Source organism: Eumetopias jubatus, unplaced genomic scaffold, assembly GCF_037043125.1.
Source record: "Eumetopias jubatus isolate StellerSeaLion01/CBP00866 unplaced genomic scaffold, mEumJub1_p1.0 scaffold_3, whole genome shotgun sequence".
Classification (NCBI taxonomy): Eukaryota; Metazoa; Chordata; class Mammalia; order Carnivora; family Otariidae; genus Eumetopias; species Eumetopias jubatus.
In genome coordinates, this window is record NW_028274809.1 from 77,863,236 (window position 1) to 78,007,414 (window position 144,179).

Genomic DNA, 144,179 nt, shown 5'->3' on the forward strand with positions numbered 1-144,179 from the left:
TCACAGGGTATTTAGAAGAATACAGCAATTAGTTGATTTCATGTGATATTTGTTTTTGGCATCTAAGATTTGACTCTTAAACACAGGGATGTTTTGTGGAAGAAAATTGCCCTCTGTTTTCTCCTAATAACCCATTATGGATATATCATCTACAAACTGACCTTAATCTTCTTTGGAACCACTTAACTTTGAGGACTTTACCAACCTGAATTTTGAAAGTGTCTCAAATTTATTGTCCTTTGTATAACTTTAATTTTAATTAAGTTATGCTCATTGTCTTTTTTTTTTTAAAGCACAAACTTTCAGAGTTCGTTTATGGATTTTGCTATCTTACCTGACACAAAGTTCCCAAGAACATGATCCCCTTACTAAGAACTGCTATCTGATCTCGTTCACTGTGGGCTTATCAAGTTTTCAGGCTTTGCTTGGCCTGAGACATGTATAAATCAGAAAATCTATACAACAATCTATTCTCACATGTCTATAAAAACAGCATTTTAAGGTTTTTGCTTCCTTCCTCAATTTTGAAAATGCAGTTAAGTTCCAGCATTGTGGAGTGCCATAACATCTGTATCATCAGACATAATTTTAGTGATTTTTTTCAAGTGTCTGACTCTCTAAAGAAAAAGAGTAGCAGAAGTTTCCTATGACTACCATGAAAAGTAACCCAGTCTCTCCGTGTTGATGTCTCCTAACGGTCTGTCAGGACGCTCCTGCCTGGTCCGAGACCGTCAGGCCGGAAGCCGTGCTTCATTTCCAGCCTTCTGTCCGCTTGAAGGGACTTCTTGGGTAAAGAGGCCATCACAGGAGGCAAAGGAGCTTCTAGTTGTCGTCCCAGGAATGACAGCAAACGCCTCCAGAGGAGGCCACTTCCCATAAACATAATTCCTGTAATCAGCCAAAACACTCTGTGGTCCTCTTCAAGGGAAGATTCCAAATTCATTCCAAAAGCAACTCCCATTAGTCCAAAGAGAGAAAGAGAGAAGGTTCCCATGGTCATCTGTAGGTTCAACCTCATCATCACATTACGGTGGCTGTCCAGATTGATGAATATGATACTTTGTGAATCATCAATCAGTACCCTGAGTTCCCGGGTTGTGTTGGAAAGATCCTCAGCTAATCGGTAGTAGTTTTCCAAGAGCAGCTCCATCTCTTCTGCATGGTCGATTCCAGCACTGCTCTTTTCAAAGACTTGCAGGTCACTCCACTTTGTCAGACCCAGCTCTTCCAGTAACTCTTCTTCATCCAAGATCTCCAAAATGGATTCTTTGAAAATTTTAATATCTGTTTCTAACTCTGACAGACTTTTGCCATTTTGCAGTAAGACGTGCAGTTTGCTTCTGTCTACAGAAGAATGTTTGGGATCCACCAAAGCTTCCAATGTCTCAAGGATCAGTGGCTGCAAAATGCTAAGTTTCCTCTAAAGAGGCTGATCCAATACTGTAGGAGTGCTTCTATAGCCCTAAACTCAAAAGATAAAGGGTAGGTGACAAGCTGTCCTTCTCCAGCCAACTGTGAAGGGAGTTCCCGGAACAGCCATCGCTCTAAATTTAAATAATCTAGTATCAGAAGACACTCTGGAGTTATCACAGCTTTCAAATACTCCATTCTCATGATAATCCTATTGTTTCTGGTTGTGATGCTCATCACATGCTGAAACCTCAAATCTCTGGCTTGAAGACCTAATTCTTGATATAAGTCAGTTTTCTTTTCAAAAGAAGTAACATTTCCCTCTTTGTCAAATTTTGTCACAGTAAACACTGGCGCTACACTGGCTAAAGTGGCTTGAGAGACATCAGAAGTTCTAAACCGGTGCGTTTCACCTGCCACGCGGGGCCGGCGGGGCTCGACAGCGGCGCGGCCCGGCTCTGCCGGAGGAGTTGGGCCGCACGGCTGCAGGCGGCAACGGAGCGCGCCCCAGGGGTCAGGCCCTGGACCAGAGTACACAACGTGCGCCGGGGCAGCCCCACAGCGCTGGGCAGGAGCCGGCTCAAGCTCCGCAGGTATTCCATGGCGTCGGAGCGAGCGGGAGGGGGCAGCAACACCCCAGACCTTCATGCCCCTCGGTGGCTGGCCAGCCGGCCTATGCTCATTGTCTTAAATGTACCTCTTACAAACTACAAAGATGTCTTTCCCACTTCTCATACACTAATATTTAGTTAGGTGGTATATTATCACTTGACCAATTCCTGTCATAGTTTTACATGCTGTTTGTTTTAAAAATGATTATGATGCCTACTGTTTATTAAGCTTTTATAATCAAATGAAATAACGCATGACCATGTTTTGAAAAATATGTGTGAGCTACAGTTTATAAACTCTGATCATATTCCTTCTTAACATCTATCTTAAGTTATAGCCTTAATCATTTGGCTGGTTTCCAGATAATAGGACCCAATATAGTTTATCACTCTGATGATGTCTTTCTGGATTTTTTCAAGAGTCATTCTAGTCTTCTTGAGGTACCATGTAACTAGAACCATAAAAATATTTCCACAGCTTTTAGAGTATGGTTTTATAGAAAAGTAAATTTCTACATTATTTCTAAATGTCTTTTCTATTTAAAAATATTAAATATTTTAAACATCTTGAGGACCTTAAAGTGTGGAGGGTGATCCACCACTACATTTGCTTATCATGGAGTTCAGTATCACTTAACATTTATGGCACTTCCACTTTGGTCTCCTACCATGTTTAAATTTATTTATTATTCAGCTTATTGAATAAAGCAATTTAAGCTAGTATAGTGATAAATAGAAATGGTAAAATGTCTCCCCCCGGCCAAAAAAAAAAAAAAAAAGCTCCTTTCAATTCTTCTATGTGCCCTCCTTTATTATACTGATGCTATGATACTTAAAACTTCTTGCCTTACTCTTTTGGGGGGGGCATAATCTTTATAGATTTCCCTATTTCTAGTCCAATTATTTCAGCTACTGAAGTTGTTAATATTCTACATTAAAATTTGCTAGTTCATTCTTGCATTCATACATTTTCCCTGAATTTCCCTTCCAGATGAAGTGGGAATGTGGTGACCTGAGGTTGGATTAATGTATGAGGGTAACAGAATCTGATGTCCAGAAAGATCTGAAACAGACCTGACAGCAAAGCTGGAACAAACTTGACAGAGAGTTGAACTGGTGTGAATGTTTACTGAATTTGTTTGTTGCTAACCGAAGTGGCAATGAGAAGGGGCACAGCAGAATAGAGGATGGTGGGGAAGAGGCATAGGCTGGGAATCAGAGGCACTGAGTGGAACAAGCCGGTGCATAAGAGAAAGCAGGATGGAGGTGCCTAGAAAGACTATACATAGGGCTTGAGGATAGCCCTGGGAGCTTCTAATAGGGTACCTGAGGCCCTATTAGATGGATGGAATCAAAGTGGTTCAGGACATGGAGAATGGTCAGGTGCACTCATTCAACCCCCAGTTGTTTACACGTCCACTGAGCCAGGTGCAGGTGATACAAAGAATATAAGTCTTGTTTCTGGTACATTAGAGAGGTATTATTTGACATAACATAAACCTTTTTTTGGTGCAAACAAAACAAAGCTTTTTAAGGACATCTTGTCTCTACGCTTAACCTGGGACCCATAACATATCTTATTAAAAATGTGAATATAGGAGCGCCCGGGTGGCTCAATTGATTAAGTGTCTGTCTTCGACTGAGGTCATGATCTGAGGGTCCTGGGATCAAGTCCCGCATTGGGCTCCCTGCTCAGCAGGGAGTCTGCTTCTCCCTCTGCCGCTCCCCCTACTTGTGCACTCTCTCTCTCTCTCTCTGGCAAATAAATAAAATCTTTTTTTTTTTAAATGTGAATATACTTGTAGAAAATATTGTGAATTCCTGCAACAAATGTGGTTTCTTGTTCCTTATATAAATCTTTGACATGTTTCTCAATGGACAATTGCCCTTGACTAGAAAGAATAGATAAACTTTGACTAAAGTAAGAACATGACAAGACATTTGGGGAAAAGCAACATAAGCTGCGTGTATGTTGTGTTAGAAGGCATGTATTAATTATGCCCCAAAAAGGGATCTTAGAATTTTGAAGTTGGTTTCCTAAAGCTATTAGTTTACATTTAGTATCCTGGAAGTTAGTGGAAATCAAAAATAGAAATATAATCCTACCTGTTATAAAACCATGTTATGTCTTTACTTGGAATGTTTCACTTCAAATAAGACTACAGTGATCATGGAGAGGACCAAAAAAGGGAACCCAAACTGGACAGGATGATAAAGACAGATTTAAAAAAAAAAAATAATTCTTGTTTATTTTAGAGAAATAAAGACTTAAAAAGTTTGATCGTAGGAAGGTATAGCTGAGTACAAATAATGAATAAATTCTGAATACTAAACTTGGGCTGCATCATTTAAAGTAAAAAGAGGTAAATTTTGGGATAAATGACTACTCCGTAGCATTTGTTAATGTGGCTATCTATTGCATTACAGCAGTGTTTTCTCTATTTATTTTTTAGATTTTTATTTCTTTATTAGAGAGAGAGAGTATAAGCAGGGGGAAGGGCAGAGGAAGAGGGAGAAGCAGGCTCCCCACTGAGCAGGGATCCTGCCTTGGGACTCTATCCCAGGACCCCAGGGTCATGGCCTGAGGTGAAGGCAGACACTTAACCAACTGAGCCACCCAGGCGCCCTACAGCAATGTTTTAAATCTCAATTGCATGTTGATATTTTACCTGACGTTAGTGCCCTGCCCAGATAACTCTTCTGACTGTACCTCTACAGAGATTCATGGAGTTCAATCATCATAGGCCCAATAAACATCATTGAATGACCAGAACAAAATGAAATTAAGTATAAATAATTTCTTTACATTAAAACTAAAAAGGAGACAATTCATTACATTCTCATGATGAAGATTAAGTGAACATTATTTTTTAAAATAGCACAAACCAGTTTATGGACATTCATTGGCAAAATTAGTCAACAAATACTTTTTATTAAATTCGATGTATTATTCATATGACTTTTAAAGATAAATAGAAAGGGCAATGTTTTTTGTTTATTAAATATCATTATTTTTTGAAGTAATCTCTATGCCCATGAGGCTCAGATTCACAACCCCAAGATCAACAGTCTTATGCTTCACCAACTGAGCCAGACAGACACCCTGGAAGGGCAATGTTTTTAATTTTGGCCTATTTAGTCCCTGAGATTTGTTTCAAAGTTTGCATCTAGATTTTACGGTTAAGGCCAGCCCAGTTGATTCCAGGAGTGAGGCAATGTCGCCACCTAATGTGCAGAACATGGGAATGATAATGATAAAGGGAAAAATGAATAACTTTCCAGTTTTAAAAAATTATGAAGTAAATATTAAGCTAATTTTTGGTGTAATTACATTACGCCACTTTTCAATTGTATTGCAAGTAAACTGAATTACTGAGAATCAACCAATTCTGCTAAGGAGTCTTATCAAGCTAGGCCTTTGTAGCTGTGGACTTTTAAGGTTAACTTCCTCTCAGTATTTTTTTTTTTTAATTTGAGGATAGTTGACATACAATGTTACATTAGTTTCAGGTATCCAACTTAGTGACTTGACAGGTTTATACATTATGCAATGTTCTTCACAAGTGTAGCTACCATCTGGCCTGTTATATCACTATTGTAATATCATTGACTGTATTCCTTATGCAGTCCCTTTTATTCTCATGACTTCTACTATCATTGTATCACTCCCAATTTCTCTCTTTGTGTCCATTAATATCTGCTTTATGTATTTAGGTGCATATTTATAATTGCTATATTCTCTTGTTGGATTGACCCCCTTCTCAGTAGGTAATGACTTTGTGTCTTGTTACAGTCTGTTTTAAAGTCTGTTTTGTCTGGTACAGGTATTGCTATCCCAGGTTTTTTGTTTTTTTTTTTTTGCTACCATTTGCCTGTCAAATAGTTTTCCATCCCTTCACTTTCAGACTGTTCCAGTCTGGGCTTTTAAGGTGGAGTGGGGGAGAGTGTCCCTGCAGCTCCTCTGCCCCTTTAAAACTGAAGCTTTTTTTTTTCTATATCCCAGCACTACCTGGGATGGTTTGGGCTTGTGGACCCTAGGCTTGCGGGGGTTACAAGTTTCCTGTGATGACCGGACCTGGCAGTTAAAGCAACCGGACCTGCCTGTGATGGCATCCAGACCTGCCCATTATGGTGTCCAGACCCTGCACTGGGGTGGATTTTTAAGGTGAGGTGGGAACAGAAACTGTGTCATTCTCCAATCCCTCTGACCTGGAGAGCTTTTGGATAGGTCCTCCGCTACTTGGTGAAGTTCTAGTGTTGTCTCTTTTATATACTAGTTGCTTTTTTAAACCACTGCTTTTTTTTCTGTGCCCAAGGACAGAGGGATCTGTTCCCATCTCTCAGTATTAACAGTACTATACTGTTCACAGCATAGGGGGCAGGGGTTCCCCTTGTTACTGTGGCTCCTCTCTTGCTGTTCTCTTGCTGTTCTATCTTTGGTTGCTCAGTGCTGTTAAGTCAGCCCTCGGTTCTTCCTCAGGAGGAGTGATTCTGTTAGTAGGTGTACTTTGGTGTGTTCCATGGAGGAGGTGAGTTCTTCCTATGTTGCCATCTTGGACTGGAACTCCTCAATATCTTTCTTTAAAACACATACACACATTGCCACATGTGCACACACACAATTTCCTGAATTTGTGCATCTTTTTCTCTTTTCCAACCCTTTTTACATGAGCTTTTAATGTTATCATTGTTTCCATTTATCCTTTACTTTTCCATAAGCTGATTTCCAATGTGATCTTTTTTCTAAATTGTCCATACCCAGTTTCTTTTTATTTTGCTAAGGATCCAATCTATCCAATTTGTGAGAATTTAGTTCGAGATACATCTTTTCAATTACAGTCAGAACCATTACCAACACCAAATTTGTTGGACTAACTACCCTCCATTAGGCAACTAAAATACTTTAAATGCATACATACCAAAATACTATTGTTCTATTTAGCCAGAACTTGGTATTTCTCTTTTTCCTATGTATTCTCTACTGTTAATCAATCATTTTCATAAATGACCCCGCCCATCTGAATATAACTCATTTGAGGGCATTTTTGATATCATTTTCATGCCCCCCCATCATCAACACTTGCCCCACCACTTGTATTTTGCAAACAGTAGGCACCTAATGTCTACTATATAAAATGTGAGAAATACAATATCCCTGAAAGATGCTTTTATCCATTGTGAAGGAGTGGGGAAAATAAAGTAACACAAAGATAAAAAAGAAAAAAGCAGTAAGAATTTTATTGGTTGTTTGAGCACTTCTTTGTTCTTTTCAGCCAACTACAGGAGAACAGTGGTAAGGACTGGAAGGTGAGAGGAAGGAATTAGAGAGGTAAAGGACAAGTAATCAATCAAACATAGGGCTACTCAAGTGTGTCTTAGCTCAGGCTGCTATAACAAAATACCACAGACTGAGTAGTTTATAAACAACAGAAATATATTTCTCATAGTTCTGAAGGCTGGAAGTCTGGGATCAAGGTGTCAGTATGGTCAGGTTCTGGTGAGGATCCTCTTCTGGGTTACAGACTGCCATGTTCTGTGGTATCCTCAGATGATGAAAAGGGAGTGAGCTAGCTCTCTGGCCTCTTCTTTTAAGGGCACTAATCTTATTCCTGAGGACTCCATTCTCATGACCTAGTTACCTCTGAAATGCCCCACCTCCAAGTATCATTCTATTAAGGGTTAGATTTCAAAGTATGAATTAGGGGAGAGGGGCACAAACATTCAGTCCATAATGCAATGTTTATAGTATTCTAAGTAATGTGCTAATTTCTTGGGAGGGGCACAGGATTTTAAAAACACACAGATCCTTATATTGTGCTCTTGGGGAGTTACAACTGTCACATGCAAGAGGTTAAAAGAATATTATGTGCTAAATAGTGCAATGTTGACCAGGTGTTCAATAAAAGTTTCAGGGAACTGGAAAGCATGTGGATTGGTACCAACAGAGGAATGCTTCTGCAGAAGATGGGTGTTGAACCAGATCTTAAATTTCCAGATATGAAACAAAAAGAGGCAAAAGATGAAGATGGGTGAAAGAAGAAAGCATGCGTTTTTGGAAAGTGAAATATCATAAAGCACAAATAATACTAAAAAAAAAAAAAACTTCTATTTCTCCTTCAACTGATTTTCATGATATTATCTAGCGCTGCTCTAATATACCAGTCACTAGCCACATGTGACTTTTTAAGTTTAAATAATTTAAATGAAATGAAATTTAAAATTCAGTTCTTTAATTGCACTAGCCACATTCCAAGGGATCAACAGCCACAAGTGGCTAGTGTTTACTGTATTGAAGAGTGCAAATATAAGACACACCCATCATTGCAAAAAGTTCTTTTGTAAGAGCTACAGTAAGTGCTATTGGGCACTTATTATATGAGAAGCTCTCATGATCCCATTTAATCTTCATAGCAAACTTGTGAAGTATATACTTACGGATAAAAAAACCAAGGTTCCTAAAATTTAAGGATCTTCCCAAAGTCACAGAGTAAGTGGCAGGGCTGTAACTTGAAGTTTCATCTGACTTCAAAAACTGATACATTAAGCCATGGAAAATAAGTTTCCTCGGTAAGGAAAAGTGAGTTCTTTACCAGAGACAATGACATCCACCAATGTGGCAGGAAAAATCCAGTAAGTTCTTGAGTAAAGGAACAAAACCATAAAAATGGTGTGTTTCAGGATAATTAAATTGGTTTATGTGCAGGGCTAGGCTAGTCATATGATGTTTTTAGAAGAAAAAAAGACCCTTTCTGGGAGAGATGCAGCCTTATGGGCTTGTGACTTGACTAACAAAGCAGGAAGTAGACCCCTGGCCCCTTTGCCTCCCCTACATTTGGTGTCCTTTCTCAACAGGAAGAATTGGAAGTCATGGACGGAACAATGACCTGGGATATAATGGAAGCAATGGCAGGGAGAAGGGAGAAGGGAACAGCAAAAATATTTTGAAAAAATAAGTGAAAAAATTAGGTTTAAAAAATTGGAATAATAGCAGATTTAGAGCCCACTTCAAGGTTTCCAGTACGTTGGTCCAAAACACTGTGGTACCTATGTTCGAACAGAGGGAGGAAAAGATAGTCAACTTCCAGTTTCTAGCGTAGCACTTAAGGAGCTTAGAAGCTGTTACTTCCCAGAGTGGATAAAAATACAAGACCCCTCTATATGTTGCTTGTAAGAGACTCATTTCAGACCTAAAAACACCTGCAAATTGAAAGTGAGGGGATAGAGAAACATTTATCATGTAAAATGGATGTCAAAGGAAAGCCAAGGTAGCAATACTGATATCAGACAAAATAGACTTTCTTTACTTATTTATTGTTTCAAGTTTTTTTTAAGATTTTATTTATTCATTTGAGAGAGAGAGAGAGAGAGAGAGAGAGCATGAGCTGGGGGAGGGGCAGAGGGAGAAACAGACTCCCCTGCTGAGCAGGGAGCCCAGTGCAGGGCTTGATCCCAGGACCCTGGGATCAGGACTGAGCCAAAGGCAGCTGCTTAACTGACTGAGCCCCCCAGGTGCCCTTGTTTCAAGTTTTTACTTAAATTCTATTTAGTTAACATATAGTTTAATATTGGTTTCAGGAGTAGAATTTAGTGATTCATCACTTACATATAACACCCAGTGCTCATTACAAGTACCCTCCTTAATTCCCATCACCCCTTTAGCTCATCCCCCGCCCACCTCCTTTCCAGCAGCCCTCAGTTTATTTTCTATAGTTAAGAGTCTTGGAACAAAGTATACTTTAAAATGAAGACTGTGGGGTGCCTGGGTGGCTCAGTCGTTAAGCATCTGCCTTCGGTTCAGGTCATGATCCCAGGGTCCTGGGATCAAGCCCCGCATTGGGCTCCCTGCTCAGCGGGAAGCCTGCTTCTCCTTCTCCCACTCCCCCTGCTTGTGTTCCCTCTCTCACTGTGTCTCTCTCTGTCAAATAAATAAATAAAATCTTTAAAAAAATAAAATGAAGACTGTAACAAGAGACAAAGAAGGACACCATATAATAATAAAGGGGACAATCCAACAAGAAGATATAACAACTGCAAATATTTATGGATGCAACATGGGAGCACCCAATACATAAAACTGTTAATAACAAACATAAAGGAACTGATTAATAGCAATGCAATAATAGTAGGGGACTTTAATATTTTTATTTAAATTCAATTAGCTATCATTAGTTTCAGATGTAATAGTAGGGGATTTTAACACCCCACTTACATTGATGGGCAGATCATCCAAACAGAAAATCAACATGGGGACAGTGGCTTGGAATGACACACTGGGCCAGATGGATTTAACAGATATATTCAGAACTTTCCATCCTAAAACAGCAGAATACATATTCTTTTCAAGTGCACATGGAACATTCTCCAGAATAGATCACCTATTAGGCCACAAAACAAGACTCAACAAATTCAAAAAGATTGAAGTTATATCATACATCATTTCCAACCACAACAATGTAAAACTAGAAATCAACCACAAGAAAAAAACTGGAAAGAACACCAATACATGGAGGTTAAATATGCTACTAAGCAATGAATGGGTCAATCAAGAAATCAAAAATTAGATGGAAATACATGAAAATGAAAATACAATGATCCAAAATCTTTGGGATGCAGCAAAAGCAGATTTAAGAGGGAATCTTATAGCCATACAAGCCTACCTCAAGAAGCAAAAAGCTCTCAAACAATCTAACCTTACACCTCAAGGATCTAGAAAAAGAACAATACACAAAACCCCAAACCAGCAGAAGGAAGGAAATACTAAGGATTAGAGCAGAAATAAATGAAGTAGAAACTAAAAAAACAATGGAACAGATTAGTGAAACCAGGAGCTGGTTCTTTAAAAAGATCAACAAAATTGATAAACCTCTAACCAGACTCAGAGACAGAGAGAAAGAGAGAGAGAGAGGACTCAAATAAAATCAGAAATGAAAGAGGAGAAAGAACAACTGATATTACAGAAATACAAAGGATTGTAAGAGAATATCATGAAAAATTATATGCCAACAAATTGGACAACCCAGAAGAAATGGATATATTCCTAGATATGTATAATATCCCAAAACTGAATCAGGAAGAAATAGAAAATTTGAACAGACATTATCAACAATGAAATTGACTCAGTAATCAAAAATCTCCCAACAAACAGAAGTCCAGGACCAGACTCCTTCACAGGTGAATTCTTTTTTTTTTTTAAGTTTTTCCTTTATTTTTTTTAAAGATTTTATTTATTTATTTGAGAGAGAGAATGAGAGATAGAGAGCACAAGAGGGAAGAGGGTCAGAGGGAGAAGCAGACTCCCTGCTGAGCAGGGAGCCCGATGTGGGACTCGATCCCGGGGACTCCAGGATCATGACCTGAGCCGAAGACAGTCGCTTTAACCAACTGAGCCACCCAGGCGCCCCTCACAGGTGAATTCTATCAAACATTTAAAAAAGAAAGAAGAAAACTATTGTTTTTGAACTATTCCAAAAAACAGAAGAAGGAAAGCTTCCAAATTCGTTCTATGAGGCCAGAATTACCCTGATACCAAAACCAGATAAAGACACCACAGGCCAATATCTCTGATGAACATAGATGTAAACATCCTCAACAAACTACCAGCAAACTGAATCCAACAATACATTTAAAAAAATCATTTACCACAATCAAGTGGAATTTATTCACAGGATGAAAGTTTGGTTCAATATTCTCAAATCAATCAATGTGATACATCTCATCAATAAAAGAAAGGATGGTGTGCCTGGGTGCCTTGGTCATTAAGCATCTGCTTTCGGCTCAGGTCATGATCCTGGGGTCCTGGGATCAAGCCCCGCTTTGGGCTCCCTGCTCAGTGGGAAGCCTTCTTCTCCCTCTCCCCTCCCCCTGCTTGTGTTCCCTCTCTTGCTGTCTCTCTCTCTCTGTCAAATAAAGTAAACAAAATCTTTAAAAAAAAAAAGAAAGGATAAAAATGATATCATCATTTTAATAGATGCAGAAAAAACACTTGACAAAGTAAATCAATTCATGATTTATAAAAACCCTCAACAGGGGGTGCCTGGCTGGTTCAGTTGCTAGAGCATGTGACTCTTGGTGAATTCAAGCCCCACATTGGGAAGTAGAGCTTACCTAAAAAAAACAAAACAAAACAAACAAACAAAACCCTCAACAAAGTAGATTTAGAGGAGGCATACCTCAACATAATAAAGGCTATCTATGAAAAACCCACAGTAAACATCATACTCAATGGGGAAAAACTGAGAGCTTTCTCCTAAGGTCAGGAACAAGATAAGGATGTTCACTTTCACCATTTTTATTCATTTTTCTTCAACACAGTACTGGAAGTCCTAGCCACAGCAGTCAGACCAAAAAAAAAAAGGCATTCAAGTTGTTAAGGAAGAAGTAAAACTTTCAGTTTGGAGATGACATGATACTACATATAGCAAACCCTAAAGACTCCACCAAAAAACTACTAGAACTGATAAGTGAATTCAGTAAAGCTGCAGGACACAAAATCTTTGTTCAGAAATCTGTTGTAGGGCGCCTGGTTGGCTCAGTTGGTTAAGTGACTACCTTCAGCTCAGGTCATGATCCTGGAGTCCCAGGATCAAGTCCCGCATCGGGCTCCCTGCTCAGCGAGGAGCCTGCTTCTCCCTCTAACCCTCCCCCCTCTCATGTACTCTCATTCTCTCTCTCAAATAAATAAATAAATCTTTAAAAAGAAAAAGAAATCTGTTGTATTTCCACACACTAATAATGAAGCAGCAGAAAGTGAAATTAAGAAAACAATCTCATTTGCAATTCCACCAAAAATAATAAAATACCTAGGAAAAAACTTAACCAAAGAAGTGAAAGACTTGTATTCTGAAAGCTATAAAACAATGATGAAAGAAATTGAAGATGACACAAAGAAATGGAAAGAAATTCCATGCTTATGGATTGGAAGAACAAATATTGTTAAGATGTCTATACTACCCAAAGCAATCTACACTTTAATGCAATCCCTATCAAGACAACAACAGTGTTTCTCATAGAACTCAAACAAACAATCCTAAAATTTGTATGGAACCACAAAAGACCCTGAATAGCCAAAGCAATCTTGAAAAAGAAAAAACTAGAGGTATCACAATTCCAGACTTCAAGTTACATTATATAGCTGTAGTAATCAAAACAGTACAGTATTGGCACAAAGATAGACACATAGATCAACAGAACAGAATAGAAAACCCAGAAATAAACCCACAATTATTTGGTCAATTAATCTTCAGCAAAGGAGGAAAGAATATGCGGTAGGAAAAAGATAATCTCTTCAACAAATGATATTGGGAAAACTGGGCAGCTATATGCAAAAGAATAAACCTGGACCACTTTCTTACACCATACACAAAAATAAAGTCAAAATAGATTAAAGACCTAAATGTGAGACCTGACACCATAAAAATCCTAGAAGAAAACATAGGCAGTAATTTCTCTGACATCGACTTTAACAACAGTTTTCTACATATGTCTCCTGAGGCAAGGAAAACAAAAGCAAAAATAAGCTATTGGGACTACATCGAAATGAAAAGCTTCTGCAGAGCAAAGAAAACAATCAACAAAACTAAAAGGCAGCCTACTGAATGGGAGAATATATTTACAAATGACATATCCAATAAAGGGTTAGTATCCAAAATATGTAGAAAAGTGATAGAACTCAACACACAAAAAAACAAATAATCCAATTTAAAAATGGGCAGAAGACATGAACAGACATTTCTCCAAAGAAGACATACAGATGGCCAATATAGACAAGAAACGATGCTCAACATCACTCATAATCAGGAAAATGCAAATCAAAACCACAATGAAATATCCCCTGACACCTGACAGAATGGCTAAAATGAAAAACACAAGAAACAACAAGTGTGGGCAAGAATGTGGAAAAAAAGGAACCCTACTGTATTGTTTGTGGGAATGCAAACTGGTGCAGCCATTATGGAAAACAGCATGAAGATTCTTCAAAAAGTTAAAAATAGAACCACCCTATGATCCAGTAATCACACTGATATTTACCCAAAAAGTATAAAAACACTAATTTGAAGGAATACATGCACCCCTGTTTATTGCAGTATTATTTACAATAGCCAAATTATGGAAGCAGCCCAAATGTCCATCAGTAGATGAATGGATAAATAAGATGTGGTATATATATATATATATATACAATGGAGTATTATTCAGCCATAAAATAGAATTAAATCTTGCTATTTGCAACAACGTAGGTGGATCTAGACAGTATAACGCTAAGTGAAATCAGTCAGTCAGAGAAAGACAAATACCTATGACTTCATTTATACGTGGAATTTAAGAAATTTAAGAAACATAGCAAAGGATAAAGAGAGAGAGAGAGAGAAACCGAGAAACCGACTCTTAACTATAGAGAACAAACTGATGGTTACCAGAAGGGAGATAGGTGAAGTAGGTGAAGGGGATTAAGATTACACTAATCTTGGAGGAGGGGGGATGGGCTAGCCTGGTGATGGGTATTAAAGACGGCACATACTGAATGGAGCACTGGGTATTATACGCAAACAATGAATCATGGAACACTACATCAAAAACTAATGATGTAATGTATGGTGATTAACATAACATAATAAAATAAAAAAAAGAATACACTAATCTTGATGAGCACTGAGTAATGAATGGAACTGTTGAATCACTATGTTATACAACTGAAACTAGGATAACACTGTATGATAACTAGGATAACACTGTATGATAAGTATACTGGAATTAAAATAAAAAACTTAAAAAAACCAAAACAGAAATTGTCACTCCTATCCACATGACAAGGGAAAAAAATGCTGAATTGAAAATCAGCAATTCTTCTTAGATCCATTAGAGAACTGAGGTCACAGGGTAAACACCTGGCCCCAAAATCGGAGACAGGCAGATATAAAGAATCACAACTTACTGGAGCAGAAATTGGGAAAACCGGTGCTGGGGTAGGAAAAGCTAATCTGTAATTGATGAATTGCTGGAAGCTCAGTGTGGACAAATCTGAGGGTTAAAACTTAAGAAGGAACCAAGCAATAGGGGGACCACAGATCTTTGTGAGTGTTACCTCCAGGAGGCCTACCATGTTCCCACAGTGAAAATTTGAGAAAATCCCTTGGTGCTTCTGGCTGGGGGAGGGGACATGTAGCTGTTCTGAAATAAGCCTCAAGCATTCTCTTCATAATGAAGTCTGACCTCAAGAGAAACTATTTTATGAGAGCCTAACCAACTAGGGTTTTACAAAAGCCTAACCAACTGGGGGGACAGGAAATACCCAAACACCCTCTAGACTTCCTGTCTCACCTAGAGGGGAAAGGGCAAAGCTGTAAAGCATGTGTGAAGGTCACAGCCCAGCTGCACAAGCTCAGTGAAGATTGAGACCTAATCACAGGACTATAGAAGTGTTCTCCCCCATCACCTCACATGAAGAGGGCTCCAATAAAACAGTGGACTACAATGGAATTAACTACACACCTCAGACCTTATTTAAGAAGTCTTTTGGGGTGCCTGGGTGGTTCAGTCGGTTAAACATCTGCCTTTGGCTCAGGTCATGATTTCAGGGTCCTGGAATCGAGCCCCACATTGGGTTTCCCTACTCAGCGGGGAGTCTGCTTCTCCGTCTCCCTCTGCCCCCCCTCCTTGCTCATACTCTCTGTCTCTCAAATAAATAAAATCTTAGGGAAAAAAAAAGAAGTCTCTCAAAAACAAAACAAAACCACTCAGATGGTTGAGTGTCTGACTCCTGATCTCAGCTCAGGTCTTGATCTCAGGGTCAGGAGTTCAAGCCTCGTGTTGGGCTCTACAATGGGTATAGAGCCCACTTAAAAAAAAAAAAAAGAAGTCTCTCAAGTCCTTGATTTCAAACCATATTACAAAGCTATAGTATCAAGACACTATGGTATTGGCATAAAAGCAGATGTATAAATCAATGTAATAGACTAAAGAGCACAGAAATAAACCCAAGCATATATGGTCAATTAATTTGACAAAAGAGGTAAGAATATACAATGGGAAAAGGACAGTCTCATCAATAAATGGTATTGGGAAAATTGGACATCCCCATGCAAAAGAATGAAACTGGACCACTATCTTACATCATACACAAAAATTTACTCAAAATGGATTAAAGACTTGAATGTAAGACCAGAAACCATAAAACTCCTAGAAGAAAACATAGGCAGTATGTGCCTTGATGTCGCTCTTGGTGATACTTTTTGGATCTGACTCTAAAGGCAATGGCAACAAAAGCAAAAACAAACAAATGGAATTGAACTAAAAAGCTTCTGCACAGTAAAGGAAACCATCAACAAAATAGAAAGGTAGCCTACTCAATGGGAGAAGATAATTGCAAAGGGTATATCTGATAAGGGGTTAATATCATTATACACACACACACATATATATATACATATATGTGTGTGTGTGTGTGTGTGTGTGTGTTATATACACACAATGGAATACTGCTCAGCCAGAAAAAGAATGAAATCTTGCCATTTGTGAACAACATGGATGGACCTGGAAGGTATTATGCTAAGTGAAATACGTCAGACAGAGAAAGACAAATACCGCAGATTTTGTTAAACATGGGATCTAAAAAATCAAAACAAACAAATATACAAAACAAAACTCAGAATAGATTGATTGGTAGTTGCAGGGGGCAGGCAGGTAGTTGAAAGGGATCAAGAGGTACAAAATTCCAGTTATACAATAAGTAAGTCACAGGGATGTAATATACAGCATGATGACTATAATCAGTAATATTGTATTGCAAATTTGAAAATTACGAAGAAAGCAAATCTTAAAATATTTCTCATCACAAGAAAAAATGTTGTAACTTTGTATGGTGACAGATGTTAACTAGATTTATTGTGGTGATTATTTTGCAATGTACACAAATGTGGAATCATTATGTTGTATACCTCAAACTAATATAATGTTGTATGTCAATTATACATACATACATACATACATACATACAACTCGTGATTCTGTCAGGAACCTAAAGATAATAGGGGAGACAAAAACAAGGACATCAGAGGAAATTTAGTCTCTGATACCTACAGTTACAGCAAACAGTAAACACAGCCTAACACCTAGCTAAACAGGCATCAGAACTAAACTCAAATATGGCAGGGATATTAGAATTATGATACAGGATTTAAATTAATTATATTAATATGCTAAAGGTGCTAAGGGAAAAAGTGTACAACATGCAAGAACAGATGGGAAATTAGATGGTAACTACACTTAGAGTGGTGAGCATTTTGTAATGGATATACAGTTGATCCTTGAACAACATGCGTTGAACTGCATGGTTCCACTTACATGCAGACTTTTTTACAGTACTGTAAATGTATTTTCTTTATGATCTTTTATTTTTATAAAGATTTTATTTATCTATTTAAGAGAAAGAGAGTAAGTGAGAGAGAGAGGGCACAAGCCAGGTGGGGAGAGGCAGAGGGAGAAGCAGACTCCCTACTGGGCAGGAAGCCTGATATGGGGCTCAATTCCAGGATACTGGGACCATGACCTGAGCTGAAGGCAGATGCTTAACCAACTGGGCCACCCAGGTGCCCCTTTTCTTTATGATTTTATTAATAGCATTTTCTTTTCTCTAGTTTTATTGCAAGAATACAGTACATAATACATATAAACTATAAAATATGTGTTAACTGTTTATGTTATTGTTAAGGCTTTTGGTCAACAGTAGGCAATTAGTAGCTAAGTTTTTGGGGAATCAAAAGTTATATGTGAATTTTTGAATGTGCAGGGGGTAGCACCCCTAATCCAGGTTATTCACAGGGTCAACTGTAATTGTCAAATCGCTGTGTGTACACCTAAACCTAATATAATACGTCATCTATACTTCAATTTTTTTTAAGATTTTATTTATTTATTTTGGCAGAGAGAGACAGCGAGAGAGGGAACACAAGCAGGGGGAGATGGAGAGGGAGAAGCGAGCTTCCCGCTGAGCAGGAAGTCCCATGTGGGGCTCGATCCCAGGACCCTGGGATCATGACCTAAGCCGAAGGTAGACGCTTAACAACTGAGCTGCCCCAGGCATCCCTATACTTCAATTTTTTAAAAAAAAGGATCACATGGGTAATGTAAGCAGAGAGATGGAAACCCTAGGAAAGAATCAAGAGAAAATACTAAATATCAAAAATACTGTAAAGGAGGAAGTTGTGGCAAGATGGCGGAGGAGTAAGACACCTGGATTTCGTCTGGTCTCAGGAATTCAGCTGAATAGGGATCAAACCATTCTGAACACCTACGAACTCAACAAGAGATTGAAGAAAAGAATAGCAACAACTCTGAACAGAAAAGCGACCACTTTCTGGAAGGTAGGACGTGCAGAGAAGTGAATCCGAGGCGATATTCGGGAGGATGGACGGCGGGGGAGGGGGCCTCCGTCGGCCGCTTCTGGCAAGTGATAGAGCCGCGGAGCACAAAATCGGAACTTTTAGAAGCCGGCTCCACTGAGGGACGTCACTCCAGTGGCTGAGCCGGGGGTGGAATCCTCGCGGGACAGTGTGGTCCCAGGACCCTCGGGGTCACAGAAAGACTGGGGGTGCCTGAGTGTGGCAGAACTCCCAGGTATCGGAGCAGGGAAGCTGGCTGCAGAGTCGGAGCCGAAGCACGGGCTCTCAGCTCGGGGTTGCCATAAACCATGATCCGCGGCACAGTCGGGCCACTGCTCCTCCAGCAGGTACCCAACAAACGGCAGATCCAGGGAGACTCTCCCTCCTCCCCTGGGAGGAGCGGTGCAGGAGCACACCGCAGGGATCTGCTGGGTTTGGAGACTCCACACGGGGTCGGGTGCCAGAGATAGAAACACTCGGTCACAGGCCGGGTGAGCATGGAGTGAGACCGGAGACCAGGGACACGGGAGTGACTGACTGCTTTTCTCTGGGGGCGCACTGAGGAGCGGGGCCCCCGAGTTCTCGGCTCCTCCAGGGCGGAGATTGGCAAACTGCCATTTTCACTCTCGTCCTCCAAAGCTGTACGGAAAACTTGCAGGGGAAAAAAAGCTCCCGAGAGCAAACCCGAGCAGATTACTTAGCCCGGAAAGACAAGGGCAGGGCAATTCCGCCTCCGGCAAAGACATTTGGGAACCACGGCAACAGGCCCCTCCCCCAGAAGATCAGCACGAACAGCCAGCCACGACCAAGTTCACCAATCAATGAGAATGGGAGAACTCCAGCGCTAGGGGAATACTGCACATAGAATTCATGGCTTTTTTACCATGATTCATTAGTCTTTCAAAGTTAATTTTTTTAACTTTCTTTTTTTGAATTTTTCTTTTTCCCTTTTTCAACCATCTTATCAATCCCTTTTTTAAAAAACATTTTTATTTTTCATTTTTAGAGTCATATTCTATCCCTTCGTAGTAGTTACCCTTATTTTTGGCATATATATATATAAGTTGTTCTTTCTTTAAAATTTTGAGATACAGTTTCTTCTAACAGATTAAAATATGCCCTAAATCTCTAGTGTATGGCTTTGTTCTAGTCTCCTGCCTGATCACATTCTATCCCCTTTTTTTCTTTCTTTCTTTCTTTTTTTAATCCTCTTCTTTCTTTTTTCAAGCACTTTATCAATTCCTTTTTAAAAATTTTTTATAATTTTCATCTTTACAGTCATATTCCATCCTTTCATTGTATCAACCCTTATTTTGTACATATATAAGTCTTTCTTTGTTTAAAATTTTAGGAGGCACTTTCTTCTAACAGACCAAAATACACCCAAAATCTAGTGTGTGGCACTGATCTATTCACTAGCCTGACCATATTTGATCACGTTCTGTTTTTGTTTGGTTTTATCTTTTTCTTTTTCTCTTTCTTTCCCTTTCTTTTCCCCTGGTTTCAGGTCTTTTCTGATTTGTTTAGAGTATATTTTCTGGGGACGCTGTTAACCTGTTAGCATTTTGTTCTATCATTCATCTATTCTCCTCTGGACAAAATGACAAGATGAAAAAAATCACCTCAACAAAAAGAACAAGAGGTAGTACCGTCTGCCAGGGACCTACTCAATACGGACAATAGTACGATATTGGACCTAGGGTTCAGAATCAAGATTTTAAAGATACTAGCTGGGCTTGAAAAAAGCATGGAAGTTATTAGAGAAACCCTTCCTGGGGAAATAAAAGAACTAAAATCTAACCAAGTCGAAATCAAAAAGGCTATTAATGAGGTGCAATAAAAAATGGGGGCACTAACTGCTAGGATAAATGAGGCAGAGGAGAGAATTAGCGATATAGAAGACCAAATGATGGAAAATAAAGAAGCTGAGAAAAAGAGAGATAACTACTGGATTACAAGGGCAGAATTTGAGAGATAAGCGATATGATAAGATGAAACGACATTAGAATAATTGGGATCCCAGAAGAAGAAGAAAGAGAGAGAGGGGCAGAAGGTATACTGGAGCAAATTATAGCAGAGAACTTTCCTAATGTGGGGAAGGAAACAGGCATCAAAATCCAGGAGGCACAGAGAACCCCTCTCAAAATCAATAAAAATAGGTCAACACTCCGACATCTAATAGTAAAACTTACGAGTCTCAGAGACAAAGAGAAAATCTTGAAAGCAGCTCGGGAGAAGAGATATGTAACCTATAATGGTAGAAACATTAGATTGGCAATAGACCTATCCACAGAGACCTGGCAGGCCAGAAAGGACTGGCATGATATCTTCAGAGCACTAAACGAGAAAAATATGCAGCCAAGAATACTATATCCAGCTAGGCTGTCATTGAAAATAGAAGGAGAGATAAAAAGCTTCCAGGACAAACAAAAACTAAAGGAATTTGCAAACATGAAACCAGCCCTCCAAGAAATATTGAAAGGGGTCCTCTAAGCAAAGAGAGAGCCTAAAAGCAGCATAGACCAGAAAGGAACACAGACAATATAGAGTAACAGTCACCTTACAGGCAATACAATGGCACTAAATTTGTATCTTTCAATAGTTACCCTGATGTAAATGGACTAAATGCCCCAATCAAAAGACACAGGCTATCAGATTGGATTTAAAAAAAGATGCATCAATATGCTGTCTGCAAGAGACTCATTTTAGACCCAAAGACACCCCCAGATTGAAAGTGAGGGGGTGGAAAACCATTTACCATGCTAATGGACACCAAAAGAAAGCTGGGGTGGCAATCCTTATATCAGACAAATTAGATTTTAAAACAAAGACTGTAATAAGAGATGAGGAAGGACACTATATCCTACTTAAAGGGTCTATCCAACAAGAAGATCTAACAATTGTAAATATCTATGCCCCTAACATGGGAGCAGCCAATTATATAAGGCAATTAATAACAAAAGCAGGGTGCCTGGGTGGCTCAGTTGGTTAAGCGACTGCCTTCGGCTCAGGTCATGATTCTGGAGTCCTGGGATCGAGTCCCACATTGGGCTTCCTGCTCAGCAGGGAGTCTGCTTCTCCCTCTGACCCTCTTCCCTCTCGTGCTTTCTATCTCTCATTCTCTCTCTCTCTCAAATAAATAAATAAAATCTTAAAAAAAAAATAACAACAGCAAAGAAACACATTGACAACAATACAATAATAGTGGGGGACTTTAACACCCCCCTGACTGAAATGGACAGATCATCTAAGCAAAAGATCAACAAGGAAATAAAGACTTTAAATGACACACTGGATCAAATGGACTTCTCAGACATATTCAGAACATTCCATCCCAAAGCAACGGAATACACATTCTTCTCTAGTGCCCATGGAACATTCTCCAGAATAGATCACATCCTAGGTCACAGATCAGGTCTCAACCAGTACCAAAAGATTGGGATTATTCCCTGCATATTTTCAGACCACAGTGCTTTGAAACTAGAACTCAATCACATGAGGAAAGTCAGAAAGAACTCAAATACATGGAGGCTAAAGAGCATCCTACTAAAGAATGAATGGGTCAACCAGGAAATTAAACAAGAATTAAAATAATTCATGGAACCAATGAAAATGAAAACGCAACTGTTCAAAATCTTTGGGATGCAGCAAAGGCAGTCCTAAGAGGAAAGTATATAGCAATACAAGCCTTTCTCAAGAAACAAGAAAGGTCTCAAATACACAACCTAACCCTACACCTAAAGGAGCTAGAGAACAAACAGCAAATAAAGCCTAAACCCAGCAGGAGAAGAGAAATAATAAAGATCAGAGCAGAAATCAATGAAATAGAAACCAAAAGAACAGTAGAACAGATCAACGAAACTAGGAGCTGGTTCTTTGAAAGAATTAATAAGATTGATAAACCCTTGGCCAGACTTATCAAAAAGAAGAGAAATGACCCAAATCAACAGAATCATGAATGAAAGAGAAGAGATCACAACCAACACCAAAGAAATACAAACAATTATAAGAACATATTATGAGCAACTCTATGCCAGCAAATTAGAGAACCTGGAAGAAATGGATGCATTCCCAGAGATGTATCAACTACCAAAATTGAACCAGGAAGAAATAGAAAACCTGAACAGACCTATAACCACTAAGGAAATTAAAGCAGTCATCAAAAATCTCCCAACAAACAAAAGCCCAGGGCCAGATGGCTTCCCAGGGGAATTCTACCAAACATTTCAAGAAGAATTAATACCTACTGTCCTGAAACTGTTCCAAAAAATAGAAATGGACGGAAAACTTCCAAACTCATTTTATGAGGCCACCATTACCTTGATCCCAAAACCAGACAAAGATTTGATGAGGAGAATTACAGACCAATATCCTTGATGAACATGGATGCAAAAATTCTCACCAAAATACTAGCCAATAGGATCCAACAGTACATTAAAAGGATTATTCACCACGACCAAGTGGGATTTATCCCTGGGCTGCAAGGTTGGTTCAACATCTGCAAATCAATCAACGTGATACAATATATTAAGAAAAGAAAGAACAAGAATCATATGATCCTCTCAATAGATGCGGAAAAAGCATTTGACAAAGTACAGCATCCTTTCTTGATCAAAACTCTTCAGAGTATAGGGATAGAGGGTACATACCTCAATATCATAAAAGTCATCTATGAAAAACCTACAGCGAATATCATTCTCAATGGGGAAAAGCTGAGAGCTTTCCCCCTAAGGTCAAGAACACGGCAGGGATGTCCACTATCACCACTGCCATTCAACATAGTATTAGAAGTCCTAGCCACAGCAACCAGACAACAAAAAGAAATCAAAGGCATCCAAATCGGCAAAGAAAGTCAAACTCTCACTCTTTGCAGATGACATGATACTTTATGTGGAAAACCCAAAAGACTCCACCCCAAAACTGCTAGAACTCATACAGGAATTTAGTAAAGTGGCTGGATGTAAGATCAATGCACAGAAATCAATGGCATTCCTATACACCAACAACAAGAAAGAAGAGAGACAAATCAAGGAGTCGATCCCATTTACAATAGCACCCAAAACCATAAGATACCTAGGAATAAATCTAACCAAAGAGGCAAAGGATCTGTACTCAGAAAACTATAAAATACTCAGGAAAGAAATTGAGGAAGACACAAAGAAATGGAAAAACGTCCCATGCTCATGGATTGGAAGAACAAACATTGTGAAGATGTCAATGCTACCTAGAGCAATCTACACATTCAATTCAATCCCCATCAAAATACCTCCACTTTTTTTCAAAGTAATGGAACAAATAATCCTAAAATTTGTATGGAACCAGAAGAGAACCCGAATAGCCAGAGGAATGTTGAAAAAGAAAAGCAAAGCTGGTGGCATCACAATTCCGGACTTCCGGCTCTATCACAAAACTGTAATCATCAGGACAGTATGGTTCTGGCACAAACACAGACACATAGATCAATGAAATAAAATAGAGAGCCCAGAAATGGACCCTCAACTCTATGGTCAACTAATCTTTGACAAAGCAGGAAAGAATGTCCAATGGAAAAAAGACAGTCTCTTCAACAAATGGTGTTGGGAAAATTGGACAGCCACATGAAGAAGAATGAAATTGGACCATTTCCTTACACCACACACAAAAATAGACTCCAAATGGTTGAAAGACCTAAATGTGAGACAAGAGTCCGTCAACATCCTAAAGAGAACACAGGCAGCAACCTCTTCGACCTCAGCCGCAGCAACTTCTTCCTAGAAACATGGCCAAAGATAAGGGAAGCAAGGGCAAAAAGGAACTACTGGGACTTCAGCAAGATAAAAAGCTTTTGCACAGCAAAAGAAACAGTCGACAAAACCAAAAGACAACAGACAGAATGAGAGAATATATTTGCAAATGACGTATCAGATAAAGGGCTAGTATCCAAAATCTATAAAGAACTTCTTAAACTCAACACCCAAAGAACAAATGATCCAATCAAGAAATGGGCAGAAGACATGAACAGACATTTTTCCAAAGAAGACGTCCAAATGGTCCACCAAAAAGTGCTCATCCTCGCTCAGCATCAGGGAAATCCAAATCAAAACCTCAATGTGATACCACCTCACACCGGTCAGAATGGCTAAAATTAACAAGTGAGGAAATGACAGATGTTGGCGGGGATGCGGAGAAAGGGGAACCCTCCTACACTGTTGGTGGGAATGCAAGCTGGTGCAACCACTCTGGAAAACAGTATGGAGGTTCCTCAAACAGTTGAAAATAGAGCTACCCTACGATCCAGCAATTGCACTACTGGGTATTTACCACAAAGATACAAATGTAGGGATCCGAAGGGGTACGTGCACCCCAATGTGTATAGCAGCAATGTCCACAATAGCCAAACTGTGGAAAGAGCCAAGATGTCCATCGACAGATGAATGGATAAAGAAGATGTGGTATATATACACAATGGAATATTTTGCAGCCATCAAAAGTAATGAGATCTTGCCATTTGCAATGACGTGAATGAACTGGAGGGTGTTATGCTGAGTGCAATAAGTCAATCAGAGAAAGACATGTATCATATGACCTCACTGATATGAGGAATTCTTAATCTCAGGAAACAAACTGAGGGTTGCTGGAGTGGTGGGGGGGTGGGAGGAATGGGCTGGCTGGGTGATAGACATTGGGGAGGGTATGTGCTATGGTGAGCGCTGTGAATTGTGCAATACTGCTGAATCACAGATCTGTACCTCTGAAACAAATAATGCAATATATGTTAAGGAAAAGAAAAAAAGAAGAAGATAGCAGGAGGGGAAGAATGAAGGGGAGTAAATCAGAGGGGGAGACGTACCATGAGAGACTCTGGACTCTGAGAAACAAACTGAGGGTTCTAGAGGGGAGCGGGGTGGGGGGGTGGGTTAGCCTGGTGATGGGTATTAAAGAGGGCACGTTCTGCTTGGAGCACTGGGTGTTATGCACAAACAATGAATCATGGAACACTACATCAAAAACTAATGATGTGATGTATGGTGATTAACATAACAATAAAAATTTAAAGAAAAATACTGTAAAGGAAATGAAGAATGTTTTTAATGAGTTCATCAATGTACTGGACATGGCTGAAGAATCTGTGAGTTTAAGAAACGTCTAACATCTCTGCCATATCTGAGTCTAGTTACGATGCTTGCTCTTTCTACTGTTTCATGTTCATTTTTGTCTTTCAGTGTGCCTTGTAATCATTGGTTGAAAGCCAGATATGATATGCTTGGCAAAAAAAAAAAAAAAAAAAAAAACAAAAAACTGAAGAAAATAGGTCTGTAGTGGGAGGTTTTACATTTGACCAGTTAGGGGATAGTTTGTGTTCTGCAAAAGACTTACTAAATCAGAAACTATGGAGTGGGGTCCAGCAATTCGTGTTTTTAACAAGCCCTCCCACTGGTTCTGATGAATGCCAAATTTGAAAACGACTTCTGTACCATCACAATTACTAAGACCATGGTAAATTGGGGAAAAGTACTGGTAGAAGGGCATGCACTGGCTTTTATAATAGCTCCAGCATTTGAGAAAGATAAGGACAATTATAAGAACTGTGGAGTTGGCTGGTTTTTGTTAATTATTATTAATGTGTTATAGGAAGGAAAGGACAAGCTCATGTTAGCCAGCTATCTACTCAAGGCATATCATGAAAGCTAGAAATCATCCCTGGCAGCCTTTAAAGAGACTTTCAGAACAAGGGTTCCTTTGAGAAATGTTTGATTTAAGACTGAGAAAGAGAAAATACAAGGTGAGACTGAAGCATTGTGGTACCAGAAAGTAAAGAAATGCTCAAAAAAAAAAAAGAATAGGGACACATCAAAGGGACATGGAAGGTGAAGCTTAATTCCCTCCCTTTCCTTTGAGGATGGCCTAGACTCAGTAACCTGCTTCCTTAGAGTAGGGAAAGGGAAAAATATTAACTATAAAATGGAAGAACTTGGCAAATGGTACATTTTGAAGTGCTGAACAGTTACCATCAGCAGAAATCATGTGAATATCATGTATACCCTACAATCATGTGATGAGGACACCTCACCTCAGAGGTATTCTTTCCAAAACCCCGTAACACTCATCTAAGCATGAAAAAGTCATCAGACAAACCTAGATTCGGGGACAGTCTATAGGATATCCGATCACCACTCCTCAAGGCTATCAAGGCCATGAAAAACAAGACTAAGAAATTGCCACAAATCAGAGGAGACTAGGGACACATGACAACTAAATGAAATGTGCTACCCTGGTATGCAGAAAAGAATTAACAGGGATGCCTGGGTGGCTTAGTCAGTTGGGCGTCTGCCTTTGGCTCAGGTCTTGATCCCAGGGCCCTGGGATAGAGCCCCACAGTGGGCTCCCTGCTCAGCAGGAGAGTCTGCTTCTCCCTCTCCCTCTGCCCCTCCCCCTGCTTGTGCTCTCTCTCTCTCTCTCTTTCTGACAAATAAATAAAATCTTAAAAAAGAAAGAGTTAACAAAGCAGTCTTGAGATTGCTATCCTTGGAAAGGCCTGCTTGCAAGGTTGGCCCTTGACTGGAGGCTGGGAACTTAGATTTTGGGAGAGTTCCCACAATTCCCTTATAAGTATGGCTCATGGTGCCCAAACTGTTTGTACAAACAATACAGTTTATGGTGAACACCTGCTTTCCTTCTGAGAGTCTAGAAATTTGGGTGCTTGTTAGCTAGAGGGTACCTGGGTGACTAGCCCTTAATAAAAATCCTAGGCATTGAATGTGCAATGAGCTTTCCAGCAGACAACATTTCTGGTTATCACAACTTGTTGCTAAAGAAATTAAACATGTCCTGTGTGACTCCACTGAGAGGGGAATCTTGGAAGCTTGTACTTCTGGACTTACCCCAGGTACCATTTCTCTTTGCTGATTTTGTTTTGTATCCTTTCATTGTAATAAATCATAGTCATGAGGATGACCAAATGCTGATTCCTGAGTCCTGGCAAATCATTAAACTTGGGGGTGGTCTCGGGGAACCTTGACACAGCTGGATTGGATCCTGGGGAAAAAAAAGAGGACATTAATGTAAACATTGGTAAAATCCAAATAAAGTTTGGAGTTTAGTTAATGGCAATGAGCCAATGTTGGTGTTTTAGCTTTGACAAATGTATCATGGAACTGTAAGATCTTAACAATGGGAGAAACAGGGTGAGGGGTAAATGAGAACTCTTTATACTATCTTTGTAAATCTAAAATTATTCCAAAATAAAAAAAAATTATTAAAAAAGTAACACTCAGAAGGGATGGGGTGGCTTGGTCATGGACATTGGGGAGGGTATGTACTTATAGTGAGCACTGTGAATTGTGTAAGACTGATGAATCACAGACCTGTACCCTTGAAACAAAGAATACATTATATGTTAACAAGAAATTTAAAAAAAAGTAACACTCAAACAAAATGCTTTGGAAATTCATAAAAAAGACTATACCATTCATCAGAAAGAGAGAGAGGGAGATTATCTAAACTGAAACACAAAGAAAAAAATGAGAGAGAGTGAGCGAGAGAATGCAAGCGCTTTATTTACTGTAGCCACAGGGACAGATTGTAGTTAAAAAAAAAATCAAACTCAGGATGCAACTGTGAGAGTAGCAGAATTTAGAAGATTGAATTCATAACCCATAGCATGTCTCCTAAACTAAAGTCAGGGCCCAGAAGGGAGAATAATGAGACCCTGAGATCTAGGGTCACTTGCCCTTGCTATCGGATAGTGACCTCCCTTTGAAAACCATGGAGAAGTCTCACCTGAGAAGATGCCTTTCAAGATGCTAGATTCCTTGAAGATTTGCCACAACTATCTCCAGTGTTTCTAGACCAATAACTAGAGTCAACTTTCATCATGGCCTTACTGGGGGAGCACTGTCCCTGTTTTGGAATAAAAAAGGTTGTTCACCAAACACGCACTGGCAGAATTGGAAGAACACACCTGGCTGGGGATGGATCTCAGTATATGTTCAGGGAACGTGCTCTGAGGTAAGGATATTCTAGATGTTGAGTGTAAACCCAAAATAACCAAGAAAACCCTAAAGAACTGAATTGAACTGAAATTGATAAGGTTATTTTCTGTTACCAGGGATCCCCTGTTACAGGGGGACAAAAAAGGTTATATTACAGAAAAATGTAAAAGTTGCATTTCTTTACACAGCAGAATTTGTGAGCTGTCAGTGACATATCTTTTAATTCTTCATCAACTTCATCAGGTGAAGTTGCAATAAACAATCTTTGTATCCTCTTGTTTCTAACACAGAGTCTGGCTCTTAGTGACTATTTAGAAATTTGCTAATTGAAGGAACTCACCAAGAGACTGGGTACACACAGAGAAAGGTAAATACCTATAGATTCTTGAGTATGCTTGCCATTCAAGGTGAGAAGTGTCTTTAAAATGTGAATGCTTTCCAAAGGCTAATCCTCAGACCTTTGTTCTTAGTACAAGCTCTTCTACAATATCTCTTCTAAAGGCTTTCAAGCGCTGCAATAACCTGCTAAACTGTTCTGTGAGATTCTGCTATTTCAGATACATGGTGCATGCTGATGTCAGATTACCATCCAGATACTTTTTTTTAGTATGTTACTCTGCTGCTCAAAATCTTTAAATGAGGGGCCCCTGGGTGGCTCAGTCGTTAAGCGTCTGCCTTCAGTTCAGGTCATGATCCCAGGGTCCTGGGATCGAGCCCCATGTCGGGCTCCCTGCTTCTTCCTCTCCCACTCCCCCTGCTTATGTTCCCTCTCTCCTGTCTCTCTCTGTCAAAAAAAAAAAAAAAAACCCACAAAAAACAAAGAAAAAAACTTAAAAAAATCTTTAAATGAGTATTTAGGGCCTTACATGCTAAAATTAAAACATCTTAGCTTCTTGAAGGCTCTTCCCAATCTGTTTCCTCTTTATCTGGTCTTATTTTCCATTCCAACTCTAAGTCTTAATCCTAGAAAGTCTCTAAACATATTTTTAACATCCTAGGTTCAGTGTTTTTTTTTTTTTTTGAAAACCAGCTCCCTTCACCTGCAAATCTTTATTTGTGCACCAAGTTTATAGAACACGCAACCACCTTTCTGAACTATTTCATGTGTAAGGGTTCTCTGGTTGTAAATGCTTTTATTTGACCCATTGTCAAAATGTGGAAATAATTCTTAACATTTAAAAATCATTGAAAAATTTTAAGTTCTAGTAGGGCCCACACTTCAACAAATGACTAAAGTTTACTAGCAGTTGCCATCTTTGGATATGTGTTTTTCAGTTGGAGAGTCACAACTACATTGGAAAAATATTTATTGAGCACCCATTACTTGCCAGACACTCTTTTGGATGCTGGGGATAAAGCAATGAACAAAACTCGTCATGGAGTTTATATGCTAAAGAGGAGGGACAGAAAACATAATTACATATTAGGAAGTGATAAATGCTATAGATAGAGCAAGCCCGGGACAGGGTTAAGAGGGATAGGACCTGAACAGATGAGACTGATGGCATCTTGAGCTCTTCGTTTGTTTTGACCCTGATGTATTTGGAGCGGAGGCGTTGTTTTTAAGAAAAAAACATGTCATGTAGGTTGTCTAAAAATAAAATACATTTAAACTAAAAAAAGGGGGGGATAGGGAATTTGTGGTTGGAAAGCGCACCTGCACTTTTCTATTCACTTAACTGGCTGGCTCCTACGGAAATTTGATTTGTGGCCCCTATCAGGATCGTAATATACTGTCTTGCGCATGCTATACACTGGCCCTAAAGAACTGTCAGCAGCTTTAAGGCAGGAAGTGTGTGCCTCATTCGTCTTTGGAATCCCAGAGTCGAGCAGTGTTTTCCGGGCGAAAAGTTAGGGAATCCCCACAGAGCTATAGTTACTTCGGCCACTGCTTTCCAGGGTGGTTATTCCAACAGGGGTTAGACGCCGAGGCTCCATCCGTTTCCAGGGCAACCGGACTGTGACGCAAACACAGCCATTAGTCCGCCCTCGAGGGATCAGACTGCATTTTAGGAACGAATTAAATGAGCGAGAACGAGATTCTCTGAACGCGGAAAACGCCGCACGACCACGCCCCTTCAGTGTCGCCGCCCGCAAGGCGGCTTCCGGGCCTCTAGGGTCGCCCAGTTCTAGGCGCGACAACTTCCGGCCCCGAAGGTCCCCTGCTCCGTGGCTTGCTGGGGTCCTAGCGATGGAAAGGTGGCCGCGGCGGCCGCCTGACAACCCCCCCCCCGCCCCCCCCCAACGGAAGTGTGGGACAATGGCTGCTGCCTTTTCCGGGGAGGCGGCGGCGACAGGAGAGCTGAAAGGATACGCACGCCGGTGGGAACTCGTCCCGGGAAGAGAATTAGGCCGGAGCGCGGGGGTGGAGTGCGGACCCAGAGCTGGCCCGTCAGGCGGTAGCCGGGCAGGTGCGGTGGCGGAAGTGCGAGGACGCGGTCGGAGCGGAGCCGTCTAGGAAGCGGCGGCCGTGGATCACCCACCCTGGAGCAGCCGCCGCCCCACGGCCAGACCGCAGCGATTAGGGCTCAGGCGACGGAAAGATGCCTCTGTTCACCGCTAACCCCTTCGAGCAAGACGTGGGTAAGTGGTGGGCACGGGCTCGGGCCGCTGTTTGTCGTGCTAGAAAGTGGGCGGCGGCGACTCTGGGGACTGGAAAGCCAAGCAAAGGGAGAGAAGGGGGCGGTGCCGCTGCCTCGCCGCCCGGATTTTTCAGGGGGCTACCTTGACGCGTCGCTAGCGGCCTGGGGCGTGCCTCTTGCACACCTGAGGTTGGAGTCCCCGAAAAAAGATTTTTTTCCCCTCTCCGAGCGCCGGAATAGGGAAGAGCCTATGGCTCGCTGGGGACTGGACCAAGTAAGCAATTGCGGAGTTGATGATACAAACTTCCTGCTCCGTCTGCAATTGGTTCACCACCACCCCCTCCCCCAACTTGTAGATGATGCAGTGGTGGAATGACCCTACTGTCTGAGGCAGCCCAACACTAGAGACCTCGACTTGCCTCCATTCAATAGGAAAGCCCTATTTCACCTCGCTCCTCTACAAACGCGTCCAAGCTCTGATAGCACAGCTTCAGAATTTATCTACAAAGCCTCGAAGTGTTACTCTATCCATGGATGGCGCAAGTGCTCCGAGATGTTCTGTCTTAGGGTATGAAAGGAAAGCCCTAGGATCTCAAAATAGTTAGAACAACTACTGTCTTATTTGTTGGAATTGTAAGAGCGATGTTTTTAGTGACTGTGAAATGAGAAAAAAGATGATAGGATATGAGAGCGTATTTTGGGCACTAGAAGAACGGTAAAATAAACTGGCTTTCCCCCCAGTGACTCCTAAGGTCCTTGTATGGCTTAGTGGATCACAGTTTAATATTCTAGGAAAGGAGGCACTGCTGTTCAAACAGAAAACACTGCCGTGTATAGATTATTTCATTGGCAGTGCCACCAATCACAGCTTCAAGGACTTGTTAGTTCAAGTATGATTGAAGTCACTATCCAAAAGACAGTTTGAGGATAAAAGGTCAAGTTTGATTGAGGCCCACCAGTAACAACAACAACTACTACTACTACTTCTTTTTCTTCCTCATTTTCTCCTTAAGGGGGGGTGCAGGAGAGACTATCTCAAGTAGGCTCTGCGCCCAACACAGCCTCGATCTCATGACACTTGAGATCATGACCTGAGCTGAAATCAAGAGTCAGATCTTTAACCGAGCCACACAGTTGCCCCCCACCAATACTTCTTTTAGACATGTGAATGGGGGACACCTGAGTGGCTCAGTCACATGGGCCTTCAGCTCAGGTCCTGATTTCCAGGTCCTAGGTTCCAGCCCTGCATCATCAGGCTCCCCACTCAGTGGGGAGTCTGCTTCTTCCTCTCCCTCTGCCCCTCCCCACTGCTCTCTCTCTCAAATAAATAAATAAAATCTTTAAAACAAATAGACATGTGAATGGAATTAGTAGAAAAAGTGGAGTGAAATACAATGGAGTTTAAATTGACCTTAAGTCCATGTCACAGAAGAAAAGTTATATATTACATTTTTCAGAACTGAAATCTTTTAATTTGAAATAGTTAAGTAATATAAGCAAGTTATTATTTAATGTGGGATGTCTACGGGAATATGTTCCTTTGCAGTGTCATTGCCTTTTCACTTAACCTTTTTTGATTCAATCAGATTTTTATTACCATTGGGTTTTTTTTGTTATTCTTCTGTTCACTTTTCATTCAACAAACATCATTGAATGATTACTGTGTGTATCTGTGTTGTGTTAATTTCTGGGAACACAAAATTGATAGACTGAGTTCCTGCCCTCAAGGAACTCTCAATCTAATGGAGAATGTGTACATATGTAAAATGATAATTGTAATATAGTGTGATAAATATAGTACTGGGAATACACAAGATGCTTTACATTCTTTCTTTCTTTAAAAGTCATCTTCCCTGGGCGCCTGGGTGGCTCAGTTGGTTGAGCGGCTGCCTTCGGCTCAGGTCATGATCCCAGGGTCCTGGGATCGAGTCCCACATTGGGCTTCCTGCTCAGCAGAGAGCCTGCTTCTTCCTCTCCCTCTGCCTGCCTTTCTGCCTGCTTGTGCAAGTCATGTTCCCTGAAAAGACAACAAGGACTTTCAGGCACATGCTTTCTCTGTAAAGATATTGACATTATCCTCTCTCTCTCCTTCTCCTTTTTTGACAGCAATTCTGCCTGCAGGAAGTAACCACCTCTAACTATATGTATGATAAGGTCATTTTATAATGAAGGGTTTTTAAAGATGAAACCACATTCCTTTTGTCGATGCAGTTGCACTGGAGGTCGAGCATTCTTGTCTGATGTCATTCATGTGGGGAAGAAATTCTTCCCTGAGACCTTGACAAAAAGCTGTAGTGGGTCAAGATGTCTACAGAGGCATTCATAAGTTGATGATGGTATATGACTTGTCAAATGGAAGCGGGCTACAGGCTAGGAAGTAAGGATCTCCAGCAGGCTCCTATTTTTTTCTTGGAGTCAGATCCTACAATCCCTGAAGGGTATGTTAGCTATGGTAGCATTAGAGCTCTTTAAATATTTTATTTGATTTCTTCAAATCTGGATTTTTACTTTGTTCAATAAAATTCTTTTGAAGCTGTGTCGAGCAAAAAAAGAAAACATATCTACACACATCCAACTATCCTCCCCCCACATCCACATCTTAAGGTGGGTATGTAGGGTTCTTGAGGTGGAGCTTGATTGGGGCAGCCATTCTGAGAGAATTCAAGAGGAAAGTGAAATATGAGGGACAGAGCCACAGTAGGAAGATTGAGTAGATAGTGTGAAAAAGGAAGATGTCATTTCCTTATATTTTATGCCAATTTTTCTAGTGTCGCTACATTGCTTCCCAAGTCATGACTTGTCTTTTCTCTCTCCAACTCTAGTTCAGTTCTTACTTGCACATCTTTTTTCTCCCTAGTCAAGCCAGACAACCTTTTTGGGGGGCATTTTCTGCTTTTGTGCCATTTTCTACTTACTGATATCCTTTTTCTTTTTTCAACAACCTTAGTATCGCCTTCCTTATAGATATACTAACTTATGTCCCACAAAGCTGAGCTCAGATTCCACCTCTGTAAACATTTAATGACATAGTGGATTGAAGTGTGAACTTTTATCTTGAAAGGAAACTTAAAAAAAAAAAAAGATTTATTTCTGTATTTGTGAGAGCAGTGGTGGGGGGTGGAGAGGCAAAGGGATTGAGAGAGAGAGAGAGAGAGAGAGAGAGAGAGAGAGAGAGGGAGAGGGAGAGGGAGAGAGAACCTGAAGCTGGCCCCACACCCAGTGCAGAACACAACTTGGGGGCTTGATCTCACTATCTGAGATGATGACCTGAGCCAAAATCAAGAACTGGATTCTTAACCAACTAAGCCACCCAGGTGCACTGAAAGAAGACTTTTTAAGTGAAATTTGAATGCTATATTGCTGTATCTTTGTCTTGTGTTAGAAGAATGTAACTGTGAGGTAGCTTGGGCTTTTGGTCCAGGGATCTTTTTCTCCAGTGAAATTTTATAAGAAATGCTTAATAGGGGGGTCTTGCTGGCTCAGTAGGTGGAACGTGCAACTCTTGATCTAGGAGTCCTGAGTTTAAACCCCGGGGTGGGTTTAGAGCTTACTTTAAAAAAAAAAAAAGAAAGAAATGCTTACATAAAAACAGATATTGATAGCACTCCTTTAATACAATTTACTATGTTCAAATTTATAACATTTACATACTTAAGGCAATTCTTGAACACAATGAGGTTGCTCTAATCTTTTCAAAAAATTACAGTTAAGTTTTTTAGTTATGGATGAGAATGATCACTTTAATAGTTAATTTCTTTCTATATTTTGTTTACAACCTTAAGCCTTCAGATACTTACACATTTTAATTGATGTATTTTAGCATAAAGTACAGGCTGTAACATAAAGACCTTTTCCTATCAGCCAACTCTGTCAAGCCTAATATTTTGCCACACTTTATTTATCTTTTTTAAGAAAACATTCAAGATAGAGTTGAAATTCTTTGGAATATTTAGCAGCTATTCTTTTCCTATTCTATTCCTAATCCCATTCTTTTTCCTCCCTTCTCAGAGTTAAACACTCTCCAAAAAGATACAACTGTATTTTATAATACAAATAACACACAGGCAAATATACTATATGTATTGTTTTGCATGTTTTTAAACTTCATAAAAAAGTGTCATTCTTTGTCATTTGTATCTTGTCATTCACCATTTTTGTGAATTATTTCTGTCATATTTGTAGCTTTAGTTTATTAATTTTAACAGTTGTGTGTGGTATTCCACTGTATGGATATACCACATTATTTGTTCATTCTCCTTTTGATGGATATGAAGTTTTTTCCAGGTTTTTGCCATAGACAACAGTGCAGTGAAAATTCTTACCCATGTTTTCTTGTTTTCGTGAGTGAGAGATTCTCTAGGGATTATATCTTGAAGTAAATTCGTTATTTAAAGTATAGATAGTTCGGGGTGCCTGGGTGGCTCAGTTGGTTAAGCGACTACCTTCAGCTCAGGTCATGATCCTAGAGTCGTGGGATCAAGTCCCGCATCGGGCTCCCTGCTCGGCGGGGAGTGTGCTTCTCCCCCCCTCATGTGTTCTCTCTCTCTCATTCTCTCTCTCTCTCTCAAATAAATAAAATCTTTAAAAAAAATACAGATAGTGCAGACTTGCAAAATATTAGTGCAGAACTGTCTTTCCAAGTGCATGTGGAAGATTTTACTCCCACCAACAGTGGCAGTGAAGTTCTTTCTTGTTCCACATCCTTACAAACCCTGGGTGTTGTCATATTTTTAAATCTCTTCCAAGTTGATGGGTGTGAAATAGGGCAGTGTTTTCATTTCAGCTTCATTGCTAGTAAAGTTGAGCATCTTTTCACATATTTCGTGGTTTTGTTTTCTTTTTCTGTAAATTACCTGCTTGTTACTTTTACTTACTACTGTGTTGGATTATTTTGTCTTACTGAATTTTAGAGTTCCTTATACATTCTCTACTAATCTCTTGTTGGTTGTGTGAATTGCGAATATGTGTCTCAGTTTGTTGCTTTTTATTTTCTGATGTCTTTTATTAAGAAAATTTAGGATTTTTTTAAAGACTTTACTCATTTGAGAGAGAGAGAGAGTATGCACGAACGGGGGCGGGGAGGGGGAGAGGGAGAAACAGACTCCCTGCTGAGCAGAGAGCCCAAGTGGGACTCCATCCCAGGAATGAGAGACCATGACCTGAGCCGAAGGCAGATGCTTAACCAAGTGAGCCACCCAGGCGCCCCAAGAAAATTTAAGTTTTAATTCATTGGTACTATCTTTCTTGATTTCATTTTTCTTATTTTAAGCCTTCTCTACCCTGAGGTTATGAGGATCTTGTCATATTTTTTTCTGAAAGATTTTTAGAGTTTTGAATTTCACAGTTAGGTCTTTAATCCACCTGGACTTGATATTTGTGTAGGGTCTGAGGAGGAATTTGGTTGGATAATCAGCTATAGTAGACAGTAATTTATTGTCTAATCACTACTTACTGAATTGTTCTTTCCCCATGATTTTGGGACAGTCTTTCATACAGTACATTCCTTGTATGAAGCCTGTGTCTCTGCTTTTGGTCCTTCTACACTGTTCTCTATTCTGCCACCAATACCACATTTAAATGTCAGTGGCCTTGGGCAAGTTCCCCTGTTTTGTTTTTCTTCATTTTCATAGTCTTAGCTGTTTTTGGACCTTGTTCTTTCATATGGGTTTATGATCAGAGTGCTATAATCATAAAAGGGAATTTTTTTATGCTCTTTTAGCATTTAAGAGAAAAGGCATTGTAATTTATATTTTTGTTTCCTGTGAACTGATGATGTTGATAATTAAAAGTAAATGTTTTATTCCTTATAATTAGTTCTAAGTTTACTTAGATTATAGTTTGAAAGTAAGGCAAGAGGGCAAGAGGGTGATTGTACTTGTAGAAACAAGTAAATATGCAACATAATACTATAGCTGTGTTTTTAGGTGGATGTGTCCCTATGCTGCTTTTTTTGTTTAAATGAAAGAACCTTAAGGGTGTTTTAAGTGTTACAAGAGTGGACCTTGTTTATAGTATGTAGTATAGAATATCAAACTCCAGTTACTTGACAACTTATAATTCTAACCATCTATCACTTAGATATCAAAATAAAACTTAAGGATATATAGTTTTTTTAAAATCTCCTGTTATTTTTTTTCTTTCCTTGGTTGCCTTGTGTCCCCAAATCTAACCTTCTCCCTTCCCCCTCCTTTTGGTTTTTCACTTTGTCTTTTACAAAGTTTTGTTTCTTTTTTTTGTTTGTTTTTAAGATTTTGTTTATTCATTTGAGAGATGGAGAGAGGGCACGAGTTGGGGGGGAGGGGCAGAGGGAGAAGGACAAGCAAGCAGACTCCCCGCTGAGCAGCCACGGGGCTCACTCGTAGGACCCTGAGATCATGACCTAAGTCGAAGTCAGACGTTCAACCAACTGAGCCACCCAGGTGCCCTGTCTTCTACAAAGTGTCTAAAAATATTTTTGCTCATAGTCTTCTTTCCTATTTCAGTTATCCGTCAATCAGCAACATTTGTCAAACCCCCTTGGTGAGAATCTTGTTTCTAGAAACCGGAGACATTTTGATATTGCTCATCCTTTTCCCTCGTCCTTTACTTTTTAGGACTGATGTTCACATTGGCTTATTGGCATCTTCAAGTCTTGGAGTAATAAATCTTGCTCCCATCTTTTAGACTACCCTTAACATTATTATTTTTTAATTTTTTCTTAAATTCTAGTCAGTTAACATGCAGTGCAATATTGGTTTCAGGAGTAGAATTCAGTGATTCATCACGTACATACCACACCCAGTGCTCATCCCAACAAGTGCCCTTAATACCCATCACCCATCTAACCCATCTCCCACCCACCTCCCTCCATCAACCCTCTGTTCTCTATCAAAGAGTCTCTTATAGTTTCCCTCTTTTTCCCCCCTTTTTCCCCCTTTCCATACGTTCATCTGTTTTGTTTCTTAAATTCCACATATGAGTGAAATAATATTGTAATTGTCTTTCTAAATTTTTTTAATGGACCTATAACTGCTGATGTCTGAAGGATAAGCACCTCTCCTACGACACTCTGTGGAACACTTAATATTTCTTTACCACTGAGACTTGTTTGTGACAGCTATCACTGTTCCATTCAAGGAAGATTTTCTTTAGTTTCCTCTAGTTAAAGAAGGTCGAAAACTGGAGATCCCATGAAGTATTTACAGTTCTGACTGACTTTTAATGCAATCTCAGAAGTTGTTTTTTAATAGGTCTTTTATAAAAGCATGAAGGGAAATGATGAATTAAAAATTTTTATTATGTACAGTAACCCTATTTAATATAATTTTTAAATGATAGCAACATATAGGATGAAAAGTTTGTTTGCTAGTGAAATTTTTATCGTAGCTAAAAACTCGACAGACTCTTTGGTCAGTAAATATTCTTTTATGAAGCATTTGTTTATTAGTTTTCACATGCAACATGAGAATTGTAGAGACTCAGGATTTAGGTCATGTGAACTAAAAGGGATTTTTTTATTGTTATCTGAAGCAGCTTCTTTTGCTTTCATGTGTCATGGGATGAATTATCTTAACATTCTCTTCTAAAAGCTCTGCTTAAATCTAGCAGTGCATGTTTTGGTTTTCCTACTTAGTGCTATGCCCTTGAGGGTTGAAGGGGAAGAACTTTTTTTTTGACATTGTTGTCTTACTAAGCTCTGTTACTCAACTTGATAGTGAATAAATATTTGTATTTAGTTTAGGGATTGAACCTAAGAAGGTCAGTGTGACATGTATCAGACAATGCCCTCTGAAAATCAGTGTTCTGAAGTGTACCACCTACTTGTTTTTAGCTCATATTACTTCAATTTCATGTCAGAAATTTGTCAGTACCTGGTGGTGTACTTTTAAGAATTTTAGTCATTCTAGTGTTATCTCATTGTAGTTTTAATATGCATTTATCTGATGACTATTGATGTTGGACACCTTTAAATTTATTTGAGGGGCACCTAGCTGGCTTAGTCAGTGGAACATGCAACTCTTGATCTTGGGGTTGTAAGTTTAAGCCCCATGGTGGGTGTGGGGCTTACTTACAATAAATAAACAAATAAACGAATAACCTCTTTTTTGAAGTATCTATTTTTAAGTGTTTCATCCATTTTTCTTTTCATTTAATTTTCACAACTCCTCTTTTAAGCATGGCAGCCATTTTAATCTCCAAATAAGAACATGGATTCAGATTTGAATCTGAGCCAAGATGTACTACCTAGAGACCTTAGGCTAGTAAGTTAGTTTCAGAGCTGGGTGTATAGAAGGCAGGTCGTCAGTATTTAATGGGTGATATGTGTACTTCACAGATGCATGCAGAATGTGCATCATGATTTCCTCAGTTTTTTGCAGAGGTCATGTGATCCCCTGTCTAACTGCTTTTGATTTTCCATCTATGACATTTTAGCTACTTTGGAGACTCATTTTTCCCTTTCTCCAGCCATCTTGCAGGATATCTTGCAGGAAGCTATGAAGCTTCCTGATAGGTCTATTACAATAAAAATTATGCTTAACTACATTTCTGTTTCTTCCCTATTCCCTGATGTAAGAGTGTTTGTGGAAATGAGCATGCCCATTTTGTGGAGTTGGGAGGGTTCATGGGTGTCACCTGACAGGTTTAGAGAGGGCGTGTTGGAAGTATCAGCCAGGAAGAAAGTGAACTTGCAGGAATATAAAGGCTGGTCCTAGACCTTTTGCCTTTTTAATAGATGGTTTACAGTATTACAAGGCAGTAAAGGATGATTTTGATGTGGTTTTTCCCCTCCTTCCTAACTGTCCTATGCGCCCCCCAAAAATGCTAGTGGTGAAGTATGAAATCAAAAGACTGTCACTCTTCTGTATTCCACCAGATTGAGAAGCTCTTAAATGTATTGTATTTTTAGATGATGTGGATGTAAGTTAGATGATCCTTTCCTTATAAACAAGACTTGAATTTGCATTTGCCCTATTCAGTATGTTTAAAATATTTGTACATAGGGAAACTGAAAACTAACTTGTTGGGAAGAGTTACTTTAGCAGTTTTTTTTAAAATATTTTATTTATTTATTTGACAGAGAGAGACATAGTGAGAGCAGGAAGACAAGCAGGGGGAGTGAGAGAGGGAGAAGCAGGCTTCCTGCGGAGCAGGGAGCCGGATGCGGGGCTCGACCCCAGGACCCTGGGATCATGACCTGAGCCAAAGGCAGACGCTTAACGACTGAGCCGCCCAGGCGCCCCACTTTAGCAGTTTTGAACAAAAATTGTGCTCAAGCAGCAGTTTGAGGATACCCTGAGTCAGATGCCCCAGACTGAAGTCCCTGTTTAACTACTTACTAGCTGTATGTCCTTGCACTAGTTTTCTGTGTCTGTTTCCTCATCTATAAAATGGGGAATCCTTACTTCATTTGATTGAAGTGTAAGTGGTTTAGCATATATAAAATGTTTTGAAGCTATTACGGTTGTTCTTAATTCAGTTATTACCTACCATTCAGTACTCAGAGCTGTTAAGTTGGTTTTCATTTTAAAAGATAATGAACAGTGTAAAAAAAAAAAAGGTAATGAACAGTTTATTTTAAGGTAGAATTTATATTACTGCTTTCCCCAGAATAAACTAAAGATTCTCATCAATGAAATACACCCAAACAAACCAAAACATTAAATAAGGAGGGAGGAGTAAATGAGAAAATGTATGCTAAACCCAGATATTCTAGAATGCTAAGTTTGGTTGTTATTAAAGTCAGAGAAAATGATGAAATATTTATTATCTATCAGGTTGAGGTTTTTGGACATAAATACTTTAGTCTAAATTTACACAAAAATTGTGTGGTTTAGAAACTTAATAACAAGTATATATCATTATTTTAATCATTAAACATGTATGACTTATTTATAAACTAGAAAGAATTGGCTCTCCTACATTTTCAGTAATTATTTAGGGGTGTCTGGGTGGCTCAGTCATTAAGCATCTGCCTTCGGCTCAGGTCATGATCCCAGTGTCCCGGGATCGAGCCCTGCATCGGGCTCCCTGCTCCACGGGAAGCCTGCTTCTCCCTCTCCCACTCCCCCTGCTTGTGTTCCCTCTCTCGCTGTCTCTGTCTGTCAAATGAATAAAAATAAAATCTTAAAAAAAAAGATAAAAAATATAATAATTATTTAGTTCATAGTGAATTGGTCCAAAGAAAGAACATTTTTGTATCTTTAGTAAAAGCTGTGAGCTGTAGTTTCCTGTTAGATGCCAAAAATGAATTCTAGTCATTTACTTACTTTCCATTTTCTAGTTTATTGCTAGAAACTATTGAAAAAAATTTTTTTCCAGTTTTCTCCTAAACTCTTACTATAATTTTAAGGTATAAAAATAATTGGTCTTTTTCATATTAATACATAAAAGACAATTTTTCCTCTAAGATCTAAGCATTGCTCGAGTCATGTCTCAAGATATTGGTATGTTGAGACGCCTGGGTGGCTCAGTCGGTTAAGCGTCTGCCTTCAGCTCAGGTCATGATCCCAGGGTCCTGGGATTGAATGCCGCATTGGGCTCCTTGCTCAGCGGGGAGCCTGCTTCTCCCTCACCTGCTGCTTCCCCAGCTTGTGTGCTTGCTCTCTCCCTGACAAATAAATAAATGAAATCTTTAAAAAAGAAAAAAGATCCTGATATGTTGTATACTAATTATAACAAATTTGTATATTGCTATTATAATGTTAATTATTTATATGTCCTGATTATCAATTTCCATGTGGTTGGGTATTATACTTGGTCTAATTAAAACAAAACAAAACAAAACAACATTGTATTTAGAGAATATGCTGTGTATATTGTCCTAGATTATTTCCAGGTTTTGATAGTTCCGTACACATTTGAGGAAAGATTTTAACTCTGCTTTCATGTACAGATAGTCCTCACTTTATATAGTTCCAGTATGTGTGAATTTGGTTATCATGTTTTAGTTAAGTAACACCAAACCCCCCAATAAGAAGTCTTGTAATACTCTGAGCATAGAACCCAGCCAAGCATACCTAGATTTTAACTATAGGATTATGAGGTAATAATGGGTGGTGTTTTAAACTACTAACTTGGAGTAATTTGTTACATAGCAAGTTTAAAAAGTTAGTATTATACTGAGACTGTTCAGTTAAAATTATTTTATTCTTCAAATTTGATAACTGCTATTGATTTTTCTTTACATTCACTGTTTCTGCAGTCTCCAGTCTGTTTTGAAGCCCATCTCTAGTGAATTTTTTTAATTGATAATCCTACTTTTTAGTTCGAGAAATTCTAATTTTATAGTTTCCTTTGCTCTGCTGAGCACTCACCATCTACTTACTTATTATGACCACCTTTTGCTTTAAGTTCTTGATAATACCTGCTATAAAGTACTTTTTTTTTTGCTAATTCTGATATTTGAGTTATGCTATTATCTTTTTTATTATTATATTTTGATTATGGGATACTTTTTCATATACTGGTGATTTTTTATATTATGCTGTTGGTGATGATTATTCTTTGTAAGGAGGCTAGGTTCTGTTGTCTTTCTTTAAAGAGTGTTGAATTTTGTTCTTTCAAGTAGTTATATTATGGGGGGGATCTTTTAGGTTTTTGTTAGGTTTGGTTTTCTTTGTGAGACAGGCCTATTTTGATATTGAACTAAATTACAGGGGACCTTTACTTTCTTTTTGTGTTTCAGTTGAATGCCTGAAATGTTCTCTCTACTCTAGTTGGGGGGAGTATTAGTCCACTTCGGCTTCTATAACAAAATGCCTTGAATTAGATGAATTCAACAACAAGTTTATCTTCTTACGGTTCTAGAGACTGGAACAAGAGCAAGGTCCCAGTAGGGTTGGTGTCTGATGAAATGTCTCTTCCCTTGGATTGCAGAGGGCTGCCTTTTCATTGTGTGCTCACATGACCTCTTCTTTGTGCTTGTATGGAGATATAGTGAGCTCCATGTTGTCTCTTCTTATTAGGATACTAATCCTATTGGATCAGGGCCCCACCCTCATGACTTCCTTTAACCTTTAGATAAAGGCTCAGTCTCCAAATACAGCAACACTGTAGGTTGAGTCTTGATTATCTGAATTTTGTGGGGATACAAACGTTCAGTCCATAATAAGCAGGAACTCCAAGGACTCCCTCCCTGCACTGCCAAACATTTCAGCCCGATAGTAGGTGATCTCTGCTAGACTTCATAGAGATTCAAATAGCCTAGCCCTTGACCAAGGGACCCATGTTAAATCCCAGAAATTTGGTGCTCAGATATTTGGTCTGTTTATCCCAGCTGCTCTGCTTGGGCTAGTTCCCCTTGTGTTGGGACAGGAAAGTGTTCCCAGGCAAAATCTTGGGCCATCGTGGGGCCTTCATATTTCCCTTCCCTCAGAGATCTCAGACCTGCACTGCCTGTTATTCATTTCCTGAACATAGTTGCCTCATATATTGTGGCCTGTTTTGTACTTGTTTTTGGTAGAATAACAAATCTGGTAGCAGATACTCTGCTGTGGTTGGAAGCAGACCAGTCATGAGTTTTTATTTCCAAACATAGTAGGAGGAGCATTATAGATGTCTTATGAGCATTTTTCTTTTATATAATTAAGTTTTAAAAATTACTGGTAGAGCCTATTTCATTAAAAGTTTTATGGGTAGACTTGAATTCTTTTTAAAGTTGTATGCTGAACATAATGCACTGTGTAGAGGGGGCGCCTTTTTGTTCTTTATAGGTATTGATGGACTGAATGTGATATTGTTAGAATCTTTGTGAAATATGCAGTGTATTTGAGGCTCTTTATATGCAGTAATCAAAACCTGGTGATGAAACATTATGACTTACACCCACCAAACCCTGGAAATTTAGCATGTAGGCCCCAGGAGGGCTTTTTAAACTCTCTCCCCTCTCTATGCATTTGACACAGGATAATGTGAGGTATGGCCCCAACACTGGGCAAAGTGACAATGCTGTACAAGAATGGTTCCTTAATTATAATATTTAAAATTTTTTTCAGGAGTTTAAGTACATAATTTAACTGTTATTTAGTTCGCTTGAAAAATGAAGTCCTTTTTGGCAGGCCATTATAAAGTCTTCAGATTTTTTACTTTTTTAAAAGAGTAATTGTGAATCCTGTATTTGTAGAGCATAAACTATGCTGGATAGAGTATTCAAATCAGGATTTTTCCATTTTCTATAAAAATTAAATCAAGTAAAAAATATCGTTTAGGTATTTTTGAAATTGTTGGAAGCGTTTTTGGTAGGTTTTTAATAGGTGTCACATTTAATTGTGTATCACAGGCTGAAATTGAAGAAATAATCATTAAAAGTTGAGTTTTATCAATAATAGGTTATTAGATGGTCTAAAATCAGACTCAGTTCTTTGTACTCATGCATATGTGTACTGACAAAATTTGGTAAATGATGATGCTGGCTTCACAGGTCAAAGAGGAAATGATAGATCCTTGATGTTGGAACTACTGACAAATAATTAGTAAAATATTTTTCTGTCCCTACTTCATTCCATGTGCCAAATGAAATTCCAGAGAGACTAAAGATTTATCTATAAAAGAGAAATAATACAGATACAAAAGATAATATAGGTGAATATTTAATCTTCAGGTAGTTCTAAACACTGTACCAAATGATACTATAGAAAGAAAGAATGATCTGTACAGCAAAAACAAAACCCTATCAAAAACAAAAAGAGCTTAAAAGCAAAGAAAAGATGAGCATGAAGCTGGCAAGTCACATATAATACATGTGATTTGCTCTTCAGACTCTAGATCAAAGTTACCTATATATCACAGCACAAGAAGCCCTTTGCTTCCTTCTTGAGACATTCCTTTCCATACTTACCTTGTCTCTTGGTTGAGAGTTCCAAAGGTCTTGTCATTCCTCTTTAGTAAATAAGCAGGGAACTGGAACCTTATAAAGCCCACTAGTGCTATTGCCTTTTGTTGCCACGTGATGTTGCTAGTGAAGTTTGATCCTATGCAGCCCCTTTGGATGTTTGCTTAGCAAACTTGCTGATCCAGAAGCTCTTACTGGTCCAAAACTTTGTACAGACTTCAGTGGTACCACATTGGGCATCATTGTGCCCAGGGTAATAGGATATGGAGGAGCAACCATCATTCATTTATTCTTCAAACCACTGTTTGCTCAGTACCCTACTGTGTGCTCCAGATACTGGTTTATGCATTAGAAATAATAGTAGTAAACAAAACAAAGAATTCCTGCCGTCATGGAGCTTACATTCATTTTGGGGGTTGAGGAGAGGAAGAGAGGTGGGGCAGAGACATATAATAGACAAAGTATTTATGCTATGCAGCATCTGTAGAAGGGCTTCTGCATGAAATCCTGACCTCTTTTAATTATTTTACATTTATTCTGTGGGGGCATCAATATGTATAATGATACCAGTGAGTATAACAGAGAGCCTTAGGGATTTAAAATCACAGTGTGTTGATAACTTCTCACTAGCTTGAGGAGGTACTTTGTGGCCACTGTGTATATAATGATACAGCATGCAGTTATTAAAAAGTATTGGTATAGGTTTATATTAATGAACATAGATGTTTATATAAGTCGAAATGCAGCTTAGCAAATGATATATTTAGTATGATCACAAGTATTAGTGGGAAATACTTTTTCTCTACTTCTGGTTTCCTTCTTGAGAAGGGAATTCCATTAGTGTCACCCTGAGTCTGCTCTTGCTCCTTTAAGTCACTTCATCTTTGATGTAATGACTTATCTGACTGGTAAATTTGAGAGTAGTTAGCCCTACGAATGCACTTCATTGATGTGTAGGAGCTAGCTAGTCTTTCTACAGCCGTTGAGTGATTTTTCATCTCCTCCTCTATCATATAAGCTGTGCAGGGGTTTACCTCTGCAGGGAGAGGTCAGTCTCTGTCTAGTGCTAAAGCATGCCCACCTCTGAGGTTCACTATCAGCAAGCCCATTTGTCTAGTATACCTACAGCTTCTATTTGTAATAGCAGTGATATTTTATTTTTCTCAACTTGTTCATCACTTTGGCAGGGAAGGAGTTATCAGCTTTTGGGTGCTCTCTTTGGAGGCACCTCATACATGATTCTGTTTTATTTAGCTTTACATGTATTTTTAGTAGTCTTCCATGTACATGTAGAAAAAAGTCTGGAAAGATAAGCATCATAGTTTCAAAAGAGGTTGGTAGAATTAGGAGTTTTTTTTGGTCTGTACTTTTGAAGTCACTGAATTTATTAGATGTGTAATTAAGACATAGTTAAGTATTTTAAACCTCTAAAATATACAGCATGGTCTGACTTCCCATGTAGAAGAAGAATTGGTCATCTTTGTACAAGGGAAAAAGCTGGACCTGAGTAGGTATGTTTCCACCTCATAGTGTGGTGCTTGAGTCTAGAACTTATGGTAGGCAAAAATGTATTACTGTTCTAAAATCTCTGGCTTGTCATTTCAACACATACGTCACAATAATTACTTTCCATCCATTAATAGTTCAAGCAATTTGCATGGATTTTAAAAGTAAGCTCCTGATTTCAAGCTATATTACAAAGCTGTGATCACCAAGACAGCATGGTATTGGCACAAAAACAGACACATAAACAGAATAGAGAGCCCAGATACGGACCCTCAACTCTATAGTCAAATAATCTTCAACAAAGCAGGAAAAATGTCCAATGGGAAAAAGACAGTCTTTTCAATAAGTGGTGCTGGGAAAATTGGACAGCTATATACAGAATAATGAAACTTGACCATTCGCTTACACCATACACAAAGATAAACTCTAACTGGATGAAAGACCTCAATGTGAGACAGAAATCCATCAAAGTCCTAGAGGAGAACATAGGCAGTAACCTCTTCAACATCGGGCACAGCAACTTCTTTCAAGACACGTCTCCAAAGGCAAGGGAAACAAAAGCAAAAATGAACTTTTGGGACTTCATCAAGATAAAAAGCTTCTGCAGAGCAGAGGAACAGTCAACAAAACAAAGAGGCAACCCACAGAATGGAAGAAGATATTTGCAAATGACACGACAGGTAAAGGGCTGATGTCCAAGATCTATAGAGAACTTTTCAAACTCAACACCCAAAAAACAAATAATCAAGTCAAAAAATGGGCTGAAGACATGAACAGACATACAAATGGCTAACAGACACATGAAAAAATGTTCATCATCATTAGCCGTCAGGGAAATTCAAATCAAAACCACATTGAGATACCACCTTATACCAGTTAGAATGGCAAAAATTGACAAGGCAGGAAACAACGAATGTTGGAGAGGTTGTGGAGAAAGGGGAACCCTCTTACACTGTTGGTGGGAATGCAATGTGGTACAGCCACTTTGGAAAACAGTGTGGAGGTTCCTCAAAAAGTTAAAAATAGAGCTACCCTATGACCCAGCAATTGCTCTACTGGGCATTTACCCCAAAGATACAGATGTAGTGAAAAGAAGGGCCACATGCACCCTACTGTTCATAGCAGCAATGTCCGCAATATCCAGACTGTGGAAAGAGCCAAGATGCCCCTCAACAGACGAATGGATAAAGAAGATGTGGCCCCGGGGCGCCTGGGTGTCTCAGTCGGTTAAGCGGCTACCTTCAGCTTGGGTCATGATCCCAGGGTCCTGGGATCGAGCCCCGCATCGGGCTCCCTACTCAGCGGAGAGCCTGCTTTGCTTTCCCTCTCCCTCTGCCTGCTGCTCTGCCTGCTTGTGCTATCTCTCTGTCAAATAAATAAAAAAATCTTTGAGGAAAAAAAAAAGATGTGGTCCCTATATACAATGGAATATTATTCAGCCATCAGAAGGGATGAATACCCAACTTTTGCATCAACATGGACAGAACTGGAGGAGATTATGCTAAGTGAAATAAGTCAAGCAGAGAAAGTCAATTATCATGTTTTCACTTATTTGTGGCACATAAGGAATAGCCTGGAGGACATTAGGAGAAGGAAGGGAAAAATGAAGGGGGGGAAATCGGAGGGAGAGATGAACCATGAGAGACAATGGACTCTGAGAAACAAACTGAGGGTTCTAGAGGGGAGGGGGATGGGGGGATGGGTTAGCCTGGTGATGGGTATTAAGGAGGACGTGTATTGCATGGAGCACTGGGTGTTACAGCAAACAGTGAATCGTGGAACACTACATCAAAAACTAATGATGCACTGAATGGTGACTAACATAACATAATTAAAAAAAAAAAAGTGAGTTCCAGCATTTAACTGAGGTTAACTGGATTCTGTATTTCTCTTTCCTACTTGCAAGGTTTGCTAAGCCTATTCATTTTGTGGCTTCTTTTATTATTCCTTGCCTTTAAAAGAGGAATAGCTCTAGATTTCTACCATCCTTCCTGCTTATTACGATAGGCCTATATGAATATAATACTCAGGTTTGGCCATATTTGAAATTATATATTTATTAAAAAGGGAAAAGATTAAACAGTATTTCTAAAGTGGTAATTTTTATATCTCTGTCTCTCTAATAGCAGAAAAAAAGTATTGATTTTAAAATTTTATAAAAGTAGAGTAGGGACACCTGGGTGGCTCAGTCAGTTAAGCATCTGCCTTCGGCTCAGGTCATGATCCCAGGGTCCTGGGATTGAGGCCCGCATTGGGCTCCCTGCTCCATGGGAAGCCTGCTTCTCTCTCTCCCTCTGCCCCTGCTTGTGCGTGCTCTCTCTCTCTCTGTCAAATAAAATCTTTAAAAAAAAAAAGTAGAGTAAAAATGCAACATAATGCAGTCATTATCTTCTCATCATGCTTTTTTTAAATTGTACTTTTTAATTTTTATTTCAATTATGAAATACTTCAGACCACAAAAACATGCTGAGAATAATCTCTAGATGTTCCAGGGCCTAACTTAATAAACAGAACTTTATAAATACAAGTGAGCCCCTGTATACCCCCATCCTACCTCCAGTTTAATGTTTACCACTATTACACATTTTATTAATATTTCTACTACCTATATAAGTATCACTAGAGAATATAGAGTGTTATTGAATATTTTAAAACTTTATGTGAAACATTCATGTAGAGTGAGAATGTAAAATGGAACAGCTGCTTTAGAAAACTATTTGCCAGTTCCTAAAAAATTAAGCATAGAATTAATCACACAACTCAGCACTTTTTTTAGATATATACCAAGGAGAGAAGTATGTACCACACAAAACTTGTACACAAATGTTCATAGCAACATTGCATTATTCATATTAGCCAAAAAGTTAAAAAATGAAACAATTGAACAACAACCAAATGTTCAGCTGGTGAATGGATAAATAAAAAAGCATATCTACAGTGGAATATTGTTCAGCAATAAAATTAACTGAAGTACTGATACATGCGTCAACATGGATGAACTTGAAAACATTCTACTAAATAAAAGAGGCTAGTCACAAAAAGCCATATATTGTATGATTCTCTTTATACGAGAAGTCCAGATTAGGCAAATTTATAGAAATGGATTCATGGTTGTCTAGGGTGGGGGTTATGGGGGGACATTGGGCTGTGACTGCCAATGGGTATGGATTTCTTTTTAGGGTGATGAAATATTCTAGAATTAGATAATTGTGATAGTTGCACAAGTCTGTGAATATGCTAAAAAAATCAAATTGTACACTTTAAATGGGTGAATTGTATTGGGATGTGAATTATATCTCAGTAAAGCTGTTAAGAAAGTTTAGGTGAATGTTATAGATTCTACTATTAGCTTTTTAAACTCGGTATAAACCAAATCATTATATTTTGGGATTTATACATTTTTGTACCTTTAGTTCTGTATAACTCATTTTCACATTCTACTGTATGAATTTACTGTATTTTATTAATCCATTTTCCTTTTTTGCTCTTTAAAAGCAATGCTTTGGGCGCCTGGGTGGCTCAGATGGTTAAGCGTCTGCCTTCAGCTCAGGTCATGATCCCAGAGTCCTGGGATCGAGTCCCGCATCGGGCTCCCTGCTCCTTGGGAGTCTGCTTCTCCCTCTGCCTCTCTCTCTCTCTCTCTCTCTCTCTCATGAATAAGTAAATAAAATCTTAAAAAAAAAGTAAAAGCAATGCTTTTGTGAACAGTCTAATCCATATTTCCTTATATGATGATATATTTTTATTTTATTATTATTATTTTTTTAAGTTCAACACAGGGATGAACTCACAGCCCTGAGATCAGGACCTGAGCTGGTATCAAGAGTCAGACACTTAACTGAGCCACCCAGGCGCACCAGTGATGATACATTTTTAAGGCTTTCTTCCAAATTAGAATTTGATAGGATTATTGATGATTTGTAATTTATTTAGTGTTATTTAACTATTTAGAAGACATTTTATTGGTGTACCTTAGAACATTTAATTCATATAGTTTTACAGTTTAAAGTTGAAAGTAGTAAAATTGTCTTCTGAAGTTTTTCAGTGGTTCTTTTATATTTGGCAAAAGAAAAGGGCTTCTTAACTAGTGTGCCTTTCTTGGTATTTTATTGTCAAGTGTGACATGTCCTAATTTTTGTGTATGCTGATATCTTATAGAAAAAGCCACAAATGAGTACAACACTACAGAAGATTGGAGTCTTATTATGGACATATGTGACAAAGTTGGAAGCACTCCTAATGGGTAAGAGTCCCAGTCATGCCCAATGAATGTCTAGGAGCTTCATAACCTGTGTCTCTTTCCCCGATGTAACTTTGAAAGGAAAATGGAATTTTGCTCTTTACTTTTGGGGGACAAAAGTTAAGAGATCCTGGTGGCCAGATTTATGGGATTAACCTCCTCCTGAAAGAACAAGGGGAAAAGAGTTCAGCTGAAAACCTGAGATATATAAAGCTTTGACACACTAGGGACACATGTTAACAATGAATAGACTAGTTATTTAGGGAATTCCCCTGTGACTTAGACATGTATGGGAGTCTTTTCATAATGAAGTAGATAAATTATGTAATAGACTGAAGAAGCCCTCCAATAATGAGTAGGTAAATATATCATTATGAAAAAGTGAATATAAAAAAGGGTGCTTTTGGCGGGGGAATGCAGCACATAAGCTGAACTGATTATACTTTAGAAGACTGATAAAAGCATTTAACATTACAGCTTTTCAGGGTACCTTCATACATGTTTATACTTACACCTTTGAAGAGTATATATCTTGCACTTTTTTTTTTAAGATAAGAATTTGCTGTCTGAACACTAAATCTGTCTTGAAGAAACAAGAAGATAATTTATATGACATAGTTCTCTTGTGCTGATCTTTTGGAAATTATTTGGCTCTTTTTTAAAATTTTAATTTAGATTCACTTAATTAACATATAATATATTATTAGTGTCAGAGGTAGAGGTCAGTGATTCATCAATCATACAATACCCAGTGCTCATTACATCACATGCCCTCTTCAATGTCCATCACCCAGTTACCCCATCCCCCCACCCCCTTCCCCTCCAGCGACTCTCAGTTTGTTTCCTATGATTAAGAATCTCTTATGGTTTGTCTCCCTCTCTGATTTCATCTTGTTTTATTTTTTCCTCTCTTCTCCTATAATCCTCTATTTTGTTACTTAAATGCCACATATGAGTGAGATCATACGGTAATTGTCTTTCTCTGATTGACTTAATTCGCTTAGCATAATACCCTGTAGTTCCATCCATGTCGTTACAAACGGCAAAATTTCATTTTTTGATGGCTGAGTAGTATTCCATTGTGTGTGTGTGTGTGTGTGTGTGTGTGTGTGTGTGTGTGTGTGTGTGTGTACATACCACATCTTCTTTATCCATTCATCTGTTGATGGACATCTGAGCTCTTTCCATAGTTTGGCTATTGTGAATATTGCTGCTATAGACATTAGAGCTCAGGTGCCTCTTCGGATCACTACATTTTCAACTTTTTGAGGAACCTCTATACTGTTTTCCAGAGTGGCTGCACCAGCTTGCATTCCCACCAACAGTGTAAGAGGGTGCCCCTTTCTCCGCATCCCCGCCAACATCTGTTGTTTCCTGCCTTGTTAATTTTAGCCATTCTGACTGCTGTACAGTGGTATCTCACTGTGGTTTTGGTTTGTATTTCCCTCATGCTGAGTGATGTTGAATATTTTTTCATGTGTCTGTTGTCCATTTGTATGTCTTCTTTGGAGAAATGTTTGTTCATGTCTTCTGCCCATTTCTTGACTGGATTTTTTTGTTTTTTGGGTATTGAGTTTGATAAGTTCTTTATAGATTTTGGATATTAGCCCTTTATCTGATAAGGCATTTGCAAATACCTTCTCCCATTCTGTCCGTTGTCTTTTGGTTTTGTTGACTGTTTCCTTTGCTGTGTAAAAGCTTTTTATCTTGATGAGGTCCCCAGTTGTTCATTTTTGCCCTTGCTTCCCTTGTCTCTGGCAACGTGTCTAGCAAGAAGTTGCTACAGCTGAGGTTAGAGAGGTTGCTGCCTGTGTTCTCTTTTAGAGGAAATTATTTGGCTCTTGATTTTGGAATATACAACCTTTGCAACAAGCTCCTCCTTTTTTTTTTTTTTTTAAGAGTTCCGCAGTTCTGTGAACAAAATATTATGTGGAATCATTTTACAGATGTATTCCTTTAATGAAGTGAAGTTTGCAGGATTTTATTTTTAAATTTAAAGTTATTTGGTAGTAGAATGCCTTATATTTTTAATGTTTAAGTTGAAATTCTGAATAAATGCTTAATATTCTTCATTTTTTTCCTTAGAGCAAAAGATTGCCTAAAAGCCATAATGAAAAGGGTAAATCATAAGGTTCCTCATGTTGCTCTGCAGGCGTTAACTGTGAGTAAAAGTCAGCTTATTATTTGACCCAAATTTTAAATGTGTATTTATTTCAGTAAGTTAAGTAAGATAATATCTCAACATTTGTATATTGATTTTTATTTTAATTAATAGCTTCTTGGGGCTTGTGTGGCAAACTGTGGAAAGATATTTCATTTAGAAGTATGTTCCCGTGATTTTGCAACAGAAGTACGTGCTGTGATAAAAAATAAGGTAAATTTTAAGAAGAGAAGAAATTTAAGTCATTAAAAAGTACATATACTGTCTATCATTTTAACTATAGCATTAATAAAGTTGTATTATGAATGAAATCACTTTTAGCTAAGTTTGAAATGAAATAAACTTCCTGTTCTAAAACTGGATGTTTTCATTTGTAGCACCAAAAACTCTTTTCCTTCCCATAGCATATATACATGTGATAATAGCTAATCTTTATTTAGAGTTAGTAAGCAGTCACTGCTCTAAGGGTTTTACATAGACTGTCCTGTTTAATGCTCTTAATAACCCTTAAAAGTTAGATTCTCTTGTCATTCCTATTTTATAAATGCAGAAGCTGAGGCTTAGAGAGAAGTTCAGTCCCAGGTCATGCAGCTAGAACGTGGCACGGCTGAAGTTCAGATCCAGGTTTCTAGAACTTCAGAGTCCAAACCAACCACTCGCCTGTACTGATTCACACTAGAGATGGCAAGCAAAGAGGACCTTTATTTTAGAGCAGGGTTGGGGGGGCTTCACAATAGGGTTTCTGTTACTGATTTCTTTGGGATAAAAACTCTGAAGCTTCTCTTGCTATTAGTGGCAAAAATCCAGGAATTTTAGTTTAGTTGATATAAAAAGCTTAATCTGATATTGAGCATAGTAAAAAAACAGAAGAAATAACCTTAGTATAAAAGATCTGTTGTCATTATAGTAAGAGTTAGAAATTGATGTTAAAAGGGTAATTTTACAAGAAACAACTCTATCTTAAAACGAAAACAGGCATTTATCAAGCACTCACCTAGGCTAGGGATTGATTGCTGGACTTTTGTTGATGTTTGTATAATTAAAGAGAATTTTGGTGATAATAATCTGTTAAATAATTCAAGTACTTACTTTAACCATAGTTTTATTTCTTTCTTTGCCTTGCCTTTAAAAGGCTCATCCTAAAGTATGTGAAAAACTGAAGTCTTTAATGGTGGAATGGTCAGAAGAGTTTCAGAAGGATCCTCAGTTTAGTCTAATATCTGCAACTATTAAATCAATGAAAGAAGAAGGAATTACTTTTCCTCCAGCAGGTTCTCAGGTAAGAGATTCACTTAGATCCGTGGTTGACCTTACACTATTTTGAAGGTATGTATCTTATATAAAAACTAGGCAAGGTCTGTCTTAATCATCCCTTCCCACCTTTACTCTCCAGGTGCCTGTCTGAGATAGTGCCTTATATTTAGTAGATGTTCTAATTGTTGAGTGAATTTCTTCTATATATCAGAACTTTGAGAAGTGAATCAGCTATAAATAATCTGTTTAAGGCTAGAGTCATGCAAAAGGCATAGATGTATGAGGGAGCACTTATGTTTAAGAAATTTATAGTAAATGTTGAGGGTAGCTATATACATGGGAAAAATAACTAAATTGTAAGTGACACCTACGGATGAGGGAGGGGTAGATGCCAGAAGAGAGGGGTAACTACAGACTGGGATGGTAAAGAGGTAGAATTTTTAGACTGGAATGTATTTCAGTAGATAGGAGGGAAGAGATCCTGTTGGGGAAGGAATGCTATGAACAAATTCATGGAATTGAGAAACCTCAAGACCTGTTTGTTGAAGAGTGAGTTTGCCTGGAGTGAATGGCTTACATATAGATGAGTGGAACTATAAGACTAGAAATTTATTTGAGGAGGGCGCCTGGGTGGCTCGGTTGGTTAAGCGACTGCCTTCGGCTCAAGTCATGATCCTGGAGTCCCGGGATCAAGTCCCGCATCCGGCTGCCTGCTCAGCAGGGAGTCTGCTTCTCCCTCTGACCCTCCCCCCTCTCATGCTGTCTCTCTCTCTCTCTCTCTCAGTCTTTCTCTCAAATAAATAAAATATTTAAATTTATTTGAAGAGGTAGGGAATAGCTTTAGTAGGACAGTAAATCCTGTTTACTGGATAGGGATAGGGTAGGGATAATGAGTCACAGAGTGGGCTATTTAAGTGTGGGAGAAGAATGCTATCTTGAGTTTTGCTTCGGTGCCTCTTGCCTTCCACTTCATATTAGGATACGGGCTAGGGAAAGAAACTAAGAGGGTGAGAAATGTATATTTTATTTTAACTTAGACTGTAGACTAAACAGACAGAAAGAATCTTTTAGAGTTGACCAGAACTAAGAGCATTTGGGGACAAAAACCTTACAAGTAATGAAAGCAAGCATTTTTCTGCTCTGTCTTCGTATGTCAAAAACCTGTGTTTAAAGAACTGGTTGATGGTTCAGAATTGTGGACGTCTCTGTCTTCTGTGCCTTTAAATTTAAACATGCCTTCCTAAGTCCTACTGTGCCTGAAGAAGCACCACGATTCAAGTACAATGAGTACTAAATGAGAGCTTAACGTGTATTCCTAGAACTGCACCCGTTGTCTCTGTTTGCCCTCTCTCTTCAGTAATTACCATGGCTTCTTGTTGCCGCTTCTTGTGGAGCTTGATGCCCCTCACTGAATAAGAGACCTTGGACAGTTGAGATCAGGGAAGTACAATCAGGAGAGATTCCTATTTAAGTACTTTCTGTATGCCATGTTCTGTATCAGATACTAAGATGGATGCAAAATGTAAGCCAGTTTGTGCCCTTTGTGAATTTATAATGTTTTCTTGAAAACTCTGACGTTTTATTTTAGTATTTGAAAATTGCTACCTCAAATTTTTACAAAGAACTTCACTTTTAAAAGAAACTCGTCAGTTTTTTAAAAAAATTAACATGTGCGAGTAATCATAGAGCTTGTGTTTTCTTTGAAACGGTGCCTGTGTTCATTTTACTCATACATTTACAGACTGTCTCATCTGCTGCCAAGAATGGTACATTATCGAACAAAAACAAAGAAGATGAAGACATAGCTAAAGGTAAATGCTGAAGCATGTATAATTTAGTGTTGCTTAAAACATCCTTGCCAGAACAGTTTATTTAAATAAAAATTATAATCAAACTGGGTACACTTTTAGTATTTTACCTCAAATCTAGTAGGGTCTGAAAAGTAAGGAAAACTTGATATGATACAATATCGATTTAATTCATAATCCTTGTCAGTAATATGTTTTTAATGTCCTACCTTTGGAGAGATTTCATTTCACCTTCTCTTTAATGCCAAAGTTATGAGTCAAGCACAGAAATATGTTCACGGCTTGTCCTATATGGAAAGCTACCCATATTATAATGTCACAATCTGTTTGCTATAAAAATAATAGCTGCTGTATATGACAGACTGTGATAATAAGGAATGAGCAAAAACTTTATTAAAAAAAAGTCATGATTTTCTGCCCTGTCCTCCCACGTCCCAAGAAAGTTAACTATTTAGCATTTAATTGGACAAATAAAATACTTCATTTATTCTTATTAATTATTACATTATTAAACTTTTAAAAAATCAGAATTAATTCTGCCTCCTTTGTTTTTTGTGTTTCAATTTTTCAAATTAGCTATTGAATTATCATTGCAAGAACAGAAGCAGCAGCATGCAGAAACAAAATCTTTATATCCATCTGCAGAAATTCAGTTAAATAATAAAGTTGCAAGGAAAGTGAGAGCTTTATATGATTTTGAAGCCGTTGAGGACAATGAACTCACCTTTAAACATGGTGAAATTATTATTGTTTTGGATGACAGGTAAGTTTTATATCTTTATTTCTGGAATATTTTGAAGTTATTAAATATATTCTTTATTTAGAATCCTGGATATTCAGGTCTTTGACTTTGGTGTATTTAAATGATAATAGAGCCTTTTCATACCTTAATTTTTTTCTTTTTTTTTTTTAAAGACTCTATTTATTTATTTGACAGAGAGAGAGAGAGCTCAAGTAGGCAGAGTGGCAGGCAGAGGGAGAGGGAGAAACAGGCTTTCCGCTGAGCAGGGAGCCAGACGTGGGGCTCGATTCCAGGACCCCAGGATCATGACCTGAGCCGAAGGCAGCCGCTTAACCGACTGAGCCACCCAGGTGCCCCGAGAATTGAGAATCTCAAGCTGACTCCACGCCTAGCTCAAAGCCCAGTGCCGGGCTTGAGTTCACAACCCTGGGGCTCAAGACCTGAGCTGAAACCAAGAGTCGGATGCTTAACCAACTGAGCCACCCAGGCGCCCCAGCTATATTATCGGATAAAAGCAACCAAAAGCTATGCTCAGTTCTTCCCCAATTCTTAACTTGCTACTCTACTCTTCCTCACAATTTCTCTATCAAAGTTATAGTAAAGAATAAATCTATTGGACATCTGAAGCTAATATAATATTGTATGTCAACTGCACTTCAGCTTTTTTTTTTTTAACTTTTTATTTATTTATTCATGAGAGACAGAGACAGAGAGAGAGAGAGAGAGAGGCAGAGGGAGAAGCAGGCTCCCAAGGAGCAGGGAGCCTGATGCAGGACTCGATCCCAGGACCCTGGGACCATGACCTGAGCCGAAGGCAGACGCTTAACCATCTGAGCCACCCAGGCACCCAACTACACTTCAACTTTTAAAAAAAGGATAGATCTGTCTCTCTTGGGCCTAATTCTATTTTTTACTTTGGTTTTAAAAGAAGTTGATGAAATTTAGCAAGGGTGACACCTAACAGCTTGTTGCTGTGAACAGAGATTGCAGATGCATTTGGTATCTGTTATAAATAACTTAGTAAGGATATATTAGTCTAGTGCATTTTTAAATGAGTAGATACACAAAATGGTTTTACTTTCCCGCAGTGAATAGTTACTAAGAAAGTGTTATGTAATAGGCTCTGTTTATATAAAAAATGAATGAGGACACAGTTCTGTCTTCTAAAATCTAGATTAACTGGAGTTAAAATTTCTATAGATACTTGTATGGAATACAGATTGTGAATGCCATGAAAGAGGTAATGTTGGGGTCCAGTAGAGACCAGATTTGTACCAGGTACAAGCATCTGGGAAAAAAGGCTTAACCAGGGGGTTCGTTTCAGGTGAACTTTGGTTTTGATGGGATAGGAAAAATTTTGCAAGAAATTGAGAATAAGAAAAAGAGGGCCTCTTAGGCAGTCAAGAAGGTAATCGTTTTTCTTCTTTAAATTTTTTTTTTTTTAAATAATTATTCGGAGTGGAACACATCCCTGAATGAGAGTAAATAAATATTAAGGTGCAGAAGTAGTTCACTAGACTGAACACGGAGTCTGAAATGTCAGGCTTCTTAGTGTAGTTTTAGTTAGAATATTTACAAAAGAACTTAGGCTTATACTTCAGGTACTCCTATACAACTAGAAAATTAAATTTGTAAAGTCAATAGAGACTAAACTACAATATGAGTAGTTTTTGCTCTAAGATTCAAATTTTGAGTGTTTTATGTAGTGAGAAAATATTCTAAAAGAAATTGCTGTTTGGGGCGCCTGGGTGGTGCAGTTGGTTGAGCATCTGGTTCTTGATTTCAGCTCAGGTTGTGATCTTAGGTTCATGAGTTCCAGCCCCAAGTCAGGCTCTGTGCTTAGGTTGGAGTCTGCTTCAGATTCTCTCTTCTCTCCCTCTGCCCCTCCCACTCATGCACACACTCTCGCGCGCTCCCCCCCTCCCCGCTGTCTCTAAAATAAATAAGTCTTTAAAAAAATAAACTAAATTGCTACTTACAAGGTAAGTAGAGTACTGATTAATGGCACAGGTACTTCATCACTTATCTTCAGCAGCGCTGTACCACCCTGTGTTTTAATAACTCAGTTCTCTTTTTCTTTTGTACCTGTTGTGCGTACCGAATGTATCCCTTGGCATCGTTGATGTTCACGTGGCATTATACTCTTATTGCAGTCTAGAGGCTTGCAGTGAGTAAAGGGTTATGTTGCTGTGCTGCATGTGTATTTCCACACTTGTTTAAGCACAAAGTCATTTAACAACTTAGACTCATATAAAAGTATTTTCATTTGAGACTTAACACTGCAAAAGAGAACTTTTGTCTTTATAACTTTTGGGAGAATTCAACATGAATATGATGGAATATGTAGGTTGATTGCTGTCATTTTAATGATAGGATACCCCAATCTTAAAGTTCCATAGATATGCTCATTAACACCTGTAGGTTAAATGTTGTCATTCTGGTTGATGGATTATCACTGGCAAGATTTTTAAGCACAAATGCAAACTTGGGTCCTAAAGTTAAATGGCAGTCTTCAGTTAAAGAGATTATCTATGTGATCCAGAATATGACTGTATTCATTGTTTTTATATTGCTGTGGAAATGAAAGCACAAAATTAAAATTTTCATATGTAGAATTTGAAGTCCCTTGAAGATACATCGTTCTTGGACTTCAGCTTAAGAAACACAGAGCTAATAGAAAAGGCACACATTTCTTATTAACAGAATATACCAAAAAAAAAAAAACCACCTTTTCACTTTGTGCATTTTTAGCTTTATCTTACCACTCCTTGTTTGTTCTTTATGTACTCTTTCAAATAATCAAGTAGGATTGGCTCCCTAAATTAAAAAATAGGTATTTTAAGGAAACAACCCCCCACAAGATTACCAAGATTTCCAGGTTTACTATTTGTATGTTTGTGGTTTTTCACATGATTATCATATCCATAAAAAAGGCATCAGTTAATCTTGAGCCGTTGTCATTACAAAAGTCAGCAAAGGGGCCCCTGGTTGGCTCATTCGGTTAAGTGTCTGGCTTGTGATTTCAGCTCAGGTCATGATCTCATGGATGGTGGTATTGAGCTCCACATCAGACTCCCTCTTAGTGGGGAGTCTGCTTGGGATTCTCTTGGAGAATCTCCCTCTCTTTCTCTCTCTCAAATAAATAAATCTTAAAAAAACAAAAGTCAGCAAATAAGTTGTTTTATTTGAGAAGTCAGTAGCCTAAAAGAGAGACTCAGGTTTTCATTTATTTTGAGACCTAATGGCAGCAGAGCAGATGTCATTTATATTTCCATAGCCCTAATTTCCTTTTCTTCTAGCAAATGCCAGTTTAATCCAAAACCCATGTAGATTTCACATCTTCTGAGCAGCCTTTACTCTCTGTCGTTAGTTTCCAATAGTTAGAAGTTCTTTCTCTGTGCTGCTATGGCTCCTGCACATAGTAGCATTGCTCATACTGTACTGCAGTCACATCTCTACATATGTCTCTCCGGCTATATGATTCTGAAGAGGGTCAGCACTTCCTTGGGTGGGAGGAAGGGGGAAGGAGAAAACAAATCCCACAAGGTAAAGCAAGGTAACATGTTCTTAGTTGGTACAGGAGGGTTGAAAAACACTGCACTAGATTTTCATTCTTGAGGGCAGAAACTGTCTCCATTAGCTTTGTAACTTCAGTGTTTAACCTGATGTCACTTGGCCCCTCTTTGGTAGGCTTAAGTGTTAACATAAGTTTTAGCTGTATAATCAGTTAATTGATAGTAAAGTTTCTGTCTTTATCACTTTTCACTCACTTCAGCTGTGATTTATTCTTTTTCTTAATATAAAGAGCTCTAAATATAAATGCTGCATTTAATTATTAAGCAGTTTATGTAAAATTATAGTACTGAATTGCCTTAATTTAGAAATTTAAAGTTGAACAGTACTTTATGTCATTAACATTCCAAAGAATCAACAGATTGTCCATGGAGAGAATGTAGATAGAGCTGGATTAGGGCTAGGAAGGAGTCATCATGCTTTGACATGGCATTTGGTTGTTTTGCCTACTTTTATACTTCATCAGGGAGTTTGTAGTAGTGGTTGGGAGGGAAATGATCCTACATCCTACATTAGTAGGACCACTAGAGAAGGCTACAGATAAAATTATTGATAGGTTCAAATAAAATCCACATATCCATTTCATAGGTTGGGTTTTCTGGTTTTTTATAACAATTCCTCTGAGTTTAGCTGTCCTTTTTAAAATGGTATGTTTAATTTAAAAAAGTGTGTAAGAGAATTTCTTATTTTATATAGACATCTGCAAACATAAGAATTGTCAATACATCAATTATTTTCTGGTTTTAAGAATTTGGGTTATATATAGCTCACATCTTTGTGGTACTTTTTAAATGAAATGATGTTTCAGAGTCCTAGGAGTTAATTCATCCTGAAGTTTCATTTTTAGGAATGTCTATTCAATAAGTCAAATTTTTGGAAAGGAATAGACGAAATTATCATTTCTAGATTCTATGATTGTCCATATAGAAGATCCAAGGGACTCAATGGACAAACTATTAAAATTGGTAAGAGTTCATCAGGGTTGTTGGATACAAGCTCAACATACAAAAATCAGTGGGTACTTTAATCACAGCTATTTAGAAAATGTAATAGAAAAAAAATTGCCATTCTCAGTAGTAATAAAAATTATAAATGATCTAGGGATAAATCTAATAAAGATATGTGAGGACTTTATGGAGAAAATTACAAAATTCTTTGAAAGATATAAAGAAATATATATAGTATGTTTATTTTTTTAAGATTTATTTATTTGAGAGAGCGAGCACAAGTGGGAGGGGCAGAGGGAAAGGGAGAGAGAACCCCAAGCCGACTCTGTGCTGAGTGTGGAGCCCATTGCGGGACTGGATACCAGGACCCTGAGATCATGACCTGAGCTGAAACCAAGAGTCAGAAGCTCAGCTGAGTGTGCCACCCAGGCGCCCCTATGATATATTAAGTATAAACGGAGGGAGATACCATATTCATGGTGAAGAAAACTTTAATGTTGTAAAGATTTCATTTTTCCCATATTAATACAGTGCATTTCTAATTAAAATCCCAATAGGACTTATTTTCAGAGACCTTGAAAACATTTTAATTTTAACATTAATATGGAAATATGAAAGTATGCAAGAGACGGTACTTTCCCTGCCAAGTATCAAGGCCTATTAATAAGCTGTAGTAGTAAATAAGTATATAGATAGTTCAACAGAATGGAATCCAGATCCGTCTGCTCATGAACAGATAGCAGCCTGCTGTTTGAAAGATAAGATATCCTAAATCAGTAGAAAAAACAATGTACCAATCAATAAATTTTTGCCAGGAGGAATGGCTCTTTATACAGTACAAATAAAACTTTGATTTAGTTTCACATAGTACATATGGTTTCATTCCAAATGAATTAAAGACTTAAACATGAGGTGGGGTGCCTGGGTGGCTCAGTCGATTAAGCCTCCAACTCTTGGTTTCTGCTTAGGTCATGATCTAAGGATTGTGAGATCGAGCTCTGTGTGTCAGGCTCCACGCTCAATGCAGAGTCTGCTTGAGATTCTCTTTCCCTCTCCCTCTGCCCCTCCCCGTGCTTATACACACATGCGCTCTCTCTCTCTAAAATAAATGAATAAGAAAAAAAAGAAGACTTAAATATGGGGGAGAGATAAGAAAGAAAACTGAAAACTATTACGTATAATAGAAAACAGATTTGGGAGTTTAGGGATAAAGAAAGATTTAAGAAAACTATAAACCATAAAAGAATGCTAAAATTTGATTACATGGAACAAAAAACACCATGCAGTAAAAGAAACTATAAACATATGTTAAAAGACAAGTGACAGTTTGAGAGAAGGTATTTGCATAATTCAGACAAACAGTTGCTATCCAGAATATATAAAGAACTCCTACAGATCCATGAAAAGAGATAAATAGCCCAGTGGAAAAGAAAAGTGGACAGAAAACATGAACAAGTAGTTCGTAGAAGAGGCAGTCTGAATGACCAGCAAAACGTGTGGATGCTCAGGAAGTGCAAATGAGCATAGTCTTGAGATACGCTATCTCTCCTGTCTGATAGCAAGTGTTGCTTGGACAGTTAAGCATGAGGGAAAATGACATTCTCACATGCTGCTGAGGGAAGGAAGGTGGTGCATTGCGATAAGCAGTTAAGAAGACTATTTGGCAGTATCTGGTAAAATGGAAAATGTTTTTTATCCTGAGGCCCAGCAAGTCCACATCTGTGAGTAACCTAAAGTATTATTGCTTGTGTGCCCTAGAATCTAGAATAATCATTACACCAGTCTTTATAAAGTGAAAGACTGGAAATATTTAAGTGTCCATCTGTATGGGGATAGATAAATCAAATATGCTGTATTCGGGTGATGGGTCTTTAAAAGGGATAAACAAGATATGAAAACAACATATAAAATATAAAAATCTATAATGATTTATATATATATGTATATATATATATATATATATATATAAAAACTTTGCCATAGGTGTATGTAAACAAAAATACACTCACAGGAAGGCTACATACCAGCTTTATGGTAATGGTTTGGTAGGTTGGATGTGGGGTTGGGACTTGGGGTTGTTAATAATTTTTTTTTTAAAGCCCCAAGTCAGCTATGACTTGTTAATTGGTTTTAAATTTAAATATGGGAATGTGGATGTTTGCTTTATCTGTGCTTTTCTATATCTTTTATTAAGAACTGCTTTTAAATATAGTTGGATATGAATTAGTATTTTCAGAGTAGGCTAAATTTAATTATTTTAATTCCTCTTGCTGCTAATGTACTTGAAATGTAGAGGAACAAATGACATTTTTGTACTGTATTTTCAGTGATGCCAATTGGTGGAAAGGAGAAAATCACAGAGGAATAGGACTCTTCCCATCTAATTTTGTAACAACTAATTTAAACATAGAGTCTGAGGCAGGTAAGTTAAATTTTAGGGAAGATTAAATCTGTTAGTTTTTTACACTTGAGTTTTATGGTTCAGTTTTGTTATTTTTTTATTGTTGTTTTTTTAAGTAATTTCTGTGCCCAACATGGGGCTCGAACTCATGACCCTGAGATCAAGAGTCACATGCTCTGCCGACTGAACCAGGCAGGTGCCCTGGTTCAATTTTGAATATAAAGTAGATTGGCATTTTACTCTGTTTTAAATTATTTATAGACAATACAGTTTAATTTCTTACCAAATTAAAGGGTTAACTTATTCCAAGTCAATTCCAAGAATTAATTTTTTTATCATTTTATTTTAAACTCTGAGAATTAATGTGCATAGTTACATATAAGGCATAAAACAATCTGTGATGACCATGCAGATATTTAATTCAACCAATTATGGTTTAAGAGGCAGTCCCTCTCGTGCTCTCTATCTCTCATTCTCTCTCTCGTAAATAAATAAAATCTTTAAAAAAAAAAATGAATCTTCAGTATAAAGAATATTGGTTTTATTCATCACTGAACCACAGTATCGAAGGGCGTAGGTGGCGGGGTGGGGGGCTGGTTGACAAGTGCCAAGTGTGATTACAAGGGTTAGGAGTACTCCTAAATTTTAAATTTTTCCTCACCTTGATTTGATCCTAGGGAACTTGAAGCAATAATAAAACAGTATAATTAAGACAGTGGGTTCCTGCTTCAGATCTTCTGCTGTCAGCCATGCAGAGAAGTCTTCCATTTGTTATGCAGGCAGAAAGGTGGGGGTTGCTGAGTGTAAAGAACAGCTAATAGTATTACTAACGATGCTCATGATCAGAAATAATACAGTTCAGTGGTGTTTGAGTATTCATTTATCAGGTATTTCGCAAAGTCTTTGGCTTGCACTATTTCATTTAATCCTCATAACTCTTGAGATAGGTTCTTCTGTTACCCCATTTTACAGATAAGGAAACTGAGGCTGAGGGTTTATGTGGCTAGTAGGTGATAGAGCCATGATTCTAAAGTCAGCCAGTCTGCTCTTAGATGTACCTATACTGACTCACTGCAGGACATGTCAGTGCTAGTTTGTATTATCGGTGTTAGAGAAAAAACTTAAATTGTGAAAGCTCTGTGCATTGTGGGGAACATCATCTTTGTATGGGCGGACTGAGGCATCCAGTTAAAGTAAACTTGAGAGACTTAAAGACTGAGTACTTTGCCAGTATTTATACTTTTTATTCCTCTAATCTGACTCTAAGTAGTTGTGAAAATTGGTGACGCTGTTTTTAATAACTTTGTAAGACCATGCTCAGGGGATCCTTTATAGAAATTACCCCTTGGGATAGGCTAGAGCGCCTGAGCTGTGGTGTTAAAAGTGAAAACTATTCTGGCTTTTCAGTATATCCTCATGTGATGTTGAGCTCTGTTTCTTAGGACCTGTTTGAAAGTTAGCCACATATTTGAAGTAAGTGGCTAACTGTTGGGACTTAAAAATCCTTTGGTTATAGAGATTTTTTTTTTTCCTAAGGGGTGTACATTTTATTGGAAACCTTAAGTACTTTTCAGACAGAACACGATGTCTTCATTCAAGGCTCTCACGTGGCCTGGAGCGCAACAGATTTTTGGATTAGAGGCAAGGTAGATTTTTATTGTAATTTTATTTTTTATCAAAATTTACTTTATTAAAATATAGTACATTACAGCAACACGCCAGTGAACATTAAATTGTTTTCTGGTTATGTACCTTTATAAATTATCTTTCAACCTTCTCTTTTTGAAAGGTGGGGTTTTTTTTTGTTTTCTGTTGCTTTAAAACTATTATCAAAGTTAGATTGAAATTGAGTATTTTTTTTCATTTTGAAGATGAAATCGAGTATTTTTTTGTTCATTTGGGAAATACATTTTTTTTTAAGATTTTTTATTTACTTATTTGACAGAGACACAGCGAGAGAGGGAACACAAACGGGGAGTGGGAGAGGGAGAAGCAGGCTTCCTGCTGAGCAGGGAGCCCGATGTGGGGCTGGATCCCAGGACCCCAGGATCATGAGGCAGACGCTTAACGACTGAGCCACCCAGGCGCCCTTGGGAAATACATTTTTGTAGCAAGGAAAGTGTAGAAGGAGCTCATGTATTTAACTCTGAATTTAGCTGTTCAGATTACACTCTACTGTCTTGTATATTCACCCTAGTGGTAACACTCAGTTTTCCAGAAAATACCTATAATGACAGTTCCCGTTAATATTGCTCACTTGTTCCACTAGAAGGTAAGTTCCATCAAGGCAGAGATTCTTGCAGTTTTATTCACTGATGTATTTCCAATGCCTGGCACATAGAGGGCTAATAAATGTTTGTGGTATGAATGAATGAACATATGTAATAATGTATATTAATTATGAAATGTGATGACTAAAGGGTTTCCTTTTTTTTCTTATGGATAATCACAGGCTACTTACATACTAGTGACTAAAATACCAAAGTAAATGCTGAGGAACTTAAAGTTTACTTTGTTTCCATAGCAGCTGTGGACAAATTGAATGTAATTGATGATGAGGAGGAGGAAATTAAGAAATCAGAGCCTGAGCCTGTTTATATAGATGAGGTAGAGTTTTTCTTTTGTTTAATAGTTAAACTATCAATACTTTTAAAATCTATTATCCTTGAGAATGCTTGGAAAGAGTAATTTTTATGGTCATTGAAATGAAAGCTTTTGAGTTTCTAAGTGTCCATTTACTTTTTTAGGATAAGATGGATAGAGCCCTGCAGGTACTCCAGAGTATAGATCCAACAGATTCAAAACCAGACTCCCAAGACCTCTTGGATTTAGAAGGTACTTAGTGAGCCTTAGAGATTACTTTAATGTCATTTAATATTTTAGCTATTTATAATGTCTTAAATGTCTTCTGCCTTGTGTTTGCTTCTAGAAATTAAAGATCTCTGGTGGGAAACAGACTAGTGTAATAAAATAGTAAACGCATAACTTGGAAGATGTTATAAACCTGCCTATCATGTTCAAGAAGGAAGTCTTTATTTTTCTGTAAGCCCACTAGTGATATTGGCTGAAGAGAGTTGCAATCCAAAAAAGGACAGAATTAAGAATAAGAGCATATTAAGTTAATTGAGTCAAAGTGTTAGAAATTTTTATTTTTCTTATAATTCTCTTGTATCATGATTTTAAAGGGCAAAATTATACATGATTGGTGTTAACTTTGTAATGTAGTCATTTGATGCATACTGATGTGTCCTTTTAATCCCCAAGAAATTTGTAACAAATGTTTTTTTGCCTTTTTTTAATCCTTTGGGAGAAAAATCTCTGATAAATGGATAAATCTTAAATCTTTTTATAGAAGAAACTGGTTATGAATATAGGATACTATGCTATTCATTTTATCAGTGTTTACATTAGGAAATAACACAAAATATTTAATTTTAAAGTGGCTTAGGTCCTTGAAAAATGTTCGTATGTAATCTGTACACAATTATATATTTTATATACTGTGACTCAAGTTCATTTACTTAGCTAATAATAGTTTTCTAGGTTTTGTGATAGCTCCAGATTCACAGTCGTAAACTTAGTACTTAAGAGAACATGGTCGGATTTCTCTTTTGATTTTGATTTTGCCTTTGGTCACGGATACTAATATTGGTGCTGAATAGTATTAAAATTAGGTCTCTTATAGTCCTTTCTCTAACATAAACCTCATTTTCTTTGTATTATGCGTGGTGTTGTATATCAATGTGCTCCATTGTTAAAAATTGTTGAAATTGATTTGAACTGGTTTAAGTTTCAAGGTTCAAAATTATTTTTGTATTTACAGATATCTGTCAACAGATGGGCCCAATGATAGATGAAAAACTTGAAGAGATTGATAGGTGAGATTCTTTGTGCAGGGAATAACAAGTATAGTTTTCTTTCTTTCTTTCTTTCTTTCTTTCTTTCGTTCGTTCGTTCTTTCGTTCTTTCTTTCGTTCTTTCTTTCTTTCTTTCTTTCTTTCTTTCTTTCTTTCTTTCTTTCAGATTTTACTTATTTGTTTGAGAGAGAGAGCACATGAGCTGGAGGGAGAGGGAGAGAGAATAGAAGCGGACTCTGCACTGAGCACAGAGCCTGATGTGGGGCTCAGTCTTGGGACAGCAAGATCATGAACTGAGCTGAAACCAAGAGTCAGATACTTAAGCCACCCAGGCGCCCCAACAAGTATAGTTTTCTTATGGATTACTTGTTTTTTGGCAGAACTTTAAGAAGTTTTGTGGAACTGTTCAATCTGTTGAAATTGTCTTTCAGTTTCCAAAACTCTTACAAACAAATAGCAAGCTGGTACTTTTTATTTTGGTAGCATTTTTTCCCCTGTGGCAGTATAGTGTACCTAGAATCATGGGCTCTTGCTCTTACGGTACCAGTCTTCATTTTCTTACTTGGGCTGGAATGAGGGATAATGAGTAATGAGGAATAAAGCTGAATAGAGAACAGAATGAAAACTGGGGTCTTGTTATGTGATGAGAAGTAGTATTTGTAAAACTTCCAAATGAAATTTCCCTTGTGTTGGGGCGCCTGGGTGGCTCAGTCGTTAAGTGTCTGCCTTCGGCTCAGGTCATGGTCCCAGGGTCCTGGGATCGAGCCCCGCATCGGGGTCCCTGTTCAGCGGGGAGCCTGCTTCTCCCTCTCCCACTCCCCCTGCTTGTGTTCCCTCTCTCACTGTCTCACTGTCAAATGGATGAATAAAATCTTTAAAAAAAAGAAAGAAAAAAATTTCCCTTGTGTTTGTGAAGCTAAATCCAATACACATACCTCTTCTCATTTTTCTTCCTTGTATTTCTGTATTTCTCTTGTGTTTTTAATTTCCTTATCCCACATAGTCTTACTCTTCCTTAGAAAAAGCAGCAGCACTGAAGGGTAGACTCAGCATTTTGAGCTTTTCATTTATTTTTGACTTTTCTGGTTCTTCAGCCTCCTGTTTGAGGTTATAGGGAGAAGCTGTAGTGAATGGAAGACAAGGATAAGGCCTTAGTGTCCCATCGTCGTCCCTTTCTAGAGTCTGTTTATTGAACTACTGTGTCAAACCTCACAAGAAGGTGGGGCGCCTGGGCAGCTCAGTCATTAAGTGCAATGCGCTGGGCTCAGGTCATAGTCCCGGGGTCCTGGGATTGAGCCCCACATCGGGCTCCCTGCTCCGTGGAAAGCCTGCTTCTCCTTCTGCTGTTCCCCCTGCTTGTTCTCTCTCTCTCTCATACTCTTTTTGTCAAATAAAATAAAATCCTACCAAAAAAAAAACCCCACACAAGAAGAACAGGAATTACTTTACTTCGTATCTGCCTTTGCCAGAGAAGGGTAGTAGCAGCAAGATTTTTTCTAGTCACCGAAGATTATAATCTCTTTCCATAAGATGTTTTTTTTTATAAATCCTTTATATTTTCTACAGAAATGAAAAACAAATCCCTTTCAAAAATTAATGAAATGTAGTTTCATATTATTATTTTGGAGAAAGCATTAAATATCTACATATACACCTACTGTGGTTTCAGTGCAAGGATATTGATGGTCAGTGAATAATCAAACTGGATTTGATTAGAAAGAAAAACGTCAGTATTACCTTAGGAGTGTGGCTAGGAGTACAATTATTATAAACCTTTCTGGATCTTAAAAATAGTCCATATCCTTTAACCCAACAAATTCAGGCCTATACTAAATATATAAGGATATATGCAAAGATTTACTTCTTTGAGTATTCTTCACAGTATTATTTATAACAACAAAATTGGAAGTAACTAAAATATCTTTCAGTGTGAGATTGATTTTTACGATAAAATTATATTTCTGTACATTCTGCAGTAAAAAGCATTGTCATTGATAAATACCTATTGACATGGAAAGATATACTATGTCATGAAAAGCAGAGGATATGACAGTATAATCTTATTTTTGTTGATAAAAAGAATATCTTCAAAGAAATAGGTCTAACACAGTTAAAAATCAGAGTGACCATTTCTGATATAAGTTAATTTTTTGAGTCGCAGCTCACCTGTTAGTTCTTCAATTTCAGTTTCTGAGTAGGCCAGCTGGCATTTTCTGTTCCATGGCCACTGACTACAGATGCAGCTCCTACTCTGGAAAATGCTTGCTGGTCTTCAACAAATTTTTATTGACTATTTATTCCTTGTCAAGCATTCTGAAATGAATAAAATACAGTATTTTCCCTTGAATGGGTCATCATCAATTTGTTTTTCCTAATAAGAAAAACAACTTTACTGTCAGAAAAAAAAAAATTTACATTTATTTTCTATCTTTTGGAATGAGATTTTTTAGCATTTATCACACTAAGCAATTATATTGGGCAAACATGTAAGTTGACTCCAAAAAAGTTTAGATAGATGTATTGACGAGAGATCCATGGTCTGAATGTAACAATGTTCCAAATTCTTCTTTTTTTTTTTTTTTTAAGATAGTCGCAGGGCTGGATCTCACCATCCTGAGATCATGACCTGAGCCGAAATCAAGAGTCACGTGCTTAACCGATTGAGCCCCTGTTCCAGACTATTCTAATCTTATTTCCTACTGCCCTCCAAAAATCATTTTCTGCCACCTTGATCATATTGCCCCTTTCATTCTTCCATTGTGTATCCCTCTCATTCCTTTTGCCTGTCTTAATTCACACTGTCCCACCGACCTGACTTAGTCTTCCTTTTTTGCTTGGGCCTATCCATCCTTCCTTAGGTGCCAGTTTAAGTCCCAGCTTCTCCATAAAGCCTTTTCAGTCTACCACCACCCAAACTAGTCTACTTTTCTAAACTCTTCTGTTCCTTACCTATTTCATATAATTTTGGATTCAATTATATGCCATCTTATATTGCTTGCTATTTTCCATGTGCTTAGCTTTGTCTCCCTAATAGATTGAAGTCTCTTTGAAGGAGAAAATTACACCTTCTGCTCCATTTTCTTTGTGCTAGTATTGTGTTTGGGCACAGTTCAGTAAAAATTTTTTAATTGTTTTGGGGTTATGTCGAATCTTTGAAGGTGATTTCTGTGTTCTGGTGTTTCATCAGTATACTGTGTTATGTGGACCAAATGCCTATGGTCAGTTCTTAGTCACACCTTTGTTAGCATGGACACTAATTTCTGAAGCTTTCTCTGTGGTTTACAAATGATACTCTGAAAATAGAGTTTGACCTGCTTTATATAGTCACACATGCAAGAGAAGAAATAGCACCTTTTTGTTTGTTTTAGACATAACATTATAAAGGAAACATTATAGAGGAAAGGTGACAAGTCTTGATAGGATTCAGTCCAGGTCATTTATTTGGTAGTCCTGTGTCTGGTCGTCAGCCTCTGTTGCTTATCTTTTGAGCCTCTCTGTGTGTATATAAAAAGAGCTACATTTAATAAACAGGCCGTGGGTGCTACATGAAGTGGACATTTAACTGGTATGAACTTGTCAGTTGCAATGGGAGTTCTTTATTACTCCCCAGGTGAACACACAAAATTGTACCAAGTCAGAAGGATTTGCTCTGGGGTTCCTTGGGCAAATTTGAAAAATGCTCTTACTTGGATTTGTTATTTATACAACAAAGTATCTGATTTCACTCACCTTCTAAGAAGAAACCAACAAACAAGAGCAATAGGGACTAGTTTATGTTTACATTGTTTTTTTTATGTTTACATTGTTTTTATTTGCATTTTCTAGGATAATTATTAAGATTTTTTTCATTTGATTAATGTACATAAGCAAATGAAAATATGTGATTTTGTTTATGAGTGTGTTTTTATTTCAGTCATATCGTGCTTCAAAGCAGGCTCCTGACCTTGCCTGAGTGCTTTCTTCTACTTAGATTTTAATTAAGGCTTGGGCTCTTCCAAAATTGAGAAATTATTTTGCTTTGTAATTGAGTTTTCAACAGAAGCCTATAACATGTGAAACAGAATTGTCCTAGCACCAAAATTACGAATTGACTAAATTTTTATGAGGTGTGTAAAGGACTTTCCCTAATATTATGAAGCCCTATCAGCCTAGTTATTACGAGAATTAAGGAATTCCTCCTCCCATTTTCCCATGGTGAATATTTTTCATTGTATATAAAGAACCTTTTAAAATATGAATAGAAAATGTGCTAAATTTAAAAAGTAATTTATGTTCCTAAATGCATGCTTAAAAGCATCGAAGAATATTAAAGTGCTTTTCTTCTCTATCAGGAAGCATTCAGAATTGTCTGAATTGAATGTAAAAGTCTTGGAAGCCCTGGAACTATACAACAAGTTGGTGAATGAAGCACCAGTATATCCAGTCTATTCAAAGCTCCATCCTCCAGCACATTACCCACCTTCATCAGCTGGGGTTCCAATGCAGGTGAGCATATTTTTGAGAACATTTTTCAAAATTAGAAAAAAGTTTTAAATTCAAAAAAATGTTTAAAGCTTAGTATTAAAATTTCTATGGTCCATGAATAAAATCATAAAATTCATCTTTGATGGTCCAAAAAGTATGGGCTAAACAATTAGCATTCACCAGGACAAATTAGATATGGCTATTGTACAAATCATTTTAGTTCATTTTTAACATGAACAAAGAGACCATTAAATAGATGATGGGAGTTCTGGTTCTTCATTTGCTTTTGTAAATATAAAGCATAAATCCTTTAAGTAAAAATTCAAGTCCTCTAATTTAGGACAGTGCCTGACCTATTGAAAGTCCTCTAGATGAGGTACCGATGCTGTTCCTGTTGCTCAACAAGCAAGATTTAACATTTGTTTTTAAAAATTTCTGTCAATGGGGCGCCTGGGTGGCTCATTGGGTTAAGGGACTACCTTCGGCCCAGGTCGTGATTCCAGGGTCCTGGGATTGAGCCTCGCATCAGGCTCCCTGCTTGGCAGGAAGCCTGCTTCTCTCTCTCTCACTTCCCTTACTGTGTTCCCTCTCTCTCTCTCTCTCTCTCTCTCTCTCTCTCTCTCTCTCTGTCAGTTAAATAAATAAAATCTTAAAAGAACAAATAAACAAAAATTTCTATTCAGATTTCTTTGACTTACATGATTAGTAAAAGGCTTATTAGTTAGTGAACTTCTTTTGTCCTCAGATCATGCTATATATTTTTTCTTTGATGCGACTTAAATTGTTAAAAATTCAAGCACAACAAGGATGTGATGCAGGCCTGTGAGTGCAGGGTCCAGAAGCCGTTAATGAATAGCCTCTTTTCCCGGGACTTTCCACCTTCTCTGTGCTTCCTGCTGAAGTGAATACTTAACATTTATCACTATCAAGTATTCTGAAGCCTTTTTCAAATTTCAACCAGTTAGCAATTGAATTCAGAATGAATTTGGACGAACAAAATTCATGTTAATTTATGAGAACTAATATGTAAAGGAGTGTGTGAAGGAGACACCAAGGAGAAAAGATAGAATGTGGGTGCATAAGCTAGATGACTTGACACGACATAATTGTTAAGTAAAAAAGAAGAGTTTCTATGGTAACTGTCACATCAGACAAGATGCATTTATCAAATATGCCACGTCCCGAATTTTTGGAAAATGGTGAAAAGAATCATTACATATGAGGGTAGAAAGGATTTCTGGGTGCAAAAGACAGCTGGGGTTTATTCAGTATTGCTTCTGTTTTCAGTGAGTTTATTTGTGGCTACTGTGAAAGTAGAACAAAATAGAAGTGTCTCCACCATTGAATGATAGAACTATGTTATATTTGCTTCTTTGTGTGTCTCTAAAGGGTTATTTGTCATTCCTATGTCAGGTTTTTGTGTTTAGTTGTATACTATTTATAATCTGTTTTGCTAAGCATAACTCAGGTTTCTAAAAAGTTAGCTTTCTCATTCTTCACATAACTTCTATATATACTATTCATGCATAACAGCATTTAAAATATTCAAAGGTCCTATTCTAATTAGGAAAAAAAATTCTGTCCTAAAAATGTTGGAGTAACACACTATGAGTTAAATCTGCGAAGTCTACTCAGGAACCCTGCACTGCAGAAGAGGTCCATTCCCAGGCTCAGCCTGTTGTCAGTGCGTTGGTACATGTTGGCCAAGGAGGTGATATGATTGCAACTACCTTAAAGTTGATTTGGCACTTCAGCATGCTAAATTTTCATGTCCATGGTCTTTTTTTTTTTTTTTAAGATTTTATTTATTTAATTTGACAGAGAGAGAACACAAGCAGAGGGAGAGGGAGAAGCAGGCTTCCCACTGACCAGGGAGCCTGACATGGGCCTCAATCCCAGGACCCTGACTGAGCCACCTAGGCAGATGCTTAACTGACTGAGCCACCTAGGCGCCACTCCATGGTCTTTGCTTTACAAATAGCTTGTTTAAATCTGGAGTGATGATAGCTACTCTATGATACTTAATAAGTGTTTGCATTGTTATATTGGTAGGCAGATGGTAGACCTTGTTCTTAAAGGAGATATTACCCTGAACATTAGGTAGGGCATGTAAAATATTCAAAGAAACTTAGACCATTTTGCTATTTCCTGAGGATACATCTCCTTTACCTAAAAATCTTCTTTACTTTTTTCCTATTTGTTGTAAAGGCAGAAAATAAAGGAGACATTGCCAGAGAGGGTCTGCACCCTGTCCTGATACCATTTATTTTTATTCTCCCAAGTTTCATTCTTAGGAAGGAGTTGAATAAGTCATCCTGGGATGGGGTGAAGAAGGTTGTCATTGGGTTGGTGACTTGAAATGATGATGGGCTGCCCTTCAAGGGAGTATGTAGTTTCCTGGGGCTCTGCAGCAAGACATGTTACTGAGTAATAGGCAACCTGGATGGATTCCAGCCTGCTGCTTAAAAATATGCCACGTCCTGCAAAATAAAAGAACAAATAAATCATAAATTTCCATAGATTTGGCACTGTGATTTGGAAGCCCTCCACTTTTTGTACTAGGGTGGATGGACTGGTAGAACCAGATTGCTCCCCAAAGAACTATAACATTTTATTTAAGTCTTTTAAAGTATTAAATATATTGTTAGATAGGTGTTTGGGAAATCAGTGAGTCAACTTTTTCTCTTTGGTTAATAGACATACCCAGTTCAGTCACATGGTGGAAACTATATGGGTCAAAGCATTCACCAAGTCACTGTTGCCCAAAGCTACAGCGTAGGACCAGATCATATTGGTCCACTGAGATCTCTGCCTCCAAATGTCAATTCCTCGGTGACAACACAGCCTGCACAGACTCCATATTTAAGGTAAGTTTTTGGGAGCTGTGTTAATTTTGTAATTATATACATTAGATTTTCACAGAATCTCATGATAATAAATTGGCTTTTCTTTTTATAATAATAATAATTGAGATGAAGTTGTAGAACTTCTCATTCCCAGTGCCATGAAGTCCATAATGCTCTTAGCTTTACTACTCTTACTAAAATGGTTGCCCAGACATGGCTTATAGTCTGGGTCTCTGGGACAAACTAAAGCTAACTGTCCCTTACAGGGACCAAGCCCATGATATACTTAGCACAGCCCAGCAGAGTAGTCCCAGGCATATTTATCTTCATGCACTCCTGAATATCAAAACTTTACTTGATTCCCAAGTGCATTTGAGCTGTGGAATCTGTGGTCTAATTTTTTTTTTTTTTCTTTTTTTGGAGAGTGAGAGAGCCCTGGGCGGGGGGTGGGGGTGGAGGGAGAGAGAGAATCTCAAGCACACTCCATGCTGGGCATGGAGCCAGATGTGGGGCTCCATCTCACGACGCTGAGATCATGACCTGAGCCTGAATCAAGAGTCTGATGCTTAATTGACTGAGCCACCCAGGCACTCCTGTGGCCTAATTTTTTATAGTAACACTTCTGTTCTGAAAATGATTTTTAAATATTGCTTTCTATTAACTGCTTAACCATACAAAATGTTCATTCAATATAGTCATGGTAGATGATCTTTAAGGTTTTCCCACTCAAATTTCATGAGTGTAAATTTTAGATATTATCCAAAAATTAAGTAAACCTGTTCACATTGGTGTTTAGTTCAGTTAAAATGTAAAATTTTGTTATTCTGTTTGACACTAGAAATTATGGAGGAAAAAAACTGGAGCAGTATAGACATTAATCCTCATATTATAAGCAGTGTATTTGATATAATTTGAAATTATATATCTTTTTAAAAAATATAGTAATTACAGGAATAAGCAGAAGCTCTGCAATTTGGTGTGATTTTTCAGCTTGTTTTTTTTTGTTTTGGTGTAGTGTTAATAAGTAAACTATAGGTCAAGACTATCTTGAGGGTAGATTCAGGGTCCTATGTGGATTACACTGTTTTCCCTGACTTTATTATTTTTATGTAGAGATTCAGGTTAAGTTACCAGGGGCAGCTTTGAAAGTGCCCTGTCAAAGGAAAGTGTAGAGTGTGTGAGGAAAAGAGGTGATCTCCGTGCTGGATTGAGAGCTGGGAGAAGGGAGAATACGGTCCGCAGGTGTACTTTGGGCAGTTCTGTTCTCATTGTAGCTGGCCAAGGATACCACTGTGAGAAGCACAATCTGCATCTCCTCAAAAGGTTTTTAAATATTTGCAGTAAGAGATTTTGGAGAAAACAAAATTAAATAGGCCTTATAATCTTATCTTTTGTTTCTTTTATGAGTACTTCTCACCAAATATAAAAATTATATTAAGTGTTGGACAGTTGGAGTAATTATTATATAAACTTCAAAGCTAGAAAAGGCATTTTTATTGTTTCATGATGATTGATCTCTGACCATGACCTAGATAATGCAAAGTAAATATGGTTTTCTTTTTAAAATTTTGTTTGTAGCACTGGACAAGACACTGTTTCCAACCCTCCTTATATGAACCAGAACTCTAACCTTCAATCAGCTACTGGTGCAGCTGCTTATACACAACAGATGGGGATGTCTGTGGATATGTCATCTTACCAGAACGCTGCTTCCGGTTTGCCACAACTGGCTGGCTTTCCAGTGGCAGTTCCAGCTCATTCAGTTGCACAGCAGCAAACAAATTACCATCAGCAGCCTCTTCTTTAGAACAAACCAAGCATTTTCTTGAAAGCCTTCATATGTGTATTACTTGACCCTTGCGATTCTAATCTGAAAATATTAAGAGAAAAAAATTTTTTTTTCTCAACTCAAGTGAACCATGAATAAAGCACAAAAACTTACCTTACTCTGCTAGGCCATGAAAGGACTTTTTCAATCCAATTCGTTTGAAGTCCAACTTCTGATCAGAGGCAGCTTCAGGTAGCTTCCAGTTAATTTTGTCTTACTTTCAAATCTCTCTACACAAATCTGGACACCGAGTAAGTAGCCTTATGACACTAAACAGCATGAGATAGGAGTATTACATTTTTGCTTTAAAGAAACCACTCTTTATCCCTAGAACATCATGATAATTGGGAGAGCACCAAAACCTTTGACTGTGTTTTTTGTCTGCTTATTTTTTTCAGCATTCGCCACAAACCATTATTTCAAAAGGCGGACTTCTTTTTGGGTGAGCATTTAGCTTGCTAGCATAGTTCTTTGGCTCCTTAAATTGCAGTTGTGTTTGCAGTACTGTCAGTTTTGCTCTCTGTTATGTTGAGTAATAATTAGCATATAATTGTCTTTAGAAGCAAGAGCAATTTGGAAGGAACAAAAATGTTTTCTGTTATTAACGGGGAAGACCATATAAATGCACGTGTGTGATAAAGCATTTAGCTAGTCCCCTGTCATGCCAGCTGTGGGCTAAGGAATACCCCACAAAACATTTCCATTCCCTGAAGACAAACATTTTCCTTACAAGGCTCCCTTGTATTTAGAATTGCCACTAATGACCTTCTAAAGTGACTTTGGCCATTCTCTAATGAAAATAATAAGGTCTACTTCTTTTCCTTCCTGAAGTGTGGTGTGCAGAGATGCTGCATTTTCTTTTTACGAATTGCTTGTGAATTTGAGCCATGAGCCATTCCTCGTAATTTGATGTGATATATCCCAAGCATGAATAATAAGTGTTTTTTTATAGATGTGTTGTTTCTTTAAAGAGGTAATTCAAGTACCATTGCTATGCCAGGCTGTTGAGAAATTTGGCCATCCCTTTCAGAGAGAATTCTGAGCCTGTGGGATAATAGCAGGCAATGGATTGATAGGGAAGCTATCAAGACAGTTTTTCTGAAGCCTACATTTTATAAATTAGTTTACAGTGCTAATAGAGTCCACATACTATAGGAATTAGGTAGTAAACCAGTAGAGATTGTTTTCTCCTAAAAATTCATACACTACTGCATCATCTACCAACTTTCTAGATAACACAAAATAGAAGATGGCGAATATATATGCTTACAGATACACAGTACTTAGACTGGGAAAAAAGAAAGGACATAAGTGAAGTTACTTCCCTGGGAGCAAGATTTCTAAATTGTTTTTTAAAAAGAACCCTTAATCTTTCTTCTAAGAATTCATTTGAAGACAGTGCTCTGGTAATTTTTGTCATTTATCTATTTACAGAAATTTAATTACAAGTATGTTCTCTTTTCAAAGAAACTGTGTCCTAAAATAAAATAGTCTATATACTGCTTGGTCTACACTTAAAGGAAAAAACAACAGTATTTGAAAGCCCAGTTTCTGTCATTGTCTTATTTCAGATATAAGTAACTGAAAGGGTTTTAACCTTGAATGTCTCATATTCTTTATTTCATCCAGTATTTTCCTTCCATGTGAATTCAGTTACACACTTATAAAAAAATTCTAAAATGGTACCTTATTTTTTGGGAAATGAATCTTCTGTTCTTTAAAGAAAAAACATAAAAAGCATTTATAAAGCTGCTCTTGATAATGTTTGCATATATTTCGAAAATCTTACATTTTTCCCTCCCAAACAGTATTTAATAAGGTTATTTTAATGTTTGTGTAAATATTTCATGTATAATTGTGATCTGAATTGTAAAAGCTTAACTCTGCATAAGTCTTTGAACTCTATAAATACTGCACACCCTCTAAATTGGGATCAGCCAATTAGGTTCACCAAATGTAGTTTGGGAATAATGTAACATGCGACCTGTATATAAATCGTGTATATTGGCATTTATCTGTGAAATTTTATACATCCAGAAGTTTCTTCTCCCTCTTAAATTAAAAACAATTTTATTTTGGCCACACTGTATAATGAATTTTGTGTTGCAGCTTGTTAATAGTATAAAAATGTTACTAAATCTGTATACTAAGATGGTATTTTTGGTGTTAATAGGAAATAACAGGGTTGTTATTTTTCTTTCTTTTCCATGATCTTATGGGTTGTATTTATTTTAAGACCTCTTTATAATTAAATGTTTTCTGCCAAAGGAATTGTCTAATACCAGATTTCTACATTGGGTTCATACTTGCTGTTTTATAAAAAAAATAAAAACAACTTCTATTTCAAGTGAAATCTCCGTACATTAGAAAAATTTTCTGAAAATTTGTAATAAAATCACTTTTCATCAATGTAGAAAGAATTTCCCTTGGGTGTTAATTAAAACAGAGGAAGCGGGATGTGTTCTTATAGTTTGGAAAATGTACAGTCTACCAACATTGTCTTATAATTTGGTACTCTACAAAATTACCTGAACATTAAATAATTATACTACTTATCAATTAGGATTTGAAATTATTTGCAAATACATTGTCATCTGATGTTACTTCAAGTAGTTGATACTTGACCACATAACAAATTTCACTGTACTTTTGAAGATGATTTAAAGTTTCGCCTTCCAAATTTTTTAAACATTTTGAATGTTAAAAATATTATGGCTTAGGTATTTTTTCTTAGTAAAAATCATAAGTGTCTAGTCTTTTGGCTTCTAGGAGAGGATTTACTGAATTGTTATGAGAAAGCTCAAGTTATTTTTGTAAGTAATAAATTATAAATAATATAGCACCAATCTAACATGCTTTCTTTCTGTGAGAAGACGTTTTTCTTATTTACTTACATCAGTTTTAGTCAATAAGTAAAGGGAGGACTCAATTCCAGGGATTTAATTTTTTTGTTGTTAGTACAATTTAGTTTCTTTTGGAGATTAAAGATTTAGATTTTTTTTTTTTAAGTTTTTCCCAGAAGACTATGAGACACCAAGCTCAATCTGAGTTCAAGTTTTCCAAAAACCTCACTGTGTCAAAAAGAGAAATTATGTTTCTTCTTACAAAGTGTAGTGGGAGGAATCGTGTCCCCCCCCTTCCCAAATTCATGTTTGCCTAGATTGTCAGGATGTGACCCTATTTGGAAAAAGAGTTTGCAGATGTAATTAGTTAAGGATCTCGAGGTGAGATCATCCTGGATTTAAGGTGTCCTTAAGAGAAATACACACAGCAAGCAGGGCATGTGAAGATGGAGGCAGAGCCTGGAGTGATGCCGCCACAAGTCAGGGATGGCCGGGGGCCACCAGAAGCTGGAAGAAGCATGGAAGGATTCCCTTCCAGAGCCTTCAGAGGGAACACAGCCCAGTTGACACCTTGATTTCAGATTTCTAGCCTCTAAACCTGAGAGAAGACATTTATGTTGTTTAAACCACTAAGTATGTTTCGACAGCCCTAGGAAACTAATAAATAGGGATAATAGTGTACAGCAAAATCAGTACCAACCATTTCAAACTTTTATAAGATTGGTTAAGTTTGGCACAAGAGTTCAGAGACAAATGTCTGTAGTCCAGTAGTAGCAATCTTACTATCTTTTCTGAATTCTAATGAAATTGCATGGATTAATGAAACTAAGATCCCTCTTGGTTCCATAATCCCATTTTTACTGTTTTTTTTTAACGTCGCATCTCAATAATTTCCTATGCCAGAGATATTAACAGTATTACGATTTATGCCTTTACTAGCCACTCTTCTGTCCATCTTGAGTAGTGGATATTGACTGGAGAAATGTTCAAAGGCAAGCAGAGGAACAGAAAAAACTGGTGGATGAGTATTTCCCACAAAGACTCCTAAAGAATGGAGTTTGCTTTTCTTATTTTACACCATTTGCTATCCTGATGAGGAAAAGAAAGGCTTTCCAATACCTTTACAGCAAGTCAGTGACCTCCACTGATTACCTGTTGGTCTAGGGAGCCAGCTACCTTTTTTTAAATAAGTGAACTCACATAAAACTAGCCGTCTTAACGTGAACAACTCAGTAGCATTTAGTACGTTTACAATGTTGTGAAACCACTACCTCTAGTTCCAAAATTGACCTTTTGTGTCTGCTTTCACTTAGCGTATGTTTTTTGAGCTTTATCTCCACATACACCACAGTATATATATGAGGTTCATATCATAATACCACAGTTTATCCATTCATCTGTTGGTGGATACTTGGGTTGTTTTTTTTCATCTTTTGGTTATGTGAATAGTACTGCTAGGAAAGTGTGTGAATATGTATTTGAGTACTAGTTTTCAGTTCTCTTGGATATTTACAAGAGTGGAATTAGTGGGTCAAATGGCAATTCTATGTTCAATTTCTTGAGGAATTATCAAAATCCCACAGCTGAACCATTTTATGTTCCCTACAGCAATGCAGAAGAGTTCCGATTTATGTCCTCACCAGCACTTCTAATTTTAAAAAATTATAGCCATCTTTGTATATGTGAAGTGGTACCTCATTGTGACTTTTATTTCCATTTCCCTAATGACAAATAATGTTGAGCATTTTTCATGTGCTTTTTGGCTGCTGTATATCTTCTTTGGAGAAATGTCTATGTATATCCTTTGCTGATTTTTTAACCGGCTTGTCCTCTGTTGCCTTGTAAGAGTTCTTTATATATTCTGGATACTAGACCTCCACTAGATACTTGATTTCAAATATATTCTCCCATTCTGTAGGTTGTCATTTCACATTCTTGATGACATTCTTTAACAAAAGTTTTTAACATTGATGATGTCCAGTTTACATGTTTTTTTTTCTTTGTTGCTCCTGCTTTTGGTATCATATGTAAGAATCCATTGCAAATCCAAGTCATGAAGATTTTCTCCTGTTCTAAGAGTTTTATGGTTTTAGTTCTTACAATTAGATCATTGATTCATTTTTCAGTTAGTTTTTGTACATGGTGTGAGGTAGGAATCTAGCTTCATTTTTTTTTGCGTATGGATATCTAGTTGTCCCAACACCATTTGTTGGAGAGACTTCTTTCACCAGCTGCTTTTGGACATTGCTATAACCTACCCTATGGCAGTCAGTAGCTACAACTGCAGTGCAACAACTCCATTGCTATATAGTTCGCAGTTCTAAAAGGTAATAGCCTTGTTCTCATCTCTCTTGTCACATACCTAAAGGGGAGTCCGTGCCATCTAGTTAGGATAGAGCTCCCCAGGGTGAACAGAGAGGATAGGTGTCAATATAGTGATGGTTTCTCGCTGTCAGAGAGCTTTTTCCCTCCAAGTAACTTCAGACAAGTATGTGAAAAGTGCATTGTCCAGGTAGAAAAATGAGACTTAGAACCCCAGCCAAAAATAATCTTTATCATATTTCTTTCCTGGGAAACTGCCCTGGCAATTTTCACCCATATGTTATTGGTCAGAAATGTCCCAAAAGGCTACCATTAGCAACAAGTGAGTCTGGGGAAGTTAGTATTTTGCCTTCTAGCCTCTAGAGAAGATAGGGGAGGAGTTGACTGGGAAGGAACATACAGTGGGCCATACTATAATCCGCCACAGGGACAGACATGCCCAAGTGTGTTTACAACCTCTTACTATTTGTGTGCCTAGTAAATAAATTCAAAGTTAAGTTGATCTGTTATTCTACCGTCAAATAAGCTCTTGTTAAGGTTCTCTAATACAAGAGGCGCCTGGATGGCTCAGTTGGTCGAGTGTCTGCCTTTGGCTCAGGTCATGATCTTGGGGTCCTGGGTTGGAGACCCCCCACCCCGAGCAGGGGGCCTGCTTCTCTCTCTCCCTCTGTCTGCCGCTCCCCCCTACTTGTACTCTCTCTCTAATAAATGGGTAGAGTCTTAAAAAAAAAAGAGAAAGATTCTCTAATATGAGCATACCATAGTTTTTAGTCAATAAAGGCTGGATTTAATATATTTACATCTGTCCTAATGGTTAAAACTCGGACTTTTCTTCTAACTTTCTCAGGAGAGATAGAAAAGGCCCTGGAAATGGGGATGAGGGTAAAAGCTCCAAACTGCTCCTGTCTCTTCTATTTAGAAACATGAAAAAATTAAAGATGTATTAGCATTCATCAATGCATTCAATAATGTAATTATTATATGCTGGGATGCTAAGACTTGAATTTCCAAGCCTGAATTATATTTGTGGCTTTGCCATGCACTAATCGTATAATGTCAGACACTGCACTTTGACTTGATTGAAAACCATTTTCATATACATTGTCACTGAATTCTAACACCTATTAGGTGGAGCGGTAAGCGAAGAGGGTAAGGTCACTCAGCTAGGGTAAGTGGCAAAGCTGGGATTATAAACCAGGTTGTAGCTGATGCTCAAGTATGTGCTTTTCTCCACTATAGGGGTGTGACTAATACCTAGAAATAATTTGTGTGTTGTATTTATCAGGTAACAACTGTAACAACTTCCTTTCCCATACATCACTGAGATAGATGGGGTGCCAAGGGCTCACATGGATACAAAATGCCTTCAGATGTGAGAATGCTCATGTGAGGAAGAGCATACTAGTGGCTGGATCTGTTTAATGTGTGCACTGTAGTACAGTTAGTTCTGTCATACAGGGGGGCTGCTGAGACCAGAGCTTGATGTAAATAGCCTGCCTCTTTATGAGAACCTGTGAGGGGGAGGGGTCAAACATAGGAGAAAACGGGAGCTTCAGGAAGTGCACAGAGTTCTGTGTTTCCTGAACAGAAAAGAGCAAAATTCAAGGGATTTCTAAGGAAAAATGACAGGTGACAACTAGTTGAGGCTGATTTGAATGAGGGGAGTGGTTCTCAGTGAAGCCTAAAAACACAGGGTCCACACACACACACACACACACACACACACACACACACACACACACACACTGATTTCTCCAAGAACCAAAGTTACTGAGAGAAATCCTCAGCCTGAGCTCAGGTTTCTGTTACATTCTGTATAAGGACCAAACTCTTTTTTTTTTAATATTTTATTTATTTGAGAGAGAGAAAGAAAGAGAGCACAAGCCGGGGAGGAGCAGAGGGAGAGGGACAAGCAGACTCTGCGCTGAGCACGGAGCCTGACATGGGGCTCGACCCCAGGACTCATGAGGTCATGACTTGAGCCAAAACCAAGAGCCAGACCCTTAACTGACCAAGCCACCGAGGTGCCCCAGGGCCAAACTCTTCAGAATCACATAATTAAGTAGGGTCTTCATGGTCTCACTCTTGACAACCCTTCTAAGCTCTTCCACTTTCTTATATACACACTGGATTCCAACCCCAAACCCAAAATTCCTCAGGTGCTAATTTTGCGTTTTCATACCTGTGTTTGGCTCTGTTTCTCTGCTGAAATGCTTTTGTCCCTCTAATAAATTGTCTTTACAAGTGTCAGCCTTTGCACATTGCACTGATTCTGGCCCCCAGACCATGCTGCCTTACGGTAGCATCTTGTATCTATGTTACAGTGGTTGCCACCTTGCACTAGGATGATCCGTCTCTGTGTATGTGGATCTGGCTCTGTCAGATACTGTCATTTGGCTCATTCAACATGCATTCCCAACCACCTTATTTATATTGCTCTATATGGAAATCAGTAAACAAGATGCTTTCCAGAACAGCAAGCTCATTTCTCCAGTCTTAGCCTAGGGATTGCAGAAACACAGTGAAGATTTCTTTCTGACTTGTGGCAGGATAATGTACATCACAGACCCTTGGTATGGGCTGGAGGAAGGCCAAATGGTTGTGAAAAGCATTCAATAAGGGAGTCACCTCGAAAGGGGAAATGTCACAGTCACTCGGGCAGGTGACATTAGCAAGAGACAGTGCAAGACAATAAGGAGATGAAAAAAAAATCAAATTCTACGTGGGGTCCCAACAATACTGGATATCTCAATCTCCACATCCCACACTTACGTATTTATACTGGTTGTGAACCACCACTATAGATTTATTCAAGGTCTCTTCCACCTTTAAATGTCTGTAAGTCTATGTTCTTCACTGGGGATAGAATTTGAATGTTATTTGGAATTTAATTTACATCATTCAGCACCTTCCTGTGAACTTTAAAAAGAATTCTTCCTTTAAACATTATAGAAAGAATTAGCATAATTTACAACAAGCCACCAAAAATGTCAGAATGAAAAAGGACAGTGATCAAATTTTGTAGCTGTCTAGTTAAGTAAATTATGCTTCAGGCAAAGGGCTGTATTGTTATTTGTTGTGTTTTTTTATTTGTTTTTTGGTTTTGGGGAGGGAGGGGCAGAGGGCGAGAGAGAATCTCAAGCAGGCTCCATGTCCAGTGCAGAGTCCGAGGCGGGGCTCAATCTCAGGACTCTGAGATCATGACCTGAGCCAAAACCAAGAGTCAGATGTTTAACCAATTGAGCCACCCAGGTGCCCCCGCTTGTTGGATTTTACTTCCTCTCCTTTTCTGTAAGAGACTAGTACATATCTGCCCATGCCCTTGATTCCTGGAGTGCTATGTCCCCATTTGGTGATTTTGGTATTGGTTTGGTCTTGGATTGATTGATTTTTTTTTCATTTTTTTTAAAGATTTTATTTATTTATTTGACAGAGAGAGCACAAGCAGGGGGAGCGGCAGGCAGAGGGAGAGGGAGAAGCAGACTCCCCGCTGAGCAGAGAGCCCGATGTGGGGCTCGATCCCCCCGACCCTGGGATCATGACCTGAGCCGATGGCAGATGCTTAACCAACTGAGCCACCCAGGCACCCTTGGTCTTTGATTTAGACTCCTTTTGGCTCTGACAGCTTCTCAGACTTTCCTTGTTTTTGATGACTTTGACAATTTTGAGGAGTACCAGTCATATATTTTGTAGACTGTCCCTCAACTGGGATTTGTATGGTGTCTTCTCTTGGTTAGAGTTAGGGGTTTGGGGGAAGAAGGTCACAAAGGTAAAGTATCCTTCTCCTCGTGTGATATCAAGGTAATGTATTATCAACCTGACATCACTATTGATGTTCATCTTAATCACGTGACTGAGGTAGTGTTTGTGAAGTTTCTCCAATTCTTCCATTCCATGCCGTACTCTTTGGAAGGAAGTCACTAATGCACAGCCCACACTTAAGAAGGGGGAGTTATGCTTTCCTTCCTTAAGTGTGGAGTATCTACATAAATTATTTGGAATTCTTCCACATGAGAACCTTGTCTCTTCTCTTTCATTTATTTATTTATTCAGTCATTTACTTTTATCACTAAGGGCTCATGGATACTTATTTTATACTTTGGGATGGATTCCAATACTACTTTATTTTATTGCTCAAATTGTTCCAACTCTGGTCATGGGGAGCTCTTTCAGTTTGCTCCTGTGTCCCTTTGACATACCCCAGTCATTGTGCTTTTTGTTTTGTTTTGAAAACATTCTTTACTTTCTGGCACTATAAGACACTCTGGGCTCATCTTGTATATTTCCTGCTCCAGTCTTAGAATCAGCCATTTCTCCAAGGTGCCCTGGTTTCTTTTATTAGAGGATGGTATTAGAAACCAAGACCTGGGTACTAGATGTGTTTGTTGTTACCGACATGTTGTTATTTCGAGGCCCTCGCTGAGAGCAAGAAAATACGTGTAGACTAACCTATATAGCTATCTATATCTATATTAAGCTACACCTGAGTTCATGCTGTTTCTTTTTAAATTAATTAACTAATTGTAAATTTAAATCCAATTAATTAACATGTAAGGTATTACTGGTTTCGGAGGTAGAGGTCAGTGATTCATCCGTCTTACATAATACCCAGTGCTCATTACATCACATGCCCTCCTGAATGTCCAGCACCCAGTTACCCCATCCCCCCACCTCCCTCCCCTCTACTGCCTCCTGCCTCTGATAAAGTTACTACCTGAGGTATGGGTTAACAATTCTGAAGTCACTATACATATATACTGGAAGTGAACATTTAAGTAAATCGATGGCAGATGATGGGAGCCAGGTTTTCTACTGTTGGAGTGGACAGTTGCTGTTAAGTAAGGGGAGAAGGCTAGGAGCATCCATGTGGTAATGAATTCGAGTTAGAAACATCAGCATGTGAGTAGAGTGCTTATGCACAGTTCCTTTTGCCTTTAGTCTTACAGACTCCACTCGTTTCTAAAGATACTTAGGCCACCACCCTTTCCCCCCCAATCTCCTTCAGTGAAGTTGTTCCATAAATTTGTAATACGGTTATATTCTTTTGTTACATTCTGCATTCCATCCTGGAACCTCCCAACTTCCTATATGACTTCTTAAAAATTTGCACACATTAAGGCTTAACTTTGTGCTGGAAAGTTCTACAGGTTTTATCAGATGTATAGTATCATGTATCCACCATTATAGTATCATACAGAATAATTTCATCACCCTAAAAAAAACCCTACTGTGCTTCACATATTCAATACTCCCCCTCCCGAACCTCTGACCTTTTACTGTTTTTACAGCTTTGACTCTTCTAGAATCTCAGAAAAATATAATCCTAAAGTATAGCTTCAGACTGACTGGCTTCCTTCACTTAGCAATATGCATTTAAGGTTTATCCATGTCTTTTTATGGCTTGTTAGTTCATTCTTTTTATCACTGAGTAGTATTCCATTGTATGATTATACCACACTATACCCATTCACCTATTGAAGAACATCTTGGTTGCTTACAGTTTTGGGCAATTATGAATAAAACTGTTATACACATTTTTTTAAAGATTTTATTTATTCATTTGAGACAGAGAGATACAGAGAGAGAGAGAGCATGAGCAGGGGAGAGGCAGAGGGAGAGGGAGAAGCAGGCTCCCCGCTGAGCCAGGAGCCAGATGTGGGGCTTGATCCGAGGACCCTGGGATCATGACCTGAGCCGAAGGCAGACGCTTAACCACTGAGCCACCCAGGTGCCCCTGTTACATACATTTGTGAGCTCGTTTTTAGGCAGTGTTAAGTTTTCAAATCAATCATGTAAATACCTAGGACCATGATTGCTGGATTGTATGGAAAGACTATGCTAAGTTTATTAAGAAACTGACAGTCTTCCAAAGTGGTTGTACCATTTAGCATTCCCATCACTAATGAATACAAATTCCTGTTGCTTCTAATACTAACAATTGATATTGTCAGTTTAAAAAAAAAAAACTTTAGCCATTCGGAGAGGAGTATATTGGTACTGTATTGTTTAATTTGTATTTCCCTAATGATAAATGATGTTGAGCATCTTTTCACATGCTTATTTGCTATCTATATATCTTCTTTGGTAAGGTGCTGTTCAAATCTTTTCTCCATTTTTAACTGAGTTATTTGTTTTCTTACTGCTGAATTTTGAGTTGTTGTTATATTTTGTTTGCAAGGTTTTTTTTTTAAGATTTTATTTTTTTAAGTAATCACTCTACCCAATGTGGGGCTCGAACTCATGATCCCAAGATCAAGCCCCACGTGCTCCACTGACTGGAGCCAGCCAGGTGCACCTTTGTTTACAAGTTCTTTATCAGATTTGTGTCTTACAAATATTTTTCTCCCAATCCATGACTTGTCTTTCATTTTCTTCACAAAGTCTTTCACAGAGCAAAAATTTTAATTGTAATAAAGCCAAACACACCAATTTTTACTTGATTGGATCATGTTTACATCTAAAACCATATCTCCAAATCCAAAGTCCTGTAGGTTTTCTCCGAGAAGTTTTTATAGTTTTGTATTTCACACATAGATTTATGATCCATTTTGAGTTATTTTTTTATACAGTCTGAAGATTTTTTAAAGTAACAGCTTTTTCCCCCCTCAAGTATAATTTAAATTTTCTGGAAAACTTCAAACATACTTTGTAGTTTTAAACAATATCCAAGCATTTTAAGTACATAGGATAAAAATACTTCTCATTAAGTGTTTTTCTTGGTGAAATATTTGTATTACTTGAAAGTGCAGCAATTAAAATGTGCCCTCTTCCTATATATATAGGGAGTGTGTGTGTACACACGCACATCATTTTACACCAATGGTTCTAAATCTTTTTTTCACTTAATATACCTTAGATGTCTAAGTCTGTACATATACTTTCACCTCTCTAATAGCCATAGTTTTATTTAGTTATTTTTAAAAATAAGTGGTAGAGCTGGGAAACCAACTCTTCACTTTATTTTTTAGTTTTTAAAAATTCCAGTAGAGTTAACATACAGTATTAGTTTCAAGTGTACAATATAGTGATTGAAAAGTTCTATACATTAACTCAGTGCTCATCATAAGTGTACTTTTAATCCCCATCACATATTTAACCCATTCCTCACACCCACTTCCCCTCTAGTAACCATCTGTTTGTTCTCTGTAGTTAAGAGTCTGGTTTTTGGTTTGTCTCTTTTTTCTTTGTTCTTTTGTTTTGTTTCTTAAATTCCATATATGGGTGAAATCGTATGTCATTTGTTTTTCTCTGACCGGCTTATTTCGCTTAACATGATCCCATGCATGTTGTTGCAAATAGCGTTTTCATTTTTTTTTATGTCTGAATAATATCCCATTGCATATATACCACATATTCTTTATCCATTCATCTATTTTAAAAAATATTTTATTTATTTATTTGACGGGGGGGGACAGAGAGAGAGCACAAGCAGCGGGAGCAGCAGAGGGAGAGGAAGAAGCAGACCCCCCCCCCCACACACTGAGCAGGAGACCAACTCAGGGCTCTATCTCAGGACCCTGGGATCATGACCTGAACCGGCCGAAGGTAGATGCTTAACCGACCCAGGCACCCCTTTCCATTCATCTCTTAATGGACACTTGGGCTGCTTCCATAATTTGGCTATTGTAAATAATGCTGCAATAAGCATAGGGTGCATATATCCTTTCCAATAAGTGTTCTCATATTCCTTGGGTAAATACCCAGTAGTGTGATTACTGGATCATAGGGTAGTTCCATTTTTAACTTTCTGTGGAATTTATATTCTTTATATTCTATATAAAACTATACTCTTTTCCAGAGTGGCTGGACCAGTTTGCATTCCCACCAAGAGTGCATGAAGGTTCCTTTTCCTCCACATCCTCTCCAATGCTTGTTGTTTCTTGAGTTTTTGATTTTAGCCATTCTGTCAGGTGTGAGACGATATCTCATTGTGGTTTTGGTTTGCATTTCCCTGATGATGAGTGATGTTGAGCATCTTTTCATGTGTCTGTTGGCCATCTGTATGTCTTCTTTGGAGAATGTCCATTCATGTTTTCTGCCCATTTTTAAATTGGATTATTATTATTTTTTTGGTGTTGAGTTGTATAAATTCCTCACATATTTTGGATACTAACACTTTATTGGATATGTCATTTATAAATATCTTCTCCCATTCAGTAGATATCTTTTAGTTTTGTTGATTGTTTCCTTTGCTGTGCAGAGCTTTTTATTTTGATATAGTCCCAATAGTTTATTTTTGCTTTTGTTTCCCTTGCCTCAGGAGACATATCTAGAAAAATGTTGTTACAGCCAATGTCAGAGAAATTACTGCCTGTGCTCTCTTCTAGGATTTTTATGGTTTCAGGTCTCACATTTAGGTCCATATAAAAATAACAGCTTTATTGAGAGAATCCACATACCATACAATTCATCCATTTAAAGTGTACACTTCAGTGGTTTTTAGCATATTCACAATACGTGCAACCATCACTATAATCAATTTTATTTTTTTATTATTATTTTTTAAAGATTTTATTTATTTATTTATGTGACAGAGAGAGATACAGCGAGAGAGGGAACACAAGCGGGGGGAGTGGGAGAGGGAGAAGCAGGCTTCCCGCGGAGCAGGGAGCCCGGTATGGGGCTCAATCCCAGGACCCTGGGATCATAACCTGAGCCAAAGGCAGACACCTAATGACTGAGCCACCCACGTGCCCCTATAGTCAATTTTAGAACATTTTCTTCACTTCCAAAAGAAGGCTTGTACTTTTTTTTCCTTTTTAACTTGTTTTTTCTTTTTCCCCCAAGTTTCTCTTTCAATTCTAGTTAATTAATGTATAGTATAATATTGGCTTCAGGAGTAGAATTCAGTGATTCATCACGTACATACCACACTCAGTGCTCATCCCAACAAGTGCCCTCCTTAATACCCATCACCCATCTAGCCTATCCCCCACCCACCACCCTCCAGCAACCCTCAGTTTGAAGAAGCCCTGTACCTTTAGTTGCCACCTTGATAACTCCCAGCCTAATCTATTTTTAGTCTCTAAAGATATCCCTGTTCTGGACATTGCATATAAGTGGAATCATACAATATATAACCTTTTGTGATTGATTTCTTTCACTTAGCATATTTTCAAGGCTCACCCATGTTGTAGCATGTATCAATACTTCATTCCTTTTTATTGCAGAACAATATTCCACTGATAGATATACCACATTTTTTTTAATTCATTCATCAGTTGGTGCACATTTGGGTTGCTTCCAGTTTTGGCTATTAGGAATAATGCCAAACATTCTTGTACAAGTTTTTGCATGGACATATTCCTTGATTTGTCTTAGCTATATACCTGGGAGTGGACTTGCTGCATCATATGGTAACTCCATGTTTTACTTTTTGAGGAACTGTCAACAGTGTTTTCTATAGTGGCTGTACTGTTTTATAATCCCATCAACAGTGTATTACAGTTCCAATTTCTTCGTATCTTTGCCAACACTTATTTTTGATTATAACTATCCTAGTGGATGTAGAGTGGTATCTCGTGGTTTTGATTTGCATTCCTCTGATGACTAATGATGTCAAGCATCATTTCATGTGCTTATCAGTCATTTGGATATCTTTTTTGGAGAAATGTTTATTCAAATAAATAAATAAATAATTGCCCATTTTAATTAATTAATTAATTAGACAGAGTGCCCAAGGGTGTGGGTAGGGGTGGGGTGGGGTAGGGGCAGAGGGAGAGGAAGAGAATCTTTTTTTAAAAAGATTTATTTATTTATTTGAAGGGGAGTGGGGCGGCGGGGGTGGGGGGAGAGGAGCAGAGGGGAAGGGAGAGAGGGAATCCCCAGCTGAGTGTAGAGGCCCATGCATGCTTTGATCCCACTACCCCAATATCATGACCTGAGCCAAAATCAAGAATCAGACGCTTAAATGACTAAGTCACCCGGGTGCCCCTCTTTGTCCATTTTTAAAATAGGATTTTTATTACTGAGTTGTAAGATTTCCTTATATATGTGTTATAGATAGGAGTCCTTTATCTGATATATGCTTTGCAAACATTTTCTCCCATTCTGTGGGTTGTCTTCACCTTCTTGATAGTGCCCTTTGAAGTACAAAAATTTTTAATTTTGGTGAAGTCCAATTTAATTTTTTCTTTTGTTGCTTGTACTTTTGGAGTCATATCTAAGAATCCACTGCCAAATCTGAGTCATGAAGACTTACCCTTATGTTTTCTTCCAATAGTTTTACATTTTTACCTCTTTCATATAGATCTTTGGTCCATTTTGAGTTAATTTTTGTATGTGGTATAAAGTAAGGGTCCAACGTCATTCTTTCAGGCCTGGTGCTGGGGGCAGGAACAATGGTGCACCTGTCTTTGTGTGACACACCCCCCCTTCAGGAGCTGAGTGCTTGGTAGGGAGGGACAGCATGCCAGGTCTCCAGGTTTGCCTCTGCGTGAGCAGTCAGGGCCCCAGTATTCTCAGCGGCTCTGTGCCAAAGGTAGAGCCTCCATCCCACAAGTGGGGGCTGGGCCAAAGAAGGGAGCCCACTCCTCTCTGCTGTATTTGATGGGAATTTAACCTCAGCAACAAGGATGTGAGGGCAGGATGATAAATGCTGATGTCCTGTCTCTCCGAGGAAGAGAACCCTCCCACTGGAGCTGATGGGAGAGGAAATGTTGTGTTCCAGGGTGCACCAGTGTGGAATGGAGTTTCTCTCTTGCTGAGCTGGATGGAAGCAGGGAAAGAGGGAGCAGGTCTTGGTTCATATACCACAGACTCTAACTTTTCTTTCTGAATTTTAGTGAATTTTCTTGAATAAATGTTTATTTGTTGTGTACCCTTAGGACCATTCCAGAGATTTAAATTAAGGAAAAATGACAATTTTTACCAGTTTTGCTGTAGGGTAGATGCAGAGAGCTCCTCACTGTCATGCTGCTGTAGATTCTTTTTTCATAATTTAAAGTCAGTGACTGTGGGCAGTGGAAAGCCAGAAAACTCAAATTTTGGTGCCCACATAATAACTCATTATATATATATATATATATATGATCTATCTATCTATATAAAATATCAGCTATTAAATGGCTCAGAACTAAAGATGGACTGAGTCGATGGTAACCAAAGCAAGGAGTTCTGCATTGGCAGACATACCACTACCCATAAACTTTAGGAAATATCTACTATATGTAAGGTATACAAATACAAGATAAAAAGCTAAACATCTATTTTGGAAATTAGGCGATTTTCATAAAAGACAACTAATAAACCAAGGCAGTCTACAGTAAATGCCCAGGGAATAAGGACTCCAGTTTTTCATAGGCATGAGAAACTCTCCAGGACTGGAGTGATCAGGGAGGGTTTTGGTGAAGGAAGCCTGGGCTGGGGTAGGTTTCGTGTGTGGCTGGGGTAGTTTTGGAGGAAAATGTAGGATTCCGCTGGGTGGGTGGGCTGGAGGTAGGACACATTCCAAGGCAGAAGTACTGAAGTGGGATTGTATTTGGTCTGTTTGAGCAATAATGAGTAGTCCTGACTGCTTGCTGGAAGGTTTGTATGAAGAGATTAAGAAATGAAGTGGTGACCAGAAAAGCAGGGGGGAGAAGTGGGGCTTGGTTGTTGAACCCTGTCTTGCAGGCTGCTGAGAGCAATGAGTGCTTTTTAGAGAAGAATGACTTTGGCAAAGAGATTTTAGGAAAATGACTTTGCCTGTAGTGTGTAGTTGGAACGAAGTGTGTGTGTGTGTGTGTGTGTGTGTGTGTGTGTGTGTGTGTGTGTGTGCAGGCGCATGCAGAGCCCCAAGGCAAGGAGACTAGTTATTGGACTGTACAAAGAAATGAAGGTCTGGATTAAGTGACGAAGGCGGGAATGGAAAGGAAGTGTTTGGTGGGTGGTGATAGAATCAGGACCTCAATAAGCAGCCAATTGTTAAAACAAACATGGCAGTTTCCATAAAAAATACTAGAATGTGAGGTGACGAGGGCTGATTTAGCAGTTTGAGATACTATGTATATTTTATTGATGGGTTTCTCATGCAGTTAACTATAGATAAACGGGTCTCTTTATTTTTGAATTCTCATATATTTTTCTTCCCTCTTCTTAATACTTCAAATTCCTCTTCTCCACAGTTTGCACTTAATTTGATTTCATTTTTTAAAGTTTTTTTTCTTTATTTATTTGACAGAGAGAGAGAGAGAACGCGACAACAGGAACACAAGCAGGGGAGTGGGAGAGGGAGAAGCAGGCTTCCCGCCGAGCAGGGAGCCCGATGCGGGACTCGATCCCAGGACGCTGGGATCACAACCCAAGTCGAAGGCAGACTCTCAACGACTGGGCCACCCAGGCGCCGTTTAATTTGATTTCAAATTAATCTCTTGTATGTGCAGGAGGAAACCAAGGGTTGCAACAATGGCACGGATTCTGTATGGTTTCAAGGATGAGTTTCCTCGCTTGAAATCAGCTATCCGCGTAGAAATGGGAGGCACGTGGCCAAGTCTTGCTTTTTAGCAGGTCGAACATGACCTTCAAAACTCCTTAGGACACGCTAATCTCCTGCGAGGCTGAATCAGACTCAGGCTGGCAGGGTCTCCCGCGGCCGCCTGCATGTGTATGGCTCGGGGTTGTGAAGCTATAGTTGACAAAACAATCCACAAAACCTCACGCCTTACCACAGTGGGCTGATGAGATGAGTGAAGTCGCGGAAAGAAGGTTCTGTTCTTGCCCTTTTAAAATTCCAGTGCACCAAACACACACGCGCTCGAGCACGCACACACACACACACACACGCGCGCCCGGTCGGCTCTTCCCACTCCCTGCCACACTGCACCGGCGTCCCTCCCCAAGTCCTGATTCATGAACCGTGCCACCTTTGTCTCATTTGAAACTGTGCAGACTATTTTAATCCTCCCACCCCCATCCCAGATTTCCCCCCTCCCTTCATCCTCTGGAAAGCTCTGATGTAAGGCGCTCGCTAGGTGGGGGGAGCGCTTCTCCCCACCGGCTCGGGTAGGCGAGATCCCCATGAGCCCCCTCCGCGGGACCTCCGTCTGCGGGGGCCGCTGCCCGTGACCCCGCTGCGGGCGCGGGGGTAGCGCCTAGGTCCCTTTAAGGTGCCGCGCTCCAAAGTGCGGGCAGGCAGCCGGGAGCCGGCGCGAATCCCGCAGCCCGCTGGAGAAGTCCTGCCGCCCTCCGCTCCTCCAGCTCGCGAGCCTCCGGGGGCCTGCCCGCCCTCCGCCCACCGCGCACCGCGCACCGACCAGCCATGCGACCGTGAACCATGTCCGCCTCTTACGCCAAAAACGGGCCGGCAGACGCGCCGCACTCCCCCACCTCTCAGGTACCACCCCCTCCTCCTCCTGCCCCCCCTCCCCCCAGCCCCGGCTGCCTGAGCGCGCCCCGCCTTCCTGCCCGCCACGCGGGGCCCCCAGTCCTGGGAGTCCGCCGCCCGGCGCTCCCACCCCTCCTCCGCGTCCCTCTCTCCTCCAGCTCCTCCTCCGTCTCCTCCTCCCCCTCCTCCTCCCCCTTCTCCTCCTCCCCCTCCTCCTCCTCCTCACCACCTCGTCGGTCTCAGCGCTCCCGCTCTGGAGCCCGCAGCCTTCCCCAACCGATGCCGGGGACTCGGACCCCGCGCCCCAAGAGTCTTTGTTAATGGATGTGGTGGGTGCTCGCGGGCTGCTTTTCCCGGGCATCTTTTCAACCGTCGAGGCTTGTGGTGGGTGGGTGAGTGGGTGGGGGCGGATGCTGTATGTGGGGACCGCGGAGGAGACTGGGGTGCGGGCTCTGGGAGACCCCCGGGAGCTGGTCCGGAGGCTGACTCTAGCCCGGGGTGGTCGCCCGGCTCCACGCTTCGGTCCTCACCGGCTTCTCTCTGGCCCCGTGTGTCGAGTCCAGGTGGCCCGAGGCACCACGACCCGGAGGAGCAGGTTGAAAAGATCCGATGGCAGCACCACTTCAACCAGCTTCATCCTCAGACAGGTAGGAGGCGGACTCGGGGAGGCGGCGGGGGGCGGGCGGCGGTGATGGGCAAGCTGGGGAGAAGGCCCGGTGCGGGGCGCGGGGGTCGGAGAGCCGAGCGCTGCCCCCACGAGCCGGAGCGGCGGGTCGCGTCTCTGCGCGCCTCTCTACGGCTGGGGCCCGGCGCTCCCTCTGCGTCCTTCTCCCGCAGCCCCTGCGCGCTGTCTTCGCGGCCAGGCGGCTCCGCGCCGCCCTAGAAGTTCGTGCGTGCGGACGCAAGTTGGTGGAGACCTGGTTTAGGGCAGGGATATTGAATTGAAGACTGAAAAGTATTTCTACTTGCACTTTCTGTGTGTGGAGAAACGTCTTCAAGTCGTGTACTTGACTTTGAGTAACCAGAGCCCATGGGGCACATGGTTTGATCTGGCTGAGAGTTCGTGGTCTCTGCTGTTTTGCCCTATTTCGAACACTCTTCTCCGTCTAGGTCTTGGGAGAGATCTGCGAGCTCTGGTCAAATGAAAGACACTTCGAACAGAAAGTTTGGTGTCACTTGGGACCTATTCTTTGGTTCGCTTAACTAGGGAAGGACTGCCCAGACCTGTTAAATCAAAATAAGCCAAGGCCGGCACTCAGTCCCGGGGTCTGGGTGGTACTACACTTAGTGTTTGTTTTCTTCGTGGTTGTTTCCTTCTGTGTGGTTCTAGTGAGTGTTCTGTGTGCTAAAGATCGCCGGTTACACTGAATGCTTAGATCTCTTTCACCTTGACATAGGAAATTGGTCCTTAATTTTTGTACTGCCCATGTGCTGTAAATGAAACCATCTCTACATAGCTGCTGGGTGCTCGCGAGATCATGCAAAAGTGAATCACCTTTATCTTTCTTTGGAACAGAAAAACTGTGGAGGTGTGTGCTTTCCGGGTGACTTGGGAATACTTTGGTCGTCGCCCCAAGACGCTTTTATCCCAGGCTCTGCTGTGGGTTGCTGGAGTGACCTTGGGAAGTTCTTTTCCCTCTAGGTCACTTAGAGCATTGTGTAATGTGTTTTTAACCAATGATGGCAGCTGCGGTGTGTTTCCTTAGTGATTATCATCAGTTTAAACAGATTATCCACGACAAATAGGTTTTAGATTCAAAATTGGACTCAGACTTCTTCTAAAGGGTTCATAAAACATATTTAGATAATATTTATTATGCAGATATTCATTTTCTGCAAACAAATTATTACTACTACTGTTTAATTCAGTGAACACCACGCATTTGCATTATTAATATAAATATATTTTAGATCCTGAATTCATTCTAAAATTTCATTCTATCCCCTTTGCAATGCTTGCTTGGGTCATTTGTGTATTTGATAAAGCAAAGACATTCTTCACCTTTAAAAAATTTTTGACTTATGTGACTGAGATCTTGTTGATGTTTATTTTGTAGGTGCCTATTTTTGGTAGTGTTTTTTTGTTGCAGATTCTTAGAAATACTAATTATACAGCAGTGTATTCCGTGAACTGTTTGACTAAAACTTTTGAGCTCATCTACACTATCACTTCACTAATGCTTTACTCTTCCAGCCACAAATGAAACAATCTATATTTTTCTAATATTCTTAGTCTTTCCTCAATTTACTCCAATAAATGATTGAGATTAATCCATTTATAAGTTCTTGTTAAGTGTGTTGCTATGTATTGTCTTAAAAATGTAAAATATTGCATGCTAGTAATTTTGGGAGTAATTTAAATGACGCAGATTTTTATTTTTTAAGATTTTATTTATTTGATAGAGAGCACAAGCAGAGGGAGCTGCAGGCAGAGGGAGATGCAGCCTCCTCCCTGAGCAGGGAGCCGGATGTGGGGCTCAATTCTAGGACCCTGGGATCATGACTCGATCCAAAGGCAGACAATCCAAAGGCAGACGCGTAACCGGCTTAACTGACTGAGCCACCCAGGCACCCCAAACAATGCACATTTTTAGAACAAATATATTTCATTAGTTTTTCTGAAATTGGGATTTGTTGATTTAATAAAATGGTCTAATTTAAATTTAGGAGTTAGGTGTAATTGCATTATATACACAATCTTCCTATTTTTTCTGTGCAAAAATAATAGATAATTTTTGTGAGCACTTACAGCTCAGTAAGTATCTTACACATGATCTTGTTTAAATGGCATAATATAGACTTCTATAATGGCTACAATAAAAATAACTGAGGGATTTTTGTTTCTTTGACAAGAGATGAAAAGTTACTGCAAATGGAATTTAACAGTATTTTTTGAACTAAAATTGAAAAGTTTTCACCTGAGTGCCAAAAAAATATTTTTTAAGAAGCACAACAGCTGCTTATGTTATTAGAGCCTCATTATTTGTAGAATGACCAGTGATTTATTGTTTTTGAATTCTTGATACATTAGAGGGATGGAATTTCTTGGTGATATTTCATAGTCTGTGTGGTGCGTTCACACATGATGAAGATAGTGGGAATGCCAGCAAAATAGTGCTGCTCATTTCTGGTGTCATATTATTTACAAAATTAGGGAGGGAAAGTGTTCCCCCCACAAAAAAATGATATGTCAAATCAGATGTGTCAGACAGGGCTGGTGGTGAAGAACAGAGGACAGTTGGCAAACTCACCTAGTAAAACTGTTCATTCTTTAAGCTGGTAAAAAGTTTTAGTGTTCGTGTGTGTGCACATGTGAGTTGGCCTGAAAACAAGCAAATTGAGAAAGAGAGCCTGCCTCTACTCTGTGGACTGCTCACAAAGTCCTTCAGGCATCTTTTACCTTGTTTTGTGGGCTCCTCGACTGCTGGCCTCCATAATCTAGGAGGGATGGAGATTTTGGAATGAATCCAGGGAACAGCTAAATGGTTTCTTTGAGGGAAGGTGAGAAGATGAAGTGTTTTGCCACTGTAAGAAGAGAGAGCTGGGTGACCCAGTGATGATCTTCAAAGTGTACACAGAGGCATTCTTTGGAAATGTGATGGACTGTTCTCCGTCTTCACTGAGGATGAAACTCAAGAATTGCTACAACAGAAAAGGAATGATGTTTTACAGGAAGACTTTCTTAAGAATGTTGCTGTTATTGGAATGGCTTTGCAAATGAGCCTGTAGAATTTTTTCCTAGGAGATCACTTCTGACAGACATTTGTGAGTAGGTTTATTAGTGTTTTATTTATTTATTTATTTATTTTTTTAAAAAGATTTTATTTATTTGAGAGAGAGAGTGAGCAAGAGAGAGAGAGAGAGTGTGTGTGTGTGTGCGCACACAAGCAGGGGCAGAGGGAGAAGCAGACTCGGGGCTCGATCCCAGAGGACCCTAGGATCCTGACCTGAGCCGAAGGCATATGCTTAACCAACTGAGCCACCCCGGGGCCCCTACTTATTCATGTTTTAAAACTTTAGGAAACACTTATTAAACATTTGCTGTGTGCCCAGCACTGTGCTAGATACTATGAAAGAGGAATGAAAAGATGAATGAGACAGAGCTCCTGAACCCAAAGGATTTTGTAATCTACTTAAGGAGACATAGGTGTATACACATAATATAGTGAAGTGTAGCAAGGAATGAGGGTGTGGGCAAAATGCCTGTGTGCACTAAATATTGAAATACTCTGGGTGTCATTGCACATAGAGTTTGTGTGATGGAGTCCTCCAGGTTAGTCCCATTTTTCTCCCAACTGCGGTTCAAAGAGAAAATTTGATCAGAGTATGATTGGTCTGTTGACCTCTCCTTGTTAAGGCTGCCCTTATGAGGACTGCAAGTCTTACAAAGCCTGACCTCTACTAGTTTCCAGCCTCATCTTTAACCATGATCTTTTAGCTTTGGATGTAGATCTTGAACACACCATCTTTCCTTCTGCCATAGGCTCTTTGGATATGCTGAACCTTCTGTGTGGAGGGCTCTTGTTCTCTCTTCTGCCTACTTAACTTGTAATCTTCCTTGAGACCTAAGTTTCATCTTTACTTTTTTTTAAAGATTTTTTTATTTTTAAGTAATCTCTATGCTCCAGGTGAGGCTTGAACTCACAACTCCGAGATCAAGAGTTGCATGCTCCACCAACTAAGCCTGCCAGGCACCCCTAGTCTTCACTTACTTTTCTCATCTCTCTGATGACATCAGTTCCTTAACCACCTACCTCATTCCAGAGTGCATTTTGCCAGTTCTCAATAATTAGATTTCTCTGTTAATATCTGTCCCCTCATCCAGATAATAAACAGGGACAGGTCTGCATTTGGTCTCCTTTGTATCTTCAGAATTTAGCATAGTAGTTGTTTAATAAATATTTATTTGAATGAATGAAGGAGCGGATGGATGGAGGACTAGCTTGATATATTTTAGGCATGGGGTTCTGCTCTAATATCAAACTCTGTGTTTAATGGGGAGAAATTGCCTCCTAACAAAACTTCCCCAAATTTAGCAGCTTAAAGCAAAAATAATGTTTTTTTTTTTTTAGTTTCAGTGTGCTGACCAGTGTGTGGTGTTATCTGGGCACTGGCATGGCTGAAAGATCTAAAATAGCCTTACACATGTGGTTGGCAGTTGCTGCTGGCTGCTGGCTGAGAACTCGACTAGAGCTTTTGGCAGGAGGCTCAGTCTTCCTCCACCTGGGCTCCCAGCATGGTTGCTTGAACTTCCTTACAACATGGTGGCTGGGTTCCAAGAAGGGGCATCCCAAGAAGTAAAGCTGCAGATTTTGTAAAACCTACTGTTAAAAGCTACATGACATTGCTTCTGTTATAGTCTCTAAATCAAAACGAAGGGCTAACTCAGTTTCAAAGGGAGAAGAAATAGACTCTCTTTTGATGGGGTTTAGCAAGGTCACCTTACAAAAGAGCATATTATTATTGCAGCCATCTTTGGAGCCATCTACTTAAGATCACAGAACCTTGGGCTTTTTTTAAGTATGCTAATCAAATCATCGTGATCATAATTCAGTAAACCCACACTGTATTTAGAGATTGAAAACATATTTAGTTACTACGTTGACACTATAATAAAACAAACTGGCAAAAAATTCTTTGGGTTATAATTTGGAGATACATTTCTCCAATAAAATGCAGATTCATCAACAGAAGGTGTATGCTTTGTGCATAGCTCTAAGAATAATCAAATGCCTAGAGGCGTGTATATATGCAAAATTCATCCATAAACTTAGAATCACAAAATTTTAGAACAGGAAGACATTGCAGAGGGAAAATACTTCAGTTCTTCATTTTCAGATGAATGAGAAGACCCAAGGACATAAAGGCTGCACCATCACATCAAGTAGTAATAGAACTGAGACAGGGGACCTTACTCAGATTCTCCATCTTTTTCCATCACAACACATTTCATCCCTGAAAAATCAGGACAGACATACAAACAGAAATGTGGACACATGAAAGGACATATGGAGCTTATTCCTCTTAGATCCTAGAAATATTCTTTTTTTTTTTTTAAGAGGGAGGGAGAGTGCATAGTAGGGAGGGGCAAATGGAGAAGGAGAGAGAGGATCCCAAGTAGGCTCCATGCTCACTGCAGAGCCTGATGCAGGGCTCAGTGTCTTGACCCTGAGATCACAGCCCCAGCTGAAATCAAGAGTTTATCCCGTAACTGACAGAGCCAACCAGGTGCCCCTGGTCCTGGAAATATTCTTAACTTATATGGTTACTGTGAAGAACAAAGCAACAACCGGAGAATCTTGAGACTGTAGTTTTTTTCCCTAATTTTACCAGGAGATGGAGTTTTTGTTTGCATGGGTTCATGTAAGTTTGTTTGTTTAGTAGTCATTGTATTAGCCAGAGTCTAACAGGAAACAAAACTACTTGCGATTTTACAATTGAGGGACTTGAATGTAGAGGCATGGTGAAACAGGTGATGGGAGAGGTTGGACGCTAACCTTTTGGGTTAGTGACAGCAGGAAGCCACTGTGACCTCTGGGCCAGGAGGGCAAGGAAACTGTTCCTGGAGCCCAAGGGCCAGAGTCACCTGGTAGATGCGGGAGCCCCTGGTGTATTGTTTTGTGGGAGCTAGAAACACAGAGGACATCACCTCACACTTGTTAGGATGGCTACAATAAAAACACAAAAAATAACAAGTGTTGGCGAGGATGTAGAGAAAAGGGCACCCTGGTGCACTGTTGGTGGGAGTGTAAATTGGTGCAGCCACTGTGGAAAACAGCGTAGAGATTCCTCAAAAAATTAAAAAGAGAATTACCGTATGATTTAGCAATCCCACTTCTGGGTATTTATTTGAAGAAAATGAAAACACAAACTTGAAAAGATATATGCACCCCATGTTCATTGCAGCCAATGTTTACAATGGCCAGGGCATGGAAAGAACCTAAGTGTTCATCGATGGATGAGTGCATAAAGAAGTTATGGAGTGTGTGTATATAGAAATATATGTGTGTGTGTGTAACTCAGCCGTAAAAAGAATGAAATCTTGCTATTTGTGATAACATAGATGGACCTTTAAAAGCATTATGCTAAGTGACATAAATCAAATAATAAGACAAATACCATATGATCTCACCTGTATGTGGAATCTAAAAAGCCTCCCCAAACCAAAAAACAAAAGCTGAGCTTATAGAGAGAGAGAACAGATTAATGGTTGCCAGAGGCAGGGGTGGGGGGAAGAGGTGAAATGGGTAAAGGGGTCAAAGGTACAAGCTTTCAATTATAAAATAAGTAAGTAATGGTGGGTGTAATCTATAGCATGGTGACTATAGTTAATAATATATTGCATATTTGAAAGTTGCTTAGAGACTAGATCTTGAAAGTTCTCATCAAAAGAAAAAATGTGTAACTACATATGGTGATGGATGTTAATTAGACTTGTGATATTTTGCAATATACAGAAATATTGAATCATTACGTTGTACACCCAAAACGAATATAATGTTCTTTGTCAATTATACCTCAATTAAAAAAAGAGAGAGAGAGGCACACACACAGAGGATATATAGCTTCTACTAAAGAAGCCACTTGAGGGCAGAGAATGGGAAGGAATACTCTGCCCCCACCCCCGCCCCCTCCCAGCCAGCCCTCAGTCTCCTGATGCACCTCCCCTTGGCTAAGCCCAGCTGGAAACCGGCTGACTGGGAGCCTGGGAAGCAGCCTGCAGACCCTTGGCCCTCTTGAGATAGAAAGGAGCACAGAGAGAGGGGAGAATGAATCTGAGGGAAATGGGACAGGACCAGCACAACCATTATTATATTGTAACTGCACGGAAGACAATAATGATTTGTGTTCATTAACGAAATTGGAAGTTTACTTGCTCTGTAAGTAAACTTCCTGGCTAAGTGGGATAATACAGTTACAGTGAACCTGAGGGAAATTTCACACCTATTTCCTGTGTGAATTTTATCTGGAATGCATCTTCCCAAATTGAGACCAAGAAAGAACTCTGCCTCTCGTGGCCAACTGCTCTGTTCTCGCTCTTGGGCTTGAATACATGGAACTGAATTTACCATGCTCCTTATTGAGAAATCCAGTTCCTGGGCAGCTAACCTGTGAACCAGTCACTTGTGCTTTTCTCCAAGTCCCTGTTCTTGGCACACAGAGTTCCCTAAAGTCTCATTTTTATAGAATAAAGAACTATTTATCCTTCAGTTTAGGATGGTGAGATTTTTTTTTAATTGAAACTTAGATGAATTTTGATTGAAATTTTAATCTTTCTAGAAAGTTATAGGATGCTGTGTGGACACTTAAGCTGAAAAAGACCTTGGTTTTTTGTGGCCCTCTCTCTTTAATGACTCTGCTGCCTCCCCAGACAGTGTCGTCCTCGGGTGTTAAGGAGCAGAGACTGCTTGTTCATTCATCAAGGGAAAAAGTAAGGGTGGGACTAAAGAGAATGTGGTTGAGTCAAACCATGTGGTGTAGCTCAATGTAGAAACCAGTCCCTCTGCTTCTGGTGAGTCTACTAGCTCAGTTGGGGTAGCTGAGCCCAGCCAATCTAGTTCTGACCCATCTTTTCTGGCTGATGTTGTAGCATTAGCCAAACTCCTGATTTTCTTCCTAGTTTGGCCATTTCTTGGTCTCATTTCTGCAGCTCAGACTCCAAGAAAGCATCAGCCCTAACCAGGGAGAGCAGGCTTGCAGTTCACTCAGACTCACTGAAGGCTCTGGGAAATATCTGCAGGCATGTGCGCAGAGGGGTATGCAGGCCCCATTCTGCTGTCCGGCCTCTGCATGCTTTGTTTTAGGCAACACTTTGGAGCGGAATGTTTCCTAGAACAGTGCCATCCTCTCTGTTGCTCGCTCTTTGCTGGAGCTTCCTTCCCAGCAGGAGTATGTGCCTTGAGAATGGGTTACAGGCCTCAGCAACATGGATCCTCTTGAGTTTGTCCTTCTGCAGGGTGTGCCTGAGACAGGCCCTGGACCTTTGAACCCAGGGTGTTGCACCATTATTTCCTCTGTGGGGCCGTGCGGAGCATTTCCTTCACCCTCCCCAATCACACACTGTCTTTATAGTGCTTCTCCAGGTTAGAAGACAGCAAATTGCTGAGTCTCGAGAAGAGCTAGGCTGTTACCCACAAAGAACCCCTATAGAAACACATTCTGATCCAAACAGCTGGTACTGCCCTGCTTCACGCAGTTGTATGTCCTTGTACTTTGTGACCCAGAAGAACGCTGATGTAGAATACAACACCCTTCGTTCTAGAAGAGTTGTTACGAACTTGACTACGGAGCAACACATCAGCAATTGTACGTGGCTTTAACCATGTAAACTGGGGCAGGCAGTGGGGGTAGGACTAGAGCTAGAAGCCGAAATTAATGCAAAGACTAAATTATTCAACTTTAAGGGAAGAGTTTTAGGGCTTTCAGGTAACAATAATGATAAGCTGTGTTATATGGCAACCTGCTTTCGGAACCAGAGAAGGCTGATGTTTCATGAACACCTGGCTGGAATATAGAGCTGGCTTTGAAACTCCTTGAAGATAGCTCTCATTTTCACCGGAGTAAATGCGCCCATCTGCAAACTTTCCTATTTTCTTGAGCATGTCCTTTCTTATTACACACATGCACAGAGCAGAGGTGATTCCTTGACTCTGAAGGGATGTCCTTCAGCATTTGTGCTTTATGTCTTGAAAGCTTCTGTGACATCTCCCGAATCTCTCTGATCATTTCACTGTAATCATTTGGATGGCAAACCGGGCCTATCTTATTTCTCATTTTATATTCTTTGTTGGTGGAGGCATCTTTCTCCAGGGCTGCCGTTTAATTTAATAGCTGTGGCAGTAGTCTTTGTTTTGAGAGAAGTATTTTGTAAACATAAACCTAAAAAGAATCTGCATTTTTCTGGGTCATCAAAATCACTAGAAATGGTGACTTTTTGTAGTGTTCACTATATTATATTGTAATACCAATTTTAAACTCCTTAGGAAAACTCTTTTGCAATTTCTTTTTTAGTGTTGGAAAGACTAGCAGTCATGGAAATGCATAGTAACTTCTTCTGTAGATGAATTTATCATACCCTTCTATTCTCCTCTCGAATGGCCCAGTGCTGGGTGTCAAGAACTCAACATGCTGATTATGTTTCCCATTCAAGCAGGTGGGTAAAGTGGTCACTGTTAGGGTTAGAATGTCCAAAGACATGACTTTCTTATTTGGCCTCTGTGTGTGTGTGTGTGTGTGTGTGTGTGTGTGTGTGTGTGTGTGTGTGTGTGACGGAGAGGTGAGGCTGTACTCTGTTATCATCATCATCTCATTTTAGAACATTTTCATCACCCCCAAAAGAAACCTTGTACTCATTATCATTCTCCACACTGCTCCCCACCCCTAAGCTAATCTAGTCTGTATGTCTGTAGATTTGCCTATTCTGGACATTTCATATAACTGGAATCATACAATAAAATGTGATCTTTTGTGACTGGCTTCAGTTTTTTTTCATTAACATATTCTCTACACCAGCCTGAGGGTTTCAAGTTGTAGCCCCCGGTCCAAATGTGCAGATGTTGGCCCCTGTGTGTATAGGGACTTGCCTTTCCTTAACTCTGTGTTCCAGAGAGCTTTGCAAGTCATGGCATTGAATAGGGTAGATCATATTTATATTCTTTGTAGAGCTACAGTCTCAGGTCATAAAGCTGAATTTTGTGGGGAGTAAAACTATTTGACCCGCGTAGAAATCAAATCCCTTATCTTGGCCTCCTTGTCATCAGGATTGAACAAAACTGAGTGACTCTCATCTATAGAAGGGGATTTATATAATAGGATAAGATCACTGGGATTAAAAAAGTGAGCAATAAGAGTAGTTATTGCCATCATTTTCAATAATTTTTCATGATAGAAATATCTTGGAGGGGGATGGGTTAGCCTGGTGATGGGTATTAAAGAGGGCATGTTCTGCGTGGAGCACTGGGTGTTATATGCAAACAATGAATCATGGAACACTACATCAAAAACCAATGATGGAATGTATGGTGATTAACATAACAATAAAAAATTTAAAGAAAAAAAGGAAAAAATGTCTTGGATACTTATAATCCAAAATACCTCTAAATTTTATCTAGATGTTTATAATAACTCAGCTTTGGTAATTATAATTTTTTTTCCTTGGGAGATACAATTAAGGAGAAAGCAGAGTGCTCGAGTCCCAAGTTAAGTACAATATTTATGGGAATTATTGGGTATATAAAACTGTACTCTCTATGTGGCAGGTGCTGCTCAATTATATTTGAGCACTTCCCTGGGGGACAAAAGTCAATTATCAACACAGTTGTGTGGGAGAGAAATAGGTCAGCTGCAAATATTCTCTGCTAATTTCAGAAAGCTTGAGGGGTGCTTTAGTTTGGGGGATATTTTTTATTCTTTCGGTCTCCGTGCTGTAGGGAGAACTTCTGGTAGGAAAGGCTCAGTTTTTCATCTGGTATTGGTTGTCATATTCATTTACTCTAACATAAATATTTCTTTTGATCCTATAAAATGAAATTAAACCAAGTAATATCAATAAAAATGATGTCAAATACACATTATAAGAGTAATTGTACCATGGGTGTTATTATTACTATTGCTGTTTCTACATTAGTAGAGATCTTCAGGGTTTAAACTAACCCAATAAAATGCAAATTTTGTATTTCCAAGTATTTTGTTTACTATTTATACATAAGAAGAGTAAAAAGTGTTAATTGTAAAAAAAAAAAAAAGAACATTGGGTTTTTAAAAAAGTTATGTTTATTTTTTTTATTGTGGTAAAATATACATAACAGGAAATTTACCCTTTTAGCCAGTCTTAAGTGTATAATTCAGTGGCATTAAGCACATTCACTAGTGTTACTTTTTTTAGTGGACGCGCAGGTTATTTAAAAAGCATAAGCAGGCAAAACCTAAATATGTCCAACTTATAAATATGCTAAAATCATCCACCTGGATAGGCCTCCCACCATGACTGTGGCCCTTGTTTAAAGCACGGGCAGCAGCAGAAAACAGCCCTTGGTGTTTCATGGAACTGTGGCTCCTGCAGTTGAGAAGAACCAGGAAGCAGCCATCCAGAGGCAGGAGTGGCCTGGAAACTTCCCTGGGCCCTCAGGTGGGCTTGGGGAGCCGGCGGGGGACGGGACAGGGAGCCTGTGCAGGGTGGGAGGGTGGGTGAATGGTGGGATCAAACTTGATCCATTTTAAGCTTTCTTCTGGAACTTTATCTGTTAGGACTCTTTTGCCCCAGAATACCTGTTTTAACACGCCCGAAGGCTTTTGGCACTTCTTCCTCCACTGTCTGAGGTCCAAGCAGTTTCAAATGATTTGGGTTAACGAGCAGCCTATTTGAAAAATATGCTTGTTCCCAGGAGTCTTCAGGGGCTGTAGTCATTCATACAGTATTGTAGCTTGACTTAACTGTTTACAAATAGGCTCATCTTCCCATCCTTTAAAGGTGCACCACAACAAAGCAGATGTGCTCCCCAACAAAGACCTCAGGCTCCCTGAGTCTGTCCTTTCTCACCGTTTCCCCCACTTTCCCATCTAAACTTATCACTTCTGCCCTTGCTACTAGCACACATACCCAGACTTAGACTCAAACCGTGCTTTCTCCCTACCACCCACTCAGTCACTCCATTCCTTCTTGAGGACGGTCTCACCATTTTCACATGATGACAATCTTTCTGTCAAACCCTTGTAGAACCTTTGCCTACAAAGCTCTGCAATATGGCTCCAGATCGCCTTCTCCGGCATTCTTATTTATTTATTTATTTATTTATTTAGATTTTACTTATTTGTTTGAGAGAGAGGGAGAGAGAGTGCAAGCAGGGAAAGGGGCAGAGGTGTGGAGAGAGAGAGAATCTTAAGCATACAGCCTGCTGAGCGTGGAGCCTGATGTAGGGTTCCATCTCACGACCCATGAGATTATGACCTGAGCCGAAACCAAGAGCCAGACGCTTAACCAACTGGGCCACCCAGGCACCCCTTGCTGGCCTTCTGTTTTGTCTGTTCACTTGTTAGATTCTCCTTTGTGTAAGCTGAATGTCCCCAGGCCCCATCAGCCTGTGGGTCTCTGTGGACAGGTACCATGTGGGACAAGAGGAAGGAGGAGCGGGAGAAGTTGTAAGGAATCAACATTAATCATCCGCATTTTGCTTGTTCACCTTTCCTATGTGTAGGTAGACATAGGACCTCAACACCTGCCTCCTAATATCTTGTCCATTTTTTCTGGGAGTCCAGCGGGTGCTCACAGCTCCGTCCCTCATTGATGTCTGCTGCCACAGCCTTTGAGGAAGGCTTCTCCTGCTGTAGTAGCTCTGCCTCTAGGAGTAGACACTGCTTTCCTCCAGCTAGGATGCTGCTTGTCAGGCAAAACCTAGAAGGTGACACACAGCACCATGCTCCTCAGCCTCTCTGGACAAGCTTGTTCCAGACGTCCTCCACTCTGGGTCACACTTGGTCCCTTGGGCACTTGGATAGAGCTTCCTGTGCCCTGCATGTCCAAGAGTCCCTTGTAAAGCCTGCTTCTGTACTTTTGGCCTGCATCTCTCTATAGGGTCCCACTGGGGAAAAGGCATTATTCTCCGTCTGCCCCAGGACTGAACCACCCAGGCGCCCCTGTAACGTTGTTTCTTAATGAGAAAATATATACCAAGTTTCAGATAACTGACTCAACAATGAATTTCTGGGACACAAGTATTAATACAGGAATGACTACTGAATTAATATTTCCCAGGACCTCCGTTTTTCTGCCTGCAAAATGGGGGTTTAAGTGGGGAGGCGTAGTGACCTATGAGGTTCCTTCAAGCTCTAGTATGATAGGACTTTATGTCTGTGTCTGCAGATGTGTGTGGTCAGCTCGTACATCGTGCTAGAAACCACTGTATTCTGTAGTTTTTGCAGTTATCCTGTGTCACTTAGCTGCTGAGATGAACTCATAAAACATAGGATCATTCAATATCAAATATTATTGAAAGTATTAGAGGACGATATCCTTTTTAGAAGGTAACAAAAGAGATGATCTGGAGAAGCTTACGAGAGGAAAGATAATTTGGGATAGAGCTGGAATTTATAACGGTTTCAAGCATATGCATGTGACAAGAAAGGGTGTGTGGAGAATAGAGTGGGTTGTCAGGAATGAAATATTTGTGTACTGTGGTAAGATGGTTCGCAGATGTGCATCCTGGAGGCTATTAAGAGGAGATTGGCTGTGGAGTGGTGTAGCTCCTGGTGCTATGATTATTACAGCGACCAGGAAGAGCAAGTAGCTAATGGGGCTTTAAATCTATAATAAAGAATAACAAAAGTTGCCATATTGAAACTTTGCTGAAGGTGAGTTGAACCGCAAGATTGATTTATATCATTTGAAAACACTGCATTAGGAGCTTTCAATATTGACTTTCCTGCTTATCCCTAGTTTCTTAGAGGCATAATGTTTAGCATACGTGGTTCAGCTTGGGTTCCCATTTTCTGATAAATAAGGCAGGAATTTCTGTTTTTAACCAATATTAACTATTTAATAAGTAGACTTCGGTGGATATTTTTATAACAGATCTCATGTGTTCAAGTTGCTTGGGTAAGCTGGTGCACTTAACTATTTTCTTTCTCTTCTCTCTTCCAGTCAGTGGCACATGCTACTTATTTATTATTTAAAGATATATTTATATCCTGCCTTGTTCTAGAAATGACTTACATTAGCTCGTATGATATCACAAGCCAATAAAATGAACTAAGGAGAAAATAAGCGTAAGAATGTGTGCTGAGTACACAAAATGTGTGCCAACAAAACTCTAGTTACTTGCTAGTTGGGAGCCTCAAGTTTGACTCTGAACTTAATAGGAACTACCTAAAGAAGAAAGCAAGATCAGTTACAGGATTTACAATGTCCAAGAATAAAAATAAAGTTGTTCTTTAGAAAAAGCACAAATACTTCCCACACTGAGACTAGAGAGAAAGTTGTCCCTTGTTTTCATAGAGTCAACGCTGTGTACGACAGTAGGTTAAACCGTGAAGTGACACTTTATCATAATTCTAGAGTTGTTTCTTATAATTATCCTTCAATGTAGAGGTAATGTTCCTCATCATGCTGAAGTACAGTTCAATAAAAGCAATTGTGTGGGAGCCATTGATACAAGGTCCACAAGTGTCTGTGATTCTCAGCGTTGGCTGCATATTAGGATCACCAGGTAAATATGTAAAAATCCATGGGCTGTTTTCAACCAGGATGTATTAGTCAGGATAGGTCAGGGGATGCTGCGGTGATAAAAACTTCCCTAAAACAACGACTACAGCAACACAGACTTGTTGTGCATTCACACCCCATGTATCTCCTGGGATGGCTGGGGCCTTCCTTGCTGTTGTTCTTTACTCCAATAGAGAAGCCATTCCCTGGCATATTTCAGTTTGCTGCAAAAGAGGGAATGAGAGACATGGTGGATCATACATTGGCTGTTGAGGCTCTGCCTGGGCATATGCTAAGCTGATGTACCACTGAAATAAGAAGATATAATGTATATTTCTTTGTCACTCACCAGTCCAGAGGTAGGTGGGCAGTTCAGAGTGGTAAATAGCTCTCTTCTGAGAGATCAGTGTTCCAAGGACCCAGGCTAGTGGGCAGGCTCTGCCATTCTCAACATCTAGATTCCATCTTTGGGTCCAGCGTGACTGCTCCAGGCATCAGTTTCCTAGGCAGCTCAAAGGGGAAAGAAGAGAATAAGCAGTTTCATTTTTAAAGGAATGACCTAGAAGTTAAACATATTTCTTGTGCTCCAAACCCATTGGCCTGAACTTTGTCGTGAGGCTACATCTGCCTTCAAAGGAGACTGAGAAATGTGGTCTCTAGCTGAGTAGCCACGTGAAGGCTAAAAATTGTGATGGCTCTATTTCTGGTAGGAAAGAGAGAATGGTTATTGGGGCCAGTTAGACAGACTCTGTGTTGTCACAGTAGTGGTTTGCAAAGTTTGGCTTTAACATAAAAATTTCTTCAAGTGAAATTGCAGGTGTTATCCTTGGTGATGTAATCAGCATACTTGGAGATGCTTTGATGGGGAGGGATTATATCTGGATCACCCTCCCAGTTTCCTCCTCATGCTCTCTGCAGCAGTTCTAGAGGCCCCTCGAAGGACCCATGAACATCAGTGCTATAGATGAACTGATGATCTGCATATGCTGTAGGCCATCCTCCTGAAATATTGTTCTTCATGGACGAATTTTGGGATGATCCTGGGTTGATGGGTCTGAATAATCCTTGCAATCAGTTCTGTCTCCGAAAGCCATCTCAAATCCATCCACTTCTCTCCATCTCTCTCACCACCAGCCTAGTTTCTAATGTGAGCTGCATCATCTCTCTTTTGGTCTCCTGAAAATCTCCCTGCTTCCCTTCACTACCACATCCATTCTTTACACAACTTCCAGAGTTGTCTTTTTAAGAAGGAAATCGGATCATGGCATTCCCCTCTTTTAAACCCTCCAAATGGATTGCAGTTGTGTGAAAGTCTAATCTAAATTCCTTATTGTCTACAAGGCTCTGTAGTGATAGAACTCCTGCCAGACTCTTATTTCATCTGCCACACCCCTGCTTACTACTCTGTACTCCCCCTGCAGCCCCTTCCTCCAGTCCAAGGCCTTCTTTGTATTCTTTGAATAAGCCAAGGTGTTTTTTTTTAATATTTTATTTGACAGAGAGAGAGAGAGCGTGTGCACATGAGCACAAGCAGGCAGAGCGGCAGCCAGAGGGAGAGGGAGAAGCACGTTGGTGCTGAGCAGGGAGCCTCACGTGGGGGTCCTGGGGCAGATGCTTAACTGACTGAGCCACCCAGGTGCCCCTGAATAAGCCAAGGTTAATCCTGTCTCTGGGCCTTTGCATCTCTGTCCTCTTGTGCTGGAATGCTCGTTCCCCAGCTCTGTACATGGCTGATTCCTTCTCATTCCTTCTCCCATCTCAGCCCAAACGTTACCTTCTCAGACCTCCTCTGGCTGCCCATTAAAGGCAGGCCCCCTCTTGTGTTTACTCGCTATCATGTTCCTTTATTATCAGAAATCACCTTAGTTGCATAGTCTTCTTTTTATTTATTCATTCCCATCCATCCTTACAGGAACGTAAGCATCAAACCTGTACATCCTTGTACATTCCAGGTGAACAGAATAAGCATCTGACACATTATAAGTGTTTAATAAATTCTGATTGGTAAATGAACAGAATGATAGTGATTTTGAGATTCAGCACCTGGATAGGAACCCAGGTAAGGCCTAGTCTTTGTTGTCAGTTAAGTGAGACATTGTGCTAAGGATAGACTTGATGTTTTCTTTTAAGGGTTGAGGTATCTAAGAAGAACATGTTTCTGAAAAGAAGATTTAGAGGTGATCCATGGACTGAGGGTCTTCTCAGAAAGTGGTTGAAAGGTTACTCAAAAACATGAAGACGACTGTTTGTGGACCCGTAGTGTCAAGCTCAAAGACATAGCAGCAGTGTTTTTGGCTTGGAAAAAAAAGCAGGTGTGGTCCCATGGCACCTTGGCCCCTACCATGGCACCTTGAGCTCCGGACAATTCCCTTTCTAATCTACTTTCCCAGTAGACCTAAGCACTGGATTGCAAGACTTGATGTCAGGGATGTTAGGTACAATTTGGTGACATGCAGGTGAGCAATAGCTTTACTCTCTTAGTGGTTTCATTTGGATGCTCCATCCGGGATTTGCTTCAGAATAGTTTCTCCCTGAACAGAGGGCGTCTAAGAAGCCTCTTGGTCAGCACCAACTGACTAGCACTTGGCCTCAGCAGTTCATCACCTTGTGGCTGATGCTTTGGTCTGGGGCCAGAGACTGGATGCCTGAGTCCTGCAGACCAGATCTTTTCATCCCAGAGTTCCTTAGGATGTGCTGGACTCTGGAACTCGAGCCAGAGTTAGGAAAGGCCGAGACAGGTGTCTGTGTGTATGGCCAGAGGGAGTGTGGCTCAGTGCCTGCAAAGAGACAAGCTGGCAGTGTGACCAGACCTGAGGGGAGGCTCTCAGTCAGGCCAGAGGTCAAACATGGGAAAATCCGCAGGGCCAGCGGGACGGAGGAAGTAAACACTGCAGCTGTCCCCTCCACTGCTTTTTCTGGTGAACTCCTACTTCTTCATGACTGTGTAAATGTCACATCCTCTGTACAGTCTTCTCCTATAGCCCCGGGCAGAATTAGTTTCTTTCTTTCTTTTTTTTTTTCTTAAGACTTTATTTATTTGTCAGAGAGAGAGCGCACAAGCAGGGGGAACGGCAGGCAGAGGGAGAAGCAGACTCCCCCTGAGCAAGGAGCCCGATGCGGCACTCGAGCCCACGATCCTGGGATCATGACCCAGACGCCCAACCGACTGAGCCACCCAGGCATCCCCAGAATTAGTTTCTTCCTCCCCTAGTACATCTGGAGCACTTCTCACATTGTTTTGAAATGATATGTTTACAGGTCTCTCCCACTACCAGTGAACCCCCTCAAGGACTTGACTTTATCTTAATTTTCTTCAGAGAAGCAGCACAGCAGAGCTGTAAATAGAATCAGCTGTGGAATCAGGCCGACTGGAATGTGAGTCCAGGCTCCATCGCCTTCTAGGTGTATGACCTTGGGCAAGTAATACCGACCCTGAGGCTCATTTTCCTCACCCATAAAATGGGGATAACAATATCTGCCTCACAGAGGGTTATGAGAATTTTGAGAAATGGTGTAGTATAGGTATATCTTGGTACAAATTATTTTATTTAAGACCACAACCTACTGTAGCTGCTTTTGAAGGAGGGTAGGGACCATAATTTGTATCAGTACTGCTGCCTTCTACTTTCAGAGACTGATGGGGAAGGCTGAAATTTCAAAGCCTCTGCCTGTTCCTTTGTGCTTCTGAAGAGAACATCTTAGAGGGATGATGGTTATGTTGATCACAGGGCTGGTGGTGGTGATGGTGATTGTGGCGATGGTAGAGGTGGTGGTATTGGTGGTAAGATGGCGGTGTTGGTGACGTGGGCATGGCTGGTGGTAGCCGTGTTGGTAATGGTGATGATAGGATGGGTGGGTGGTGGTAGTTGTGGTGGAGCTGATGGTGGTAAGTGTTGGGAGCTCAGAAGGCTTTGGGAACATGCTAGTTTCTGGCACTTACTCTGGGTTCCTCACCTCTGTTGTTCATCCTGCTGCTGGGATTCATGGTCCCCAGCTCCTGGCGTGATTGACCACACAGCTTTGTTTTCTCTTCTCTTGCCATTTTCCCCCTGCCTGCCTGCTTTATTCTAATTCAGTCCACACGATCTTCCTTGGGCTTCCTCACCTGGCTCAGCTCTTGACTCTCTCTGTACACTAGCTTTGGGGTTGATTTCCTGGATCCAGCATAGAATCCCATCTCACCTGCCTCCATATAATCTTGTCTTTGGTCCGAGATCCCTGCTCTTCACCCTGGAGTCAGAGACATGTCCCCAGTAGATTAGTCCTTTGAGTTGCTTGTCAAATGAGAGATCTTAATGCTAGAAGACTATGTTTCTTGTTGAAGGGGATGTCCCAAGTTTTGGGAGGCCCCTCTTGAAGAATACAGCTAGTAAGGGACTTTATTTTAAACAATGACAACAGATTGACAAATATGCTCACAATTACCTCTTCTATTTTGTTTTCAAAATGTATCTTTAATTATTTTCGGAGTTTTTATTATCCTGCACTCCATTCTAATCTCTAACATTCTTTAACCTGTTTGCTTTTTAAGTTATATATTTAGCAATTCATTTGTTTACATTTCTGTATCAGCTTGTTCAAAATTCATAATAATTCCATTTTTCTGCTAATTTAATGCCAGACTTGGTGGTGGCACTAGAATCTGGGGGCGGTGGCTAAATTCTCATAGAAACATAGTAAAACCATGATTGCCAGCTTACTACACAGGGGAAACAGCGTTGAGCTAAAGCGGCCACTTCAATGGAGAGGACACTTCCAAATGTGTTGGATTTGGTGCAGGAGTGGGGGGTGAAGGGTGGGGCGGGTGAAATTTTTGGACCTTCAGTAACAAGGAGGAAGGTCACTTTGTTAAGGAAATCATTATGCTGACGTTGTGACATTTGCATTTATTGATGGCTGACTATTCTCAGTACTCCTGGCCTTACTCTTTTTCTGCCAAGTGCACAAAGTAGATATGTATAGATTTCTTCCAAAGACCAGTAATGTTTGTGATACATTGCTCTGTGAGAGCTTTTCCCTGTTATTTTGTAAAAACCCTTAAATTGGCACAAAATTCTAGTCTAGTAGAAAGAGCACAATATTTATGGTGAACGCTGAAGTTCAAGGTCTAGCTTAGCCCTTTACTAGATCTAGAGTATGTCACTTACTTTCTTTAAGTTTTAGTTACCACCTCTATAAAACGGAAGTAATAACTGCTGTAGCTCATTGCAAAGCTTTTATAAGCCTTGACTGAGAGATATTACCTGTGAAAAAGGCTTACAGCATTAAGTTTTCTATTGCTATTTTTATATTTGACTTGTGATACTTACCTTAAGACAAGAATGTTCTTTAACCAGGAATTTTGCTATTTAGGAAAACGAATTCACCTATCACAGACATTTATGAAAATAATTATACTTTCAAATCAACTTGCGTACAGAAATTTCCCTAAAATTTAATATTCATTAAGCCCTTCTAGCCATGCTGGATTTCTCATGTTGTCTTGGAGTGTGACAGAAAATCCAGCTCGGTGACAGACATTCTCCAGATTTCTGCCACCACACTGTGCTCTCTTGGTCTTGAATGTTGTTCCAGCCCCTGTTCCTCTCTGAAGCCCCAGCTCCAACGTCTCCTCTTTGGAATCTTTATCTAATTGCTCCCGGCAGAAGGAGCCATTTCTGTCATCTTACAGCATCTTATTCTTATCACTAAACCTCCCCTCTCAGTTACTGTCCTCTAATTGTAAATTATACCCGCGCATAAGCTGCATTTTTGTCGCTCTTGATCACGGCGTGATTCCCAGTGCCTCGAAATGTGCTTGGCACATAGTGGGTGCTCAGCGAACCTTTACTGAATGAATAAAGGGGTGAATGAATGAAGATAAGCCACCTCCTTCAGTTTCTTAAGGACACGAACTGCTTTATGATGTTTCTTGTGCCTTCATCTCAGGCAGGGCTTCGTGCCTACTAGGTTTACAAGTTGTTGAGTGAATAAATTTCTGGATTAGGCACGCATATCTAAAAAACAGAAGAGAAAGGCTAAATATTATAAGGTCCTAAAGATGACGTAACTTCACACCATAATTGTTTAAAGTGCATGATACTTGTTTTATAAAAACCTGTGGTAAATATGTGGAGCATTTTTAAAAATCAAATAAACCAAATCATAGGCTTCCCTGGACTAGTTTTTAGCATACATTCTTAAAATCTTTTTTCCTAAAAAAATGGTATAAACATTAGCATAGAACATGCCAAAATATGTTTTACATCTCTAGTATTCTGATGTATGGTTATTAATAGTTTCCCCTTAATAAGAATTACTGCAAATTCATGGTTAGTATCAAAATAATGATAGCCCAAATTTTTGCAAGTGGCCCTTTGCCAGACTCTCTGTAGCTCCCTGACCCCCCCTACTGTGTTTGAGGAAGTCTTTCTCATAGTAAGGCTTTTAAAATTCTACTTATAAAATTTTATATCCTCTTCAGCAGATGGGCTGACCGGCTTACAGTCTCCATGGTAACAAGGTTTCTGTATTTTTACCCCCTTTTAAAATAGCCTAAAGTCACAGAAGGGAACTTAGATATTAATAGCATAAGAAATTTCAGTGTGAACAAGTTATTAAATATGCAGCTTTTGATTACTTGTTTCTTGATCCAGAATCATTTATGATATATAGCAATTATGATTAAGCAGGTATGAATATAATTTTAATACTCATGCAGATTAGAATATGGCACTTGGTTTGCCGAAATGATTAACTATTGGACAACCTGTTTAAATTAGCCTCCACTCCCAACTTCCTTTTTGCTAACCAAATGAGATTACATATTGTCCTCCACTTGGGAGTCAACAACATAGTAATAATGCATTAAATTATTTTAACATCTATGCGGAAGTCAAAACCAAGGCTCTTTTGTTGCTGTGCAGTTTCTGTGGACAATCATTTTTATGTTAAGCATATGTGTGCTGTGTGTGCTAAATATAGAAAAAGCATGAATGATTTCTGGGGCATAGCCCATGCGGGCTTGATTGGGTTTTCTGGTATCTTTTTTTTTTTTTTTTTTAGATTTTATTTATTTATTTGACAGAGAGAGACACAGTGAGAGAGGGAACACAAGCAGGGGGAGTGGGAGAGGGAGAAGCAGGCTTCCCGCGGAGCAGGGAGCCCGATGCGGGGCTCGATCCCAGGACCCTGGGACCATGACCTGAGCCGAAGGCAGATGCTTAACGACTGAGCCACCCAGGCACCCCTCGATTGGGTTCTGGTATCTTTGACTGACACACATAAAGCATTGCAGCCCCAAACCCAGCTAGTGCATAAATGATTCTCTAAGCCTAGTATATTAGCAAATCATGAAAAGATATTTTTAAAAGAGGGGTATATTCAGCTTGCTGAAATTCTGGCTTTTTCTCAAGAAGTGCCCTATTTCTCGGGGCGCCTGGGTGGCTCAGTCGGTTAAGCGGCTGCCTTCAGCTCAGGTCATGATCCTGGAGTCAGGATTGAGCCCCACATTAGGCTCCCTGCTCAGCAGAGAGTGTGCTTCTCCCTCTGCCCCTCACCCTACTTGTGCTCACTCTCTCTCTCTCTCTCTCAAATAAATAAATACAATCTTAAAAAAAAAATGCCCTATTTCTGATACAGCATGGTTGGGCCTTGCACAGAAAAGTTGATTTCTTATTTTGGGGGCTACTCATAAGTATTTTTTTTTAAGAAGTCATGACATATTCTTGCTTATTTAGCTGCAAATATTGGCATAGATGGTTATTCTCTCTAAAGGAAGATCTAAAATAAAGGATACGTTTTTCTCTAAAACGGCAGAAATATATTAAGCATATCTAGAATGCCTGACCCTGTAGTGGGCGCTTTTTATTACATTATTGGAGCTAAAATCCTATTACAAGAATTTCTGAGACTTTCATTTAAGTATCCACTAAAACCTTTTCCTCCCTGTTTTGCGTTGTCGTGTTTCTATATTCACTTTCTTTGCTGTCAGCCGATCAGGTTGAGGTGTAAAGGACCCAGTGTGGAGGGTATGTGTGTTAGTAGCATTTGATTCTACTGAAAAAGAAAAGAAGGGTGTTGCTTATATGCTTGTGATAGAGATTCAGTGGGAGGTTGATTCGACGTGGGTATGTGCCGATGAGGCTCTTGTCATCAGTGTGACTTCTGCTGTGGGACCAATTTCCTAGGAGGCGGAGGTCTTGATCCATACGAAAGCACTATTTCTCTCACACCCTCCTTAAGACATTGGGTTTTGTTGTATCCAAAGTTCCTCTGAAAGCTTTGGTGCCCGTGGTTTATTTGGGAAATGATTCCAGGGAGTGGAAGTGGAGAGAGTGAAAGCCATTATCAGGATGTTTTCATACGTTGACCAGCGCGAGGAGCAACTAGTGATCGATGATACCATGTATCCTTAAGGAGCCTTGTGAGATGCACGTGAGAACTGTCCACCCTAGAAAACAGAGGGGGAAGCGTTTCTCCACGGCCTTCTGCCCCTCCTTGATCCAGGGCCCCTGGATCAAGACTCTCTCATACTACCAGGTTGCACTTGTGTGAGTGCCAAGTATCTTGCACCTTGTTGTCTGAGAAGCCCAGGGCCAGGGAGCCAAAGGCCCATGGACAGGGCGAGGCTGGGCCCTGTCAGATCACACTGGTGGGAAGCCGGTCAAGAGCCTGTGCAGAGCTGATTGCTGCAGCCGTAATGGGAGGAAGGGGTGGCACCTAGAGGGGGTGAAGTGGTTCCTAAAAGGCACCAGTGGGCATCCCCAAGATACTAGTTCATTTCTTACTGCCTTGGCGAAGGGAGAATTCTTTTCTGTGCCTTCCCAGGAAACATGGGTGATGGGTTCTTCAGTCTCAAGAAATAAGTTCATGTTCGTAGGCTCACCTACCTGATCCTCCTGATCCGTTCCTCACTTCGGCTTCTCTACCTTATTCACAGGAAGCCACTGTCCTGTCCAAGCTTCAGGGGAGCTATTCCAGTTAGGATATTGATGTCCTGGTGTCCTCGCGAGGCCTTTGAAGTTAGAGTCGTAGGAGAGTGTGCCCGTGTCAATCAGTTATCCTTTATCCAGCCTAGTATTTTGCACTCCCTGGTCTAAAACCCTCAGGATCCACTCCAAATTATCTTCCTCTGGTTCCTGCTGATATATGTTGCTTTGATGAATGAGCAGTTTATTTCTACAACAGGAACTATGTTTCCCTGCTTGGGCTGTGCTGAGATTTGACTCTTAAGTTATTGGTTCAGAGACAAGGAGATGATGTGGCAGCAGATCCCTAAAAGGACAAGAATTACCTTGTTGGGCACCTACCTTATGTGAGGACTTTGCGGGGTCTCTAGGAGAGGGGAGGCAGCTCTCCTCGAGCAAGAAGGACTAAGCTGTTGTTAATGGCCTGGAGGATTCAGGGAGTTAAGATTCTTAGGCTCATCCACCCAGAGGTCCAGATTCTAGCTAATAGAGTCACCTGCTTTCCTGTCAGGGCCCTGACTTGGACAGGAGGTGCATTGAGATTGCATTCGGTCTCCTTTGCAGGCCCCCAGCTTTACAGTTAGTGCCTGAGCCTGATTTTCAGCACTGTCTGCCTCGTGGCTGCAGCAGATGAAGGTCAACCTAAACGCTGCCGCAGAAGCATTTTACAGTGTGCCTTGTGTGAATGGTTGACAGACCTGGATGTGTAATTTTAATTTTATCTCTTCAAGGCTTCCAAAGCAGTTAAAAAAAGCTAAACAGCTCTATGACTGTTGTAATTGATCCCATAACGTTCAAGTACTACAACTATGTCTCAGTCCAGTGCTTCGTATTCCATCTGCACCTCATCCCAGTCCACCCCAGGTAAGAGCAAATATGATGCTACTGCATGCCTGGAATTATCATCGTGCTGCTTACCACCAGCAGTGGGTGAGTGATCCAGCTCCATAATCCAGAGGGTCTGCTTTCCAAGTCCACTTCCTTATCAACACTTGTAGCTTAGGTGCCCAAGGAAGCAGAGCCCGAGATGAGTGCTTGCCTGCAGGTAATTTATTTGGGATCTGGTCCCAATTGGAGTAGAGGACCTAGAAAGGGAAAAGGGAAGCAGGGAAGCCAAAGCAAGCATGCATTGTCAAACCGACCACTGCTGAGGGCAATAGGTGCTTGATCCTGGGTGCTTTGAGGAGCCTTATAAAATGCATCTCAGAACTGTCTGCCTGGAGGCTGAAATGAAGAAGCATGTATCCATTGGCTTCTGTCCTTCTTGGGTCAAGAGTGGCCCAAAGGTGATGACTTTCCTGCAAATGCTTGGGTTTGGGTTGCAAATACATGAGTATGGAGTAGATAACTGTGTGCCCCTAAGCCTTTGTTGGCATTAGAAAGCTTTGGAGCAGGAGACGAAGGGGGTTTGGAGGGGGAGTGGGAGGCAGAAGCTAGGTGCAATCAGATTACACCTGCTTGAATCTGCTTGACTCTTGCATGGACCTGGTCACTTCAGGAAGCACTGGAGTAAGATGTGGGGCTGAGACATTGAGGAGTAGTCAGCGAGGGATGTGATACAGGCTTTATCTCACCTGATTGATCCATTGACTAAATGGATTCATTTAGTATGCTCATTAACAGTATCTATTTTCTCTTTATTTTCTATTTTTTTCTAATATGAACATATTTAACTTTTGTAATAATGAATAATGTTTAAAATTTTACTCTTTCTTAAAAAAATAAAATGTTACTCCTTCTTAAAAAGTAAATATTGTTATGGGGCGCCTGGGTGGCTCAGTCGTTAAGTGTCTGCCTTCGGCTCAGGTCATGATCCCAGGGTCCTGGGATCGAGCCCCGCATCGGGCTCCCTGCTCTGCGGGAAACCTTCTCCCTCTCTCCCGCTCCCTCTGCTTGTGTTCCTGCTCTCCCTGTGTCTCTCTCTGTCAAATAAATAAAATCTTAAAAAAAAAAATATCGTCAGGCTGCCTTGGTGGCTCAGTCAGTTAAGCGCCTGCCTTCAGCTCAGGTCATGATCCCGGGGTCCTGGGATGGAGCCCCGCATCAGGCTCCTTGCTCAGCGGGGAGCCTGCTTCTCCCTCTGCCTCCCACCTCCCCTGCTTGTGCTCTCTCTCTCTCTCTCTGTTAAATAAATAAACAAAATCTTTAAAAAAAATAAATACTGTAGTCTTAATGTGAGGATATGTAGGACTGTCTGGGGGAGAGGACAGGTGAAGAGAGTAGAGAATAAATTATGTCATTAAATTGCTGCATGCTGTTACTTCCCAAGTGGAATGTAGAGAAGTCAAACGTTACAGCAAAGAGCCGGAAATTGCAGTGTGTCAAGTCCTTGAAGACCTGGTCCGAACAGCTCATTGCTAAGAATTCCTCTTGCTAGCACTCTTCCTTTCCCTCTTACTTATGAGGATTATCTGTGGTTTTTTTTTTTTTTAAGATTTGTTTATTTATTTGACAGAGAGAGAGATAGTGAGAGCAGGAACACAAGCAGGGGGAGCGGGAGAGGGAGAAGCAGGCTTCCCGCGGAGCAGGGAGCCCAATGCGGGACTCCATCCCAGGACCCTGGGACCATGACCTGAGCCGAAGGCAGACGCTTAACGACTGAGCCACCCAGGCGTCCTATCTGTGTGTTTTTAACAGACCTAACCAAACCTTCAAAATAGATGTTACCAGCCAACGAACTTGGCGGAAGTGAACCTCCTTGGAAAAAAGGTAGATAAGCACTCTCAAAATTGGATTTATCCTGTGGATCCGGGTTGGAGGACAGATAGGCAAGTCAAGAAGGTTTACTACACGAGCAAGAGTGTCCGTGAATTGTCTGCTCTGTGCTAGGCAGCTGGTACTGAAGAGAGAAATGAGAATCAGCCCCTGCACTTGAGAGTAGCTCCTTCAATTGGTCCTGACTTCAGAGGAGTGCTGCTATGTAGCAACTGGTTGGGGACTGGAGAGTCAGGCTTTTTGGTTTCATATAGAGTTTGTTGATGAATTCCCTATATGACCTATATGCTTATGTAGACAGCATTTTTTGGATTTCATGACTATGCATATAGATAGAATTCCTTGGATTTTAAGATCTAATTTCTTCGCTTGAGTGTATTTTCAGGCCAGTGTTGCTGTAGCGGTCATAGCCAATTATTATGAAGAAGTCTGTTTTCTTTTTTTATGTATATCTATTATTTGAAGAATATATGCATGTACTCCTTTAAAGTTTATTATGAGCCTTCTGATGCATATATAAAAATGCAATTTTAAAAGAGTAAAAAAAAATAGAAATACAAATGCGAGTATTTTCTGCCTGCACCTCCAAGGATGTTTTTGCACACCACCTGGAGCGCCTAAAGCCCACTTTGGGGACCCTGAACTCAGATGTCCATGGCTGCATTCACATACTACACCAGGGGTAAACACTAGGGATGTTTGGATTCATTTACTTGCCATTACACATAACCAGACCAAAACCAAGCTGGGTATACTTAGGTATTGAGGACTGTCTTCTTAACATTTCAGAACGTCTGCTAATTTCCAGGACTCTACCATTCAGAGGACCATGATCGTTTTGTCTGTCGAGAACTGCAGTGAATCTAGAACTGAGGGGGCAGCCTAAGTTTGCAGATGGGTTTTGTTTGGCTCATCGTTCAGAGAAAAATAATTTTGAATGAGTGCCAAGACTTAAAAATTGTAGGGATTTTGTACAAGAATCTGAATTTCAATTTTTCTTTAAAAAATGTGAGAACCTACAAACAATGAATCATGGAACACTACATCAAAAACTAATGATGTAATGTATGGTGATTAACATAACAATAAAAAATAAAAAAAGCAATAAGAAAACTGGCAAAAACAAAAAACAAAAAACAAAACAAAAAAAAAGAAATGTCAGAAGAAACATTAAAATATCATTGTATACATTTATATCTGACATTAAATTCAGATTTACACACACACAAAACTGTGAGAACCTGCAAAACTAGTTCTTTCTTCTTCTGGGGAGACGATTGTCTGGAGATGTTCCTTTAGGTCGGCATTTGTTCTCTTGGTCCTTTCTCCCATCTCTTCACTTCCCACCGTCTAACACCTAGCATGCTTCCCTTGGTTACGCTGTGTGTCCTGCGTGGAATTTAAGTGGTTTCTTTTGATCTAAATTTTGCAAATGGTTAACGTTAACCAAGGCTTCTTGAAATTATACAACGAGCAGAAAACCTATTCGAGCCTCATTCTGCAAGGAGAGCTGTTTCCCTGGTTTATGCACGCAGAGCCCCAGAATCTGATTTTGTGCCCCAGCTGGAGTTGGCTTGGTGCAGCGTGGTCTCTTGTAGTCTGGTGGTTACAGCACAGCCACTGGAATGAGATTGCCTGGGTACAGGCTTTGGTTCTACCCTTTCCTAACTGGGACCTCGTGCACGTTGCTTAACCAACCCCCGGCTCAGTTTCTTCATCTGTAAAATGGAGATAGTAACAAATGGACAGATGTCAAATAACTGGCTAATAACACTGCTCAGCATGTAGTTAAGTGTTGGTTGGCTGTTCTGTTATCTTTAATATACCCATTCCTTTGATGATTATGAGGAGGCTTGTAACTGTCTGACAGTATCGAAACTGGTTGAGAATAACTAAACTACACGTGGAATGGCCTATATACAGTTTACTGAACAGTTAACTTTTCATAAATATGTGTGCAGGAAATTCCCAATAGCATTCTGGTGTGTCTGATATTAAATCCAGTCCCCTCTCAACAAGGGATCAATGAATTCCTTACTGTGGAACAGTTACGGCATTGTCTCTCTTCCGGTCCATCTGGCATGGGTCTCGACTCATCTGCTGAACCTCTCCCGGGTGGCTGGCTGGCCCACACCCTAATGCTGATCTAAGTCCAAAGGGGCACTTTCTTGTCCCAAAGCGGATATGCTAATTTCAGAGAAGTGCCAGCCTTTCTGTCTAAAATTGCTCACAGTTCACACCTCGCGTCCTGCCTTCTGCTCTGTTTCCTTCCTAATTTGTCATTGCACAGGTCTGAGTAAAGCCAGACTTTAAGGAAGTTCTGTCTTCTCCCCTGTGTCCTCTGCCAAATGCCTGCAGTCTGTCTTGCTGTGCTGCTCCAAGTTCAGTGCTCCCTGAAGGAGCCTCCTTCACTGTTCAGCCATGAGGAGATGATCCGTTCTGTGGCATTTCCAGTCCCGCTCAGCCACAAGGGGTCTTCTGTTTCAGTGGCCCATTCTGGATATGTACCACCTTGGCTTGCTTCAGGAATGCGTGGATCTGTCAGAAATGCTGTTTTTCTGAGTATTTCTTTGTTGTGCTTTAAAGCGAACTCCCCTCGACAACTGACATTACCTGAAGGGACTGGCTCAAAACTAAAGTAAAATGACTTAGAAGAGTGGTCAACGAAGCATTGATTGCAACTCCACAGTGTTGTCAAGACCCCTGACTGGGCGGATGGGGACTTTGCGTGCCCTGCCCAGCATCTCGACTGCCTGAATACTGTTTTCCTTAAACTCTTGGTTTGGCCTTTTCTTTCTACTTGTCTTGATGCACTTGGATGGAGTTCCATATAGTGGCCTGTGTTTATTTGTAGGACCAATGAAAAGAATAGTTAACTAAAATTGTCAGAAGTTTTTCCAAATAAGACAATGTGGAAAATGAATTTATCCAGTAGTCTTTGGTATTTGCAGAGAAAGAATTACAGTACTCAGGATATCAGAATATCCACAAAACATTCTCGATCGTTACTTTTGTGATCATCATTTGAGGTGACCAGCAGCATCTGGAACCATTCATAACATTTCTCTTCCCTGCTTTGGGAGGCAGAAACCATAACCTCTATATCTGGCTCTTTTTATTTACTCAGTATATGACTTGAACAAGTCATTTAATATGTTTAAAATGGACTTAATAAGCTCTTTCTACTGCACAGAATTTTGGGAGGCTCAAATGAACCTACTTTACAGTTGCTTTTAAAATTAAAGTGTGATAGATTATGTTGGGTGCTTTTACATTCCAGAATGTTAATTTGCAAATATTCGACTGGTAGTCCATGTTTGCTAAGCTGGGATAAAATTAATTGAGTCTTTTCTCTGTTTTTAAACAGTTCTAAATATTTTGATTAAAAAGAAATACATGCTCATTCCAAATATCTGAGAAATATAGAAAAGTATAAAGATCACCAATAATGCAGTCACTGCTGGTATTAACATGTGGGGGTATATCCTTCCATGTTTTCTCTACATATGTATAGGTAAATATAGGCAAGTGCACTTTTTACAAACATTTACATACTGCTTTGTTACTTACTCTTTTCATACAAGACAATATTGTAGACAACTTTCTGAGCTAATAAATAAGATCAAGTTCATCTCTTTTAATCCATTGTGTGGATGTGTCATAATTTACTTAACTTGCCCCTATTGCTGCATAGTTGGTTTTCCAATTTTTCACTTTTAAAAATAATGCTGATGTTTTACTCTCTTATGCTAAATTCCTACACTTGGAATTCCTGAGCAATTGTTTCTAAGCCGAAAATCTAACATACTCCCCCATGAGTTATAGAATATCTAGTAATGTAGAACAATATGTTTTTTTTTTTAAAGATTTATTTATTTATTTGAGAGAGAGAGAATGAGAGCGATAGAGAGCACGAGAGGGAAGAGGGTCAGAGGGAGAGGCAGACTCCCTGCCGAGCAGGGAGCCCGATGTGGGACTCGATCCCAGGACTCCAGGATCATGACCTGAGCCGAAGGCAGTCGCTTAACCAACTGAGCCACCCAGGCGCCCAACAATATGTTTTTTAAAAGAGCATTTAATTAATACATTTGAGCCTCATGGCATGCTCTAATATTGGATTTATCAGAGTAATAGTTTTTCTTGAACCAATTTAAAGAGTTCTAGTTATTTGAAATATCTGAAGATCTTATTATGGTATAGTTTTACTTGTTGCCAAGCACAGTGGTTCTCCTAATTTAATAATGCATTAATAATTAATTTCAAATGTAGATCTTTTAGTGTAATGCTATGTAATGAATACACATTCAGCAAACATTTACTGAGTCCTGACTGTTTAATCAACTTTATACAGCACACGGGGGACATAAAGATGAATGAAACACAGTCACTTTTCTAGAAAAACTGAATCTGGTGGGGGAGAAAGACATGTAAACAAATAATTATAAAACATCATGGTAAATCGTGTTATATTTATTATATTATACTATATCCTTAGAAAAATAAAGGGCCCTTTCTTCACTGCCTGCCTTAGGCAGGAATTACAGAGAAAAATGGTGCTTTGTCAGTGTACCTTGTTAGGACCTATCAAGGGCAGATAATCTCAGAGTCTATTTCTCTTTCTGTCTGTGTGTGTGTGTGTGTGTGTATTTTAGATATATATGGGAATTGTTTGGCATGAGATAGAAGATGTCATGGAGGATGAGAAAGAGGCTGACAGTGGAGCGGCTAAATGATTCTTATAAACTAAGTGTCCAGGATTCAGCTTTGTTTTTTAGCATTTCTTTTTTTTTTTCTGCATTTTGTTTTTTAGCATTTCTGTGATGTAAAGCCTCTGGGTCTTCTAAACCATGAGTGAAGTCTTCTGTACACACAGAAGTCCCCCGCTGAATGGAGCTGTTTATTTGTTAGGTTATTGTGTTAGTTATCTGTTGTTGCATAAACAACACACATTTGTCGGCTCTTATTTTCGGTGGATTGGGGAATCTGGGTGCGGCTTAGCTGGGACCTCGGCTTTAGCTGCATCGCAGGCTGCACTCAAGTTGTCAGCCAGGGCTAGGGTCTCATCTGAGGATTGGGTGGGCGAGGATCTGCTTCTGAGCTCACTTACATGGATGGTGGTAGATTCAGTTCCTTCTTGTCTGTCAGACTGAGGGTCTCAGTGGTGTGCTGGCTGTTGACTGGAGACTAACTCCAGTTCCTTGCCACATGGGCTTCTCCAGCCAGTGAAAGGGGGTCTGCTAGCAAGACCAAATTTACAAATATGATTTGTAAATCATATCACAAAGTGACATTCCTCCATGTTGCTCCATTCTATTGATTCGAAGCAAGTTACTCACGGAGAGTGAATTATACACGGCAGGGATACCAGGGGGCAGGGATCATTAGTGGCCATCTTAAGGGTTACTTACCACAGTTTTCAGTGGAAATCAGCATGAGGAGTTGAGGTCCATATTTGTAGAAGCAAGAAATAGTCATAAGACACAGAGCCCAAAGTAAGAACTCAGTGGAGATAAAAAAAATCAGAAGTGACAGGATCCTCAGGGATGGAACACCACTCTCCCCTCATCCTCTGGGAATCTCAGAAATCTTGGATGGGTATTAAATTTTCCACAGAATATGGAATTGTGGTGCAAGCCAGTGGTAACTAGAGCATAAAGGGCAGGGTGATTCCAGCTGCCGCCTGGGTTATATATAATATATAATATATATAATATAATATAATATAATATAATATAATATAATATAATATAATATAATATAATATAATATAATATATATATATAACATATAATAGAATTATGAAGAAAATGCTGAGGATACCACACAGGGTAGCATCTATTAATTGCCTGGTGAAGCTGGGAAGACTTCACCAGGGATACAACACCGTCTGGGTCTTCACTCATGAGTAGGAGTCTGCTCTGTGGAGAAGAAAGAAAGTGCATTTGAGAGCAAAGGAGGTTTTAGGGATCTGATGGTTTTGGTAAACAGAGGAATTTGATAAGGTGTGTGTGGGAAACATGGGAGATAATTATAGCAGATGAGCTAGAGAAGCATTTGGAAACCTGAAATTTCTGACTTCTGAAAAATTCTGATTTCTGAAAAGTGTCACACATATTGATGAGCCATCTGATATAATCAGATTTTGAATAAGGCCCCTCTGGCTGTGGTGTGGTGCATCACCAAAGGGGGTGGTGGTGAGAGTGAGTAATTATATCAGGATATGAGGCTTCGATTGCCCCTACCTTGCCCTGTGCCTTGACTTCTTTTTGTCACACTTTACCCAGTTTCTATTTCCTCCCTCCCTCCTCCTCAGAATTAGAGAATTTCAGAGGTTAGAATTTCTCTGATGAAAATTATTTGTCTTTGTAACAACTTCTTAATTGTCTTATCTCAGAATGGCAGTGGCAGGGGGTAGGGGGTGGGGATCACCTTCCTATCCTTCACAGCTATTTTAAGTAGTAATTAATAATTCTGAAAGCCCCCAGAAGCCTAAAAGCCCTACACAGACATGTGAGTGTTCAATAATAATCATAGCCATAATCAGAGGGCTGCAGGACTCAGTGGGGTACGAAAACCCATTCAGGTCTCGCATTACCTGTGGGCTGTGTGGTCTGCTGCGCCGGCATTATGAGGGAGTTGAGCTAAGGAGAGGCCCTGCTGCTATAATGGAAACAAAATCAATGCTTGAGATTGAGCAACGCAAGCTGAAAAAGGAAGTGGATCTCAAGATGTGACACCAAAGCACAAGTAGCCAAAGAAAAAACAGATAATTCAGACTTCATCAAAATTAAGAACTTTTGTGCTTCAAAGGACACCATCAAGAAAGTGAGAAGACAAGAAAGCAAAAGCCAGGCTGACCTCCACTCTGCCGACCCTGACTTCTCTTCAGAAACCTCAAGTCCCACCCAAACCCAAAGAACTGGAGGATGAGGTTGATTACGTGGTCCCTGTGGACGATGAAGATGAGAACTACATTCACCCCACAGAAGACAGTTCATTCCCTGCTGAAAAAGGCAAGAGTTTGTAGTTTTGAGCATCTGAAAATTGTAGCAGTTGAGGGAGGGGCGCAGGAGACTATTGGGTAGCAAGCAGCAGGGGGCACACAAAGTCCGGGCCCCCCCCTTCTCCCATCTGCCTCCCTGGCGAGGGGTGGGGGGGCAGAGCATCCGTGGAGACCCATCTCAGTCACACCTTTCACGCCCTTCTTCCTCTAGCCCCTCCCGTGCTTTAATACTCCCATCTCGAGTTCGGAAAGCATCTAGGTTCTTATTTAACTGTCTTCACTTAGGATGGATTTCTCATAAAACTTAATCTTCACAAAGCCATAGGCCAACGTGTTGGCCTCAAAACTATTGCATCGGAACAATGTCCACAGAGGATGGAAGACATGAGAGAGCAAAAGCCGCTTTGTGTCCTGACTCTTTAAATGTAGTGCTCTCTCAGGTGAAGGGAGACCCGCTGTTGGTAAAGCCCTTCGAGGAATAACAAATGCGATGGTGAATGATCTCTAAAAGCCACGTACCCTCAGGCCGGCAGTGGAGCAGGGCATGTTCGCTCTGGATCGAGTTGCTCTGGAGACTAGGATCCTGTGGAAAGGATGCCTCTTCAAGTAACGTTCCTCATCTCACAAACTCGACTCTGAAGTCGTCATACTCCATTTTTACTCGGCCGTTCTGTAGCAGCCCTCTCCCGGCCTCCCCAGATAGCACCAGCAGCTTCAAGACCCACCTGAATTCCTCAGCCACCCATCACCATGAAACCATAAATAGGCATTAAATTGCTCCCCACTCCAAAACCCCAGAAAATCCAAGAGAAATGTTGTGTGTTGCATGTGGCAGGAGAGGTGGGAATTTGGTCCCTCCACTATTGGTTCAATATACTTCTCCTGATGAAGAAAACAAAAACTCTTTCATCTCCTGGACCACCAGTTAGGCCGGTGAAATTACAAGCCTGCGTTCACTTTAACAAAATCCCTATCATAAAATAATCTGATTATCCCTTTAATCAAAGACGTTTCTTCTGAGAAGACTTCTTTCATGGCTTATGTATTTAACAAGTGTTTTTCCCATTCTTTACAAATTCCCTGCTCTGACCCCATCATTCCCACGATGCATTTTTCCGCAAGTGTGAATCTCCCACAATGAACTATATCTATGATTGTTATATGTATGTATATGTTTGTGTGTTTAAGCTCCCATGGTGAATAGATCCACCAAGCCAAATAACTCCTCAAAGCCAGCCCCTCCTCCAGGGACAGCTTCAGGTAAAGTACATGCATGATTTGGTGTTTGGGTTTTGTATGTGTGAAATGATTATGTTTGGCGGCTTGGTTTTTCAATCTTTTCCAAATAAGATAAACAACTCAGACCAAATATTAAGAAATAATCACTTGTCTTTCCAAATTTCTTAATAAATTGTGACAGAAAAAAAAAAGAAAGTGAGAAGACAACACATAGAATGGGAGCAAATATTTGTAAATCATATATCTGATAAGGGACTTGTAGCTGGAATATACAAAGAACCCTTACAACTCAGTAATAAGAAGATAAATAACCCACTTAAAAAATACGCAAAGTATCTGAATAGACATTTCTCCAAAAAAGATATACCAGTGGCCAGAATCACACAAATCAATACCATTAATCATTAGGGAAATAGAAATCAAACTACAATGAGACACTGCTTTACACCCACCAGGATGGCTATAATAAAAAAGATAATTTTTGGCAAAAATGTAGAAAATAACGTAATGTGGAAAATGCTGGGAGGAATGTAAAATGGTCCACCATCTCAGAAATAGTTTGGTAGCTCTTCAAAAGGTTAAATTTAGAGTTTACCTTATAACCTAGCGATTCCATTCCGAGGTATACACCTAAGAGAAATGAAAGCGTATATCCACACAAAAATCTATACAAGAATGTTTATTGCAGCCTTATTCATAATAGCCAAGATGTGGAAACAATCCAAATGTCCATCAGAGAAGAGGGAGAGAGAGGCTGAGTGAATGGATAAATAAAATACGGTATGCGCATATAATGGAATATTATTTGGCAATACAAAGGAATTAAGTACTTATGCATGCTATCATGAATGAACCTTGAGAACATTATGCTAAGGGAAAGAAGCCAGGCAAGACCCTCCCCCCCATATATTGATTCCATTTATGTGAAAAGTCCAGAATAGGCACATCTACAGAGATGGAAAGATTAGTGGCGGCTCACAGGAGGGATTGGGATCAGGGAGTGACGGCTAAAGGGAATGGGGTTTCTTTTTGGGGCGATGGAAATATTCTCCAATGTGGTTATGGTTACACAACTCTGTGAATATACTAAACCCATTGTATTGTACACTTTAAATGTGTGACTTGAATGGTACGTGAATTATATGTCAATAAAGCTGTTACCAGAAAAAAAAAAAGGAAAGAAAGAAAAGAAAGTGATAGTAGAAAGCCAGAGGGGAGAGCTGGGCTGCTGAGTAGAGACAGGTGTGGTCAAGGGAAGGGACTTTATTAGGTAAACTTCTTCAGCAATCACCTGTCTTTGCATCATGTAATTCTGTGTGCTTTTTAAAGGAAAAGTGGATGTGCCTGCAATTTTCTTTTCCTGGCTCTACTAGACCTGGCCCCGTTTGCTTGTTAGAAAAGCAGTGAGCATTGGTAGAGCGTTAACGGTCTGAAGGATATTAACTTCCCATCTGGCTGTTACTCTCCAGGAAGTTTCTTTTTACTTGATTGTGGCTGATGAGAGGTTTTGTTCATGTTCCATTTGTGCTGATTTGCTCATTTAGAGTGAATCTAGTGTGTGACGTGCCCTCCTCCCACTGTCCAGCATTCCGGAAAGCTCTCCCTCAGAGGCTGTGTTCTCTTCATAAATAGCAAGTGGTGATCTTTCTGATCAGCTCCTGTGGGATAAGAATTGGGGGAAGGTGAAGGTTGCAGCTGGGTGTGGGAGAGCCCTGAACCTTTCCTGGTGTCTGAATGATGGGCAGCAGGCTTAGCACCACCCGTCCCTTTGGAAAGTCACTTTCCTGGCTCAGCTGTGATGGACTGTATTTCACCAAGGAATCTGTGGCCTTCATACAACTTGCCCTGTCCTGGAACGGGACCAGCTCGGTCAGGATATGTCCACACAGTACAGGCAGGCTCCTACTGAAGTTCTGCAGGCCAAATTTAGACAAATGAAGACATAATGCATCTCTGTATTGTGGCCTGGTCCTTTCAGACACAAGAGCCTTGCAATCGAGTCGACATATTTGGCCTTCACTAGAAGCTCCTCACCTGAGGTTTATCATGGTCATTTGTAAACATCGTCCTGACTCGAGTCCCACAAAAGGAAATACGATAGAGTCAGAACTTAGCAGGTGGAACATCCTTCAGGACACGGTTTGACTGCCTTTCTATAGATCTGAATCTTTTGAGGAGATGGAATCTGGAGCTGGGGTTGGTTACCTACTTCCTTCTTCTGTTGAAGAAGGTCAGGGAGAGAGAGGGCAAGAGGGAGGGAGGGGAAGGAAAGGAAGGGGGTAGGGGCAGAGAGGGGGAGAGAGCAAGCAAGAGAACCACAGAGAAAGGACCATCATAAAGAACGAACAGAGTACAAAACAGGGAGAAAGAAGGAGAAATAGGTTGTAAAATAAGAAGGAAAGGGAACGCAAATGGGGGAGAGAGGTTTCGGAGTATGAACGGAACCAGTTAGGATGGTTAAACATGGAGGGAGTGCTGAAATATATAGAAAGCTACTTCTTATGAATCCTTCCTTCTTTATGTCCTCAAAATTGCATCTGATTATTGCTGGCCTTCAGCCTCCCTGACTTTTCTTAAAAAACCTAGCTCATTCCCTCTCTTGTGCATCCTATGCTATCACCAGAGATGGTTCTTTTGCTTTCTTGGTTGCTCTGCCCTCTGTCTTCTACCTACCCTACCCCATTCCTGCACCCTGCCCAAGCACTGGGCCCCTAAAGTCATGATCTAGATCTAGAAGTAACTTCAGAGAAGGTCTAAAAGATTTGGCTTTTTCATTTTACAGCTGAGGAAAAAGAAATCCAGAAAAATTAAATGACTTACCTGAGGTCAGATAGTGAGCAGGTTGCCAAGCTGAACTAGAATGCAGAGCTTCCATCCCTTGGGCACCTGGGAGATCCAGGTGGGCCCCCCTCTCTGTGCAGAGAGCTGTCTTCCTGCTTCTTCCTGGGGAGATCTGGTTGGCGAAGGGGAGGGTGGGAGAGAAGGCTGGCCAATGAAGGGCTAGCTTTGTCAGCGTCTCTCATAGTTGGGAGACAGAGGTTATTTCTGGTTACTTCTTACTCTCTTCTTTCCTTCATTTAGCTTGGGCTTTGAAATGGAAGCCAGTTGGTTTCCACTTGGACAAATTCTCACCCATTCTAATTTGGGTCCAGCTTGGCTGCCTGCTGTTGGACCCTCCTGGACCTAACACGTAGTCTCTGGAGGGGTCGGGGGGGTGGGGAGTGGAGAGGATCGTTCATATTGAAGTTTCTGATGGTGGGAGGGGGAGCAGCAGGATGGACTCTCATTCTACTCCAGTGGTTCTCCGCTGGGGAGATTTTGCCCCCATGAGGACTTTTGGTAATGCCTGGAGACATTTTTGGTTGTCGCCTCTAGAGGGCGCTAATCTAGTGGTTAGAGGTCAGGAATCCTGCTAAGCATCCTACAATGTACGGATGCCCCCTCCAACAGAGTTCCTTATCCGGCCCACAATGTTAATAGTGCTGAGGTTGAGAAACTCCACTTGACCTAATCTCTTCTTAACAGAAGTTCAATACCCGTGGCCCAGGATAGATAGAGACACTTTTTTCCTAACTGGGTGGAAGCACCTGGGGACAGTTTAGTCCAGATACCCCGGGGGCTCCGGCAAGCTGCCTGAGATGTTAAACTGACTAGCATTTCTGGGTTAATTAATTTAATTAAAAAAAGTCAAGGTTTGATGAAAAGCAGGCAGAATTCTCATCTCCTTTTGAGATGCCTACAGCCCAGCAGGCGTATTTTAACTGCTCCCATCAGAGGCCTCTGCCCAGGGTGACATCTTAAAAAGGCAGAAATAAGGGCTCGCTTAGGTGTAGGCCTCCGTGGTCAAAGTGTGGCCCTGAACAGGCTTAGCTCACAGTCAGGAAGGGAAGTGAGGTGAGGCTGAACTGTGAGAGACAGATTTTTCTAAAAGGGCAAAGAGACTGGGCGCCTGGGTGGCTCAGATGGTTAAGCGTCTGCCTTCAGCTCGGGTCATGAGCCCAGGGTCCTGGGATCGAGTCCCACATCGGGCTCCCTGCTCAGCGGGAAGCCTGCTTCTCCCTCTGCCTCTCTCTCTCTCTCTCTCTCTCTCTGTCTCTCATGAATAAATAAATTAAAAAAAAAATCTTTAAAAGGGCAAAGAGACTGTTCTGTTTACCGTAGTCAAGTTGAAACCAGCTCTAGCTGAAGAAATTGCGTAGGGAAGAGAATCATGTTATTGATTGTTTTATGAAATTGCTCCAGGCCAAAGGTGTTTTTTGATAACTTAACCTCTTTTTTCCCTTGTTGAGCCACAGACTGTTTGTGTTCCTAACATCCCTTCTTCCTCCAGGAAGGAGTTGTTTCTGCCTGTGGTCGGTCACCCCTGAGAAAATGGGGGATCAGTGGCCTGGCATGTTCTCATCTCCCCTAAATGGAGGGGCAGGCCCAAGGAAGTAACAAATAGACTGTCACAGAATCAGTTTCCAGGTGGAAAGTTGTCTTCCTTCTTGACAACTCATTTCTTTTTCCATTTTATTAAAAACGCTAACTCCAGTTGATTCTAGTTACATACGATTTATTTTTTTCCCTCTCGGAATGGAAGTTGTCATTAAAGAGTTTACCATCCTTTCGTCGATTCACAGTTACTCTGGACAACAAGACGTGTTGATTTCTAATCTGCCTACATTCTAGTTGATTTATCAGAACGTTTTACCCCTCCTATTCCTGTCTCTGTGCTAAAAAAGAAAAAAATCCTTCCAACTGCTAATTACCTGTGTTTTCTTTTTTTCCTTTCCAATGAATCTGCAAATGTTCAGTGAATCCCTGCTAGCTGCAAATCACTGTATGTAGACTGTGGATCTTCCGTTATTAAGGCACCATCCGGACTCTCTTGGAACCAGGAGGGAGAATTCCCAGGAGTGGGAGTTCGCAGTGGGGTGTGTGAAGGAGAGGGAGAGAAGTTACCTCTAAATCTGCGAGCCATACCTTGGATCCTCTTTCCCAATCCTTACCTTTTTTTATTGTAGTAAAATTTATAATTTTAACTGTTTCGAAGTGTACAATAAAGTGGCATTAAGCGCATTTCCATTGGTGTGCAACCATCACCACCATCCATCTCCAGAACTCATCCATCAATCCTGTGCATTTGACCATTCTAGGTTCCTCGTGTGCCTGGAATTACACTATATTAGCCCTTTTTGTGTCTGGTTTATTTCACTTAGCACAATGTTCTCAAGGTTCCTCCTTATTGTAACATGTATTAGAATTTTGTTCCTTTTTAAGGCTGAGCAATTTCCCATCGTATGTATCCACCACATTTTGTTTATCCGTCCATCTGCAGATGGACATTTGTATTTCCACCTCTTGGCTGCTGTGAATAATGCTGCTGTGAACATGAGTATACTCCCAGTTCTTTTCTTTTAAAGCATATTAAATAAAACCTCATCTGCTCTGTTAAAGCACTGAAAAGAAGTTGGCAAATAATACCTCTCCAATATCCATGTATATCCATATGTGTATCTAGTTATACGTTCTGGGAATAGTTACATGATGGAAAATGATTTTTCTGGCCTGAAGTCCTGAGCTGGAACAATACCATTTCATACACTTGCTTCATATTCTCCCTTCTTTCTACCCTGTCCCTCCCTCCCTCTCTCCACTACCATCCCTCCACTCATCTTTTTTTTTTCCCCCAAAGATTTTATTTATTTATTTGAGAGAGAGAGAGAGAGCACAAGCAGATGGAGGGTCAGAGGGAGAGAGAGGAGCAGACTCCCTACTGAGCAGGGAGTCTGACCCGGGGCTCGATCCCAGGACCCTGGGATCATGACCAGAACCAAAGGCAGATGCTTAACCAACTGAGCCACCCAGGTACAACCCCCCGCCGCAAATCTCTTTTTTCTCTTAATTTGGTTCAATTTAGCAAACTTGTATTATTGAGAACTTTTTAGATGCAAGGTGTTCTGGGAGCCTTGAAGAGTAGAACTGCCCTTGGGTTGTTCCTAGTCCCTTATTGTAGACAAGGCCCACGATACTAGCTGTGTGAGCCAGGCCGTGAGCCTGCTGGGGAAGCCAGGCTTTCCAAAGGCTGGCAGAGATGAGGGCAAATGTGTTCCTGCCAGAGAAAATGACCAGAGCGAGGACATGGGATGGGAGGTGTTGGGAATGTTTCATTTGAAGTTGATTTTATTGTATGTGGCCCTTCCATGTTTTCCGTTATTACGATGTGCTTGATAAGTCCTCTACCTGGGAGCAATACGGATTTCTTTTCCAAACTCTGTATGGTAGATTTTATACAGGAAGTGTCCCTTCAATAATTTTGTTTTAAAAGGAGTGCATTTTTGTTTGATGTAATCTTAACAGATATTCTCCATGGTTCAAAGAGAGGAGCACATTTTGTTTTTAGTATATTTTACATCGGTAATTTCTTTTGATCTTTTCTCTATAATTCTGTTGTTGTTTTAATAAGTCTGATTGAATCAAATGTTTATGAATGGAAAAGGAGAAGCCTTCTCAATTTAGTTTAATATTTGAAGAATGGGTGTTGCTCAATTGAACAGTTCAATATTTGAAGAATGAAGAAATTTCTTTTGATTTATTTAATAAAAGAAAAAGGTGAATTCTAGATATTTTTCCGCAAATATGCAAAAACCCCAAGTGTGTGTAGCATCTTTATGACTGTAAGTATATTCCATAAGAATATATGTACATGCCATACATATATATGCACACACAGACACACACACTTTTAATTCTAAGTGTGAAGGTGTAAAAAAATTAACCACACTTTTTAAGCCAGAAGGAACAACCTAAGATGTAAAATACCATTTTTTTCCTCTTAATCATCTTCCAGTGATTATCTGCTATTAGCAGATGGCCAACAATATGAGCAATAAATAAACGTAGTAAATTTAGCTAGTGTTTCTGGTCAATAGCTCTGCCAGTCTAGCTCCTTGGACCTCAGCCTGACTTTGAAGAGTAAGTTTCTGGTCTGTAGGACCCACTCAGGAAATCAGAGAGGTTGCAGGCCTTTTCCTAAGCAGACGAGTCTGAGAGACATAGTCCAGTTCTCTGGAAAACCGCAGACACGTTTTCCCACAGACAGAGCCTGGGGAGGAGCAGATGGGGGAGCAGAAACAGAATTAGATAGTGTTCCTGTGGTTGTAAGGGAGCAGGGACAAAGGCCGCTTGAGACCTTGCTGGTGACCCCGGACGAAGCAGGAGGAGGATTCCAAAAACGTCTTAGCCTCACCACCCGTGCAACAAGTAGTTTGGGAGCTTGTCCCTTACAGAGTCATTGACCTGGCCTTGGGTGTTGGGGAGGTAGAGTGTTGCTTCTGGAAGTAGTGGCTGGTCCATCCCATCCCCACACTGGGGTGAGGTTTGGCTCTAGGAGTGGTGCACTGAACAGATTATATGGTTTACTCATTCATCCATGCATTCAGCTAATATTTATTGAGCCAGGCATTACTCCCAGGGCCAGTGATGATGGAGTGAGCAAGACAAAGGCTTTGTATGGACTTTATGTTCTCATAGATTTTTTTAAAAGATTTTTTTTATTTATTTGACAGAGAGAGAGACAGCAAGAGAGGCAACACAAGCAGGGGGCGTGGGAGAGGGAGAAGCAGGCTTCCTGCCGAGCAGGGAGCCCGATGCGGGGCTCGATCCCAGGGCCCTGGGATCATGACCTGAGCCGAAGGAAGACGCTTACCCAACTGAGCCACCCAGGCGCCCCATGTTCTCATAGATTTTTTTAAATTTGATACACATATATATTGTGAAATGATTACCACAGTGAGGTTAGTTGACACACTCATCACCTCAGATAATTATATGTTTTTTTACAAATGTTTGTGGTAAGAACTTTAAGATTTACTCTCTTAGCAACTTCCAAGTATGTAGCACCATGTCGTTAATTATAGTCACCGTGCTGAATATCAGATCCCTAGAATGTATTCCTCTTTCTGATGGAGTCAATAGGAAGAATTAGTGCTAACATCTGGCCTTCTGACTTCCAGGTGAATATTCCTTCTAATAACACTGGACAAAACACTATCTTTTAATCACTTGCAAAATATCTCCCTTCTTTTTAAGGTGTTGGAAGAGCAAAGAGAAGTCCTACCCAGAGCTGTTTCTTGGTTCAGTCTCTTTCAGAAAATCAGAGGGTTACTGAGGAGAGTGTTTCCAGTGATAGGATCTCTAAGCATCGTGGCCACGGCCAGATTCGCCCAGATTCTTCTTTCTTCTTGCCGGGTCTCCGTGGCCGTCTTCTATGCAAACCCTGATCTTCCATGATAGTGATTTTAGTAAAGTCTCTCATAACCACCAATAGCCTCCCTCCCGCCCCGCTCGGCCAATGGCTACTTTTATGCTTCTCCCACCATCACATTAATTCTGTTTTTTTTTTTTTAAACTGGATTTAACCACTCATGGCAAATTTAAATAGAAATTTATAGTCCCCATTACAGATTGCCCTTTGCCTTATTCCAGAAATGTTTCCCTTGAGTACTCAGTTTATGCAGTTAAAAAATGATGATGCCTTATAAATTCATGGTTTATTAAACAGATTCTTGAGCCTGGAAACATAGACTTATCTGTGCACAGAGGATTCTGCAGCAAAAAATTCCAAAGGGGAAAAAGCAAAATACTTTGGGATTAGCTAATGAGAGAGGGAAAAGTCATCTGTCTTTCTTAGTGTTTCAGAATCATTATGTTGAATGCCAAGAGTTTGTTGAAAAACTCTTTCTCTGAGGTTGAAATCTTTGTTGTGCTCCTTCATGGAGTTCACAGATTCTGCCCTGGCTGCTCAGAGACCTCCACCCTGAAAGGCTGGGATCGGTGGTTGCTGCCAGGGGTCTCTAGGACTTTGCCAGGATGGACCACCATGGGGATTGGAGCATAATGTCGTTTTGTGTATGTGGACATTTTCTCACTAGGAAATTGTCCTGCAAATACCAGTTTGCTTCACAAAAAATGTCAACTAGAGGCTAATTATCATCATTTGGTGATGGCAACGTGCCCATTTGGGTGTGAAAAAATGGCCCGATTTTTAGGTAAGGTGTAAACATTTTCAAATCTTCAAAAGTTCATTCTGAATTTAATTAGCGGAAGGAAATATCTGTGAAATATGAGACCTCGGGGAGACATGGCATCATAGGCTTTGTTTCCATTCTTATCTGAGCCAGACTCAATTATAGGGATTTATAAATTTGAAGGTTCTTGATGTTACTGAGTTCTTTTTAAAATGTAGGAGTTAAATACCGTGAAATAGGAAATTCATGAACTTTCTGATAGAGCAGATATATAAAATTCTACATTTTAAGTAGTATATGGGTTAGACCTCTTGGTATTTTTGAGACTTAAAAAAAATCTTCCAGCTAATTTATTCAGAATAACCCATAAATGAGAGAAATAACCATTTAGCTGCAGTGAAAACGGGGGGTGGGGAACATCATTTATTAGCCAGTATAATTTTTGTAGAAATAGAGTACAGAATTAGAATTCATTCACTGATAAAGTATGTTCGTTTCCCTAATACAACGAAGGGGCTTTAATCTTTGTCATTGATTTATGCCCAAAGTGTGCACAAGCCTAAATATCTTCATTTTATTCTCTATTCTCAATTCTTTATTTTAAATTCTTTTCAAAAATAGATGTTATTTTATATATGTTCAGGTTTAGCGCCCGCTTCAATGTCTCCAGCTAGGTTTCTGAGGATTCATTTCATTTTCTCAGAGCTTTCTGCTTGCCCAGTGTCATAAAGGAATTTCTGGATCTCTATGAGCATCGCTCAACCCACCCTGCTCCCTTGCTCTGCATGCCTGCCATGGGCAGAATTATAAATCAGATGTTTTCATTAAGAGATAGAAGCATAGGGGCGCCTGGGTGGCTCAGTCGTTAAGTGTCTGCCTTCGGCTCAGGTCATGATCCCAGGGTCCTGGGATCGAGCCCCGCATCGGGCTCCCTGCTCGGCGGGAAGCCTGCTTCTCCCTCCCCGACTCCATCTGCTTGTGTTCCTGCTCTCGCTGTGTCTCTCTCTGTCAAATAAATAAATAAAATCTTAAAAAAAAAGAGAGATAGAAGCATAAAACAAGGCCATTCTCTGCAAAGAGCAAACAATAACTTTGGAAAGGTAAGACAGAACCTATGTAAAAACAATTAAGAATATTCTAGGGCTCGGTATGCTGTTTGGCAAGTGAATAGAGTAGGAAAAGTGGAGGCTTTCTGTAAAAAGCTGGCCAAGAAAAGATTCAGGTTCGACATTGAGGAATAATAAGATTTTTAAATAGGTAGAGAAATAAAAAAGCTATGTTTCTTGATTTTTTTAATGCAAGAAAATGTTAGCTTGTACAGCTAAATCTTTAAAAAATGTGATTTAATTACTCCCATATAAACTAAACAAGGGGCTTCCGTTCTGGATTGGTTTCTTATCTTTCCTCTGTCCCTGTCCAGAGCTCTTAGAAAGGGCCTGGCAGGGAGGCATCTCTGGGGAACTGTCATCAGTTCTCATTGGGTGGGGACATTGAGGCCTGGCAAGAGAATGAGAGTTCCTTTCCTGCCCTGAGAGGGATCGGGGCAGGGGGCAGACACCTGGCCTGCTGTCTGTTCACCACGAACGTGCTGTCTGACCTCTCAGGACCTCTCAGGACCTCACAGGCCTGTCTGTGAGGCACCAACCTCCCGCCTTTCTACTCACGTCACATTCTATGAATCTTTGAAAACGACTGAGCTTGCAGCCTGTCCTGCCTTTGATTGCCTGCGTCTTTTGTGGAGAGAGATTCAGGGAGAAAGGGAAGCCTCAGCCTCTGATGTTAATTTGTTGCAGGAGACCCTGGACTAAGGTAAAGGGCCGGGCTGAGGCAAGGGCAGCCTTCCCTCTCCCTTGTCTCTGTCTGCGCCCCCACGTCTATCCACTTCTGCCTCCGAGTGAGATTCGGTCCCGAGGTGGAAGTCCCAAGTGCTCATCACGTCTGCGGAGCATGCTCGTTATCTGCAATCAGGCAGCACTCCGGCTCCTGGCTGGCCATTAGCCAAACCCCTGTTGTCCTTAGGAGAAGCCAGACGGGGGCTATGCGGTCTTAATTTGGCACATTAGGTCAAAGGCAGACAGCAGAACTTGGAAAGGGGCTGGGGAGGACTGTTTCACTATTTCCAGCATGCACACGCTCTGGTATGAGCATTAGCAAACCCCAGAATTACAGGCTCACCAACCTCTTGTCTTATGTGGCTGTTTCTTCTGTGTTCCCCTCGCAGGTGAGCATCCTCAGTGCTTCAAAGAATTTGGGAGCTTTGCCCTCTGCAACATTTATGCGAGCAATCAGCACTCCCACTTTTGGCCCCCAAACACAGCATGGTAGATCACAATAGGTTCCTGACATGCGTTTCTTTGGTGGTGGTGGGGGGAACCCCTCCGATCCTCCCCAGTTTTTCCTGCCGGTGTGGGCAATGAACAGATTCCCTGGGCCCTGCATTTTGTCACAACCTCTTTGGGGGTCGTTGCCTTTCGCATCCAGCTTGTTGAAGCCTGGCTCCGTCTTCCCTGCAGATTGGGGTGCTGCCAGCTCCCTGGTGTAGCATTTGGCAGGGAGCTCCAAGGATGAGGGGCAAGCAGCAATACTGCAGGCCTGCTGATGTCTTGGCTGCAGGATGGCCTCCCTGGCTGACTTTCAACCAACTGAGAGAAGAAAAATCTCTCTGGCAAAGCACCTCCTCCCTTCGGGTCTCAAAGGAAAGCTACGGCTGCCCCACAGCATTTCCTTCTCTTCCTCCCATCTCTAGGAAAGAGTGTCATCCTAACTTCTGTGCCCTCACCTAGGAGGGGTGAGGTGCTTTTGATCAAACAAGAAGAATGAGAAAAATGGAGGTTCATGAGGAGTCAGAAGGTCACATGGAGTTGTTCATGGAATACTTCAAAACGTGTTAGCCGGTATTTCTTTTTTGCTTTGAAATACCTAAATCAAGAAGTCAGATATGCAAGCATTTGCAGAACTAGGATTTATATGGACTCAAGAACAGCATGATTCCTTGTAGTGTCTGCAGATGTATTTCTTTAGCAAAGATTGAGATGTGGGAGCAAGCAGGATTTATTTTTCTTGGAATGATGCATTTTGTAGATCAGTGGGATATAAATGCCATGCAAGCACCTTCTCGGGTTCATACTCAAAGGAGAGAGCCTCATTACACTTTTAGATAATAGTGTTACTGCAAGATATATCTTAGAGGGCTCTTCAAAGGGGGTGAATAGGGTATTATCATTATTTATGCCTAAACCAAGATTCTCAGACATGACTCATTGAGAAGGTAACAGAATGGAAGCTCAGGGAAGAAGACCCTAAGTAAGCACTTGGAAACCTGCTCTTTGTCCCCCAAGAATAAACAGTCAGTGTTAGCAGGTGTGCAGGATGGTCTAAGAGCGCCATCTTGTGGCTAAGGCCATCATAAATGTTTTGAGATGGAAACCCAAAAAAACGATTCTGCTCAGGGTTTTTGTTTTGTTTTGTTTTGTTTAGTGGCTTTTTAGCATCTAAGGCAGTTCCTCGTGTAATCAGTTAATATTTGTCAAATGCAACTTTTGAAGGGATTTCTTGTTGTGACAGAGGATACTTGCTCTGTGTTGTAACTGAAGGCATAGCCAAGGCTCTGTTTGACATTACGCCTTTCAGCCATGGTCTGTCCATAGGCCACTGGGTCCACAGTAAGCTAGAAACTCTAAATATAGTCTGAGTGGTCTAAAGTATCCTGGGAATATCATATCCCATGCTCTGGAATCTACTTCTAGAAGTTGACAACCTCATTGAAATCTATCCTTCATCACAGTTAACACCCTTATTTTCATTGATATGATGGGGTTTAAATATTTTCTGGAGAATTTGAAATACTCTTGAGGTTTTAAACTCAGAAATGCGTGAGGGAACAGGTTTGAGGGAAACTTTTATTTATTTTTCTTTTTAAAAATTGAGGTATAACTAACATATAACATTATAGTAGTTTCAGGTTTACAACATAATGATTCAGTATATGCATATGTTGCAAAATGATCAGCAGAATGAGTCTAGTTAACACCTGTCATCATACATAGTCAGATAATTTTTTTTCTCGTGATGAGCACTTGTAAGATTCATTTTCTTAGCAACTTTCAAATATTTAATACAGTATTAGTAACTGTATTTGCTATGCTGTACATTACATCCCATTACTTTTTATAAGTAGAAGTTTATACTTTTTGACCCCCTTCACCCATTTCCCCATCACCCACTCCCTGCCTCTGGCAACTACCAACCTGTTCTCTGTGTCCATGAGCTTGGTTTTTTTAAACTATATTTTTATTTTTTAATAGATTCCACATATAAGTGAGATCATATGATGTTTGTCTTTGATTTATTTCACTTAGCATAATGCCCTCAAGGTCCATCCATGTTGCAAATGGCAAGATCTCAACATTTCTTTATTCATTCATCCATTAGTGGATGCTTAGGTTGTTTCTGTATCTTGGCTACTGTAAGTAATGCTGCAGTGAAACTGGGGGGTGCAGATATCTTTTCCAGTTGGTGTTTTCTTTTTCTTCAGATAAATACCCAGAGGTGGAATTGCTGAATGATATGGTACTTGTGTTTTTAATTTTTTCAGGAACTTCCATACTGGAAATTTTTATTGATTAAGTTGAGGCAAAGTCATCTTGTGATTTATCTAACAAAGACAGTTTTTTTTTTTTAACAAGGACAGTCTTAATCCATATTAGTTTCATTCTAATATTCTAGTATTTTTGGAAGTCAGATAATTTTTGGAATGGGGTACCTGGCTGGCTTAATCAGTTAAGCGTCCGACTCTTGGTTTTGGCTCAGGTCATGAGCCAAAGGTCCCACTCAGGGTAGTGGGATTGCCTGTGTCAGGTTCCATGTTCAGCAGGGAGTGTGCTTGAGATTCTCTCCTTCTGCCCCTCCTCCCACTCCTGTGTGTGTGTGTGTGTGTGTGTGTGTGTGTGTGTGTGTGCGTGTGCGTGTGCATGCTCTCTCTCAGATAAATAAATAAATCTTAAAAAAATAACTTTTGGAACAAGGAAGGGAATAAATATACAAAATAAAGAGTCCATTTAAGAGCCTTCCTTCTCGCCTCCCATGAGGCATTTGGATATTGCTTGTTGGTATGGTGGAGACAACGCTGGACGTTAATTTCTCATTGGAAATCAGACATCCCTTCTTCCTACTCAGAGGTCTGGGATTTTAGAGGGCATTGGATTATAAAGTA

General features: G+C 39.9%; 2 protein-coding genes and 1 pseudogene across 4 annotated transcripts in view; 2 read left to right on the forward strand and 1 right to left on the reverse strand.

Annotated features, from left to right (window-relative positions):
* Positions 1-691: 691 nt before the first annotated feature.
* LOC114216521 (magnesium transporter MRS2 homolog, mitochondrial pseudogene) lies at positions 692-2,012 on the reverse strand (annotated as a pseudogene).
* Positions 2,013-30,649: 28,637 nt separating this feature from the next.
* Positions 30,650-78,946, forward strand: STAM2 (signal transducing adaptor molecule 2). Of its 3 annotated transcripts, none has more exons than XM_028113091.2 (14): positions 30,650-30,951; positions 50,425-50,509; positions 52,592-52,667; positions 52,782-52,880; positions 53,800-53,946; positions 55,663-55,732; positions 56,306-56,492; positions 63,319-63,413; positions 65,920-65,999; positions 66,140-66,227; positions 67,216-67,270; positions 71,581-71,734; positions 74,411-74,580; positions 76,138-78,946. In XM_028113091.2, the coding sequence occupies exons 1-14, from the start codon at positions 30,912-30,914 to the stop codon at positions 76,364-76,366; spliced, it is 1,575 nt and encodes a 524-aa protein (XP_027968892.1). In that variant the 5' UTR covers positions 30,650-30,911; the 3' UTR covers positions 76,367-78,946. The 3 variants fall into 3 exon arrangements, with proteins under 3 accessions (XP_027968892.1, XP_027968893.1, XP_027968891.1); XM_028113090.2 differs by having other exon boundaries at positions 30,651-30,951; positions 65,917-65,999; XM_028113092.2 differs by lacking the exon at positions 52,782-52,880 and having other exon boundaries at positions 65,917-65,999.
* A 15,858-nt stretch (positions 78,947-94,804) lies between these two features.
* CACNB4 (calcium voltage-gated channel auxiliary subunit beta 4) overlaps positions 94,805-144,179 on the forward strand; it is a 236,835-nt gene continuing 187,460 nt past the window's right edge. Inside the window, exons 1-2 of the mRNA XM_088021703.1 lie at positions 94,805-94,864; positions 95,419-95,502. Of these exons, the coding sequence (XP_087877829.1) occupies positions 94,805-94,864; positions 95,419-95,502 (144 nt within the window). The remainder of the gene's footprint in view (positions 94,865-95,418; positions 95,503-144,179) is intronic.

What these genes read in the sequence shown, in the direction of transcription:
- STAM2 (XM_028113090.2), top strand. Translation starts at nt 30,912, where the DNA reads ATGCCTCTGTTCACCGCTAACCCCTTCGAGCAAGACGTGG. An exon ending in AAACATAGAGTCTGAGGCAG is followed by an intron (nt 63,414 to 65,916) that starts GTAAGTTAAATT and finishes TTGTTTCCATAG; the next exon opens with CAGCTGTGGACAAATTGAAT. An exon ending in AGCCTGTTTATATAGATGAG is followed by an intron (nt 66,000 to 66,139) that starts GTAGAGTTTTTC and finishes TTACTTTTTTAG; the next exon opens with GATAAGATGGATAGAGCCCT.